Source organism: Myiozetetes cayanensis, unplaced genomic scaffold, assembly GCF_022539395.1.
Source record: "Myiozetetes cayanensis isolate MyiCay16 unplaced genomic scaffold, myiCay2020 scf1, whole genome shotgun sequence".
NCBI lineage: Eukaryota > Metazoa > Chordata > Aves > Passeriformes > Tyrannidae > Myiozetetes > Myiozetetes cayanensis.
The window spans coordinates 118,460,097-118,575,420 of record NW_026086604.1 but is presented as its reverse complement, the minus strand read 5'-3'; the positions used below and the strand labels follow the sequence as shown (position 1 = coordinate 118,575,420).

Here is a 115,324-nt window from a genome sequence, read left to right as displayed (position 1 = left end):
GAAAGTTCTTTTTTGCCCATTTCCTTTTGTGAGAATAGAAGATCTGAGCAGCGTTTTATTTGTTTATTTCCTTATTTCTTTCAAATCAACTAACCAGCCTCATTTGTCTTTCACATTGAAATTCCTCTCCTATTTTGGTGGGATGCTCTGTCCTTTTCGCCTGTATCATTCAGTCCTCTGAAACATTTCCTGCTGCAAACAACAGCTTTCTGGCTCTCCTGCTGTTACAGCTGTCACCAGCCCTGCCACCGTGCCAGCAGCGAGTGACAGGCTTAGCAAAGTGCAAGGGACTGCATCGTGCCTAGGGGAGGTGAGTGGGAGAGTGCAGTAAACCAGGAGGGACTGTGTGAGTTCAAAGCAGTCAGAAAATCATTCTGCTGCATCTCCCTACCCACTCATGTGAGCTTCTGTCTGAAGATTTTGTCTGTAAGAAGAGTTTGGCCACTACTTAGAGGCCATCTTGTATTGCCAGGTTCATCTCTGCTACCTTTATGGTCCAGTATGAGGAAAAAAGAGTTCACTTCTGGACATTTTAGTCCCTTGGAAGGATCACTGCAGAGTGCCATGCTGAGATGCAGAAGGAGGCAGACATGATCAGGATAACCTGTTTGCTGTAACTCGGATCTTGGTGCCTCAAATATTGGTGTTGGCATGGGAGAAAGCAGTACATCTACCTTTCTGTAGTACGCTTGTTGTGGCACAGGGCTCCCCTCTGCTACAGTAAAAGCTCTCTTAACCCTGCAGTGAGGGTGTTTTCTGTGTCTTTAAAGATCTACCTATGAAAACCTTGTGATTATTTGATGATTTTCCCGTGATTTCAAGAAAATTGTCAGAAGAGGTAGACTAGGATCTTGTCTAATAGATTATATGTACCTAAGAAGTCATCTAGCGATGTGGCCCTTCTGTTGGAGGAAGTCCAGAGGACAGCCATGAAGTTGATAAGGGTACTAGAGAACCTCTCCTACAAAGGCTGAGAAAGTCGGAGCTGTTCAGCCTGGATAAGAGAAGGTTGCGTGGAAGCTGGAGAGGAAGTCTTCCTCAGGAGTCGTAGTGATGGGACAAGAGGGAATGGCTTCCAACTGAAAAAGAGTTTAGATTAAATGTTAGGAGGAAATTCTTTACTGTGAGGATGGAAAGGCACTAGAACAGGTTGCCCAGAGAAGTTGTGGATGTCTCATTCCTGGAAATTGTTTAAGGCCAGGCTGGATGGGGCCCTGAGCAATGTGATCTAATGAAAGATGTCCCTGCCCATGGCAGAGGGTTAGAAATAGATGATCTTTAAGGTCCCCTTCCAAACCAAACCATTCTATGATTCTATGATGTCTCCAATAATAATATGGAAAACAGATTGCATGAATCTGCATGAACTTGCTGTTTCTAACTTTAAATTGTAGATTAGATGGCAGTCACAGAACTATATTTCTTTTACAATAACAATAAATGAGGACTTAGGAAGTGATAACTTTCCTTGCATGTCTCAAAAGTCTTCTATAATAGTTTGTTATGAACCATCTGGTCTCATTAATGTTTTATTAAAAACCATCTGGCTGCTATATTGTTCAAGCTATTCAGCAGTAAAACTTCCTTATAAATTAGCCAAAAGGAATGCCTATCAAACTATTGTGTAGGAGCCCCAAACATTTATGTAGATTCTATATAAACAGTTATTTTAAAAGTATTAAACTACACTAAACTTCCACATTAAACTACAAAAGTATAAAAAACCTATCAGTATTAAAATCTCAAATTAAGTATATTCCCTATGCTTCTTAATTTTTCTTCCTTTTTATTTTTTTTTGATGTCTTTAATTCTTGGTGAGTTGGAACAGGACCTACAAAGTCAAATGATGAACTGCATCTAAATAACAAATATTAGGGGTTTGTGTTTCAATGAAGCATTGCAAACAGAGGATACCTGTCACTATGACTCCAAAAAATGAGGCCCTTCATCTTTGTATCTCTGCACACATACACATTTCAGACTGTAAGCACTCTGGAAGTGTTCTCTTTAAAACTGAACTCTACAGCACACAGCTCTATTTAAAGTATAGTTGTACAGCACCTAGTACAATGGACAGCTAGGTACAACTGATGGCAAATGTAATATGCATTGTTTTAATAAATTGTACTTCCACTCATAATTGTTCTGTGGTTACATTTCCATATCAGTAAAAAATGTCACCCTAAAATTAGGGTAGTTCATATTAATTTTCCTATTTATAGACAACCTTAAAGTTACAGTGAATGGAAGAACTGAGGAAAGCATATCTAAAGAACACATGGAAAATTCAGGACAAAACTGGCAATGCAATAGGAGTCCAATGCAATGATCCATGAGAAAGGGCCCATGGCTGAAGCTGCCTGTAGAGAGGAAAGTTGGCTGTAAGAAAGTTCTCTTTGATCAGCTCCCCAGGTTTGTTCTGTTTCACACGATTCCTCTTGCATCCTCCGAATGGAGGCGTGTGCACAAGCATCCTCAAAAACCCTCACTATCTGACTGCAGGAGCAAATGACTTGGGCAGAATTTTCCAAAGAATCAGCAGTAGTGATTGCAGTCTCTCCCGAAAGGCAGGCAGCTGAATGATATTTGTAATGCATTGCTTCAGAACTGGAGCATGGCCAGAGTCAAACCTCACTAACATTAATATTTCATTGAATAACACCAGATGCATGTTGTCATCTAGTACAACATTTGTAGCAATAGCTCTATTATGATTTAAAACAAATTTTCTCTCTCACTTTTGTATTTTGTGCCTCCTCTGTTTTATTTCCCAGTTATTTTGCAACTCCATAATACCCCTTCTCATTACCTGTTAACTGTCAGCTCAGTCTCAGCAACAACGGAAACTCCTGTTCCAGAGCAATCGGAAGGGGGTTTCTCCAGAACAAAACAAATGCAGTTTTAAATGCCCTCAAAGATAGAAACTGAGAATTTTGTTTAGAGATTTTTGAAGCAGGCCATGGCCCACAGAAGTAGCAGATGCGTTGAGGAGAAGACCGCAAATAGCAAAGAAGCCAGTAGCTCCAGAGGGTCCTAAGGATCTGTGAGGCTGTATTGCTTCTGCAAGGTGAGTTAGAGTTGCTGCAGCTTCCCAGGGACACTGCAGCAGGAAGTGTCAGGGGCTGTCTGCACCTTCTGCAGTAGAAATGCACACTGCAAGGGAAGACAAAAGGAAATTTTCACCCCATTTCACACAGGGCTGATACTTCAGCCCCACCGGGTACCAAGACACACCAAGGCCCTGTGTCTTAAGGCCATTTCATTTTTCAGCTTGTTATTGCTCCCTCCTAGTTTCAGCATGTGAAGGGTTGTCTTTTCGATGTCTTACAGGCAGTGGGGTAAGAACATACCTGGGTTTTCCCAGCTAAAGGGAACAGGATGAAAGAGAACACAGTTCTTTTTAACACAAGAAGCAAGGGCTGGCAAGCAACTGAAAAATGTGTGGGCTGGTAATTGCATGGAGTTTCTTTTATGTTTTGCAACAGAGTTGCCCAAAAGGTACCATAAAGGGGGTGCTGTGGGTCAAAACAGATTTGTAGATAAAAAAGTACTGTGACCAATTCCAGGCTTCTCAGTACAAGAGATGGAGCTCATCCATCAGCTGACTGATGGAGTCAGTCCAGCAGAGGACGACAAAGATGATTAAGGGAGTGGAAAGAAAGGAAAGGCTGAGGGAGCTGGGCCTGTTCAGCCCCAAGAAGAGATGACTGAGAGGAGACCTCATCAATGTCTATAAGTACCTGAAAGGACAGTGTCAAAAGGATGGATCCAGGCTCTTCTTGGTGGTGTTGAGCAATAGGACCAGAGGCAGTGGGCAGAAATTGATGTACAGGAAGTTCCTTCCACCTGAACATGAGAAAGAACTTCTGTACTACAGGGGTGACCGTGTGCTGGAACAGATTGCCCAGAGAGGTTGTGGAGTCTCCCTCACTGGAGATATTCAAGAACCATCCAGATGCAATCCTGTGCCATGTGCTCTAGGATGACCCTGCTTGAGCAGGGAGGTTGGACCAGATGACCCACTGGTGTCCCTTCCAGCCTGACCCATTCTGTGATTCTGTGAAAAGGCTGCAGCTGTCCCTCTGAACAGGGCAGGAACCACTACACAGCAGAGGTGCCCTGCAAATTTGTACTGGTGGTGGCCAGGGATAGTCACACAACTCTGAGTTGTTGACAGTTTATTACATTGTAGTTATACACACAGGCAGGTTTTCGCTATGCTGGAAAAAACCGTCATGTATAAAATAATATGTTGGCCTGTTCTCTGACAATTAAAAATGTAGTTTATTTGCTCTACGACAGGACTAAAACTGGTGTCCTTGTTACTTGTACTGCCCTTTTTTTTCTGAATGATACATTGATTTGGGTGAATAGCATCTGTAACAGGTGATACGAATACCCTTTTGTGGATGGCTTTCTTACTGCCAAGGAGGGTACTCTTGCCACCTGGGGGATGGGAATGCACTTCCTCCTGAAAAACTGGTCAGAGTCAGCCTGAGCTGGGGCTTACTTGGTCCTTCTGCAGTTACTGTCCTGCCTCACCACTGCCAACTCACCACAGTGTGAACAAGGGAGTTTGTAAGAGAGAAGGAAGACCAGCTGTGTCCTGAGAGGAAGCATTAATAGGAAAGGAAACAGTGAGCAACTGGTACTGGGAAAGCAGGAACTGCAGTTATTCTTTTGGCCAGGACCTCATGACTGCACACTTCAATTCTGAGAATTCAACAATATATACTTTCCTCTCATCCCTTTCCCCCATCGTGCCAAACAAAAAATTCCTGCTGGTATCCACGTATGTATTCACATGGGCATCAGCTTTAGGAAGCTTTGCAGCTAGACAGAACACAATGGAGCTCCTACTATGGCCTTTCTTGCAATGTGGCACATCCAGATCTCTTTTTCAGTTCCTGGTATTCACAAAAGGTAAGAATATAATATCCTTGAGTTCTCTACCCTCCACCAACTTAAAGAGAAGCTTTACTCTGTCTCTACAATGAAAGAGCACAGGTTAAGGATGGACTAGGCTCACCATCCTTTAGTCCCACCAAAGGAGTTAGGAACTGGGTGTGCTATTTTCAAACTTCATAAGAAAATTGATTTTTCCATCCAAAAAATCTGAAAAGCTCTAGTTGCCATCACAGGATTTGTTTCACTGACTGAAGTGCAAGTAACAAACAATGAATACAATTAGGATGATCTCCTGACTTCACTCCATCTTCAGTCTGTCAACTGCTGAAATGATAACAAATCTAAGAGTAAACAAAACAGTAAATCTCTCCCACTATTACACAAGTTCTCATCTACTAATAAATCTACATAATCTTCCTTGCTCTAGGCAGCAATCTAGGCATTGCAGACATATCCTCATAAAAATCTAAGGAGGAAAGGATTTTTCAAGGCATGTACTGCAGTAATTCAAAGTAGACTACTGCAGCCATTATTTTAATTTTTTTAAAATACAAATTGAAAAAAAAATTGTAATTTAGGAAAACAACTTTTTAAAAAGAAGTTTTAATAAAGAAAAAACAATGTTAACTAAGCAAAATAAAACATATTTTCATATTCTATCCACTGGTCGTAGTAAAACAGCAAGTGAAACTTCAGCTCATAAAAATCCTCAAAGAGAAGTAGTGCCCTAACACTTAGAGAAATACAGTAATTCTTGAAATTACAGTCAGAAACATCAGCTGGTGTTCATACACCACATCTTGTGTTCCATGAATTTATTACTGTTTCAAGAGTCTGTAAAAACTTACGTCAATGAACCCACAGAGACAAATTCTCAGTTAACTTAAGCCTCAGTTATACTCAGTTCAGCAGAGCGATGTTGATTTACCTCAAATGAGAGTTTACACATTGTAATTTCAAATATTTCCCCTGGTACAGAGTAAGCAAAGATACAAATTCATAAGTATACAGCAGAATTTGGTATCTGGCCAGCTGTTTAACTCCATTTAAAACCACAGAGCAACCCTCCAAATTTTTATGCATCTGCTACATCAGAGGGGTCTCAGTTAAAAATCAATAAACTGAGCACGGAGAGCAACATTTGCAAGATAAAAGAAATATAACATAGGCATTAAAACCCAACACAACCCCACCCAAAAACGCCAAGATGTGTCAGTTACTATGCAGGGCAAGCTCACCTGTCAGTGCTTTTCCTCACATTATGGTGGTTTGAATCATTTTGCAGTAAGTAAAATGACTTTAAAACAGAGATTAATGAAAATGAACAGAGAACTGAGCTTAAACACAAACTGGATGCAAGGTCTATATGAGCCAAGTTTACATCTTGCACTTCTGTAGGGGAGAACAGCCTGTTTTGTCTGGGTAGCACTGACCACACTGTGGGTACTTGGCATGGTATTAGCTCAAGGGGCAGGCATAAGAAATTCACTCCATATCCATTTCTCTCTAAGACGACTTCCTGCTGCCCTCCATGTTCACAATTAGAGCACTAATGAGCATCCCATGACACCTTCCTCTCCCTTTTTTAATTATGAAAAAAATATTACTGCTTCTGTCAACAGTGACTTTCCCGGCAACTTGAACTAAATACTTGTTGTTTCAGATACCAATTAAACCATATAAGATCTCTATTAAATTAATCAGCAACAAAGTAATGAGAAAGTTCCAAAGTTCTTAACTCAATAGAGCCAAAACGGCTGGATTTCAAAAAACAGAAACTCCTTCTTGCCCATTATAAAAGCTGTTTTTCTTCTGGCCTCTATCCTAATTCTGCCATGTACAACAGCTGAGGATATTTTGTGTGGTAACAGATTTACAGATCCAGTTTTCTCAGCTCTTCCTGAAACCTCCACGCTCCCTCCCACTAAATCTTTGTAGACACCGAGCCTGGTAAATCCTGGAAAACTGCAGTCAGGAATTCCAGGTTATTCAGGAATTACACTCACTGTACTCCCGTGTTTTTCAAGATCCTAATCCATCTGTACACATCTCATATGCATATGGTGGGACTGTGAGACATAGCTGAGATCTGATGGGAAGACCTGTCCTGAATCACCATCTCTAAGGGAAAAGCCACCCCACTGATCTCCTTTCTTTCCAGTTATTTATTTTATCCAGTAAATACTATGTTCCCTTGCTTTTAAAAGTTGGTTTATGAACATCTGATTTGTGGTTTCCACATTCATGCTAAAACATAACATTTATGCTGCACATCTGTCTACTAAAAGCTGCTTTTAAGAATAAACTTCCAGCTGTAAATGGATTCCATCAGCTACCCCCTTTCCCTGCGCCAGTGCCTGGCACAACAGCCATGCAGCAGAGCTGTACAGAGCAGTACAACTGGAACACTGCACAACTACACAACTACCAGACAGATTGTAAGAGTGATAAATAAGGCTTCTAGCAGATGGAAGATTTTTCCTACTTGCCATTTTGGAAACTGTAAAAAGCACAGATCACTACGGCAGCAAGACTTGGTTCAGCTGCCACTAATAACCTTTGAAAAAAGGTGCTTACAACCCCTGGGAAAAAGTCAGGGTGCTCTATGACCTTTTGCAACTATGATTTATTAACATCCAACTAAATTGGTTACAGAGACAAAAATAATAAATCAAATTGCGCATCACGGTGCTCCAACATTACAAATTTTTGGAGTAAGTGAAGCAAAAACCAGGAATGGTCCTGATTACAGAAAGATTTCCTAAAAATCTGAAAGTCAGTTATAATCTGAAAGTCAGTGGTCATTCTAATATATATCATTCTTCATTTTGAAATCACTAATGCTCTGTCAAAACAAACAACAAATTCAGCATTTAGCAGCTTTGTGTATGTAATACGTCATACAGGTGGCATGTTTTTCCAATACTGGAACTAATAAAATACTGTTAACACAGATACAAGACTATCTGATTCTTGGGAATACCAACCATCTCCAAGGCGTGGAGTTAAAGGAGCTCATCACCTCTTGTGGACCAACCTCCCAAACATTCTCATAAGCTTTAATACAGTTTTGTTTTATACAACAAAAACACCAAATCCACAATTTATAATTAAAAAATGAACCGTTTAAATAATTCTTTAACATATGGCAACTATTTATGTTGAAAATTTCTCTTATTGCTTTCAAAAGCTGCAGAAAGAACAGTATCTAAGAACTGAGGAGTACAATAATACATTTGGTGATAAGTTACAGCATTTACGAATTAAGTGAGATAATGTACAGTTTCTTATGAACCCACAGCTGTTGGACTAAGTTGCACCCACCAGTAGCTAGAAAATAGAAAGAATGAATTAGTGAATGCCATGAATTTTATTTATAATAGGCATAATCCATGAATGAAAACACACACAACCAAAAAAAAAAAACATTTCATTTTAATGTCACTCCTTTGCATAGCACCATCTGATTCTAGCCCTTGCAAGATGTATTCAGGTATGTGGAGAAGTTGGATTTCATCCTTCTCTCCAGTATATATGCACTGTGGGCCAAGGTTTGCACTCCTCTTCAGCTTGCCCCCTCTTGAGTTGTATACCAAAAAAAAAGCTGTATTGAACTAAGTAAGATATGCCAAAAGTTTCCTGCTCTGCCAGGCTGGTCATTTGGAGAGACAACACAAGAGATTCACACAAAAAGCAGATACAAGGACATTAATAACTAGGAGCATGCTGAGCAGTATAGCTGTACATTTCCACAGCACACCACCCTTACCAGATCTGGTTCCAGAGTGCAAGTGGGAAAAAAAGTCTTGTTCTCACTCAAGGAAAAGATACAGAAGAAGGCCAGAATGTTTATGGGGAGAGATTTTTAACTATGGTTTGAGGTATGATTTATCATTTAAAAGCTTTTTAGAATGGGCTGGTTTCATATTCATCAGAGATTTTTTAATAAAGAGAAAAACGGGGCATTGAATAAGGACCTTAAGACATAAGGGACCACATAGAAAACCTTAACAGGACTGTAAACATCCAAGGGAAAGTGAGAGGCATGGAAAAGGGGGAGATCTTTGTTAGGTTGGGGTTTTGAAGGGGGTTGGTTTGTTTGTTTTGAGACCAGCACCGGACCTTTGTGCAACCTGAAAGCTGTCCCTGGTTGAGCCCTGGTTCTGGCCCCATGAATTGGTGTTCCTTTCTGCACAGTGATCTGGATTCAACACTGAACTAGCAGACAGTAAGGGGACTGTGCTTACAACTACTACATCCTTCAGGAGCCAGGTTTTAAAGGAAAGCAGCAATCTTGTTTCTAGTCCTTCAAAGAAAACTGGTTGGTGGAAGAACAGATCTCTGGGATGTTTCCTTTTCAGAATTTGGGCTGGTTTTGGTCTTATTTCCAGGCATCTAGTTTTCAGAGCTCTTCATAAAGAACCTAAGTCCAGACTGCTAGATCTGTATTTTAAAAAGCATCTAAAAGAAGTAGATCAATGCTGGCAAACTAACACATCAAGCATATCTTAGAGAATAGAGATTCAGAAAGGAATGCAATTATTTATGGTGCATTTCAGTTCCACTTGGTCTAAAGGGCACTTTATGCTACGTGGAGTCACCTCCTGAACAAGTGATGCTGTTTCATAATTCCAAATTTACATTGTACCAAAATCAGAAACTAAGCATCAAGCCTGCAAATCCAGAAGTAGAGCTGTCAGTTTCTGTTCCTATGAACATATTTCCCTGGATTTTTTTCTTTCTGTGCTTTTTAATTTGAAAACTGAGACAGTGGTTTAACACCCAAAGGCCTGAGCTGCTACATCACCTTGACATAAGTTTACAGGGAAGGTTTTACTTTATGAAGAGATACACAAAGAAAGGAAGAGCTGGATGAGTGCTTCTCAAACTGACCTCCAAGATCGTATTAAGTGATGGTTATAAAGTCATGAAATAAGGGAGCTATAAGGAGCAGGCAACTGTCATCAGGAAATTTTAAGACTGATCCGTTGGGCTAACACAGCTTGGGGATCACTTCTGTGTATGAAAAGTAGCAGTTAAGTTGCTTGATGCATTCCTTTTACTGTTCAGGGTAGAAATAGCAGGAAAGAAGTCCCTCAATGTCAGCTATTAAAAACAACAGTTGTCTTAGTTATATTGCAGAAAGCTAAAATAAATTTTGTACCCATCAACACAGCTGAAGCTTTGGGGAAGAAAATTACCAAAATTTGATATTTTACCATTAATAACTTTATAGAATATATTATGGTTTGTGAATGATGAATATATTTTTATGCAGAAATACACAGAAGTAACATCAAGACAATTTTCTTCCAATTCTTAATATACAGTTGACAGAAGTTTAGTAAAACTAAGCCCAATTATTTAATAAAAAAGTAAGCAGGGAAGACTATACTGCGGTTGGAAACACAGGGTCAGAGAATCACTCACAACTGGTTACATCGTGCTTGCAGGTGAGTATTAGACATTTTAAAAAGGATCTATTGTTCAGTGATTTTACTTCATGCATTTAAGAAATGCCCTAGATTATTCTCAGGCATTATTTTTCTGATGATGATACTAAAATTCTTCAGTTTACCTTCTTGATACTGAAATTTTGATAAAGAAAATATTATATAAGGCACTGCTCAGCCCAATGCTTCCTGTGATCAATCCCATGTGTTTTAGACAGATTGTAAGATACAAAGCAACACTGCCAATCTGATTTCTCAAAAATCATGAATGAATCATGAGATTTGTTTTGTTTAACACCTGCTGCTTTTAATGCATTACAATTTTTTAACTTTGCCTTTTGGCCTCTAATTCTTTAATTTTATATGCTATCAAATACTAGGTCATATGACAAAGTATGGGGGAATCCCCTCCATACGTAGAATATACAAACCAAACAGTATATTCATATATATAACTGACACATATGCAGATCAGACAATATCACAGTAGTTGCCAAATATGACAATGAGCAAGCTTAATACATCTTCCATAAATTTTGCTCCTTTGCCTAGAAGCTTTTTTTTTATTTCCACTACCCTCTTTTACTGTTAAATGAATGTTATTTTTAGTATAAATGGCAATTACCAACAGCAAAGATAACTACAGTTATCAACTGCATTCTGTGCCACGTTTTCACAGTTAATACAAGGATAAAACACAGGATGGGAACAAGTTATGACAAGAAGCTCATTTTCCTTGAAAAGCCAAACAGCCCCCAAAGGTTAGGATTTCCTTTGGAATCAAAGCCCAGATTTTGTCTTCATATAAATGTGAACCTTGCCTTGTTGTAAGCTGCTGGCGTGGTAGTCAAGTCTTTAAAAGACATATTCAATAGAAATAATTATGCTAACTTCTTTGGTAATAAATTACAGAAATCATAGTGAGACAGAGTTCTGGGCAAAGGGAAAAATAGTGAAAAAGCATTAATCTGCCTCTGAGACAACGAGGCTTCAAGGTAACAGCAAGAAAATTCAAATATACATCTAATCTGACATTACAGATTTTGTTTAAAATGGAAAACCTTCATAGTACTTCCTTCATGTGACATATACTACATGGATCCATTTTTAATGGGTTTTCTCTAGGACAATGCAGCCCAACTGCAGTAAAGTGCAAGCTTTTCTAAGCTACTAGTCTGTCCTCCTAGGAGTCTACCTTATCCCTGCCACATCCAATTGTTCCAGTCATAAGCCAGTTTAACATGCCAGCTTTTGTATTTGTTTCATGCCATTACAGTGGCATGGAAGAAAAATAAAAGGGGGAGTGACAGGGTATAGATCTATCACATGGAAACTGCATTGTTGCCAGAGTCAGAGACACATAGAACAGACCTGAAGAATCATGGATCAGACTTGAGTTGCAGATAGATAGAAACACAAATTATTTTGTTAGTGACTGTGACATTGTGATTTGATGGACAAAAAAAAAATACTGCCCATCTCTATAATATTCATTCAAAAGTGCTACATTTTTTCCCTGCTCATTTTCTGACCTATGGTTCAGTAGCTTCACAAATCAAGCCATACATATAAAATTATAGGAAAGGGATTAAATTGATTTAGTGCAAGACACTTCAATATTTATCTGAACATAACAAAAAAACAGAGGAAGATCAAAGACTCCGTACACTTCTCCATAAGGCAGATGGTAGTTTTTTAAATATAAGATCTAAAATATGTTGTTTATTTCTTAAGAGGTAGAAAATATCAGAGTACTAGGAAAAAATTTCTAGCTTAAAACAATCAGTTTGCTTACTTTTTAAAAAGTCTTACTGTTGCAATTTTTAGGTTAATAAAAACAAATGAAGCTATGGAAGCACAGGATTTCGTGCTCTGTATAGGTTTCACTTACTGGAAAGAGAGAGAGCTTCTTCATCTACTCAGTGCTCAAGCAGTATATACAATAACCTCCTCCTCTTGCCCTGTTAGAGGCTATAAATTTGAAGTGGAAATTTTTCCCAGTGGAAAATTTTGGCGATTCCTGAATTTCTAGCACTCTACTTAACCTGGTACGATTTATGTATAAGGCAGTATAATCACCAACGCAAGCTCAGAACTACCTCTTCCATAATACTAAGAAGAAAGCTATTAGAAACAAAAGCTTATTTAAATCTTTTCTACAGGCAGCAAAAGACCATACTCAGGTTCCAGCACCAGCTGGTAATCTTGTCTTAGCAATTTATACCTGCCCAGAGACAGCTGAACTACTCATTGCACTGTGGAAGCCAACCTACAGTTTGAGTTACTAAGGCTTGCAACTCTGATTTCTCAGCACAGCTAGGAGATGCTGACGCTACTGCCTCCAATGCAATTTAATAAGGCATAAGTTAATTCAGAACTGATGTTATTACACGTTGAAAAAGTAGTGTAAAAGCTCCTCTTTTCCCTCTCGCCGTTTACATTCAGTACTATTTATTAAATATTTTATAAAAAGAAGTTAGGGTATTTATACATTCAAACAATCATTGCAATAGTCAAATAAAGGAAACAAATTAATTATGAGATTCTAACTTAAGCACAATTCTGGAGATATGAACATTTGCACACATACACACACCCCGCACATATATGTGTGTGTGCATATATATATGTGTGTATATATAGGTATATATAGTTATATTTTACATATGTGTCTTTTGAATCAGATCCAAGAATACAGCACAGAATATCTTCACTTAGCTCCTCTTTCACCAGAGGACAGGATTGTCCAGTTTGGAAAAACCAGGTTCTTTTCTAAGGTCCATGTAGGTTCCATTGCTCACCCAGGAGTCATCACTGGATTTCCTGTCAAAGGTTAAACAAATGTCTTAAAAGTAAAGCTTATATTTTCCATATATATGCTGTGAAATGCAGTGTAGTATTATGCACAGATACCCAATCCAGCCCACGAACCAGGTGCGATGCAACTCATTACAGCCTGCAAACAAGCCAATATAGCATGGAGAGTTGAACAGGTGTGTCTGCACTGGGCTGTAGAGATGCATCTCAATAACCCACTATTCAATTTCACTGTCATGTGCCTGTGCTTGGTACTTAAAACTACAGCCCAGGTTTATTTCATCGTCTCAAAAGCAGCTTTGAGGGGAAACTTACCTTTTACCTGTCCAAAGATGGCTCACCGTGTTTATTGAGTAAAGAGAGCCTATAGCTCTCAGTTAAGAGCCAAGAAATCAGTCTGCTTTTAATCTAGAGCACAACATATTTGGCACAACAGCTAATTATTCTTTTAAGTAAATCAAGGCTTGTGATTTGTGACAGAGAGAAATCACTATTGAAAAGCCAAATGCATTAATTCATATCTGCTCTAATACTTTTGCTGTATAGTAATTAAATCTCTTATTCCATTATTTAAATCTACAGCACAAAACTCAGTTTTCAAATCCTCATTGTAATGATTCAAATCCTGATCCTTATTCACAATTCTCATCATGAATATACAATCACAAAGTATTAGACTGCCTCTATCCTGCTGGAAGGAATATTTGCTTCTCTTTAGTAGACGTGATTGGCAAATGATGAGTTAGCTCACCAGCTTATCAGATATGTAGTGGTCTGAACCATTCTCTTTTTGCACCTATTTATAACTATTTTAAACATTTGTGTTTAAACATTCCTCAGAAGTACAGTATATATCTATCCAGAAAAAAATAGGATCCCAATCCGTTAACTGCGATACATAGGCCCATACAGCATTCACCTTGGCTCCAACTCTTTCACTGCAGGAGCAGAGAGAAGTTGGAGAGCAAAAGACCACATCCCCACTGGCATTTGCTTTTGTCTTTTGATGGCTGAAGTCTCCTGTTTAAATAATTTACAACAAGAAGAGATAGTGCCCTCAGAATGCTAATTGTCTCCCCTTAAAATAGAGGAAACCTGTTTGAGAACAGCCCTGGAAGTGAAAGGTTCCAAATCAACACACTTCTACACCAGGCAATCCCACTGAATTCAGCAGAAGTTCAGAAGGGATAATTAGGCTAAATCCAGCTATTTCACCTTGCTTGAAAGAATCAAAAGATTCTACATTCAGTCAGGCAAATTCAAATGTAGACTAAGCATCAATCGCCATCAAGGCAAAAAAATTAGAAAGAAATTCAGGGATGTGCTAATGAAAAAGTAATATATAATTCTGAGTTTTAACTAAGTCTAGAGTATGCTACATCACCAAAGTATAAAAAATTAGTACCTAGAAGAAACCTGGAAAACACTGAAGCCTGCTCCATGATAATTCGCAATCAAATCTATAATTAGGAATTTCAGTACATGATAGCATGTGCTAAATATTATATAGTACCTGAAAAATCTAGGCTGATGCTCTAGATTGTTTTCTTCTAGCACCTTCCGTCGTACTCTCTGTAGCTGCTCGATCCTCTGCTTTTGTATTTCAGCTCCTTCAATATTCCCTTCTTCTAGAAACCTGTAGCAGCAATGACACAAGACACAATCGGTGCTCCTGCTCCCCATCTTACAGCAGGTAGTTCACAGTGTTTGAGAGGTAAACAGCTACATCTGCAGACAACGGCACTATCAAAAAGCACTTAAAGAAAACTAACTCAAAATAGTCTGAGTTTAGGTGAAAGTGAGTGCATGGAAGACTAAGAACAATTTAAGGAAGATATTTAAGAATATTTAAGAGTTAAAACTTTTTACCTTTGGTCTGGTCTAAAACGTGTATCAGTGGATGGGAGTAATGACTTAGTTTGCGGGTCCAATTCATTTAACTCCAGTGCAAACTGAGTAAATCCATACCATTGTTCATAATCTTTAGGCATTGGATCTACAGAAGAAAAGAGTACATTCAGAATTCCAAGTAAATGTTATTATCTTTAGAATGAATATTTCAAGCTCCCTTCAGTCATTTGTCTATCCTTGATCCACAGATCTCAGTTCTGAGGGAACAAGAGGTTTTTAATAATATTACAAAAAAGAACATCCCCCTTGACAATTGCACTGCAACAAGACAGATTTCTGTTCCCTCAGCTGAATCAGAGCACAACTGTGATGAAGGCCATGCTATTATAATAGTGCTTTTTCGAACTACAGTAGACAAAACTCCACAAGTTTGGGAGGAGTTCAGTTATGGCTGTCATTACAGAACTGAGCTTTGTGGGCTATCCTCCAATGTTTAACACAGTGAAATACACGACACTTCTTTACACAAACAGTGGAGAGGTTTGTTCCTTTTTTTTAAAATTTCCCTCCTGTTAGAGTCCTCAATACCCACTTCATACCCAAATATGAAAATGAGAGAGAATGGAGAAAAAGCAGGAAGCCATGGGATAAAGTTCTCCATATTATTTAAATGATATATTCTTCTAGTGTAAATTTTAAATGCTTGACAAAAATCTAGTATTCTACAGAGAAATAAAAAGAAATTGAGGCCTAGAAAAGAAATGAAAACAGTAAGCTTCTTCTCAAGCAGATCTCAGTTTCTGTACAACAGCCATTCTTATCACTAACTTGCTCTCCATATGCAGTTTGAAGATGAAGTTGTCCCACAGTATAAACTTTCATGCCACTTCCCAAAGAGTCGATGCACAACTTTCCCGCCTTTATCCATGACACTGCCTTCAATCTCATGTGCATTTGGATTCCAGTACTTTGCCTAGAATTAAAAGGAACAAGGGGAAGAAAGGTACATAAGAGCTCAAGTGTGGGTCATTTTGCCATGCCAGTAGCACCATGCTGTAGAGCCATTTTCTGAAATGAAAACTATTAATTTAGGTGTGCATTACAACATCATATGCAAACAACTGCTGTTAGCACTATTAATCAGCTTATTGAAATACTAACGTTGAGAATCGTATTTATTTGGTTTGACTTTTTTAGGCACAGTACTAGGTGAAGCATAGCTGACCTTGAATTTTGCCCAATGACAGTTGACACAGACTCCTGACTTGGTTCTCTACATTTTCCCCAAATTTGTAGAAGAGGAAGAGAAAGAACTGATACGTTAATCTCCCGTTTAGACAATTTACAATATCAAAAGTGTGAGATTTGCAGGCTCTCTGTCTTTAAAATTTGAACTCTAAACATCTAATGCAGCTCTGAAATGACATTCCAGTATTTTCAAATAAATATTTGAAAAAAAATAATCACACTAATGCTTCTTAGAAAGCATTAGGTATTCAGGAAAACAAATAAGAAAAGAAAACTTTCCTCCTGGTGCTGAGCACCATGCTGCATAGGTACACTGCAGTAATTCCTTGTATCTGTATGGTCTGTTCTGTGTAAAGCACAGCCTTTCTCCAGCAATCAGACACAGAAAATGCATGTTAAGGTAAGTCTCCTAGCATGCTTGGCAAAACAATTTCTCAGGTTAGAAGTTTTAGCGTCGCTTTGTATTTTCCTTGATTTTCTTTACTAAGAAGAAGAAGACACCTATTGCCAAAAACCAAATTTGATTTCAGTTCTAAAGACAGTTCCTGAAGAAGTCATATCTTGAGGCCTTGTAGTGAAGAAAAAGCTTTCAGTAACACCACAACCTCTTATTTAAGCTCCTCTGAGTACCTACAAAGGGCTAGAAAAGAGCATTGGGTGAAGCAACCTGCACAAGCACTGGTCCTACAGTTGTTGAATGAATATAACACAGCACCTGCCAGTGGGTTAGCAGAAGGCATGTGGTAAACCACTGTCAGTAGACACCTTGGGCCTATGTCTCCTATCAAACTGAGAGTAAGTTTTCCATGATATTTCCTCCTTTCCTTTCTCCATACTTTGCCCCAGCTCCAGTGAAATCACCTGAGAAAGCTGTTGTTTCTCTTTCTTGTCTGGCTCTGCCTAGTAAGTGGCAATTCCTTCAGAGTTAAAGTTTCTCAGAATCACAGGTAATTACAGCTTGTAAACAGTAGTACTGAGCTTCATCAGAGAGCATATCCACCGACTGCTGTGTCTGTTAGAAAAGACACTGCCAACATTGATGTGATTACCTTTATGAAAGTCAGTTTGCAGTGGCAAGTGTCATCATTAAGATTTTTGATGATGATCTCTCCATAGTGTTCAATCCATCTTTGCCCACTTAGGATGTTATGGATGCAAGATGTCACCTTGTTCCATGCAAAATGGTCTTTAAAACTGTAAGGAAAAATACAAGAAAAATCATGTGCCATGTTCAAATGAGTTCATAAACTTGTGAAAATATTTGCAGAGAACTTGATCAAAGAAACTCAAAATACTTTTTTTTTTTCCCTAGAATGCCTCATCTTCTTGTCACACACCTTTTCAAAACAGACCCTATGACAGCAAACCTGTCTCCCACAAACCCCCTTCTGCACACGCTATAAACTTTGGTCTTGAATTCAGTTTTCTCTCAATTTACTTATTCTTCTTTACCAGGTTTAAGTCTCCAAAAGAAAGCATTCCAATGTCTTCTACTGTTTGAAGTGCCCATTTCACAGCTTGTTACACAGTTGACAACGGAAGACATAAGGATATGGGCCACCAGAGTCATCTGAAGACTTAGTGTGTGGAATGAGCTTGGCTCAAGCTCTAAAGGCTGAACCTATGTGTGTGTGCTTTAAGCAAGAGCAAAAGTTCTCACCAGCTGCCTCAAGATGCAGCTGCACACTGGAAGACAGCAGACAGGGAGAGAGAAACAAACAAATGCCAGTAAGGTAACACAATGTTCTACCTTTTATTAAAGAAGTAGGCGTTCTTATAATACAGCTTTATAAAGCATCAAGGAGAGGAAAGTCTCATGAAGATGTATATTCTACAATTTGTTCTGGGTATGAATAGCCAAGTCACTACTGGTAAAGGTAAAGGATAAACTTAGAAAGCACCAGTTTCCCCATAGCAACTGCTTCACACACATTCCATGGAGATATTGGAATCTGTCCTTACCTCCTATTCATCCCTTGCTTTCACTTACTGCTTTGTAAGAGCACACACACAGAGACAACTTTTACAGACTAGCAGATGTGTGACCAATTTACCCCACAGTAACTGGTTTTTCTGCCCCTACCTATGCAGGTCACATGCTCTATCACAAATTATAAAAAAATGTAATTGCGCCAAAATTATCCTTAATACTGATGCTTCATTTTCCCTATAGCCTTAGCACCTTTTTTGTATCCAATTCTATATCAAAGACACAGGGATAGAAAACAGCACATGGAGATCACATATAAATCAGATTGTTTTCCAGTTCACCAGCTCATTATGAGTCCTAATATTGGTTATCTTGCCTCTGAACCCTCATTCACATCCTAAAAACCTTTCAATTCACAACTTAGGCTAGCTGCTATGAACATAACATGGTTTATACATTACCTTTTGGATAACATCTTACGATATCACAGTTTTATCCACTTAAAAGAAAAATGCATGCTTAGTCAGTTTAATGAGTGCTAGGTTCTTGAACTTTTTCTTCTTTTTTTTTTTCCAATTGGCAAAATAATTAATTTTGTACTTCCTCTTTGGAAAACAGATTTAATTGGAACATTACTCAACCTTTAGATCTCTGGTTCTGCAAACATGATGGATATAGGCCAAATTTTAAGGGATTTTAATTGTTGCTCAATAATGGGCACTCTGACAAGCCAGCATAGCAACATTACAGATTTTTATTTAAAAAACCAAACCAAAACAAAACCCAACCTATACTCAACACCGAACTACAGTGGCTGCTTACTTCCTTGGATAATAAACACTGGATACGTAACTGGTTCTACTTATCACCTACAATAATTATTTCTGCAGTGGTGATGGCTGTCAACCTCACCTACAGCCTAGGACCCCATGTTGTCAGGTTCCATACGAATATAGGTACAAAAGACAGGAACGACAACATCCTTTCCCCAAAACCCATATTCAAGCAAAATAATTTGTAGCTTCCTCTACCACACAGTTTCCTCTGTGACTTTCAAATGCATAAAGGTTGAAATTCAACTGAAGTACGAAAATACCAACTTTTCTTTTTACAAGGTACACAGGAGTGATTTTTTTTTTCAATGTTTGTTATAACCTTTGGAAGAGTTGGTGCTTCTAATTTATGCTTCTAGTTTTGGTTTGGCGGGGTTCTTCTTCCTCCCTTTTTTTTCCCGCCTTTTCTTTTTGAATTAAATCATAGTCACCAGTCCTTCTAAAGGTCTAACAAAGCACAGCACAGCTTGTTTTCATCTGTATAAATGTGGCTTCAGTGTGTGCAAGCACATTTGTGCCTGTGTGTGAAGAGCAACGCACAATTGCAGCACTTACGCTGGAAGAGTCACGTGTGTTGTACCAACTGGAACAATTTCCATGGACTTTCCCCAGAATTTGTTTTTCCATCTTACATCTGAAACAGGAAGAAGAAGAAAAAAAAAGATAGGTTAGTCATAGGCATGGATGAATCAGCCTGTTCCTGAGTTCTAGTTTATTTTCAAGAAATTCAAAATAACAAAGTGCAACGTGAATGCTCAAAGAATGCTGTGGACCTTCGAGCATTGGTTGTTGTTTTTTTGTTATTTGCTTGTTTTGTTTGATTTTCATTATATTATTATTAAAGTAGCAAAGTAACAGATGTTTGAAGTCTTCTCTCAAAAACTTTTTCAAAAGAAAGGAATTTGAAAAGCTATAGGCAGCATATACTTGTCTACAATTCAGTTGCTATTGAATGAATGCAGATATTTTCAAAAACAAAAGCAGAATTTCAAATAAAAAAGTATAACAAGAACATCCACAGTGAAGAGGTCAAAGAATGTTTCAAAAGGCACAAAATTACAGAGGGATTTAGCCTAACTTCCTCTGTAAGTTTAACTAGCCTTTTAAAATCTTGACTGAATCACAGAAAGACACATCCAAGTCTCACATAATTTCTTAAGAAAAAGAATACTCAATGCAATTTTAATCAAATTTATTGAGCAAAAACACCTGGAAGAGAAACATAGACAAAGAAGCATGGCAAAAGTGGTTTAGAGTTAAATTGGGCTAGATAATCAGATAGCAACTTTTATAATAACTCCAGAGCTCAGGGGAATAGTACCTTTCCTATATTAGACACCAAGAACTCCATTTCCTACACAATCTGAAAAAGGGGAAAATTCTAACTCTAGTCTCAAAAAGATGCTAGTTCTAGCACAAGGAAAACAAAACACTGATTCCCATGCAATTTTAGGGGAAAGCTGTTGGGTTGGCTGTGAGACAGATGCTCAAACCACAGTTAGGAGATTATGTATCTCCCAAGTATATATGTACAAGTGATGACTAAGCGACACCAAGCTGACTACCCTTGCAAAGACTGGAATGGGACATAAGGCAGAATGGGAAAAAAAAATTATCCTTTTCTTATTATTTGAGAGAAGGACCTTTTGGGTTTTTTTCCGTTTTGAAGTTTGATGCTTGGTCAGCATCTTCAGTGACAGCGATCCTGTTGTGATTCCTACACAGCCCTATAATAGGTCCAACACTATATGGAGTGTGACGTTGTTGAGCTGAATTCTGTACTAGCTTCCTCTCTTCCTCAGTGGGATGGAAGAGGAAGGACAGAGCAGCAAACCCTGCTGATTTTAACAGTTTAAATGCATTACCAGCCTGTTTCACATTCTACGTTCTCACAGATGGCAAAGCTGTCCCACAGTGATCAGTATGTGGGAAACATCTTGGGAACCAGTGTGCAACTCGATCATGCAAGAATTTTAGGACAGCAGAGAAAAGCAAAGTGTTATTTAAAAGATATGCTCAGACTAATTCAGGCACAGACGCTGTAATAGCTGGAACTTTCTTCATTTCCGTTGCTCATGTGTCCACACTGCTTTGCAGAGTTTGCTTCACAAGTCATGAAAAGCTACTTCCAAAATATCTGTCCCTGTCAGAACCCAGTCTTCTAGTTCACTAGAAATGATCAAGAGATTTAATGATGTTGAAACACATGAACTAAGGTCTGTTTCTGGTGGGATGACAGCACTACTCTGGTAATGTTGCTGAGTACTGTCTCCTTTTCAGCTGAGAAGGTAATAGAGCAAGTGAAAAAGATCTTTGCACACCAAAAGAACTGAACTCACTGACAAGTTGCCTTTATGATTAACTTGATGTTAATCTTTCTACACATAAGTTAATATAACCCCATTACAAGAGGTCATAGCATTTAAAACTTGCCTTTGCTATGGAAAAAAGCCACTGTCTAGACCTCCCATAAGCTCAGTTAGCCACATTCAAAAACACAGCAAACAAGAAAACCTACACCCTACTGCACCCTGATCGATTCTCCAGTGCTCATCAAGACCAAATCTCAGACTCTTTCTCATTAAACAGATTCTCAGCTCTCCTTATTACAGCAGACTTTGTTCTCTAAATGGAAGTGTTAAAATATTTGAGTGGTAACAGTTGTCAAGATATGTTAAACAAATCAGTCTCATCTATTTTTATTAAGACAGGCTGCTATCTAGTCTTATTTATACAGTATTCAGTTACTGAATAAATTTTTGGTCATCTTAGCTTTTTGGCTAACAACAAAAGGATTCTTGTGTCCCTGTATTTGCTTACAAAGCAAAGAATTACATGGAATAATAAAACTCAGGCTAATGGGTTCCAATTTCTGTTCATTATGGCTACATCTGTAATAACTATAATCAAGTCAGCAGAGTCGATCATAAAAAAAAAAAGATTTTAATATGGCTACATTGTGAATTGACAAACCTCTGGGTGAAGGATTTTAACTGAGTTCAAAGGCATAGTTATGTGTTGTGTACACTCCAAAATTATCTAACCACACAGGTACTATTACTGGCTGACATCTTCACCATCATTACATAGCAAACAAAGCTCCAATACACGTCTTTTGAAACAACCTTAGGAGTTAAATAGCACAAAATCTTACATACTGTAATAATGGCAGCATGTAAATGTATTTTCCCTTGCTGTTAAGCCCATTTTTGAAAATTATTTTCAGATGAGGTTTACAAGATTTGCCAAGAGTCAGGATTTATCTTGTAGTTTTTTTCATGCTGTCTTCTAGATTGTTTGTTTATAAATAGCTTGAGGTACAACTCTTCTTTACTAAAAAAACAAACACCCCCCAAAAAAAAACCCAACAATTTTTAAGAACTACAGACATTTTTACATTACAAGAATAATCAATGTTATATTTAAAAACCAAACCAAAACACCTTGATCTTTTCTATAACACCAGAAAATCCAAGTACGAAGCATGCAAGTAAGTACAGGTTAGCATTTCTTAATGCTATTCTAATACAGTTAAAGAAGGAATTTCAACTTTTCCTAATTTCTGGATATTTTGTGTCAGACATACAATCAAAGTATTATGGACACTGTAAAAGTAAATGAGAGACCGAAGAGTTACCTTGCCAAAAAGCAAAATTCCCAGATTCAGCGTGGCATGCAGAAATAGGTGGATGGTGACTGACCTAACAAGACATAAAAGGGGCGGGGGGGAAAGATGAACATATTAACACTTGAACTGTCATTTTGGTTTGTGTTCTTTGTTTTCTTTCCTCCTTCATTCCCATACGGCATTTACAATTTGAAGATTCACTTTCCCTTTGCAGTTGTGCCCTGAAGGGGGAGGCAGTGAGATTAATAAGGTACCGAGGTCTAAGAAGTCTTGAAAGAAATGGGAAGCACTTATTTTAAAAGGCCTGTGAATTTTGTTTGAATGAAAATCTAGCTGTATATTTTGTATATTGTTTGTAAGGTCATAATTAAAGTTACCCTTAGGACCTCTTAATAGATTAAGCCGCACTTTGAGCACACAGACAAAAATTAAAAGGAACAAACAAACAAAAAACCCGTACACAACCAAGGGCCTAAAGCTTCTGTACAACCAGTAAGTAACCACAAACCCCATGACTATGAGGGAGGAGACAGCGATCAGCATCTCTGAGGGGGGCACAGGTGGAGAAATCAAGCCAAGAAATTCCATCCAGCAAGCAACCCTTCCAGTGCAGTAGTGACACCCCAGGTGTTTCTACTGTGAAACTCTAACCATGTACACTGCATTTCATCAGCTTTGGGGGATAGCTGTACATGAATTACGGCAACCACCAAAAGAGCAAAGGAAGGACTGAAAGTAAATAAACAAATACACAAATGCAGACTATTCGAATGCAATAGTAAATGAAAAAAAATGCACAAAGTGAAAGCACTCCTTGCCTTAGAATTGTCCCCTCTGGGTGAACACTAACAACCAGTTCTTTGATGCCTACAGTCCTTTGGGTAACTTTATTTTCAAGTCAAATTGCTATTTCCCACTATGAATTTAGTTTCTTAACCACCTGCAAGGTTCAAATGCAGTTTTACTTTCTTCTTTATTATTCATTTTGCAAATCTGTTATTGAGTATTTTTTCTACAGGCTTCCAGTTATTTATTGAAATCCTGTACTTGGTTTAAAAAGAAAGATAAAAGTACTAATTACTCTCAGCTATGGCCTAATCCACCAAGACCATCACTGACATACTGTACCTAGATTAACCCTAGATGTCACTATAATACATGGGTTAAACTTGGCTCTCACTTAAACTGTTATAATTCCAGAGTAAGGTCATGGTGCTAAGAGGAGTTATTCTAAACTCACTTTAGTAATAGATCAGAATCTTTGTGATTTTATACATTTTGCCTATTCTATGGATTACATACTATCTGCACTAAAAAGTTACCTAGAGTAAGCATCAAAATACTTGCACAAGCAATAAGCAACTGCTCCTGATGCAAAGAGAAATATTTAATACTTGCAGGCTGCAGGAAATTTATTTCCTCCCTTCCTAATATTTATCCACTGCATACTTCTACAGTAACTTTACCACTCTATAAACTCATGTCACTTATTTCACCAATTAGAAAATACAGCCCAAGCCCCCTCATGTATTAAAAATCCTGCTTACAAGTAGCCTGTGTACTGATTTATTCAAAATTCAGGTGAAAATTTCTTCTTTTAATTCAGTGCAACATTAAGCTCAGTGTCAACCATTTTCTCGTCTTTGTTACTCCAATTTGATGTTACACTGGTAACTGCAGTGCTCTATACACATAAGCTTACTACTGAGGTAGCACAGTGAAGAACCAGATACATTGCTTGAACTTAACATTTGATTCATGCTTTGAATGTTTTACTTTTTGTTGGTTCTTTTTTTCCCCACTCCTTATTATTGCTCTTGCCTGTGGCATTTCCTGAGACTAAGGAAACATCACATAGCATTCCTTTTTGTCAGCTTTACAACATACTGTGCAAAATGTTGTACCCTCAGAGGTAGTCAAAAATACCTTTCTTTTCATAAAGGAAGCCTCTTAGAAGTCTTTGATCAAATTTCTGGGTTGCACACTTCTGCACACTGCACTTTTTTTGTTATGTCTAGACAGAATTAGACACCTTTCAGTCATTCTTACTTTGCTAGGCACCAGATATTTAAGTATTTTTCAAGCTTAGCAATTTTGGTAACTTGGCTGGTTTAAATTTAATATTTTTCATCCATACCTAATAATTATTCTCCTACCGAGGAATTGTCTTCATAAACACTCAGAGCATGATGGGCTGTATACATCTTTCACCTACTCAGCTGTGGCACCAGATGTGAAAGGCTTAGCCTACAAAGTACTTGTACAGGAAGCAGAAATATTTATGGTGCCATAGAAAATACTTGTGGTCGATCGATTCACACAAGGGATATATTTGTTACAAAAGATGACATTAAATAGCTGAACATACAGTATTTTCAATGATCACACACAAAAGAAAATGGCAAGAATGAAAATGCTTGTTGCAGTCCTGATCAGATTTCAGCATGGGGAATTGCACTCTACTTAACCAAGTTATCTAGTTACTGGAGCAGGCAGCCTGCCAGCCTTTGCCTCTTGAGTGTCAGCTGTTGGTTGTCACGTTCCATGCCAGACTTAGCAGACTTTCCTCAAAGAAAAAATTTCCTTCGTTATAATTCAGCAACATCCCTTGGTTTTTGCTGGGCTCAGGTTATGTAAAGTAATTTCGCATTTTGCCGTTAATTCCAGAGGATTCTAGAAAAAAACATTTAGAATGATGCAATGTATCAAGTAGCAATTCTAGGGGTTGCAGCATACAATACCTGTTCTGCAAAGAACTGGAAACCCTTATCTTCACGAATACATTCATAGGTTTCTCCAAGCACAGGATTAAATGGCTTACTTCCAGCTCGGTAGTAACTGGATGCATACGCAGAGACTGCAAATGCAGCTATATACACCTGGGAAGAACATATTTTGGATTTTGATTAACTAATTTATGACAGACATAAGAAAAAAAAAAAAGTTATCCTGACATCAGATTCTGTATGTTTTCCCATCATTTGCAAACTACATGTGTGCATGCCTCCTGCAAGTTAAGCCCTAGCTCACACATTAGAGAATTATTCAGTTTTCAGAGAGTCAGCCAACAGTCCAGGAATGGAATTATTGGGGTCAGACACTGCAAACCTCATCAACCGAAAAAAGCATTTCCGAAAAGTGTTTGAAACAGCTTAGCGTTCTGCAACACAGCTAAAAGTAGTAACCTCTAAAAATCACTGTTAGATTTTGTATAATAACTGACTTTTATAGTTACGGTCTGTGATTCCATAGATCTAGCAGCTATCCTTTATCTCAACGTGGCACAGGAAGCACTGGATGAGTTTTCACCAAGTTTGCTCTTTCTAAGGCAGTTTGAATTAAATTATCTTTTATCTACTGTGTGCTATGACTTAATCATGAAACTGTTCTTGAATATGACTGAGATACAGGTAATCCAAAGTTTTGCAGTCAGCTCAAGCACAACTCCTCCTAAACATGAAGAATTAAAATTTGGGGTTGTTTGATTCTTTTTTGTACTGTTTTTCTGCTTTCATTCCCTTTTCCTCATCTTAAGTGTAGATGCTCTCACAGTTTCAGAAAACGAATCCACTTCAGAAAGAAAAGTTTTATGAACCATTGCAATTACTGTACAACATCTAGAAATAATTTTGCCTCAGGAATTTCTCAAAGGCAAAGATTACTCCTTTCTGACGTAATTTCCAGATGTTTGGGAAAAAGCTTCTTTTCATTCCCCTATGAAAAACTACTGTTCATTTCCTTTTCCTGTTAGCATATGTTCTCAAGAGAACAAAAGAAGCTATTGACTGGAAAACGCCAGTGAACAGCCACAGCCTGGGAACAGACCCTAAATTGTAACCCTTGTGAGTGTCAGAATGAGGCAAGAGGCTTTTCAGAAAGTATTTATAACATGACTATTTACATTCATTAATAACCTTATTTTAAGATAAGATATATTGAGTTGAAAAAGCTTAATTCGGTTTATGGGAAAATCTTTATCTTCCTTTTAAGAGAATTTAGGGAGCTTCTAATCCTTTATTTAAGGGCTTACATATTAAGTAGCTCTTGTACATTTGGAAGCAGAACAACTGAAATGCATTTTTCTCTTGCTCTTTTCAAGTGCAGAATTCAGAGTTCTGCACTGGCAGAGAATGACACCACTATTGTACCCAACATACAATAGTACTGCTTGGTTTTGAGATCCTGAACATTTTGGATCAACCCCAAAACTTCCGAAAACCAGTTCATAAAAAATATTGAGCTCATTTAGTTACTACAGAGATATCACATTTGTGTAGGGCTGGAAGATCCAGCATCCTCTATGTACAAAGACACCCTTGAAGAAAGAGAAACTGTAGTTTTCATATTCAAGAGGGAAGTCTATTAGTTCAATCCTCTCCTCCCTTTTTGCTGTAAATTTTTAATCTCACAGAGCAAGAGCTGCAAAGCAGAACTAAGTTCCTTTTCTGTTTAAACTTGCAGAACAGCAGGATACTTGAGGAAAGAGAGACTTGCTGAAAAGGCAACAGAGATGATGTAGAAAGTCAAAAGTAGTGGCTACGTAAATATGTACAGACACATGTTTGGACAGTTTACCTCAGCTGAGAGAAGCAGAAAAACGCAACTGAACACTTTCATTTCTTCTGCTTTTATATTTAATCTATTGCAATTACACTGAATGTTACCAAGTGTCTGGAATAACATCTTTACCATCCGTTCAAAGGGGTTCGGTGTGTGCGCTGCTTTATCCAGCAGCTCACTGTACTCCAGCTCCTCGCAGAGACGCTGAAGGGTGTTAAGTGGCTCATTTAATTCAACAGGCATGGCCACTTTGGAGAGATCCTTTCCTATGTTGTTTCTCAGGATATTCCATAGGCTGATGTTACTCGTATTAGGACACGGAGCTGGTAAACATGTTCTCCGTTTAGAATTGCATCCAATGCCACTTTCAGAAATACAATCTGAAAAGGAAGGAAGTGGCAGAACAAGTCAATTCACATTTACTTAGTTTCGTCCCCTTTGCAAACGTACATTAACATGCAACCATCTTTTCTTCTATCAAAACTTCCTTCCACCTACAATTCATTCAAGTATTTCACTTGTGGTTTGAAGATAGCCTGTTATAAAAATGACAACATTTAGAACAGGATTTTATGTATTTTAACTGAGGTAAATGTCAGGTAAAAAAGATGAGTAAAAAATTACCTTCCTTCCCCTTAAAGGCTGTAAGAAAAGACTCAGACTTTCCATTGAATTTGAAAGAATAAATATTATAACCATTTTATTTGTAACAGAGATGGATTCCTATCTGTTTAAGGGACATACAACCTCCTTCCTTGACAGAGCTTCAATTAAATTGACACTTCTCAGAAGGCGAGATGTAACTTACAGATCCAGGGATAATAACAACTCCTACTGATCTTTTCCTACTTTTTTGAATACTCCTACCAGGGAAATTTACTGCACACAAATTTACATACAGACTTTTACACAGTGTTCCTATAGCATTTAAATTTTTTTTGTGACATTAGCTTTGAGATACTCCCATACAGTGATGGAGAAATGACGTGTTTTAAAGATGGAAAAGCTGAAGCAACTGTGGAGCTATGGATCTGCTAAAGATAAAGAAAAAAAAAAAAATACTCAAGTCAAGAGTCCTTGACACGAATATCTAAAGTCTGTGTTGCTACATCAAAGCCACTGGAACAGGATAAATAGTTCTAAGTGTGCCATGAAATGATTTGTAGCAGGATCTAAATGGAGTTACAAGCTTCTGCAACAGGCACTAGTCTGAAAGTGATTACATTGCTTAGCTGTGCATCACTTTCGTTTCAGAGAGGAATGTGTTTGTCACTACAAGAATATATTTTATCTTTATACATCCTTAGGAGCATCTAGGAAGCTGCTGCCTTAGAATCACTGGCTATTTGGAGACCATCGGGCATAGCCTCAGTCTGTCAACCCCTGTCCTTTCCTTGCTTTCCTCACACAGCTTTGTCTCAGAGGAATTAAAACCACACAGGGCAGCACATCTCTTCTGTGCTGCACATGCCCAAAGAATCCCTGCCCTTAAAAGCACAATTTCAAAGAGCATTTCTTCTGCTGCTCCATGGACATAAGCATGGTGTCAGCAGTGCTTCCAGCAGTGACAGATAACCACAAGGACAAACTTCCCTGTGCCTGCTAGCCCACATCTCACATGGTGATTTTCAAGTGTAATCAGCAGCCTCAAAGTTTTGACAAAGAGGTTTCCATCCTTCCTGCCACTTGCAAACTAGAAGTCCTAATGTGGCTGAGTAATTGTAATAAGGACAGGTGGACTATTTGTAGTCCCTTGCCTTTATCTTTCTTTTTGGATAAATGGGCACTATGAATCAAAAAAATCTACCTGAAGCAATTATAACTGTTGAGAATTAAAAGATTGTCTCCTATACTTCACTACTGGAAGAATTTATTTAATATCAGAAGAGGCCAAAAAAAAGGATATTCCCTTAAACACCTTAGGAATGAGGGGATATCTGAAGAAGGAGGTAAATGCTAAAATTTTATCCTTGATTAAAAGAGCTCCCAGAAACAGGATTTTGGTTACTGACTCACTCATTTACATATTCTGCAGTAGCCTGTTAACTGTGTTAAAACAGTGAAAAAACAGAGTAGAATAAGAACTAAGATATTCAGATACCAAATTTTCTATACACTGGGAAGTTTGCCTAACCCCCATTACAAAAAAGTCCCTGCGGTTCTGGTTTGCAAGAGCTGTGACAAATAAACAGCATCAATACTTAAGGAGATTCATGCATCTGACCTCCAGATAGACTCAATGACTCTGAAGGCCAAACTGGACCATTATCAACATCTGGTCTGACCTTCTACCTTACAGCGGCCAGAGAGGATTTTATCATAATCACACAATTTATGGTGCAGCTAAAGCCCTGTAGAAAAAAGACACCCAGCTTTCTATTAATGGCAGTGGCAGGCTGCCCAAAGCACAGAAATAGCAGGTACCAGAAGCACGAGGAGCTACTGCTGATATGGAAGAGCTGCAGTGACAGCCTTTGTTACAAGAAGATGAACAGTCACACTAGTACAGTTTTCTAAGGTCCAGATCATGATACTAAATAAATCTGTATTCTTTCCTATCTTAAAACAAACAAACAAACAAACAAAATCTTCATTTTTGAACAGTTACAAAATACAACAATTCTCCAGGCATATCAAGCTACTCAGGTTCACAGGGATCTGCTAGTGCTTGGAAATGATCAGGAAACAGTTGCTAGTAAGAAATCACTGTTCAGCATTTTTGAAGATAAAAATACACTGTTAGAGGGGGAAGAACATTGTGGTTAGCTGAAAGGAGTTCAAGGCACAAAGCTGATCAGTTTGTTATGACCAATTCTTCTCCCTCTTTTTTTGAATCTCTTTCTAATATGAAAGACAATTAACTTAGCATATGTACTAACAAGACTATTGTGATTAAAACATGCACCAGGCCTGCAACAAGTTCTGCTAAAACAACACAATTCTGAATGGGGTTGTTAAATTGCAGACTGAAAAAACAGTGTGACAAGAAGAAAATTACTTTTGGAAAAAAATCAGTTAGGCCTTGCTACTTTGAAAAATCCTGTGGCTATGTGAAACTGAGAGGGAGTGGGAGTTGCACCAAAGAAGTAGAGAAAATAGGTGTTTCCCTGCTGGTACAGAACCACCATCCTGCTTAATCAGCAGTGCCCAGGCCCTGTTAAACAGTTTAGCCAGAATCTGTTGTTCAAAACAAATCTGGGCTAAAGTGAAAAAACACAGATCTCAAAACCTGTAATATCTAATTATCTAGTAAGAGAAGAAAAAAAAATCCCAAGCAAACAGAAACAAAGAAAATTCTCAAACACATGGTGTAAGAAAAAACTAAACTTACCTAAAGTTTGTCTTTCATTCTCCATGTCATTGCTTAGGTTATCTTCTGAGACATTATCACTGATATCACTTACATATGAGTCATCATCCGATACCTGAGTGTGGAGGGGAAAAAAGTAAGACTACACCACTCATTAAAATAACCCCATATGCATAAAAAAATTGTTACTTTCCACTGCAATCATTGTTTTAATATATTTGAACCATTTTCAGTACTACAGAAAAGTTTTACAAACTCCTAAGAAGACACAATTGAGTTTGGGAGATATGACCATCATTGAAAATTCAACCAGCTCCTTTACTGGAGACATGCTTTGTCTTCTTGGCCTCACAGCTAAGAAGGCCTTCCTCATATCAAAACCCAAGGTCTTTAACGGAGCTCAAGAGAGGTGACAAAATGAGCTAATAAATTTCAATGTGCATGACATCAGCCACGAGGTACCTACAGATACCACAAGGACAGCTATGAATAAATATTTCTGTCATGCGACTCCCTAAGCACCTGTATGGTGACTGAAGGCAGACAATACAATATATGCAGTATCTGCATAGTATCCACCTAATTGCCATCTGCCTCGATGTGTATATGAGTTCTCATAATAATTGCTACACCTTACTGTGAAGAGACAATGGACAGAAAATAAATACAAATGGCATATTAATTTATAAATGTTTTGAAAACGCAAATTTTCTGGCATTCATCTGACGTACAGTTGGCACTCAGAAAGACTACATGTTAATTAGCAGATAAGAAACTACATCAGAATGATATCAATCTTACTGCTCAGACCTCATTTTCTGAAGAACTCGCAGACAGCAGGACTTCCTGTGCATCAAAAAATTCTGTGAGAGAGTCAGCTATAGACAGTCTGCTTTCATTGGAGACCTGGTGAACCAGACCTCTGCCTTCTTCTCTTGAGTTTTCCTGTTTAAAAGAAATAAAAAGCTTTGAGAGGGGAAGTACCACAAACAACACTCATGCATGCAATTCCACAGTCACATAACTTGAAGGGCTGTAAAACACTTGGAGAAGATTGTACATGCTCCTCTCCAATTTAAATGAAAGGTAACACGTGTTTCAAATAAGGATTTAAACCCAAAGTAAAACAGGCCAAAAAAAAAGAAGGAAAAAAAGCAATGCGTATTCAGTAAATCAGTTATGTCCTGCATATAAAAATGCTTTGCTATTTGAATGATTTAGCCAGATATATACAAGTGTATCATCAAAAAGCCCACAAAAGGACAAAAATCCCACCTCTTTATATTACATCCTAGATTCACATTCCTTTCTGATCTTGGCAAATGAATTAGTCTTTTCCTCCCCAAACCTTGCTTAATGCAAAGCCTGCAGTACAGTGGTGTACAAAATTCAGAGGGGCAAAGTTGTTTTCTTCATAATAGAGTGTTCTCCTAGCTCTTTTTCTTCACTAATTTTCTATGGTGTTCTTTGGAAAGCTTTCCTTCATATCCACACTGGAGGTATCTCCCATGTTTTCCAAAACCAACACATTATCAAAACCATGTAAGTGGAATTGCTTTTGCTGCTGGAGGCACAGTTGACTGCCACAGGGATCTTGATAACTCCTCCCATGGAAGCTCTACAGATTGGTGTAAGTGAAGTTCCAAAATGTGGCCTAGTAAAAGTGAGGTGACCAGTGAGACATGGCTCATTCTGGGGATACAGTAAAAAAGCTGGAGAACATTGAGCACTACTGTTTTCCCTGATAACTCCACGAATAGGAAGGAGGCTGGCCCAAAGGAGTGGATTAGCTGCTTTCAAGCTTTTCTGCATGAGGTGCTTTACTAACTTGTAACCATGGCTGCTCTATCATAATTTTGCAGGAATTGTAGTATTTTATTTTGAGAAAAACATAATGAACAGTCTGACAAATCTATAATCAAACTGACAAATCTTCTTTCAAAGCTTTTCTGTTGGTAGGTTTTACTGTCACATGGAACACTGATATTCAGTACATACTGATAATGGTGACATGGAAATAAAACAAACTGCTATACAAAAGACTTTAAAAAAACCCTTCTGATACAGCAGGGAGAAAAGAGGAAATCTCAGTATTGTCTCTTCTGTGGGAAGGCAGTTACACTAGCCTACAAGTAAAAAAAAAAAAAATATCTTACACACATAAGCATTGCTACTGGGATTGTTTCCAATACTATTTTGAATCTGAGAAGGAAAGTGAGCAGGAAAGACTCATAAAAGAACAGCAGGTTTTTATATCTAACACATACGTTTCAGGTTGTCTTCTTACATGTTGCCACTCTGGCATGATGAATTATAATTAAACTACCCAATAGACAAACTAAACTTTTCCATTATGCAAAGGCTTGAGATACTATCTTACACTGCTTCAATTTTCACAGGTCAATCATAGCACCTGATGTATCATTAAGTGACAAGTTTTGTGGAGTGACCCTGTCTTCCTCAGAGCAGCACTACTGTATCACAGTCCTCAGACAATTTTAAAATTAAACTTCTCCAGTAAAAGTGATTTTATCTTTAAGTCCCAACCCAAACCTTGACAGAGGGATTTTGTGAATGAAACCTTTAAGGACCTTCTGAAATCTGTTTTTGTCATGTGTGTCTCTGTATGTGTATAGTGCATAGACCAAGTTTCAGAAACAATCCACTGTCACTGCAAGGACATCCACTAAATAAGAAAATAAAGAAAACCCGAAATTAAATAACAGTGCATTAACACTTTTCTGGATAGCAGTTTAAGCGCTGTTCAAATTCTCAAGGGATTAAAAGCAAAAGGCATTAGAATGATCAACTACCTTAAGGAAGAAAATCCCAAAAACTGAACAGCTAAATATGACCAACACACAGCTCCACTGAAACAGAACTCAAGCCAGAAGTGAACAGATGGAATGACTAAACTGTCTTTAAAAAGAAAAGGAAATAATTAGTTATGTAAAATCCCCAGTATTACATCCACTCAAGTTCTAATGGAAAATTTATACTACAAACATGGCAGAGGTTTCTGTATGAGCTAACATTTAGGAAAATCCATCAGAAATAACACAGTTCTGGCTTCCCTCACTGACACCATTAACACCTAAATCCTATGACCTATAATTACACCATATTCACATCCATTCTGCAGTGAGCCAGAAGACTGCCTGAACATCAATTCATCTCAAACTGGTTAACTGGATATATGGAAGACTTCCTGCCTTCACAAAAGGAAAAACTAAATGGCAGAAAGAGCTCTTGTATGTCCAATTAACTTTGATCCTTTCATGGAAGTGTCTGATAAGTGTTCTAAACTTTACACAAGCCACACCAGTAGCCAACATTCTGGGTTAACAATACTTCAGACAGGCAACAAAAGGTCTACAGAACTTCGAAGTTAACAAGGGACTAAGGGCGAGAGAAACAGCAGCATGAGGGTAACCAGGTGGCGGCTCTGTTCATGCTGAATGAGAAGCAGGCAGGAGGTGAGGGAGAACACCATGAACCAGTAGCAAAAAGCAATGGAAGGTGTGCTCAGGAAACCTGCTCACAGGGAAAGTCTTCGAAATCAAATATCACACAACGCACCATCAGACGTGACTCACAACGATGAAAGCAGACTCGCTTTGCTAACACAATACACCACAGGGGAGACATGGAGAAAGGACAAGATGCAGCTATGCAGCGCTGTCTAGATGTAGGGGCTTGAGGAACAGACATCACTGAAACAGGAAATCCATACCCACCTTCACCAAATCTGGACTTGATTTTGCATTAGATGCTGAATCAAGGATCATAGATTCGGCATGTATTCTGCGTAACCGGTCTTTAAGATCTGTATTTTGTGCTATTGCCTGGAATATTTAACAAAAATATTGGGGATATAAAGTTCTCTCAACTAACTTGAACGTGGGTTTATTGTGTAAACAGGGGTAAAGAGTATTTAAAGTGCAGTATAAAACACCACCACCACATCATTTTTTACTGGTTCAGCAAATCATTTACCTTAAATTTTTCAAACCTTACTTCTCATCTCTCAAATTAAAACTATTTTTGTTCAGTGTGAGGGAAAAGACACATAAGTGGAAAAAAAAAAGTCTAAGATGGCAGGAATATTTCAAGGTTTGAAAGCTGATTTTATAAGTTATAAATTAATTTTGTGCATCTTTTTTTCTTTTCAAGCTCCCTTCCTTCACCTTCATCTCCAGCCTACCTTCTCTCAACATTAGTTCTTGCCACATCCAAAACCATTTGATTTTCCCATACTGACAGTTCCCTTTGCCTTCCACTGACAGAGAAATAAGACTTAAATTCACACAGGTACAGGCACAATTTGTGTCCTATCAGATTATAATAATAGTGATCAGAATAAAAAGCCTGTACTGCAAACTCATGCTTGTTACATGTTATTTATTCATGCTGGGTGCATCTGATGGACAAATGTCAACTAGAGTAGACTTGTAGGAAGAGAGTGCAACCCTGCCTACAATGAAAATATCTCTGAAATAAAAGGTTGGGTTACTAATTTTGGAACAATACTGAAGACTCAGCAAACTGAATCAATACCAGGACGTGGAGAACCCTGCTGTTTACACATCCGTGTTATCCTGCAAATGCTTATGATTTTGGAAGTGCTTTTTGTTGAAAATCATCTTGGGGGCAGGAAATACAAGTAACCTCAAAGCGATGATGGAGGGGAGAAAATAATTTCTGGCTTTACCTATATGTGGTCTGAATTTGCCATATAGGTGTATAGCAGTTCTGCATCAAGTGTTCAGCACTGTGTTATACCCACAACATCAGGCAAGTGCCAAACAGAATTTACACAACTGTCCCATAACAGCATCTTCCCATTTTCATTGTTTGCTACAAAATGTTTTCTTCCTTCTGCTGCCTTCTTCCTCTCCCCAAACCAAAAATACTGTATTTATTCTCATTCTGGACTTGCTTTTCTTAGACTGTGTGTAGGTCAAGGATACTATCTTAATAAGGGAGAAGCAGAGGCAGAGATGCTAATTTTGTGGTGTTTTACCCACTTTAAATCTGTTCACTTTTCTTCCCCTGCCCGGCTGATGAGAGTAAAACAGAACTATGTTTGATAGCTTTAAACCTGTGAGTCTGATTTTTTGTTTCTCCTGTACAGAAAACAAACTAAAATGAACAACAACAAACATGAAGTCAAAGTCATTAACACAGGACTCGCTTCACAAGGAAGCCTTAAAAATATGTCATGTTTCCATATGTTTCCAAATGAAGCTTATTCCTTTCTCCTATAGGATCTCTGCTGTACAGGGTGAGAAAATTTCTTTTGGCATCACGGCTTTGCAGATCTGCAGGCTAAGAATAGCCCTCAGAGGAGTTAACCTCTGCTGAAACTGCCAAGGTTCACAGATGACCTCTGGATTGGCTACAGAAAGCTTATTAATTATCAGATAAGACCTAAAAGAATTACTTTTTAAGGACACATACAGGATGAAGATGGACAACAGAATTTCACTGCCTAAAAAAACCAAAATAATTCACGCTAAACTGAGTGATCACTGAGTTCAGCAATCTTAAAACTGATTTTCTGATATAAAATAGTAGGCAAATAACACTGGAAAATAAGTCACCTATTCTAATATCAGAAGAGGAACATCTGAAAGCGAAAAACCAAAGAAGTGCAAGTGAGCAAGTAGAGTTATTACACAACAGGCTTCAGCTTTCTCTAAATGCTATGAAGACATCATGGCCTCTAAAGGTGTAGGCAAAGAGGTATGTTAAAAAACTATAACCACGTGCAACTTTCTGTAAAGTAAAGGGAAGTTTTCATACTGAAATAACTCTAAGATGATCTGCATCAAATTGATCAGTGCCAGAGAGTCTTCCCTGCCTCTGATGTGGTATTTGCAATAAACACTGAAATTTTAAGGCCATAGTAATCATGGCTTTCATTGCTCTGAAATCAGATCATTGTTCAGTTAACACACTGAAACATGACCAATCTGAAAGTTCTGGTCTCAAACAATTACCTAAAGCACCCCAACCAAACACTCCCCCTCTCCCTTTTTTCAAAGAGCACGATCTTTTGCCATTTAGAACTCTGACCTACCAGCTCCATCGCTACTGTTAGAGGACTAAGAGATAGTTAAGGCTGGAAGTCAACGTAAACAAGTTGTACTTGAATTTGCTTAGCAGTGCCTTGGTGCAGCATGGTGAAGCTCTAGTGCATTAGAAGGGACAGCTGAGTGCTTTTAGCCACTGTCACCTTTATTTTATGCCAGGTCATACAGTGAACACTCAAGTGCTGTTTAGGAAAAGAAAAGGAAAAGGAAACGTGCAAGCTACCAGAACTGGGTGATTAAACAGTGTATGTTTAGAAAGAAAGTAGACTCACAGTCACAAAGCAACCCTCTGATTCTTAACACCAAATGATACAGATTATACTATGTACCTACATCAATCCATCTATAAAACTTCAATGGTTTGACAATTCCTTTAATATTTAGGAAAGAGTCTTTGAAAAACACCATACACAGAACTTGCTGTGATTGAATTCTGCAAATTCTAGAACAGAATAGACACCAAAGAGTCAGAAATTATCTACTATAAAATTTAAAAGTAGTATCTGATGACAATGAAGCTCAGTGAATTTCAGCAGGTCACTTACAGATGATAAGGCATTCTTCAAGCCCACTATTTGTGCAGATGGAGATGAAGATGCATCGTGCTCCAGCATCTGCTTCAGCTTTTCTCTCTCAGTAGATATGGCGCTGAAAGCTGACCTCAGGGTGAAGTAAACTGGAACCATTTTGTAAAAAGTGACAGTTAAAAACAGCTGCTACCAATTGTATGCACACTAGTTACGTAAAACTTAAATAAAACATCATTTATGGTGACAGAAACAAGAATTTAGGTTGAGAGATCCAGGGTGGGTTACTAAAAACAAGTAATATTAATCAAGGTTATAGGGTAGATTTTTAGTAGGAGAAATGTTTATGGTGAATGCTACTGTGTTGACTATATTAGCCACAGTCAAAATTACTCTGATTATTTGTGACAGATGGCAACAAAGCTAACTAACCACATCTGCTCTTCACTTGCTTTTGTTCCCCAATTAGCTTGAATCTTCAGATGGCCATGATTCTATTCCACATTCCTTTATAAATTCCAGTGGGGGAAAAGAAGAGACGAAAGAAAAAAAATTAAGTAGGGAAAAAAGTCATCAAAAAAGCAGCTATAACACATATTGTGCCACAGCTATAGGGTTAGTAGTTTCCCTGCAAGCAAGTCAATGGTGGTGTTGAGTTTTGTTATCTGTTTCTGTAATAAAGAAATTTCAGCTTGTTAGATGATTTAGTGACTCAAGAGGTCAGATCCTGAATGATATGCATGTTATGCTGCTACTTCTACTCCTTCCTGAGGCACTACCACCAGCCTGATATGTTTAAATCAGACAACAGATCATGCAATTTTAAAATCACTGGATTTTTAGAGGGAAAATACATTTTTAAAGATTTTTTTTTTTACCCTCAAGACATTTAATCTTCTCTTTAACCACAAGAAATAAAAACATTATTTGAGCAATATTTATTTATGTAGGTTTTCAACATTCAATTAGCTGGAGTATCAGAGGATTTCTGAGGGTCTAATCAAGCCTTGTAATACAATCACAAGAACTGCCCATGAAAAAATTAGCCCATTTACAGGGAAATTAAGGTAAAAAATCTGGGCACAGATGCATGAAAAGAGCAATGATTAAGAAATCCCTGATACTTCTCTCTTCTAATCATCCACTCTGAGTTAACCTGAATCATCATTACTTCATTGAAAAGTTATGTAACCTAATTTAGTCCTCTAAAAGATTATTCTTAAGGTATGTTCAAACACTGCAAACCATTACCAAAGCTAATTCTCATACTATCCAAGGAAATCTTTAACAGTATCACAGAGGGTGAGAAGGGAAATATATCCACTATGATCTATTCTGTTTTCATTTGTAGATAACATGACCAGAATCTTTAGTGACCTTAAATGCCATTTAATATGCTGTATACTAACTTTAATTTTCAAGAATCATTACAAACTAAACTACCATGTTACATTTTATTTAATTTGTATCAAAAAGCTGAAGCAAATGGTCTCTTCACGGTTAATTTTTTGGGAAGGGGGGTGCTATAAAGTAACTTTGGAAAAAAATTCTTTGTCCTCTTAGTAAACTGATATTGCAGTAAATAGTACCAAGTTAATTGTCCCTCCTAATGCGTGGATCAATATAACCTAAATTTCCAGCATCGACATTTCCAGTAAGACGATCTTGAATAGGTGATCTCTTTGCTCTGCTTAACAGCAACTTCTCCAGCTGCACCCCATCCCCATTTCTTTTCTTTTTTTGGAAAACATACATCAGTTTTGACAATAATTGACTTTATCAAGTTTACTACTTAGATACATTCCTTACATAACAGAATCAAGATATATCAGCACCAGAGGGGAAAACAAGCAGGGAGTGCTTATTGATAACATCAACCATTATCGTGTGCCAAAGGGGACAAAGCCAGTACTTCCACAAGCCTTTCAGCTATAAATGCTTAAGTGCCTTCCTCATCAAGATCACTTAAACAATAAAAATGCTTCTGGTGCGAGGATGATGGAGCAAAGCCCTGCTAACGAAAAATGATTTTGAGGGAAGAAATGTTTCTAGTCAAGCTCCCCTTCTGGCTGCTTTGCATGATTTTACTCTTCTTATTCACTAAAAATAGGTTACTACCATAGCAACCCTTGCATCACCAACAAATGTTGACTCTGAAATACAATGAAGCACACCGAATATAGAACCATACATGTGCTCGTAGGCGCACACATGCATGCAAATACAAAAGAGTATAATCTTCTGGTGTGTTTCTAGCAATTGATTTTAAGTATTCTACCTTTTGGAAAAAAAAAAAAAAGCTAGGTTTTTAGCACATAAAAAGAGACTGTCCTCTATTAATTAAATTAATTTTAAAAAAATATCAAAAAGTGATGATTAAGCCACCTTTTTCAAGTGACCCACAAGCTCAACATTTGCAATTCCTCAAGGAAACTAAAGGGTGTTTTCTGCATTTTCAAAACATTAAACAGGAAGCATTCTCAGAAGTCACACCATTATTTAAATTGTGATGTGATGATATAAAAACATTTATGGAAGACAATTTCATTTACCTTTATGTGCAACTTGAAATAAGTCCTCTTGCATTTTTGTAAATTCTGATGATGTTTCAGAGCCATCAGAGTAATTTTTCTCCTCTACAAAATCTATTGTAGATAAGTTTGGATTGGAAGCATGCAGTCTCATAGGGGCAGAAAATACTGAAGGCACCTGTAAGGAAGATGGCAATTTGTGATGTTTTTATAAACTGTAAAGAAAATTTTGTTTTATTGTACTCACCTGGGTTACATGTTGGAGACACAAAAAAATGAGACAATTACTGTCAATTACCAGTAAGCTTGGAATGGATGACACCTGGCAAATGAAACCAGAGCTACAGCTTTGCCCAAGGTACCATAATGGGATATTTGGCAAAAACAAGTCCACTGAGAGCTGTAACATATGCTGTATTATTCCCCCACCTTGTAAGTATCTAATCACATGGCCTCTGGATGCAAATGTGTACAAAACTATCTAGAGAATTTGAAAAATCTGTACTGATTAAAAAAACCACCAGCACAGCCCCCCATATTGGAGATAGACTGAAAACATGGATAAAAAAAACATGGCCAGTCTCCTGAAGGTAACAGGGCAGACCCCACTGCAGATATCAAGGACAACACATTTGTGTTTTGTAAGGTTTATTACCACTTAAAATGAGCTAGCACAGGACGCTACTTGGAAAGGATTCTTATTTCCTAGACAGGTCATGCCAAGAAGTGATCAATAAGGTTTGGAGGAAGATGGGCCCCTGGAAGGACTGAAGTTACCTGTAACGTTCCTTTAGCTTCTTTCCCAACAACTCTGGATCGCCACCTCCTGTGTGTTCTCTTTTCCTTCTTTGGGCTTTCAAAAGGTCCAACCTTTCAACAACACACAGGACAAAAAACAATATCTAACAGAGCTAAGGAAGAAATAACTTGATTATTTAGGACTGGGGTTGGGTTTTTTTGAATTGTAAGGGAATGCACTTTTTAGTTTTGTTTCTAAACAACAAACCTGCATAGCATTTATAGCAGGCGCTGAATATGTCCTGTGAAGAACATCCATGCTCTGTAACAGCTGGTTCATTTCCAGTAAATATGTGTGACAGTTGGAGAGGTCTGTTTTGAACAAAAGAATATTTTCAGTTGCCCCAAAGTAACAGACATACTGACAATTTTTTTTTCTTTGTAAATTAGTTCTATTTTGATTGTAGCTAGCATAAGTTATTCACTAAGTAAAAGCACAGTATTAGACTGCTGTATAAAAAGATTGTGTACTATCTTCAGGTTTAAATTCAAAATACTGAAATGCATCTATACAGTGTATATAATGATCTCGGGGTTTTTTCCCAGTTGGTTGCAGAAAAATGAGAATGATGTGATAATTACTGCAATTTGGGACTTGTCAAACCTCCTCATGGTGAGGGTAACAATGACTCGGTCTTCAAGTACATTCAGAACTAGAGGTGAGGCTCTTCTATATTTGAGATGAAGTTCAGTGTAGGCAGAAATATAACAAATAATATCACACAGACACTAACACCATGAGAAAGATCTTGCTCTTAGGAAAGAATGAAAGCAGAAGGTGACTTTGAAGTACAAAGAATTCATGCTTTTAAAATTATTAGATTTTGGATGCTTCCCTCTTTTGAATACCCAGCCTAAGGAAGTTCAAATCTTACTACTGAATGTCATGCTCCTATATAAAAGAAAATGTACTGGAATATATAGGTTTCTTGAAGAGGTATCCACAACTGTTATGTCCATATCCAAAATTACGAGTCCTTTTGCATACAACTGAATAACCAGTGAATAAATGACCACCTCTTTCCTCCCTCCAGTTTCAGACAAAACTCTAACAGTAATGATGACTTAGGGTATAATACTTTTCTTGTTAAGAAAAACTAGGGGAAATATTAGGCTACTTTTACCTTCCTTCCAATATCATTACCTCTTGAGCATTTTTCCATGTCTTCAGAAGACTGTAGCCAAGACGAAATCCTGGACTCATTACTTGAAAAGGAAAATGACAAGTTACCTCCAGCTGACATTGAATTCTGTTTGGTCAAGCTGCCTGTCTGTTCCAAAAAAAAAAAAAAAAAAAAGGGAATTATTAACAAACATTATTTAATTATTTAATGTTGTATGCACAAATTCTGAAAACCAACAGTCGAGTCCCATGATCACAGCCAAAGACTGAAGGCATCAGTTACATAGAGGGAAAAATATGTATGATCTAGACTAGGTATACAGTCATTAAGCATAATTGCAGGATATCTAGCATAATTGCTGCCTACAAGCAGTAGAAATACTAAAGGAACCATAAAAATTTTCTGAAAACTAAATTTTGAGGAAAGGCAAAGTTCTACATAAATTAAGTCAACTTAATACAATTAAAGTACCATATCTGAGCAGGACCAAATGTGGACGTTCTGTTCCTCCTACATGGTCCCCAGAAAAGCCCCAGAAGTAACTTAAATGCACCACGTACGTGTTTGTTAAAGTTATTTTTCAGTTTAAAAGCAAGATGCACTAGATATTACTTAAAAATTTTACTCAAGGTTGTATGAATTCAGCACGGACTTGGCTCAGCAAGCCTTAATACAGGTAAAACCACACACCTCATCTGGGTAAATACAACACCTCAGTAAATATTTTCAAACTTAGCTAAATTTCAGCAGTGCCCACTATCAGGTGCGTCAGGAGATGCTGGAAATTCTGTGTAAGAGCTAACTGAGCTGTACAGTTAAATAGTTTCCAATGTGAAGAAATTTCTACCCAGTACTATTACCAGTTGATTGTGGCCTATAACGCTGTTTTCTTGTCTAATGTAACTACAAATAATAGTCATTCAAATGCTTAGTTATTTGTACACCCTACTAAACCTTTCATTTTCAATAATAACTACATCAGGAAGTTGCACAAGTTACAGGCTTTGTTTAAAATCAGTTTTAAAATGTTTCATCTTAAGTGCCATTACACAGCCAGTTTACTGGTAATGAGAAAAGCTGACTAAACTGTTTGGCTCTTCTCTGAAGCATACTATATACAAACTTTGTTATCTCCTGCTCAACTTATATAAAAACTCTGGTAGTACCAGTTTTTAAATCTGTTCCTGAGAAACATCATCTACATCTCAGTCCATTGCAGTCTTCTTAGATGGTCTTTTTAAATTTACAGTATAACCTCCAACTTGAATTGCAGAATAAAATAAACTGCATAATCCATGTGACATCATTCAGTACTGTGTCAGTATGCAATAGCAGTAAGCAACAATAAGCACACTTATTTTAAAATTAATCTATGCAGTTTGGCTGTTTTATTCCTACATAAATCTGTATAGGCTTTAGTCATATATATATATGTATACCCAAATAATAATCTCAGCACCTTTAAAAGCATAAGTAAACTGAATTTAAAGATGAATAATTGTACTGGCATTTTGTGAACAAATTCCATATTTATCTCTCCTGAAATCCATCTGACATAACCAACGGCTCCAGAACTCATATACATCAGGGACATGAGCAGGAGGAAAGAAGGAAATAAGCATTGCCAAACACCAATATACAAATAGGCAAGAGTTTGTGTAGCTCCAGTTCACATAGTTTTGCTTTGGATCAGCATGGCTAAGTTTTAGAATACGAGCATTCCACATAAACATATGTAGATACATACACCTGCCTCTCAACAGCAATAAAAAAAAAGTACGTGAAAACCAATCTGGTGTTTCTAAAAGCAAATGAAATGCAACTCAAAGTTCACACATTATATTTTTTTTTTTAAAATAACCTTACTACTGGATTGATATCAACTAACATCCACCTAGGGCTGGTGTAAATTGGCAGAGCTCCATTTAGCTTCAGCAGAGCTAAGGTGATTAACTGCAGCTTAAGAACTATCCCCTTCTATTTTCCACATGAAAATAAGTAGGGCTTCTTTGCAGCGAAAATCTGGATTAATAGTCTGAATTAAGTCTTTCATGCCACAGAAGAAATGGTTAGTTTCTGTGTGGTAAGCATAGATTTTAGATATGCTGGTCACATGGATTCTTTTTTTTTTTTTCTTTTTTTTTTTTCCTTTTGAGAGCACAGGCATAAATATATCATGGACTTTGCAAATGTCCCACTTTTGCCCTTGATACTCTTCCCCACTTCTATCCCTGCTGTCTTTTGGGAGAAAATAACTAAATGGACACAGGAGATTTGCCATTTCCCTGCAGACACAGCCCTCGAAGAGCAGGCTGTCAGAGCCACGGGGCTGCCGGCACCACGAAATGCATGCAAACAACTCTTTGCAGAACGGCCTTGTTACCGCAGGGTGAGTTATTGTTCTTTCAGCTGCCTGCTCACACAGATCCCCTCCCTCTCAACCCCGAGCAAAAAGCTGTTCAGGCACATGTTCGTGTTTGCTAAAACTCATCCTCGGTTACAGGATAAAGTGATGAACTGCAGGTGTTGGGGAACAAGCCCGTTCAGATCATACAGCAATTATCCCAGGGAAAAGAAAATCTGAGACAGCAGAATAACAAGGAGTTGGTTGGTGCTTAGGGGACACTCTGGAGCTGACAGAAACAGAGAGCCATTTCAGTTGTAGTAAGTAAAACAGTATAGATGTGAGTCACAAAGGACACCAGTGGTTCTACATTGAGCAGAAGAGCTTCTTGGGGTGAAAGTCAGACAGTTAATGTACAGATAGCTGAAGGCACAGAGGCTGTGTCCAGACACAGAACACACACACTCTTCCATGAAACTGCATCAAAAAGGACATTTATGGTGTTGGACTAAACATTTTTCAAGTCATGTGTGAAACTATCAGTCATGGACTCTATCAAAAGATAAATACACTGCCAGCTGGACCCATCCAGACCCCATGCCCACTCACAGCATGGTGGGTGGGTATTTAAATTTATTACATATCTAAAATATAAATTCAAATATAAGTAGTGGCGCCAGGTGATGGATTCTTGTATAATTCCTATATATTCCTCAGCTAAGTAGCCAGCTTCATTAATGTAAAAGGGGAGAGGTTTTATTAGCTAAAGGATACACAGCAAAATGCTAAAGGGAAAAAAGTACCTAGCTGAGTGCTCTTCTGTGACCCAGACTAATATTCACCAGCACATATCAGACACATACTAATATATGTCTCAAAAATTATGAAGATTCTAACTCAATATACAGTCTTGAAAGTCAATATAAAATACATTTGTCTGTAATATATATATAAAAATATAAAATGAAAATATAATTTACTGGATTAAAACAATGAAACACTATTATAAAATTTAACAGCATCATAAAGAAACCTGCTTGAGAGTAAATCAATAAATAATTTTTCTCTTGACATTTTAGAACATAACTTAAATGCCACCACAAACTTCCATTGTTCTCTTTATTTAAGAAACACAACCCACACTTAATTTAATTCATGATGAAAGCTCATTATTTATAAATAATAACTATTACCTTTCTACCTGAAGTAGAATCACAGAAACCAGGGACAGAGTCCGCAGTAGTAGGGAAGAAAATATTATTGGCGTCATGAGGAAACATGGAGATCTCATTCTGACGGTACATTCTGTGATGACGAAGTTTTGCTACCCATTCATCAAACAGCTCCTGAGATTTCACCTACACAAAATTTCAGGTTTTAGAACATTCACATTCAAAATCACTTACAGAGATAACTAAGGTATTTTGTGTTCCTTGGACAACTAGCCTGGTTGGCCTTTATTAGCAAACTATCATAAGAGTTTTTCTAAGGATGCTCCTATTAAAAATGCATACTGTATGAGCTTAAGAATGACAGAAAATCACAAGATAAAGTCAGGAAAAAGAGAAACTTGATTTTGGTAATGGGTTTTATTACAATTTATTCCACAAGGATAGATAAATCCCCATACTTGACCATGGAAAATACTTCCTATAGATAAGATAAAGATACAACTACTGAAAACAAAAGCACTTGTGCAACAAGTGAATAAAGTACTGGGTGAAAAGAGCTCTGCTAAACATGAAGCATCTTCAAGGTTTCTGTTCAGAACAGTGTTACTGATTTTGGACTCTGAAACAGAACAATAATGCCTCTCAAGTTACAAGTGTAAACTAATCTGCTGAGACTAGAAAGTTATTAGTGTAACTAACAGACCTCTTGCTATCAAAAAAAGAAACAAAAGGGCTTCATCATACACAGTTAATGTTAATTATTTGGGAACAAGGTTACAACAATCCTGAAGACCTACCTTCAGATGGTATATCTGCTCTTCTGTATCCAAATCTATACATTTTGTTGATTTCTTTACAGACATGACAGAAAGTCCAACATCAATACAGCCATGAAGTTTTCCTCTCTCTATCTGCAAAAAAGTAAAAATACAATCACTCCAGGATAAAGCAAAAGGATAAATATTACCTGCTGAAACCATAATTTCCTCCCCTCTTAACTTACTCTTTAGAATGGCTGAAACTTCATTTCTCATTGGCAACAATAGGGACCTATTGCTACTTTGGATAAAATAGGGTTGTGTACTTTATAAAGGCCTTAAAGGGTTTCATATCACTTACATCAGCTTGGCATTTAGAATACTTCAAAATCCCTCTGTCCAAAAAGAAGTATCTCTGCAACCAGAAACGTAGAAAATTAAAAACAAACAAAACACACCAAAAAAACCCTAAACAGAAAACCACCACAAACACACCCTCCTCCCTTCTATTTCTTTGGAGAACACTTTCTCTGCTTTTAAGTAACCTTTTTGCCACAAAACCACACCAAGTAAGTCCCATTCAAGTGGTATCAAGCTTTCAGACACAAATTCCTTTCCTACCTTGTGCCAGCCTTTCAAAGGCCATTTCCTCTTTTTCAGCAAGCAGCCCTCCTGCTTCTGTGGCTCCTGGGTACAATTCATTGCTCCCCGGAGTCCTTCTACAATTTCCCAGCTGTCCTGCTTAAACAGAAAATCCAAATGTAGATCTTATTTCTTCCAAAGAACTGAATTGTTAAGAGAGATTCAAGAAGAAGAAGGCTATAAGAAAAAAACCAAGACCCAACTGTTATTGAAATCTAACCAAAGATCCATCTTCGCAGTTTTAAATATCTTGAAAGAGTTAAGATTATTTTTTATTTTCATAGAAACAATACCAACTCAACAAAATATAATTTTTATGATAACATCCTTCATTGCATGTATGTGCTTACCAGAATGTTTTATGTATATTTTTGTGTACATACATACACACAGTGCATAACCATGGTTTAGTCACAATTTATCATAAAAAATCTTCTGCTATCACAGGGGCAGAAACAATCTTATTTTAAAATCATATATTTTTTTACATTACGAAGCTAAAAAGAAAAGATACTGCAATTGAAGAACTTTTCTATAGAACTCTTTTGCCCATATTCAGTAAGTCAAGTTTTTTTGCTTGGTGTGAATTGAAGCCTCCCTAAAGTAAAAATAATAAAATACAATATAAATTCAAAAGCCAGGGAGTAACTCAAGTACTACAAGGCACATGACATAGAGGGGACGCACAAGAAAAATAAAAACACCTTTCAGCAGATGCAACTCTATTTAAAAGATAATCTCTCTTTATTTGTCATCAGGAACTCTTAAATGAAAGACCCCACAGCAACATAACAGAGAAGAGACTAAATATCATAATATTTTTACAGTTTTTATTTATGAAACAACTGCAAATGAAAACGTAACATGTGTTTCAATGTTTCTGATCAGAGATCTCATTGATTCACTATTGCCAGCTACCACAGGATTTGGCAGATGTAGAATGATAAACAACTGACAGGAAATGGTATGTGCTTGTACCATCCCCTTATATTTGAAAAAAACAAAGAATACTTTAACACAGATTGTAAAGACCAAAAAGGACTACTATGAAACACTTTAGGGAAAACAGAACTATAGCAGGTAGGTAAGTACTCATAGTCCTCCCTGTACGATACATAGGCAAGTATTCCCAAAAAGAACAGGACAGGCTAAAAAAAAAATCTTAAACCAAAAATGAAACAAAATGAAACAAAAATCAGCAAGAGTGCTAATTTTTCTCATTTATCTATCTCCAGAATCCTTAACATTCACTTCTTTAAACTCCGGAAAAAAATTATATCGGGTATTATACTCAATGACTTGTGAAACACGGCATTAAAATAAACCATCTTCAAAAAGACATTCTTTAATTTCATCATGTTACTGTTGGCACTCCACTACTTCTTTATTATTTTCCTTGTACTGCACTTAATGGAACAAACTGGAAAGCTGCTCTGCTTTCCTGTTTTTAGTTCAGTCTCTCCAGACTCACTACACAACAAGCTGCAAGCAGTAGAAAGGTGGGGCTGAGCAGCTCCTGTCATTCAACATCTCACAGATCACTCAGTGATGTCATACTACCTGAATGCGAGTCAAAAGTGCAGTTGTTCGAACCAAAATTTTTATCAGGGGCACATTTTTTGTCCCTAGAGATCTGCAGGGATTTGTCAGTTTCTCTATATCAGTTTTGTAACAAATTAACTTCTTTACTCCCTCCTCCCGTTTAAGAGGTGTTTTGATAGCTCCTTAGATACCATTATTTCTAACCAACGATCATGAAAACATTTTTTTCTATTGAAAACCAGAAGTTACACTCTGTATTCTTTTATATGTATTATTTGTACTACTTTGGGACTCACTTAGAATTCTCAATAATCATGAACCCTTTCCAGCTCTGGGGTAAATTCCTATGGATCAGATCAGGGAGCAGAGAAGTTACTCATGGATATCATGAGTCAGAGGGCTGCAGGGAGACAGGAGGCCTCCTGGGCCGTCTCCAGCACATCAGCCCAACACCAGTGGCACAGTCTGCTGGTCGAGCACAACAGCACTGGTCTTTCACAGGGTGATGAAGCAGAGAACCAGTCAGTGCCCACGCAAGGACAGCTAGCTAGAGCTTGCTAGCTGCTCTCTGACAGCTCCTCAAGTGCAAAGACAGCTCTAAGCCTCCACCTTTCCACTCTCCTACCCCCCTCCCCTTTTTTTTTTGACAGAACATTCCAGTCTACAATTCTGGAAGTTAAAGAGAAATTATGTTCCACCACCTCTTTTGCCATAAATTTAAATATAGGCAATTAAATTTTTTCTGAATGGCCTTGGATTTCTTTTTCCTGGAAACATTATTTATTAACCCTTATATAATCACAAAGACTGAGACTGTTATGATGACAGAGAGCAGCCTCTTTAAATACCATCAAATATAATGTAATGCTACAATTTACACTAAGTAACACCTGAAATTGCTGCTGCTTAAATGCTGCTTAAATGTGTGGATAAAATCTCCTTTCCTCAGAAAATATGATCTACTAAACGAGCCAATATAAAAAATAATCTTGACATTAGCTGATTTCAAATCGGGGACTTGAAAAAAGGCAAACATTTTAAAACATAAGAAACCTGATGGAACTAATGAGAGATAAGTCTAAGAACTAACAGGAGCACCTGTGAGGTTAAGAAAAATGTTGTGTTGATGGTTTTGTTTCTTTCTTCTCCAAAGTAACCAGAAGAGCTTAAAAGAAGTTTTGCCCAATTACCAAGCAAGCTACTTCCTTTGCCTTGCCAAAATATTTTAAACTGCAGTACCCAAACACCTAAATTTTCCACTGAGAATTAATGTGGTAGTAGTTAAGAGTAGCAAACAGTAGATCCTTTTCAATATTCTAGTGTTGTACCTAAGGAAACAACTTTCTCACAGACTTTGGTCAAGCATAATCACAGTATATCATTGATAGATTGGTCTGCTTGCAGGAGGCAAGCAGAAATTTGAGCACAATCAAAGAAACCACAGTAATTCCAGATTCACAGAACCATAGAACATCTTGGGTTGGAAGGGACCTTAAAAATCATCAAGTTCCAGCCCCTCTGCCATAAGCAGGGACACCTTTCACTAGACCAGGTTGCTCACAGCCCCATCCAGCCCAGCCTTGAACACTTACAGGGATGGGGCATCCACAACTTCTCTGGACAACCTGTTAAAGGTCTTCACAACCTCTGCCATAAAAAATGTCCTCCTAACTCTAATCTAAATCTCCACTCTTTCAGTTTAAAACCATTCCCCCTTGTCTTATCAGTATGTGTCCGTGTAAAAATTTGTTGTCCATCTTTTTGGTAAGCTCCCTTTAAGAACTCAAAAAGGCTGCAATGAGATCTTTGTGGAGCCTCATCTTTCTATAAGGACAAGCTTAGAAAGAAAGGACTCCTGAAGTGAGACAGACCCATGCTATATTTGAGCATATGAGGTGAAGAGAAAGGAAGCAGCTGAAAAACAGCTCAGCCAATTACACCCACCTGGAATATAGACAGCGTTAACAGTTTTGATCAAACTTTAAAATACACAGCACATCCTGGCCTGCATTACAACTCCAATTTTGTCTGGATGTCTCCTGTAGTTCAGACACAAGGTGTCTTACATTCCCTCAGGAAAGCCACACTTATCAGTGCTCTTCAGGTCAGCGAGGTGGCCTAGAATGTGCCTTCACAATTAAAAAGTGTGAAAATGCAAAGAAAAACTGAAGTGGGAGGACTGATTTCCATCAAACAGGCTCAATGGTCTGCCAAATGGTGGTGAAGGTAAGCTTCCAGCTCACCTTTCTGCCCTGGGAACCCCACAATTCAAAGGTAATTTAGTTGACTTAGAAATGGATCCTCTTAAAAGCTTACAGAATTAACAGTGTGGGGACCCGCTGGATACATGCAAGGTGTAATGCATCTGGTCCTCTTCCATTTACATCCTTCCAGAAGAATGAAACCTATCCCACCTGAACAGCCAAACTCTCACATTTTCCAAAACACTGCTGCTGTGACTGGTTTTGGATCCATTTGCTCTTGACCCAAACCCTACACATCTTGACTGGGACTTTGATTTGCAAGCGATCTGACACCTTACTCAACGAGGAAAGACTGTCAGCTGGCTATTGCTGGGAGCAGCTGCAGAAGTGAAAGAAAACTGCTTACTCTCTAAAATGACAGCAAATGAATCAAGCTGGTTGATTATCATCTGTACTCATCCATCTGAAATAGCAGAGAAGCAAAATGGATAGACAGGATTTCCTGAAAGCATTCAGGTTATGCTGCCTTTTGTCGATTCTTATCCCACAACAGGGAACTGAAAGAGGCCAAACCACAGCACTAACTTAAAAAAAACCAACAATGACACCCCCTCAAATCCCTCCCCTCCTCCCCCACAAAACTCACAGATGAATGGCATTAACAATTCCAGCTTAAGTCTGATGTCCAGATTGGTTGTGTCTTAAAATTATGTCACTACAAAAGATATTTTGCATCATTATGGACCAAAATGTACACAAAATGATCAACACTGCATTTCCTGCCCAGGAAGAAGTTTCACTCGGGGCTAAGGAAGGAACAAAATCTTTACTTTTCTAAGGTCCAGAGGTGTTCATTTCAGATCAGCACTGAAAAACCATCCTGTAGATGCTGCTTGGCCTATACCTGCTCTGTGGCTGAGGGGAAAAACCCATACACCTTGGTCTTCAGAGATAAGCCCATCATTAGGTAAATGTAGTAACGTTCTTTGTTCAGTGAGATAAAACCTCCTCATTTTCCTCAATATTCTGCAAATAGGCAAATTATTTCAGGAGAAAGTATGAAGTAATGATTTTTGAATGGCTCTCAGACTGATGCTTGCAGTTTCAGCTCCCTAAACGAAACAGATGACAGTGACAGACTTTCTTCCAGTGCAAAATGCAGTCAGTTGTACCAAATATTTTAAAGTGCCAAAAATAGAAACCTGCTTTGTGGAGGATAAGGCTTGGCATCAGCTGCAACTAAAGCATTTGTTATGGTTCATAAAATTGGCAGAAATGATTTAATTTTCTTTTACAGAACATGAGGGTTTTTAAGTGGTTCTCCTGTCATAAAGCTTTTCCCTAGTGGACCTATTTTAAAAGTTAGTTAACATATTAAATTTAAAAATAACTTCCACAATATATCTTCTTTTGATCACAGGTCAACTTAAATTTGAATAAGATCAACACCAGTTTTCATTCCTCACAAAACACAGTTTGTCTCTTCCATAACTGAAGGAGAGAGGCAGGGAAAAGCAGAGGTGGGAAGTGGCAGTAGCCTCCAACTTGCCATAAGGCTTCAAGATGAAGGTGAACTTAGCAGAAGAGGATTACCTTTTCACCTGTTCAGTTCACACTGCAAGTGTGTTACATCTGGCCAAAAACGGACACCAAATGCAGCAAAAGAAGTAGATCCCTCCAAGTCCTGCAGCCCTGCTTAAGTCAACTTCTTTAGCAGCCCCTCTTCTGCATCACAGGCCTCATGGTCCACACCAGCAGCACACCAACACATAACTAAATTTTAGCAGACTCAGCAACCTTGCACTACTGTTGTTCCAAATCCCAATCTCAGGTCACTTGGTGCTAGTGTACACCAGCAACAGAGTCTGTGCCTAGGAAATCAGAGACTCAAAACTCAAATCCTGCTATTTTCGAGGCAAACCTCCCCCCACCCCAACTTTCCTCCCCCCTACACTTTTAAGCATTTCTTTCTACTTAATCAGATTCAAAGAACTGCTGTGTCAGAGCAGCAGCACAGAGAAAAGCACCTGCCAGACAGATCTGTTGTTGACCTGCAAGCCACAAGCCTCGTTCTGAAGGTGCCTGAGAGAGATGCAGGTGTCTGAAGGAGGAATAATAAGCCCTCCACGAAGAAGGAGAAGGAAGATGAAGGAAAGAACATCAAAATCATAGCACATCACTCTAACCTGCACAGCACACGGCAACATCATTTAAAATTTCATGATACTATTAATAAACAAGTCTCAGAAACCGTGTTACATTCTACTAGTCCACCAGCATTTTGGAACAAAAAACAAAACAAATCCAAGCAAACAAAGAAATAAAGTTATTGCACATGTGGTCCTTTTTGGATTACGGGATTTTTAACAGTTTTATAGACCTTTAGATTGTTGCTGTTTTCCTAATAGAACACTTAAAGTACTGTCATTTAAACTGGATGGAAAGGGCAAATTAAATAACTCTCAGGCACTGGCATCACTCATTCCAAGTCTTGTCAGCCCTGTGTAGGTGGGTATTAGTAAGGACAGACTACAGAGCTCCAGTTTGCAAATACAAGAAACTGAGAAAAGAAACAATTAACGATCTAAACCAAACTACTCAATCTGGCAAGAAATCCCCTGTGGGAAGAGGGGAGTAAAGGACAGGACACAAGAAAGATCTCAACATCCTCACTGCCCACACCAATAACTTAGATTTTATGTGCTATACTATATGGTTTGCACCACTGAAGAGAGGGTCCATCCAGCAGGGTAAAGATCTGTACAATCTATAAGACCAGAGCCTTCTGGAGAACAGGAACAGGGACAAGACATCTATTCCTCATCAAAGCACTGCAGTGTCCAGGCCAGTATGTCTGGCAGAGTACTGCCTCTGTTAGACCTAAAGGTCCATCTTCCCACAAGCAGCACAGAAGAGTATAGCCAATAAAACATTCACTAAAACATGCTACCATCATGAACTATAATTAACAAATAAATTCAAAAAGGGAAAGTGACCCATAGGCATTATATTCAAGTAAATATCCAAAGTGCATACCACACAGCATATTTAAATCTTATTAAAAATATTTAAAGCTTTTTTTTTCTCTAAGTCTTATCATATTTAATCTGTTTTCCCCAGAAAAACAGTTTGCTCTGTAAACTGCAAGACAACTTCAGTTTCAAAAAACAGCCATGTGAAAAACACCAAAACCATCAGGGAATTTAAGAAGGAACAGCAATACACAGCCATGCACATAAACAGTGACAATGCTGAAATGAACTCTAATTTAGACTTTGTTTTCTCCTTCTAAATTTCACTACTTTGAAGTAAGACCTCTATATCACTTCAAGAGTTGCAAACAAAGTGATAGGATAAGCCAGAGAGTTATTGCACTTGGTGAAGAAGGAAACAGAGAAATTATTAAAGTATTCCTTGCAGGTATTAGAAGTCCCTATTTAAAAATAAAAAAATATCATAAATACCAGTGGAACCTTAACAAGTGCACGTAATTTCTGGAAAATATGTTTGTAAATTTTCAGGCTGTATAAGAAAAAGTAAGCAAGCAGAGCTCTTAGCTCTGCTTAGGGGTCACTTCCCAACATATAACAAGTCACAAAAACTCCCCAAGGTCTGTGGTTTGCCTCTATCATTATCACCACCTAGAAATATGGACAATTGGTCAACTTGTGTAGGTTCCCCAGTGAAAAAGTATATTGTTATTTATACTTGGTAACGCAATCACTGGCCATGAAAAGTTTAATTAGGAAACACTGATCTAAGTGGAGATATTTATCACAACACTCCATAATATCACAAACAAATATCAACTGTATTGCCCTTTGTTATACATTGGGAAACAATCAATTTAGCTTAACTTAAGAGGTCTATAAGGCCATTTACCATCTGTCTGAGTACAATGAACGAGCATGGATGTTCCAGGAATACACATAAAACACCAAGCTGCGTCTCTCACCTTGCTCAGGTACACACAAGGGTCAAAGACTGAAAAATTGGGGATTGACAAGATGACATTAAACCTTACTGAATTTTTCCTTTTCTCTAAACAGAGCAGGTGAGAACAAAATGGGTAATTTTGAAATAGTTTCAAAAGCCCAAGCTAGCCAACAGATTTTATCATGTCAGATGGCAGTAAGAGAGGTTCTTGTAGAAATTGCTTCTCCATAAGTATGGTTGCTCATGCTGGTTGTGTAATGCACCAGTGGATTTAGTCAGGCTCATGTAAATCTTATTATTTAAATACTACATGATAACACTTGATAGACATGAACTGTTGAAACAGACAATACAAAATCTTTTAAATTACACTTTTTAGAGGTAATCCCATACAGAGGATATGAAAAATAATGCTGCAGGAAAACAAAAAAAAAAATATTCTGAAAGCAGGTATTTCATTGTTTAATATAGCAGAACAGCATTTTAAAAGGCATACATTGTTCAGAGATTTGTCTGCCTTTCCAACTGTATGTACAGGACCAGAGTGTCCCAGAAAAGCAGGTGCTGTTTCAAAACACAGCTGAGGTCTCCAAAGCTTCTGGGGGATTGGAATGCTCAATTCCAATTAAAATTTCAGCCTGAGGCAGCTTCAAGAGCTCCACTAAGCCAGCACTCACAAAGATAAAAGTTCATGTTGAGCATATTGCTCACGATTTTGCAAGCATGGATTGAGCATGTTTAAGCTTAATTCTCAGTGCGGCTGCAGGTCACAAGTGTTTCTTGCCCACAAACAAAAGCAGCCTCACCTGCCAGGTGCAAACACTTGTAGACATGTCTGTTGAAACAGAGAGCTTTAAGGAATAGCATCAACTCTGCAGAAAACAAAGCAACCTTTACCTTAGGCACCCAGGTGCATCGTGTTACATGAATACTTATTTTCCTATCTAAGATCTACAGCAACAACCAGCACAAAAAAGCATTCAAAGAGGCCCATGTCAGGTTTCTGAAAGATGCATTATCTTTCACACATGCATGCCCACCTTTTCCTGGAAACTTGAAATAAACAGAGCTGTTACACAATATTCTATCACAAAAGTAGTATCTTACAGGTAAGATTTGGGATTTCAGGATCAAACCACTGAGACCAAGACACTACAGAAGCTCTACTTCACTATAAAAACACCATACATACAACATGACAGAAATCAAAATTTACTGCTAGCATTCCAGTTTTATACATGCCTGATGTTCATTAATGTGTGTTTACTGCGTTTGACTCAGAGTAAGATGCTGCTACCAACAAAAAAATTAAAAAAAAAAAGAGAGTAAGGAGAGCAAAGACATCATGAAATAAAATAAGTAAGCAACAGGAAAACAGGGTTTAAGAGATTTGCCAATACTCAAGAACAAAAGTAACAGCCAATCTTAGCAATGCTTTCAGTTTGGATAAAAAAGTTTGCATTACCTGTCGACTTCCCTGCTTGGAGGAGCAGCTGCTAGTACTTCTGGAAGGAGACAACATTTTCTGGGATGCACCAAAGTTTTTTTCTTCACTCATGATCCAAAACTATTTGTTTCACATAAGCTCACTTAGAACACCATTAAAAGGTAATTTAGAAAGTGCGTTGGAAGACTCCTCAGAGAAACGCTGAACTCATCCTTTACCCAAATGCAGTCCAGTGGCAGGATCTGCATTCCATGGAAACTCCTAGAACGGAAAAGTAAAACAAAAAGCCAAGTTATCAGATGCTGTCGCCTACTGCCATCCTGTAGAATGAATCATAATAAAGCCTTTGCTAATACAAGCTGAACACATTACCGTACATTATAAGACATTAATTCAACAATCACTTTAAGGTAAATTTGCAAGTCTCAGATGGGAATTATGTGAATTTTGGATCCTAAACACATTTTAATTGTTGTGATTTATTCAGAGGACAAAGTACAGTATCAAGCATTCTTTTACAGATTTAAATTAATTAAAAGAGATTAATTAAGACAAAGAGAATAATAAATATCTGTATGAAATGGACCAAAACAGACTCCTAATGAGAAGAAAACATCTAATACAATGTCTCATAAAAAAGATGGTATATAATCAAAAATATAGCTCTTTTTCTCAGTTCCTTGATAATTTAAACAAGTAAGCACAGCTTCAGGAAAAAACTCCCTCTATACCAATAAAGAGGAATACCTAAAAGTAGTGAGCATGAAAATTCAGCTGCATAGAGCTGTACATGACCGCTTTTACCTGGAATCAAAAAGTTGTAACTCCTATCACATCAGTTGTCTCAGTCAGTGACTGGAAGAATAATTAACACTCTGTTTAATAACAGTGCTTCTTGCAGCATATGCAAATAAAAGCCATGCCAGAAACTTGCAATAACAGATTTCAAGTGTGGGCAAGAGTTGTCATGGTAACTGCATATTTAAAAAAATAATAATAAAAAAAACACCCAACAAGCAGAGGACATAAGAAGAGGGTGATATTTTCCAAAACTTGGGGTGGCAGAGAAGCTGTACAAATTGTATATCACTTCGAATTTTATTGTCTCAGGCAAGGAATTTGCAGTTAGAAAGAGTCCAAGAACCACCAATGACAAAGGTGAGGAAGGTAAGGAAGTTTCCACAAAGAGAAGGGAAATTTCATTGCCAAAACTGGGAGGCACTACATCACAATTCTCTTGCTTGCACTGTCACTACAGTGCTGAACTAGGATCACTGTTTACTGAAGTTTGCCATTCATTTTTTCTTGAAGAGGCTTAAAAACCTATTCTGAGAGAAGCAGTATTTTCAGATCCCTAGTAAAACCCTTTGGGTATTTTAAGAACTCCTTTTCCCTTTTAGAAAAACAAAAACAACCAACCAACCAAAAAAATAAACCAGATCAAAAGCCACAGACAAAAAACCCAAACCCAGAACACACAATTAAAACCAAATGCTATATTTAAGATGAAGACAACACTCTGCAGCAAAAAACCTCTCTCCCTGTTGCTGTAGTTTGAAGAAGGTCTGAACACAGACCTTTTCCAATCTTGCCTACATTGCCTTTCTGGCAATATAGATCGCTGTAACATTTCAATCAACATGCCCTCTTTTCACCTTAAACACGGTCTCTATGACACTTTACCTAGTCAGAAATACTCTCTTAGCACCAGAGCAAATCTGTGTTCAGCAACAGCAACGATACAGCCCCAGCCTCCCCAAGTGAGGTGAGAAAGAGAGCTCTCCTGGGGCTCTTCCACTGGTGAGTCAGCCTGGCAAATGTTCCAGGAACCATCAGACAGTTCCAAAGCCAGCGAGCACGAGGCAAGGCCGAAGAAAACAGCAATGTGTTGGCAAGGCCTGCATTATTTGGGTCCAGCACACAGACTTTAGACTGAAATTATGACTGAGATTAGGAGTAGAGCATTTTGGAGAAGGTATAGTCGCTTCCTACCTGGAACATTAATTTGTGTGGCATTTCATTACAGACTTTCAACAGGTTTAGATTTATCTCACTTCAATTTTTTTTTTTAAACAGTTTTAGAAGTATCTCAGGTTTTTAACTTATAAAAGGTAACTTCCTTACTTACTCGCAAACTCCATTTAGCAAAATAGTTTAATGCACATCTGTGCTAACAAGCAGAGGTCAAATACTCACAACAGGAACGGAAACACTCTTCCTGCAAACTCATTGTTCAGATACCCCCTTGAAAGTACGAGGCAACAAGTGCTTTAATTTTGGGACACACAGTTTGCTCAGATAACCTGTTCTCTTTACTGCTTCATATTCAAAACGAGCACCTTGTCACAGCTTTCATTGGTGACTATCTAGCATTTTGGCCATGAATGGCATAGTTCATGGCAAGAAACACGCAGCAAAATGCACTGAAAATTACTGCCATCAGTACCTTGAGGGTATATCTCCAGGACACACTACATTTAAGATATACAATGCCCTTTGTCTGTTTGAACACACAGCACAATAATTGTGTATTGACAAGTAACTGAAAACAACCAGAGGTCTCATGGACTTTGGCACAAAGAGAAGCCATATAATTAGGAGAGTATTTCTATCATCATGTTTTTGTGTGGAGTCCAAATGAAGTTAAGGTGTGGCTACATCACCATTTTAGGTCAGAGCAGAGGGGTACTCCCACTGCAATGCATTTGGGTTTCAGCTGCAGCGCAGTCTTGGAACATGGAAACCAAATCCCTTTTGAATTAAATATGCTCCAGGAGTGCATCCAGTGCTCAGAAGCATTAAGCCTACAACACCTGACTGGGGTGAGTCCTGACTAGTCTCATCCAGGGGTTGATGTTGGTTCTTCACCTTTAACTGGATGACTAAAAGGATCCACTTTTGCTGCACTGCTCCACATGCTAACATTGACATCACATACACACAGACTTACACCATCTAAGAAAGTACTTAAGATCTCCTAAGGCATTGTCATTTGTCCTTTTGGAATCAAAAAGAGTGAGGTGGGCACTTTTCCAGAATTCAAATGAGCTGAAGATGACTCACTACCTAACAAGAGGTGCTTGAACCAGGAGCAGGAGACAGGTGGGGTAAATTTGGCAGAGAGCACCTGAAGTATTTTGTCAGTCTGCTTCCAAAATTGGGCATTTGAATTTTCCATTATTCCTTCAAATTAATTACTGCATGGATTGAAGGAAAGGCTTTTGTAACCAAGCCTGAAGAATGCAGGAGTGAAATACGCCCTCTCCGAAGTGTTTTATTTTATTAGTGTTTCCCAGTAATTTAACTTATTACCCTGAGACTTCCAGCTATGAACATGAAAGTGTATGTGAATAATAACCATGGCCACAACTCCTTCGTGAAAACTGCTACATGCTCCAGCAACTACTTTGTGCTCCTTTATTAAAATTCTCTTCAGGAAGACAAAAACCCCCTGTGGCCGTTCTTCAACTACTAAGTCATTTATTCTCACAGGAAGGTGAAAAAACACTGATTCTGCATCCCAAGTTGACTCTCACATTCTGGCTTTCAGCAGCAGTGATTGGGTCTCTTGAAGGCAATTTTACATTACCTGTGGAACTTAAGGCCGCCAGGTACAAGAGCAATTGCAACTTTCAAGCAGGTATAAAATCAGTGTCATGTTAACTAAGCTAAGATTGCAACTAAAATTGATGTTTTGAGGTCCTCATGATCCAACAGCTCCGGGTTCTTTACAATTTGCTCCTCTTCATGCCACAGGATGGCCTCAGAACTATATTTGTTCTCACATTTCTCTGGAGCACACAGTGCCACTTACTTTGGTCTACTGCAAGAAGACAAATCAAAGGTGTGAGGCTGAGGCAAATCTAAATAAATTTAGGACAGTAATTTTCACAGTACAGCTAAGCATTGTCCTAATTCTTTGCTATAAAGTCAACAGCTGCAAAAGTAGGACAAGAGTACTTCTGCAAATGACCTCACCAGGTGGATTTTAAAGAAGTAAGAACACATGAGTATCAAATATTACTTACAGCTGCTACATCCTAAACCCATAAACAGCACTTATCTCTACTTATCATCTGTTACTAAGCACCTTATTCTACTTCAATTAAAGCTCATGTAAACATACAATATTATGTAAAACAGTAATACTTTTTTTTTTTTTAAAGTACCATCCCAGGTTGTCCTCAAACCTTTTAAATTGCAAGGGTTCAAAGCAGTCTTTCAGTGTCACGTTTCATCTCTCACAACTCTCTAAGCAATAAGCTTACGGAAAAATCCAGGATATTCCACATCTCAAAAAAGAAGCAAAAGCAAAATTCTGAAAAGAAACATGTAAAATTGCAGTAAAAAAAAAAAAAAATAACATTAGGCAACTATTTTTGCTACGGTTCTGGAAGAAAAAAAGTGTCTTAACAGCTGCTTCAGAGCTGATTCAGCAGTGAAGGAACGCTGTAGAGACTTTGAGCGGCAAAACTGGAAGCGTACATCTCATTCTATAACTGTAGTCAATTAAGGTTTTGTGGATAGAAGAATAGGAACAACAGAAAGCCTGATGAGAGTCAGGTGGATACAGCAAGCACAGAACTGAGCAATCCAAATCAGAGTTGCAAGCAACATTGAGTGACTTTCACAGAATTAAAAAAGAATTTGTGCTAAAACCTTTGCTCTGTAGCTATTATTAAATTACATCCACTCAAGTCTGCCTGGATAAACAAAGCAATAGTCTTTTCCAAGTATTGCTTTCATGTCTTTCTCTGTTATACTTCAATTTGCCAGCTTTAATCTATCCCAGTGTCTCATCTGGCTCAAAATAGGAAAGAATTATTTATAGACTACAGATACACCACGTACAAGTACTGGAGATGTCTTTTCAAGGCAGGTATTTGCTGTTCCTGAATTACCATAAGATTCGTTCTGTCCAAGGTCAAAGCACACAAATTCTGCTCTGTCACTAGCTATCCTCTTTACAAAAGGAAACTTGCAGAAACAAACACAAAAGAGTTTAAAACAACTAGGTTATTAAACCTATCTTTGAAAGCAAAAGTTCAAACAGCTTAGGAAGACTAACAATAACAGGAAGTATTTCAGAACTGCCTTCCATCAGATGGGTGCTCGCCCAAATCACAACCTCTCTTGAGTAGATCCTTTCATCAGCCATAAACAAATACTACTCTGAAGTAGTCCGAGATGCAAAGAAACAGTTCCATTTGGCCTGCCTCCTTAAGAAGGCTATTGTAGCAATTAAATCATGCTATTTCAGTGACCCAAAAAAGGAAAATGTAGTTCAAACAAAACTCTCCTAGTTGTCTAATCAAGAGAGACAGAGAGAGGAAAAGGGCAAACGCTAGACAAAGAACAAACATACCGTGTTTAACACCAGATTGCTTATCATATATAGTGTTCATCAACTTAATGAGAGAAAATCCTGTATGTTCCATTGCACAGAAAGCAAAGAAAAAAAAAACCAAAACACAACCACAAAACAAAACCTCAGAAACAATCGAACACATCCCAAGAAAGGCATCAAAGCAGAACATCCTTCGATGTCAAGTCTAGTTAGACTCTCCTGAAGCAAAGCAAATATTTGCTGTTTCACTAACCCTTGAGGGAGATAATTCATTCCTTACATTAGAAAAATCTTATATAAATTTAGAAATAGGTCATTCGGCATCCTGAAATATGAGTACATATAAAAATACCACCTTTTCCTGACATCCACCATAGAAAGTGACTATAATACTGCACATGACACGATTCATTTTAAATGCATAATCTTGACACTGTTTCCATCTCCCCAGGAGATCTGTGATAGATTGCACTTCTATAAAAAAAACTTACTGAGTATATGTTCTAATAGATATGTTAAAAATCGTGGCGCCTGGTGATACAGAAAAATACATGCAGTAATGGCAGTGTTATTACAGTGATTAGTCAGCTGTCATACCACCTTTTCCACTCAACTTTCAATCGCAGTTGATAATCATAACTCACAGGACTGACCTAGCTCACAGTCACATCTTAAATAATTAATAATTCTTCTCTCCTTGCCCCTTTCAAAAAGAGCCTTGCCTGGCAGCTGAGCACTTGTTAGCACAAGCTGCTAGACTGAGAGGGGTCCCACATGCCCCCTTCCAGTTCTTAGCATGACTGAACCCCCAACTGATAAACCAAAAGCTGGGGGACCACAAGAAACATTTTGTGACCCTGTAACAGAGGGGTCCACAGTTTTCCTGTCAAGAGGGTGGAGCAGAAAACAACAGCTGGGATCAAATCTTATTGCTGGGAGGAGGTACAATGCATACAGCAGTGCTAAGGAGGTTGACAGTCCTCCCTCCTCAAATAACAAAGCAGTAGTTGGTCTGTTTGCACTGAAAGTGGTGTTCATCTACAGAAAACCTTACAAAGGATGGTCAAGGCAATAGATGAAAGAGACAAGCTTATTATCATCTTCAGTTAGGAAAATAACAGGCACATGGTATCACTTTACAGTCTGTACTAAAAACCTTGAAAAGGCCCTTCTCTTAGTGAAAACGTCCCAGAGTGGGAAACATTTGGCAGGAGCTTGGTTGTCTTTCATTTTTGTGCTCTTACTACTGCTCTTTGCTTTGTTCACTAAAACAATGCTACTTCACTGTGCCCCGAGGCCTACTCCTTTTGAAAACTGCAGTCATTATCGCTAAAATGTTACTGAAATACACAGTGTTTGTTTTCCTGGATTGGGTTGTGATAGGCACAATGTTACTTCTGGAAATACCTGTCACTCTGCCAGCATGAAGTCAAGATCTTAAGACAGCACTGCCTGCACATCAAGAAAAAGACATCACTTTGCTGTCAAATCACTGAAGGCATCTGTGTAACTTTGAATCAGACAGTCTCTTTGTGACCTGATAAACTGCATAATGTTGTGAGATGCACAAATCTTCCAAGGCTAATATAAACCAAGACATTTTATTAAACCAGCTGGCATAATTGGTGTAACTGTGGAGAAAGAAACCCAAACCCAGTCATCTCTGGTTTCAGGTAGAACAGCAAATAGCAACGCTGGAAGTGTTTTGGTGTCCCAGAAATGATCCTCACTGAAGTCTGAAGAAAAACATCATGAGGCAGGTATGAACAACAAACACAACACAGAGATTCTTTATTTCATGCAGGAGAGCTAGACAGCTCATTAAAAAGTAGCAGGATCCAACAAACCTTCTTTGCCCTTTTTGATGTGTTGTTATTCCTTTCACACTTTGGCATCATCTACTTTCTAAAAAACCCCTAACCAAAAACAAACAAACAAACAAACAAACAAAACCAAAAAACAAAACCAAAACCCCTTCACAGATCTCACAGATTTTACAGAATATACTGAGTTGGAAGGGACACACAAGGACCATCAAGTCCAACTTTAAAGTGCATTTGGATGCCCCTCCCACATATCTGTTTTCCCATGATACACTGGAATTGTCATTTAAGGACTGATGTACACAAGACAAAAGAAAACAAGGTAAAAAGGAAACAGCACTTTCTTTTGAGAATGTTTAGTATTTCTCCTTTATAAGCAGGCTTATTACCTCAAAATTTAAATCTCATTAACTTTAATAACTGTGGTAACAAGATCAGTTCTTCCTAGGATACACAGAAATTCATTTACGCATTTTATACAGTGTAATGACCAGGAGTTATAAAAACGTCACATTTCTTCTTGATCTTCTTTATCTTTAGAGGCTTCTAAGTCCATTCTAAGACACCTTTTCCAGTGTACTTCACATTAGTACTTATAAATGCAGCACTACAGCTTTCTTTTAAATATTATGCAGATTATTTCTTTACAGAAGGTCTGTCTTACTAAGACAACTTGAACCATCAAAAGAGGTCTGTAATATTCTGAACAAGGGCAAGTAGTCGTTAGCAGATCAGTGCTAACACTTTCTAAAATCACCTTAGGCAAGGGGCCACTACTTCTTAACACTGTATTTTTGAACACTCAACATGTAAATAAACGTTGACACTTTAGAGATGTGTTGTAGGAAACTATTACATATAAATTATACTGAGGACAATTAGTACTACAGGTGCTAAGTATTTTTCTTATTAGTGCCAAAACATAAAAGTTTGTTAATTCCAAGTTTTCAAATTTAAAAAAAAAAAAAAAAAAAAGCCACTATTAAGGAAAAAAGTATACATAGAACCACAGAATCATCAAATGGCTTAGGCTAGAAGGGACCTTAAAGATAAACTAGTTCCAAACCCTCTGCCATGGGCAGGGACACCTTCCATGAGACCAGGCTGAGGTTGCTCTGAGCCCCATTCAACCTGGCCTTGAACACTTCCAGGGATGGAGCATCCACAACTTCTCTGGGCAACCTGTTCCAGTGCCTCACCACCCTCGCAGTAAAGAATTTCCTAGAACCTAATCTAAATCTCTTCCAGAAATGTGTTTGATTTAAATACAAATTAAAAGTGTTAAGGCTTTGGCTGGAGCTCTTCAAGGACCAGACAGGATGATGATGACAGACTGCAACTGTCCTTTTGCTTGGAAACACTTATCACGCACGTACGTATACGCAGGTGACAGGAACCCTGAGTCATGGATGCAGTGAACCACGCTCTTGGAAGATTCTACATCACAGCTGCTCTTAAATCCATTCATATTTATGACTGTAATGAACACCTTGACAATGGGAACCGGAAAAGAGGTTCCAGGGATCGAGTTCTCTGCAACATTATCCTCATGGCATAGGATAAAGATGAACTGAAAGAGATCTAAAAGCAGAGAGGTGTAAGATGTGGTAATCAAGTTTATAAATCTGAATGATTACATGTAATGTTTTGCCTAATTAATATGAAATGGGAAAGTATCAATCACAATAGCTGGGTCAGCCAAAAAAGATGCAGGCTAGAGATGAGGGTCTCTGAGTAGTTGACAGGGCAGCTCTTGAACAGGAAACAGACCATAAAAGAGATCCTTTCCCCACCTCAAACAATACAATCCCACCATGATCTCCTCAAGTTCTGAAATGCTGGAGGGGAAGACAAATCCAGTGAGAGGATCAACTTGGACAGAGTTCCTAAGAGAACCTTTGACCTTGAAAAGAGAAGAAACTAAACACAAAGCTGCAAAAGTAGCACCCATATTTGGGAAGAACAGAAGAACCATTTCAGAGTGAGTGCTTTCATGTCAGATCTTGTCCTGCCTCTGCCTAGCTACAAGGGTGCAAAATCTAAAAGCAAATTCAGAAATGGGCCAAAAAAGAGAGCTTCAATTAAGACTATTAGAGACAATTAGAGAGTTCTAATGCCCTAAGTTTGCTTATACAAGCCTACTATAGTATGACATCCAAATGTAAAAATATAGCCTGCCCCAGCAACAGAGCTCAGAGTTAAAACAAAAATGATGAGAACTTATATGGGTCTCAGCTAGCAGCTCAGTGTCTCTGACAGTTTAGAGCTCAAATTCATATTCACTTTTCAAAACTGCCAAAGTAATTAAAGAAATTCTTGCTCCCAAGCAAGTTACTGCCTTTTTTCTCAAGATCAGTACTTCCCCTGTCAAAAATTAAAGAAACTTTAAAAAAAAATTTACAATAAAGAAATAAATCACAGCAGTCCTCTCTAATCCAATTCAGGGGAGTGCCATTTGCCACAGGGAGTAGTTCACATACTTTGCTTTGGCCAAAATGCAGGGGTGGTCATCACCAATTTGTGGTCAAGAAAGTGAAAAGTGTGTTATTTTCAACTGATCCAGATAGTTCTGGAAAAGATACACTGCCTCTGATTTTACATTTAGATTCAGGTTAATGCAAGCTATCAGATATCTATTTGAATTTAATTAGAAACAAATGAAATTCTGCGTGATTAAAAAAGCTGAAACTACACTCTCATTCCTCAAGTATTTTTAGAGGTTTAAAAGATGGAAGGTTTTAATTAGGATGCCTCAGGAATATGAATAATTTACAAAGAGCTCAGTGAAAGGGTGCTACAACTTAACTATCCATAGCTTTTATTTCTAATGACTACATTCATTTTTTCTTCAGCTCCAGTCACTGCAATCAGGCCACAGAGAAGGCAGACGACAATGTGAAAGTTTTATACGTGTACAGTCTAGCATCTTGGTTGCTTCACAGCACTTTTGAGGTTGGTTATACTTGACCTGCAACTAACAATGTGGATTTTAATTATAGGCTATAAAAGCAGCAATAAACAGAAGTGTTTACAAGTGATGTAGATTCCCCTTGAACAGCTTAATATTAGAAGAGTTCCACTATGCTTTGCCTTCTCTCTCTCTACTCTCCTCCCAATCTCTCATCAGTTTCGTGTTTGTTTCTAAATATGCTGACATATGGCACTGTAAGTCCATCAGGACTTACAACACAAAAATAAATTAAACCTGTGGTTAAATTAGTGCATAAAGTGCATTCTGACATATTTAAAAAGTCTTATTTCATATAATGCTCTTGATGAATTTCTGAAAAGGAAAACAGAAAAAAGCAACCTTAGAGGAAGGCACTAAAAGGTTTGGTTTCTTTTTTTTCTACATGTCTAGAATAACAACATATGAAGTTCCAGGAAATGTAATACTGAAAGCTATTTTCTTAACAGATGGCACTCACACCTACTTCACCCCTGCTGACCTACATATTTTTTTCCTTAACTTTTACTAATATTCATCATTTATAGAATGTGTTTTCCACAATTTTGCCAGCAAGTGATAGTTTTACCAAAATAGGTTTGAGAAATGTATTCAAGGTCAAATTTTTAACACTACAAAACATAGAATGCATAAAGGAGGAAAACACCTCCACAAGGCACATAACATAAAATTACACTCTTGACATAAAATTGTCTTTTCAAGAGCTGTTCAGTATTGAAACTCATGCACAGTTTTCATCAAGTCTTGACCAGAAAACTTGACATTTGCAGACATAAAAGCATTGTCATAACTCAACTGTCCTCTAATAAAAAATGCAGCTGTGCAATACAGACAGTTAAAACAGAACCATTGAAATGAATCTCCTAACATTATGTTATACTGTTTTTGAGATCAAATCACAAAACATGTCACAAACAACTTCAATCTTTTCTGCTGTTACACCAAAATAACATGAATTTACATGGAATATCACATTAAAAAAGAGATCTTGGAATGACCGATGGCAGTTGGAAGGATTACATTTGGAGAAGTTACATCATCGGCATATTCAGTTTTACAGAAAATTATTTCAGAAATTATTATTTCAGAAAATAAGAAAATTAGTCCACTGTCCATCCTAGCAGCAAACAAACAAGGTGTCTGTGGGTGCTGGCAGCTCCCAGCTCCTATTTCAGACTGTCATTCTCAAGCCTGCTGACTCACCTGACTGCTCACCACGCCCGTGATGTCCCTTATTATAATGATCTTCCAGAGCAGAAAACTCACACTAACAATAAGAATAATTAAATAGGGGGTTTTGAAACTTTTGTTCCCAGAGTGAGACGTTGAAAAAATTGTTCTCTAATGTGATTTTATAACACCAGTCAGGCAGATGAACACTAGGGGTGATCATTGCTTCAAGTCAGCACTAATGATAAAACAGTGACAAAACAAGCAGCATCTCCTGCCACGCTCCAGTATCATTTGCATCACAAGAGAGATGAGTTCAGGAATAGACCACTTATCACTTATTATGCTGAATGGGTGTCGTACTTTTAAAAGGTGGAAATGGAGAAAATACAGTACAACACAAAACATTTCTTGAGCGCCTGGTTCTGTATTCCACCTCTTCATCTTGGCCAATTGAATTAAAATGCTGTTAGAGCCACATACCATATTTAGGAAGTGCACACATAAAAATGCACATAATGTATATGTGTGTCGAGTACAAAAAAGTTTTTGAATTACATTGGAGAAAAATATTATGATTTCTCTTCTTATATTTCTCTCCTTTCAGCACCATTAGGTTTTTGAACAAAGATTTTGAAAGCGGGAAAAACAGGAGTTACAGGCCAGACTATGAATAGCATCCACTGAAAGCTGATTCCATCCTAAAATGAAGTTCATTTAGGCTGACACAAAACCATAGTAAAAGCTTTCACACTTCACATTTTCCTTTCACACAAATGACAGCATTCCCAGACGTACAAATTCTGACCTATTACCATTTGGAATTTCAGTATTATTCCCATATTTGGAATGTATATTTGCCTTTACTCCTTATGGCACCCAGCTACTAATTTTGAGAAGTCTGTAGTTTGTTCTTGCAGGTTGTCCATACAAATCCAGAACACAGGGCTTTAAAATAATTTGAGCTTTCAAAAAATGCTGCAATGCACTGCTTTTGCTGCCTTGTGCAGAGGAGTCTGACTTTGTATGAATTTTGCCTGGAAACTTCACAAACTGCTTGAACAGAGTTCACATCTCCTGTTGCCACTTTGAACACTGACATCTCAATTTCTCCACATCTTCCTCCCTGCCCCATTCCCCTTGCCTGGGATACTTTGTTAGCGCTAGGCAAGGACATGGAAAAAAAGCATGAGGCACTTAGAAGTTAAAAGCAGCAGTTTAACCACCTTACACAGCAAATCTAAGAAGATTAAAGTCACCAACAAATGCAGGAATTGTCAAGTTGGACGTTGTGCATTAAGCAGGAGAAAGTAAATACATGTGACAAATGCATTACTTTCCATGTGAATGCAATGATTCTCAGCTAATGTATCTAAATTAAGTCACACATTAGTTATGTCTGAACAGAGCAGAGTGACAATTAACATTTTGTACATAAACAACCACTGGGGTTTTTTATATTCAGAACCAATTCCAGGAATGCTACAGGCCTGACTTTTCTTCACCTAAGCAAGCACCAAGACATTTCAACAGCATCCACTTAAAGTAATCATCCTTCATGTCCACATGCACAGAAACAGGATATTTCACAGGTAGCAAATTAAATAAGTCACATGAAAGCAAACAGTTCAAATTGCATTACTATGATTTGTCCAAAACTACTAAACAGCCTTCCATTTGATCTTCCCTATAACATACTGAAGGAGAACTTCTTTTCCAATGCTAACTTAAATAAATAAATAGCAACAATGCTGGTTTTCACAATCATTTCAGAGTACTCTGAAATGCAAACACATGCAGTCACAAAAAGAGTTTTGTAACAACCATAAAATAGTCTTTATGAAGGAAAGCACGTCCTCCTTATCCCACACTTTCCATCATTTACCCCTTGTTCTCAGACTCCAGCCTAATTAGAGGAATTTTACTAATTGTCATTTGTAGCAGTAGCAGCTTGATGCTGCAAAGCCGAAAGGTAGTTAGAGGTCACTGCCTATTAGAGTGCACTCATGACAGAGAGCATTTGCAAGCCAAGGCAGAGGCCCCTTAGCTCCAAGTCACTGCAGAATCTCAACAGATCTGGACATTTCACTCAACACTTGCATCACATGGGCTTTCTGAGCTGGTCACTGTACTCAGACCCATCAGTGTGCCACCTTCCTCAGGTGGACTGCAGGCTTCCTCTCTACTGAATACACCTTCAGCAGCTGTAGTCCTTTCATCAGGCTAAGAACTTCTGCACCACTTTCCATGGCTAACTCCATATTTTTTTTTTTGGTCATAAAGCTGCTTTATTTCCAATACATATGCAAAGTATATGCATATTGATATACATGCTTTCACATTTGCAGTGACACTAGCCCCTTGTTCAAGTGTTAAGGATTCTTTTCTAATCAAGTCCTAATATGCACATTAAGTTTTTTCTATGACAATGCCTTTGTGTTTTAAATGCATACATCATATCCAGCGTGTTATGGTCAGATTTTCAGGCTATAAGTTAAGTAAAATGTGATGCATAGTTATGTAACTGAAAAACATGAAGTTAACTTCCCATAAGAGACAATAAAATCACAGAATCATGGAATATTTTGAGTTGGAAGGGAGCCACAAGGATCACGGAGTCCAACTCGTAAGTGAATGGCCCACACAGCACAGCTAGAGCACCCCACACACAGCCAGACATGAGGAAAAAGGTGGTATTAGTGTTGTCTTATCCCTTTCAAGCACTGTTAAAAGGGCCTCCAGCTTAAAGCCAACAATCCCACTTCAGAAGTATTTCTCAAATTCTGTGCTGGTAGTCATCAACTAACCCAGTCTGAAGATGCTAACAAGATAAATCCCCAAATATTCAAATCTGCCTAAACAGATGCACACTAAATAATCTGTGGCTTGACCAACATAACCTCACAGAGGTATTTATATCCTACTCTAATGGGGTTTCAGAGAAAACAAGTCATGTGATAGTCACGTACATTAAGTTGCATTTCAGTCTTAATGGAGGTTTTAAAAACCTTTAAATTCGCTTTTTCAAATATATAAAAGAGGCAAAGCAACACTGACATTTTGAAATAAGATTTTAGCCTGGTTATGTTTTACTGAACCCTGAAATCTGCTCTTCATTTGAAAATGCCTTTCTACTTCTGCTTTGAAAACACATAATATACAAAGCCCAATATCTTAAACGCAGAAATGCAAAGTTATAAGAAATTCTTATCACTCTTTTCTTTTTTCCTTTCATTCCTTATATTTCCCTAAAGCCTGTAGCCACAGTCCTTCCCACTGCCTACAGCAATGATGAATACTGATATGTGGTGCCACTCTCCGACCCCTACTTTACTAAAGCACAGCTCATTTCAGTGATACTGTTTTGATACACAGACAATCTGAAATATCCTGAAAATCAGGAATGTTATATATTTCTTCTCTTAACAAATACTCTGATATTGTTCATAAATCTTTCATCTGAAATACTAGTGCGGGAAGAAAACAAATTTAAGAACACCATGGCCAAGAACAGCAAAAGCTTGCAGGCATATCTGGGGGTGGGAAGAGAACAGCCTCAAATGAAAAATGAAGTTCCTCATTGTGTCTTGAACAAGACACTTCAGTTTTGTCAAGTGAGATTTAATGATACAGTGTAAAGCTACTTCACTGGGGAGGAGATGTTTATTCTCTCCCCTTCCTCCCTTTCATTTCAAGGGCTAACTCTTATTGCAACTGTTACTGTTCATTACAGTCATTGCTTCCTTCAGCTTGGTGCTTGGGGAGTGTGTAGTTTCACTTTCTTATTTAAATGAAAAGAGCATTATTTTTCAAGTTGTTGCCAGTAGAAGTAATATACACCGCCCTTGTACACAGGCTTATTTTTGCCAAATATATCCAAAGTCAACCCCTACAACACAAAAGTATTCAGCTTTGTGTGTATCAAGGTATACACATATTAGAATATGTAATTTCTATAAACTCTGAAATTATCTAAAGACAGCCTTTCTCACACCAGATCATAAGTGATCCTGATAAAGATTCTAGAAAGGGTCTGACAAAAGGATACATGTTCTATAACTACTCCAGGTAAGGATGCACATACTTCCCTCTGTGGCATCTGGTACTGGCCAGTGTCTCAGACAAAGAGAAACACAGAGTACAACTCTATTGGCCTTGCATGGCAACATTCTGGTAGCAGGGAGGCTACAAGGGTGACTTCTGTGAGAAGCTGCCAGAAACTTCCCCTGTGTTAGATAGAGTCAATGTCAGTGGGCTCCAAGATGGGCCAGCCACTGCCCAAGGTAGAGCCCATCAGCAACAGTGGAAGCACCTCTGGGATAGATTTAAAAAGGGGAAAAAACCCTCTGCAATTGCAATTTGAGAGAAGAGTGAGAATATGCAAGAGAAAGAGCTCCACAGACATCAAAGTCAGGGAAGAAGAAGTAGAGATTCCCCTGCAGCCCATGGTGAAGACCATGATGAGGCAGGCTCTCCTCCCACAGGGGACCCACACTGGAGCAGTTTATGAGAAACTGTGGCCCAGGGGAATGGCTCATCTTGGAGGAATTCATGGAGAACTGGTTCCCATGGGAGGGACCCCACACTGGAGCAAGGCAAGAGAGCGAAGAGTCCTTCTGCTGAGGAGGAAAGAGCAGCAGAGGCAATGTGTGATGACATGACCACAGCACCATTCCCCAACCCCTGCATCACTGTGAGGAAGGAAGCAGAGAATTTGGAGGTTGAGCTCAGGAAGCGGGGAAGGGTGGAGGGGAAATGTTTTAAGATTTGATTTTATTTCTCATTACCCTATATTTGACTGGTAAGAAATTTTCCCAAACTAAGGCTGTTTTGCCCATGACAGTAATTGCTGAGTGATCTCTCCACGTCCTTTCTTGACCCACAAGCCTTTCATTATATTTTCTCTGCTCTGTCCAGCTGAGGGGAGTGATAGAGTGGCTTTGGTGGGCACCTGGTGTCCAGCTAGGGTCAAACCACCACAACATCCATTGTGGCAGCCCCTACACCCTGGTCAGCTGCATTTCTTCATCAAGGACTTTGCAAATACAGGGTAGATTGAAATTTCACAACTTGTAGGGGAAGCTAGTTGCAGAGGGAGATGCTGAATCACACCTTTAACAGCTGTTACTTAGCTATCACCACCTCTTAATTAGTGTTCCTTGATAACTCTATGGCAGTGAGAAGAAAAAAAAACTAAAACAAAACAACTACACTCCCCCCCAAACAGATAATTCAAACCCAAAATATAAATCATATGTAGAAATGTTAAAGGTGAAGTACAAACTACAATTTGACCAGAGAGAACAGATAGCCAACCACAGGCATAGAAAATTTGTGGCTTTGTACTACCCTCATGACAAATCAAAATTCACTGCACTTTTAAGTTCTTATCTTTGCAGCCCATCTCACCCCAGACAGTGAAAAACCCAATTTTGGAGTCACAAAGCTTGAGCTAAATGATGAATGCTTTTTCCAGTTCTCCTGAACCAAATGTTTTCCCTCAAAAGCCAGATGCTGAACCATATTAAAACCATAAACTAGTTTTTCTTAGGGTACATTTTAACTCGCTAACCACTTGTTCACATCATTTTGTCCAGTGATGACAAAAATAAAATCAGCAGCTAGAGAGTGGCACTTCCCTCACACATCACAATGTGTTAAAAACTACATTAACAGTTTTTAACGTGTTAACTACATATTAACAGTTTAAACTTTTGGAAGCAAATAGTTGCTGCCGAATAAAAGCTGGCATTAAAAAAGAAAAAAAAAAATCACACAGAAAGGGACAGGGCATTTCTGCAGTCCTTCTTGTACCTCTCAACACCTACACTGAATTCTATTGGTGTCTCTCAACCAGAAGCACTCTCTTTTTTTCCACTGTCAATGCAGTGAGTACTGCTGTCTCTGGACTATTACGGTAGCTGACAGTATCTACCTTTTAGCCAATGTAAGAGGCCCCAAGAATTAAGCTTGTTTCATTTTGTAGCACTTGACAACTTGTTAGCACTTTCAAACAGGTGTAGTGCTACAGAAAGACAATTTTCTAGTATCAACATTTTCATTAATCATTTAGTATTGGACTTCTAAAATAGAACATTAATAATATTTTTTTTTTTAAAGAACAATTCCTGCTATTAAAAATAAGGTACTACTTGCAGTACATTTAAACACAGCTATGGACAGTTGTCACATTGTTCAGATATTTATTTACTGGAAGTAAAAAAAACCTCCAGGAGACAAAAAAATTGGGAAAAAAAAAAAGGGAAATTTTTGGTACTTTTCCAGGTAATTATCATATGAAATCTGGTCTTAGATCAAAACTTTTCTCTACTAACTCGCCATCCTCCAAAAATACAGCATCAGAGTCCAGGTCTCCTCCAGGACATACAGAAGCACAGAAGTCACCTGGATAGAAGGGAGGACCAATCAAAGTTACAATAAAGCATGCTGCTGCATTAAAGCCTCCTTAAAGCTCTTTAAAAATAACTTTATACTATATTGTTCCGTGCTCACTATTGCATCTGCAAGTTACCAGCTGGTACGTTTAACTCCCTAACAGATAAGACTTTTCCCAGTTTTCTGTCAGGATCTTATAGTTCTTGCAACATAATTTCAGTTCTCCTTAGAATACATTTTTCTTCTGAGAAGTTCTCACTGTGGTTTTGTAACTAAAAATCATGTGTGTCCACAATAGATATTTTGCTTTGTGTGTGAGACATGCATAATGTCAGCAAGTTTAAACAAGTCATTAAACAAATATTGCAAATGTTACATTTTCATAAAGATATCTCTGTTGATTAATCACTATGGATAGTTATCCTTGGTTAGGTTTGATCATTTTTCATCCCTCATATATGCTTTGATAAGAAGTGCAACCAAAAGAAATCTGCAATGGATTACGTGCTTGGACAAGAACATGAGGATAAAACAAGATTAAAACACATTAATACAGAAGCCCACTGATTGTGAACTTTACACAGATGGCTCAAAATAAATTATACAGTTAACATTTTACTCAGTCTTTCAAGTAATCTTTATTTCTCCTTGAGAAGTAACTACTTTAATAATCATAATATTTTTCTGCTTAGTAGGAAGCTTCTTCCAGCCTAAAAGAACAATGTAATTTTCATTTCTTCTTCCAGTATCTAGTGCTACAAGAACCTGCCTTATGAACTAAAACAAGGATATGACCTTTTCCAAAAGCAAATGGGAGAGTAAGGCATTTATACTAAGTAGTTAGTGAATGAGTAAAGGAGTCACTAGAGACCAAAATCACCACAACCACTACTATACATGCCAGGATTGGAGATTCAGTCCCACATCTTCATCACCATATTAGAGGAGTTCACCAATAACTGCAACCATCTCTTTAGCTCTCCTGCAGTTAGCTTGCACACAAACCTTTGCTGTTACACAACTGGGAAGTGAGGGGCCCTGAAGCTGTACAACTGTTGCTCTTCATAAATTAATTTCTAAGACCATCCTTGAAACGTGACAAGTCTTCTGCCTTCTGATGTATCTGAAGCTTTATTTTTATTCTTCACCTGGTGGTCAAATTAAGGACTTACCAGAGTTCACAGAAGCAAAGACAGGAAAAGATATCCAGTCTTTTCTAAGAAAGATAAGGCTGATAGAAGCACATGTTCTGACATATATTGGTGTCTTGGAGCTACTCTTAAAACAAGGAGAAAGTTTTTATGGCTTCTCCAAGCACAAAAATTACATACATCAAAGGACCTACTGAGTTCATGCTCTCCAGATGAAAGGTATGTGCTTCTGCTCAGTGAGGGTGCGATGAAAACACTTTCAGTGGTAACAATCTGGATTATCTGCATCACTTTCTGTGAGCAAAATGCAGAATCTCACTTTGTAAAATCCTCACTGTAATGTCAGTAAGAAGGCAACTTGTTCCCATCACTAAAATGAAGGGTGATCCACCTGACTGTCTCTGGAACAACCCAACACACAGCAGTTGCTACTTTTCTCTGCACATAAGCATAAGGAATAAGAATAACAAGTTTGAATAACAGGAGCACCTAAGTTCATAGTCTCTCCCAAAGTAAGAAGCAGTAACTACTATAAAGACCTACATTTTCACACCTGAGACCTACTGTGTCCCTAATGCAGGCAGAACAGTCTGTGGCCTTGACTAGTCACAGGGGGAACGCCTGAGGAGTTCACAACTGGGCTGAGGAGTTCACAACCTTGTCACACCACTTCAAGTCAAGCATCAGCCTGACACATTTGGCATTTACAAGCATCAACTTGTCCTAAAAAGATACATTTAAACTATGACTGATTTATAATGCTGTATGAATGAAAATGTTCCCGTATATTAGAAACACTTTGGAATTCATCTAAGAGAAGTGACTTAAATTCAAAGTCATGAGCTTGTACACAAAGCAGAGTTAGAGTTGTGTACATTGGTTATTTTTGCATTTACCAGTATATGAACCTCCTTTTTCTTTGAAGGAAGTACTAAATGACATATTTTAACACACAATTTAGTTCTGTATAAAGAGTTTTTCCTATAAGACTATTAGTAAAGAGCCAGCAGACAAGGTCAAGCTGCCAATATTCTTAACATAATCTGTCAGTATTCAGGTTACGAAGTAAAAAATTAATACCTTTCACAAGTGAGATAAAACCAAAAAACCCCACCAACTTACATAATATTTGTACTGAAGAATTCAGCTGAGAATTTTAGGTTGGCAAAACTAAGAGAAAATACCAACAAAGTAACACACAGGGGTTCCATGAAGTTTCTTTAATACAATTTATGAGGATTAAGGAATAAGGATTAGTTCCTTCACTATATTTTCCTACGTTCAAAAGAGCAGGAAAGAATTCCTCTAAAGGCACAGTAACACATTGAAGCTGATTCTATAACAACTATAGATTTAGTTTTCAAGTTTATAAAAAGGAATTTAGGATAATTTCACTTAAAAGTGAATTCACTTTGAGCACCGTACTATTTCTTTGAGCAGGTACTATTTCTTTCCATTTTTGAAAATACAGAGCTATTCAGTGAAATAACACCATGTGCTAACGTGACATTTAATATATCTTAAAATAGAAGTTACAAAGTATTAATGCGTTCCAAGAACATATGCCAACAGTATTGTACCATGTTAGAATGAAAATGAAAATATTATTGTTAAGATAAATCCTAGTTCTCATTGTAGCCTTCTGCTACAGATATTAGAGGACACATGAAAAATTCCCTTTTTGTAACTGTTCAACCTCTGTTAGTTTTGTATCCCTGTAAATCTACCACCTTTCCTTTCAGCAACTATCCAAGTTGTCTTTCAATGGAGCACACTCTTGCCCTGAAAAGATTAGGATAAGCAAAATGAGGTCTTGCCCATAGTTCTTCACAGGTTTCCTGTATGACTCCACGTGAGGTCACAAACATATCTGTTCCACAGGAACCCCCTCAGTAAATAAAATTGCCACGTTTTGCACACTGGGGTGGGGCAGGTCTATGTTCATTTCTGCCAAGTACTGAAACTTTTTGAAAGTCATTAGGCAATCATGAAACACTGGTTTGCTACTTAAACATAAAACTTCCCAGCATTATCAGCTAACTATTTTGTAATAGTATTGATAAACTCTGCTATCTTCATGGGTAAAAGGATCCTATAGCAACTGGGCACCTCCCATTGGAGCAGTATGCCAGTACCTACCAACAAAAACAAACCAAGCAGAAGTATTTTCCATTCCTTTCTCTCCCCTGACACCTTTTCAGCTTCTAATTTATAGAAGCTGAAAACATGCATGGTTGTTAATGTGCTTTACAGCAGCCACATACTTCTAGCAAAGATTCAACCCTTGTCCCTGCTACCTACTTCAGTTTTCATGACTCATCTCCAGCTTTCCAGAGGAAGGCAAGTTCCTACTGGGCAACATACACTTAGCGATACCTTCTACATGCTCACAAGCAAAAATTCAGCCTAAAAATTCTCCAAGCTTACAGTAGTGATTAAGCCTACACAACATAGATGCAAGTATAATAGGAAATTAGTGCAGAACAGCAATGTTATATTCTGATTTACAAGTATAAGATCCAAGTAAGCCTGTTAAGAGAGATTTAAAAACATGAGCTTATATATGGGACTGTCAGAACTGCACAGTTCAGAATATCCAGCCTTCCACAACTGCAAGCAAATGTGTAAATTATATGCATGTAAGGCCTACAACATCCTACCTGTCCTATGTCCCTAAAATACTAATCTAATGCCCACAGGTTTAAAAGGCCAAGAAAAAATATATATATATACACACAAACATATATACATATACAAAGTTAAAATGCAGCACAAGCAGCTAGTCAGGAAGTTCAAATGCATTATCAATATCCCTACACTAAAAGATAAATTGTTAAGTATTCAGAATGCACTGGGATTACATTTACATACAATTAGAGAAGATAAAATGCACAAGTGCCATGACTGGAAATGTGATTTGGGACAGAATTTCCTCCCAACGATAAATCTCACAATTAGTGAACACTCAGGCAAAAACCCCACCAGCAACACAAGAAGGTTTTCAATGTCACCAATAACATAATCTCAATCTTGCCAAAGTCCTATCTTTGGCTGCAGCCTATAAAGAGCACTTCAGAAGGAGACATAAACCATAGAGTCCAACTGTGCAATGGGTGAGAGTTCTCCTTCTGATCCAGTGGAAACCCTAAAGCCTAAGGGAACCCAAACATCATACAACTCAACAAATGGTATTTTCCTTCCCATTTCCCACAAATGTAACACACCTTTGAGGTATTTTTGAACATTTACTCTTATCTCAGCAGAATAAAAGGTTACATTAGCATCACTTCAGCTTTACCTGTTCCATTTCTTTGATACATCCTTCAGTTCTTTTAGACGTATAATTAAGTACAATGTATTATCCCAAAAAGGGACTGAGGTGCTGCCTCTTCGCCAGCTGTACTACAGCCCTCTCCCATTCTCCACTGACTGAGTGATTCTTCGTAGCAAGAAGCTCCTTACACAGCTTCTTTGATGATGCTCCCTCTAGGCTAAAACAGGCTCCACACCAATTTAACCTCTACTTTCCTACAGCAAGGGCAACATATCCATGAGAGAAGAAAGACTGACTTACAGTGAGTGGGTAGGCTCAGTGCCAACTAGGAAGAATCCAAGTCTCCTCTTCTTTTACAGAAGTGAAAGTATGAGCAATTCCATTAGGCAAGATGTGGCAAGCTCACATGAGTCTTGTGTCGGATCTGAAAAACAAGCAAAAATCAGATGAGAAATAAGACTTCCTGCTGCATTGTCCTTTCATACCTGGGAAGCACAGGGGAGAAAAGTACAACATATGAAAATATCTGAAAAATTTTCAACCTACTTTTCTTATGTGTTCCCCCATCCCAAAATGTTTTCCTAAAATAAAACATCTACAGCTTTCTGAAAGATATGTATTAGAAGTCTGGGTTAGCCACATTCTCCCATATAACTAAGTTACCTGAGTTTTAGTCTAATAACACACTAACAGATCAATGCATTTTGTAACAGAAATCTTTCTTGTCCCAAGGATCCAGAACTCTGCACACACGTGTAACTCTACTGAGGCTATGGGGAACTCACCCGAGCATCTTGTCAGCACAAAACAAGAAAGAATCCTGAATAGAAATAGATGCCAGGGGTACTACTCTTTGACAAACTTGTCGCTTTCAAGCAACTAACACGCAGTTTTGACATTTAGTCAGACGCACTTTTTCTGAAGACAATCCAATTTTACAGTTTTAGCAGCCTGCTACAGGACTTATCTGTACAACGTGAACATTACCAAACAGAAACTGCTTATAACACACTTTAACGTGCTCAATTTGAGCTAAAAAGGAACAATGGTTTAGCCTGCCTTTATACTCATAGAATGTATGGTTGATCTTTCCAATTATTAGGTTTGAGTTTCTATTGTACTGAGTTAGTTCCTTATCAGACTTTCCAAAAGTCTACAAGCAATCAACACCAGACAAACCAGTGTCTGGGTACCATATACAATATAAAATACCTAGCATTTCATTAAACTTTCTCTGATGCTTTCCTGATATTTCTTCAAAATCAATATGAGAAAGAGTATTCCTCAAGTTATTTGTGATAACAGTTTTGAATCTAGATTACTGTTGCAATTTAACTTTTTTCCTTAGCTACTTAGCTATTTCTACAGGCTGTCATAGACTACAGCTTTATTTCAGTAATGAAACTAAATTCTTCTGCATTTCTTGAATTGACATTACTACCCTTATTTAATATTATTCTTACAGTGTTAGCATATTTTCCAAGGGAAAAGGATTTCCTGTTTTCAACTCAGAGTTTTAAGCAATACTTTTGCCTTCTCCTATTGGTTGTCTACATTTAATATTTTCTAATTTCACATTTACACTCAATTCCTTGGTTCTTCTATTTGTTAAGTTCCTAAAATGCCACCATCCCCAGCAGGTTTGGAGTCTAAATTTGTGAGTTAACTTTAGGATTATTTAACACATGAACTTGTGCATTTTTAACAGTCCAAATATTAAGGGTGGACATTTTTTAAACTAGAGTAAGACAGAGCAACTGATGTGTTAATTTTGATATTTTAGATTAATCTAAGGTTCTTTCATTTTTACAGCCTTTTAATATTAGGGTTCTACAATTGCTATTAATATAAGAGCCTATTGACATTTTAGCCTGTAGGAGCATGCAGTGGGCAGAGGCAGCTGAAATAATAACATATTTGAGTGATGAACCAGCTTTATGATTTTATTACTCAGACTCTCCCAAATCTATGGCTGGCATTTTTCCCAGTAACTCAAAAATTAAGCTGTTCTACATTTAAAACTTCCAACTAATCATATATTAAAAGCATCTCATGGTTAAGGCAACAGATTAACCTTATAAAAAGCCTTTGGGAAAAAAAAACAAACAAAAACAACAAACAATTAGATCTGAAGAATAGCACCTTTAATTCTCTGTGCTATTTGTTTCAACAATGTAAGAGAAACAGGAAAAATAATTTTATATAGATTACAAATAATTATTTTAGTTATTAGGGGTATATTACATATCATACTGAAGTAACAGGGACCCTAAAAGGACCCTATAGGAAAATGATGGATGTAAAGAAACACAACCTAAGCATCCCCCACTGGGCACATGAGGCCATCAGCAGTTCTGTGCTAACTTCCAAAACAAGTGATAGCCTAATGAATAAATATCCCCAAAAAAACCAAGAAAAATGACGGAGCTTTTCATCACAGCCCACAAAGTCAGACCTTATGCAACAACTCCATGGGTCAAGGGACAGGACAGGAGACTTGCCATTTCCACCATTTCAATCTCAAAGCCTTTATTTAGCTATAAGTCACCCAAAACAAGATCTAGAATTTTCTACTTTATTATACAGGGCCCTCTGTAAGACTTCAATACTGTCTTCACAACAGCAGAATTCACAAACTGCATGCCACCCAGGACCAGCCAAAGGCAGGAGCCTTAAGTCTGAGTGATGTTTCTAATGGTATCTGAGAAGTCTCAGATATCTGTTGATGTATCAACCACTCAGTCACTCCACAAAGACAACTGATGACTTTGTTGTTTCACAATCTTTCCACATTTTTGCACAGACAGTGAGTTCTCCTTCTTCCAGTAGAAAATTTTCTCCATGATTTGCTGGTCCAAAAAAGATCCCATGTTCCCAGTTTCTCTCCAAAACATTGTACTGCAGTGATCTATTCTGACAGGGAGCACTGAGAGGTAGTCATGTGATATTGTTTCTGAATATTTTGCAATACAGGTACACATTTTCTAGTATCATTTGGGAAATCCAGATCAGCTTAACTGCAATGCTGATTGATTTATAACTTTTTTTGTGTCTGTGTAATGAAAAAATAATCTGCACTTGTACAGACATACCGCCAAACAGAAGACATTAGAAGAATTCTAGAGCCTGATGCACTGGAAGATAAGGATAAATTGAACAATAAACATATCCCACAGGGGGTGACTACAGCCCATGTGAGCATCATAGAGGGATGTCATTTAATCCAGAACTGAGAAAATTAATTATTTGGTATCCAAAGAAAAAAAGAATGAACATTCAGTAACTGACCTTTTAATAACTCTATGGTAATTAATTAAACTGGTTTGTACTGCATTAGTCCTGAAGAACCTACAGATTTCTGGAAGAGCCTACCAGGAGCATAACAAAGACCTAATCTGGCAAGAGAGTGCAATTTGGTTTGAGCCTGCGACACACACAGTTGGGCCCTTGGGGAGCAACCACCCAATTCTCTCCCTTTCAAAAGTTAGGCATTTATTTCCACAGCAACTTCTACTAAAACCAGTAGCAACTTGACTACATAGTGAAATAAGAGTGGAAAATTAATTTAATTAATAACTAAAGTGGAAAAAACCCAAATTTTTAGCAATAGTGTTTTCAGAGTCATTTCACTGCGTGAACATGCTGCAAGAATAAAGATGATGAAAAGAACAAACCAAGCAGCTCCCAATAAGAGGGTAGGGTAGAGCAGAACTACCCCTTTTGAAAGCAATACAGGATTATGGTGGTTTACACTGAAAATGGAACTAGGAACAAAGCAGTACGGACTAGTAAGAAAGCAAGTAACTTGTCCAAAACAAGGTGCAACAGACACACCTTCTAAAAATCAGAGTTTAATAAATGTAAGCAAAAGCTAATAGTAATGTCAAGTCTGACTGAAATCAAACATTAAAATCTTACAGTTTGCATGATGGATAAGCTAGTCTCAAGTGTTATTATACAGTGCTAGCTTTAATTGCTCCGAGCTAAATATAGCTTTCAGAATTTAATAGCTCCCCCTCAGCTTTTCTCTCTTTCAAGGAGGGAAAAATCTTTTCAGTAGAAAAAGCACACAGGCATACACAGTGGTATGTTACTACAGCAAAGCAGGAAGGAAACCATTAAGATGATTACATTAGAGTTTCCAACACTCATTGAGATCTCCTGTTTTTCAAGGCACCAACTGCTTCGCTATTCCACTACTCTGGTTCCAGTTACAGCAGGAAGCATGCATACCTGCACTTTTTCAAACTAAGTCGTTTTGTTGCTTTATTACCAGACTGTAAATCTTGCTTGCCCCCCACTTCCAGTCAAGATGTTGCCTTTACCAGCAAGCTACCCTGGTACCCACGCACTTCTTGCTGTGCCACCTGGATGGGCACCACGGGGGAGGAAGAGGAGGAGCAAGTCTGCACACACACGCAGCCTGACCCTTCCCTGCAGCCATTGTAATGGCATAGCATACACGAGGTGGTCCAAAATCTGCTATGGCAGTAGAGACTGCAGCACTCTGATAAAGGCATGACAAAAATTCTGTCTTCTGCCTTCTTATACCCACTAAGGATTTCAAAAAGTTTTTTAAGAAAGAGTTCTATATAGCAGGCTTCATTTTCCCTCTCTGAGCTGATAAGGGGTTTCAGGCAGCAAATTTGGCTGACAGCTAGAAATGGGTTCTACAGATTCAGCATTCCTGTTCACCTTCATTTTAGAGGTCATCATGTAATTAAAGCACACACAATTTATCTACAATTCATGGAGTTAAATTAAAAGAAAAAGTAACCTCTGCTGCAATAATAAGTCTCTTCACTTCCCCTCGGGCCATAAATCCAAACTCTCTTCCCTCCCCCAAAAACCAAGACTTGGTCCTCTATCTATTTTCTCTCTGGCTTCATCCATCCTCTTCTCTCTTCTTTACTGAGCTGAACTTTTAAAAGTTAAGAGGTATGGTCTTCTTCATCCCTGTCTGTGGTGAGTGGGGAAAAGAAGAATAATGGTACTTCTGGAAAATGAAATACTTATCAGGTCATATGAATTATCAAATGCAATATTACCAGGCCCATCTCTTCATCTGTAAAACTCCAGAAGTCTGACTGTGTTAGAGCTGTGCATGCACTACACAAGGACCAGCTGGAGAGCTGCCAACAAGTACCTACTACACTAAACAAGACCAAAGGTAGTACACCACAGCTTTGCTCTCTGACCTACCATTTCTGAGGTGCAGATCAGGCTGGAGAAAACAGGTCAAAGGAGCTATGTCTCTTTGTTGCTTAAGAGAGATTTTAAAGTGAGCCTCCTGACATGAACGTTCTGCATGGGGAGATCTACACTCTTCTGCTAGCTGAGCTGCCCCACAACAGAAAGGCTCCCTAAAGTCAGTGCAGCCACAGATTTCATTTACCAACTTCTGATAAAGCACAAAATCATGACAGTCATTGCCATTAAGATTTTTCTTTCTGAAGTAACAGACTGAAGTGTGGATAAAGAGCATAAAAAATAGCGATAAGTACTGGAGGCACTTCCTATACTAACTAGAACCATTACCATACAGAAGGTATTTTTATTTTAAAATTCTGCCAATCATGACAGACTATTTAGTACAGATGAATAACATACCCCAAAACGTGCAAAGCATCATGCATGTATTATGGATAAATATAATCTTACAGCTCTGTGTCTAATCATCACCAATCAGAGCTGAGTGCCCCAGAACTCCATGGGGACCTTCGGAGTTGAGCTCTTCCACTCTCGAGCAGCAGAGGCAGGGCAGGCAACTGGGGCTGCACAAGTCTTGAGCACTAAACAACCTCTCAGCACGTAAGGTGCACATGCTGCCCTTTAAGAAATCGGTAGAAAAACCCCCACAGGTGAGAGGGTGGAAGAGCAGTGGAGATCACCCAAAGCAACCACGGCATTAGTCTGGGAAAGAAAGCATGCGGCTCCAGCAGATAGTCACATAATGCTACGAAATCTGGATCTGGAGGTTAGCAGGAGAGAAAAGATACCAGAAAAAGGTGATTTGTTTTCTTGCCACCCATAATATCGGGAAGATTTTGCTCTCCTCTGCAAAATTAGAACACCTACCTAAGTATAACTCCTTCTTCCCCTCTTAGAGTCACATGTATATACAGAAACCCACAAAAAAAAGAAGCATTATCAGCCTCAGGCCAGGACAATTGAGGCCTAAATGTTCACAAAACTGTCACAGAAGCATTAATTCAAAAGCAATTATGTTAAAACAATAAGATCCATCAGAGTAAACATATTACATCCACCAGAATAAATAAATGCCATCCTGCAGAAGCTGCAACTTAATCACAGTAAGTTTATTTAGAGAAGTTTTCCTGCACAAAAAAACCCAAACAAACAAATAAATGTGGCGAGTAATGATGTCTATAAATTTCAGAATTTATTTATTTACCAGATCTTTTTCTCTACATCTGGTGACCTGCAAATTTGCCTCAGCTGTAGTAATAGCTCCTGAAAAACCTTGGCAACAGCTAGTACTACTCTGTGACTTCATGGGGAAAGAAAGTTATAAACAAATATTTTCAGTTAAATATGTATATTCACTTAAATGCAACTTGAGGGGGTTTTATGTTTATAGAATATATAAAGTCACATTTCAGTGAATACCTTCACAGTCTGATCAAATGATTCATATATATTGCCTTTCCCCTTCTCCCTTTCACTTTATGTATTTCCCTGCTGACTTGAAACTATATTCTATCTAGGTGTTCAAGGTTACTAAGAACAGAAGACAGAGGGACAGAATCTAGAGGTTATTTATATGGCAGGACTTCAAACAATTGATCCAGCTATATCTCAAGTGAGTTGATAAAGAGGCATTAAAATAATGAGGAGAGAGAAAGATGGGTGAAAGACTACAGCATTCAGAGTCACTCAGCACGCCTCTCCTGCTCCAGGACTCCCAAGTATGAGACAAGGACCTTGACCAAGGACAAGGTGACACACCCAAAAAGGGATTTACAGATGAAAGTGAGAAGTGAAAGTTGTTGGGCACCCATGCAATCTTCACATCTAACCTTGCTGCACAAGCAAAGCAAAAGGAGAATGTGACCAAGAAGGACTCTTATCTCTGATCATTTGATAAAGGGCTGAAAGTACGAACACAGATGAGAGCAGGGTTTGAGCAAGCAGGTAGTATGCCCTGGTAAACAGGCCCGACCAGATGCAACATTCTAAAGTCTTTGTGTACATACAAAAAAAAAAAAAAAAAAGGGAAAAAAAAAAAAAAAGACCTCCACAACAAAACTAATGAACTTGAATTAAATAATAAAATACAAGATTAACTATCACAGGGATAACAGCATCTTAATGACTAAAACACATATTGAAATGCACACACTATTCAGACAAGTTCACACACTGCTCAAGCCAGGAGAACTTGGGATAGTATGTATCTACACCATTTATAATTGTGATAGATTAAAAAAAAAACCTAAACAACAAACAAACACAAAAATCCCCACAAAAAAAACCCTACACACATCACTGCAAAAGAACTAACAGAAGCCAACTGAGTTAAAAAAAAAAAACAAACCAAAAAAAACCAAAACAAAACCAACAACACAAAAAAGTACAGCACTACTCACAGTCTGCAGTAGATTCAAAGAAAGCAGCCTTGGTACAGGCTTTATTTTATTGGAATAAAAAAATATCACAGTGAGTTGGGCATTACAGGAGATTAACTTCTGACTCAAGTGAAGTTTAAGTAGTCAGGTAGATTGAGGAGTTCAGACTCTCTAAATTGAAAATGTTGAGCTGCTGCTTCATTAGATGTGCAGAAACAAATCTGGAAATGCCTCATGGGATGCCGCATGCAGTAGACAACTTGAAAGATGAAATAGGCCCAACTAGGTAAATAGCTTCCCCACACCTCCCCAAAAGGCAGGGAAGAAGTTGATTAAAGAAATTGCACCTTGTATGTCAAAGTATGAGAACAAAGTTATAGCTTTCAAAAAACTTGATTTAAAAGATATTAAAAAAAAAAAAAAAAGAGTTCTTCAACAGTTCAAAGAAAATATGTGAAGTAGTAACCTGGAAGTGAAAATTTCTTGGTAAAGAAACAAAGACAGGATGTCTACTATGAAACAGACCTGGAAACCATCAAAACCAGCACAGAATGAAAGGGAACAGCTTCCTGAGTACATGTGGAGAAAACCACATGAAACCACTACAGATTTCTGCAAGAAAAGGCAGATTAAATTGAACATAGAGCTGCAAATAAAACTTCCATGCATTCTCAAGTTACTAGGCCTACTTCACTTCTAGTCAATAGAAAAATTTAAAAACTCTAGTTTATACTTCTAAAGCAGACAAAAAAACCCAGTGGGAGATACTCTATGATGACAGGAGAACAAACAGAATACCTGTCTTTAAAGATGAGGGGAGAAAAGTACAAAGAAATCAGCCCTACTACAATCATTAAAATGTAGTCAATAGTAACAGAGTAATTTTTTTACAAAATAAAAACAGACAGAAGAAATTTTAGATCTCATCTGGACCTGACAACAGTTGCATTAAAAAAAGCTAGTAATGATCCTATTTGGTAGAAGAACTGCAAAGTGACCAACTGGCCATGGAAGACAATAAAAACAATTATCAGGCTGGACAGGGATCACTAGAAGAGGTTGCTAAGAATTACCTTGGGGCTAGTTTTATTTAACAGTCCTAGTAGTGGCTAGGGAACGGAGATGTCCAGTAAATTTGCTGCTGACAAAAGGTATAGAGGCACCTCTGATGCATCAAACAACTAGAACATCAGGTGAGAGGAACCACATGAACAGAAGCAGTGATAGAGAATGCAGTTCATCATCCCTGAAGGCAAGGTCAGGACCCAAGGAGTAAGACAAGCTGGACAACTGGAAGTGAACAAGGACAGCAAGGTATTCACATGCATGCAGTGAATGTCTGATCAACTCATGATCAAACTGATGAACTTATGAAAAGAGAAAAAAAGCTACCCCTGACATAAACTAAGGCATTTCCTCCAGATCTGTACAGGGAAGCATCAAGAAAAGTCACTGTGCAAGGCACTGCCATCATCTAATCTGATCAGGAAACAAAGAATAGCACCTAAGACACACATGGGATCAACGTGAGTTTATGCAAGGAAGATTGACAGCAGAATATTGTCCTGAAATGAATACCATGAGCATATCTAATCACCCACATCACAGATTCCCTGCATCTCTTCAAGTCTAAACGCAAGTCTCCTAAACTGATGTGGGGAGAGAGTCTCACTCACGTGAACAGAACAAAAAGTTAATGCTTTACAAAGGTTTAAATGAAATGCAGGTGCTTTTAAAAATACCAAGAGAAAATACCATTTTTATTCAGGTGTACTATCTGGCTGTGGGTACATTTAGGCAGAATCCTGGAATAAAGTTTTAGTCCAAACAGGGAAGCTTCGAAATAATTTGTTAATGGGACAAAGTTTAAGATGATGCTCGGTTACTTTAAAAAAGGGAATATGCAAATGCATTGACTGCTACAAATACTAAACATGAGTAACCAGGAACTCTCTTCCATTCCTATGATGTGCCAGTACAGCCACTTTCATAAGGAAGTCTATATACCACTTGCCAAAGTTATCATCGCTGATTTAATCTGGGCTGCAAACTGACCCTGCCTTAAGACTCTTAAGGTTTCACTACTAAAGAGAAAATACTTCAGCTTTACTCACTTTTTAGTGTTTATTTTTTTGAACAAAGTTTTAGTGTGTTTTTGTGAGGTTCTTTTAAGGAACATAATTTTTAAAAGTGGCAGCTCAAGGAAATGATACTTTTTAGAATCTATGTTTAGGCAACTAGACATAGGTAGCTTCAACTATGTCAATTCTGAAAATGAAATTTGTGGATATTTTCTTCTTGACTTGATGTCAATACTTTGCATGGCCTGACCTTTCCAAAGACAACAACTACAGTTCTCAGAGTTCTGGGACTCAGACAGCGAAACAAGTGCTTCAGAATCTCAGTGCAAGGAAGAGTCAGGAGATCAGAATAATTCCCTTCCTCAAAGTCAATCCCAGCACAAATCTACCCCATCTATGCCTTGTAATTTTTGTTTACACTTCTCCTACATTTCACAAAACATTTTTGCATGCAAATATTTCAATGGCATTAACAGACTGGGCAAAACAGCTTCATAAGGTGACTTGGTTCTGTTTACTCAAAACACCCTCATGATTTTCAAGGGCCAAAGAAATGCACAAAAAAATAAAAAAGCAGTTTGGTCAGTCAAAATAAGAAGTGAGAATTAAAGTTATGTATACTAATATGTAAGAAAAAAAATAATCTGTTTTCCTGATCTTCATCCCTAGTTCCCTTACCAAACACCACCCTTCCTCTCAGCTGTGAGTGCATTAAGCTAGACTAATATAGAAGATATGATTTTGTCAATAAATAACGTACAACAGATGCACAGCCTGCACCTCCTCTCTTCTTAAGTAACCCATCACAAGGTGGATCAAGTAGCAATGCACTTCCAGACTGTTGAGCAATGATATTACGAATGAAAATCCCTCTAGAATTCTAGTTCTGCAAGATGTGAGTACTAGAAGACAGGCCACAGTGAGAAAGGCATTATATCTTTTTAACAGTTGTGAGACAGACTTATTTTATTTTTTTTTTTTTTAGTTTAGAACATAAAATCTATTTAACAGCAAGCAAAGATGATCCTTTGGTAGAAGGGCTCTGGAGACTGAATTACTATTTAAGAGTTTAATTTGAGAAGGCAATAAGCAAACAACTCTCATCCTGCACTGAATAGAGGGTGTGTTTAAACTAACCATGCATTCTAGTCATAGTAAAGTAAATAAGACAAGCTCACTTGACAGGGAACATTTTGCAGTTCAGTGAGAACTGTCATGTTTGAAACGTCAAGACAGAAATCACATCCCCAGTTAGAAAAATGTGGAAGTTTTCAAATGCTGAGTCGTGCCTCAGAAACTAAGATTTCCTAAGCCTTTTTAAGTAGGAAGTGGTTACCATCATAAGCAAGTCCCACAAGCCCTTCCCAAAGTGAGAACACTCAGTCACTTCGTGACACTGAGATCCAGCCACTGTTAGACCGCTGTATTACTATGAAATTAAGGAAACCACTTGTTTAAAAACAGAGATAGCTGACAATACAGCCAGAAATAAAAGGGAAGTTACATTTTCCCTGCTCAGCTTACCAAACTAATGAACTAGAACTAAAAGCAAATTATTAAACCTTTCTGGTGAAAACAATTACTTTGTATGCATTTAAAAACACCCAATGGTATTTTTATTTAAGTCCCATTATTTTAAATTTGGTCTTTCAAAATGTAATATCACCTGTAGGGGATCTTCAGTACACCACCAACTGCATGCACATGACATGACCAAAGAAAATGACCTTGTATACTTATGTGTTCCTGCAGTAAAGGAAAAAAATTTACAAGTCACCCTTATCAAATATGCCATTTTATCAAAGCCTGACACTAAGAGAAGAAAAAGGGAAAAAAAAAAAGTAAAAACAAGCCACCAAGTCTCATTGACTGAAGTGATATTCTGATAATGGCTCTTCTGTTGATTTTCAAGTGGAAGTGTTGATCCTGCTTAACTTCAAGGAGTAAAGTACAATATAGTATTGTACATAGGAAAATAAGCTGTAAAACTCTGTGCATGCGTGCGTGTGGAAAGAAGACTATGATTCAGCCATCCTGTGGAAAATTATAACCTCTTATCTCCAAATCTGATATGAAGTTCCATATTTATTCAGTGAATGAGAAAACATGATTTTAGCAGAGCATTTGTACACTTATTCCAAGAAATAGGATGTTAAAAAGCTTGTTTCAACAAAACAAACTGGTTATCTAAAAGATATAGCTAAAAGACAACAACTTACTTTATCCACACCTGCAGTTCCCTACTTCAGTAAGTTCTCCTTCCTCAACAATTTTATATTCTCTAAGCACTGGGAGATATTAAATAAGTCAGCCTTAGTTTTATAAGGTTTGTAAACTTATCACAGTTTTAAGTGCTTCTGTTTTAATGTCTTGCAGTTGAAATAGGTAGATTTGAAAGACAGTAAGAAATCTGCAAGTGAATGCAGTGATATCACTTAAAAAAACCCCAACAAACAAACAGGAAAGAATGAATGATTTTTATACTTCCTGAATTCAGCAGCTGTGGTGGTAGTGTAAGGGCTATGAATTGTTACTTCCTAGTTATGTTACTCAGTGAAAAATATCAGTACCACTCAGTTAAGGAAAACAAGAATCCATCATAATACTTTGGCTCAACATTTTTGGCATATAAATTTTAGATTTCATTTCCTTTGGATCTGTTTGTAGGGATGGAAAGTTAAGAATAACGTAGCAAAACACTCTCTCATGCCCCTAAATGCAGCTGGCTGCCTCCTCAGCCTAGAAGTGATAGAAATACCACAGTTGTAAGCAAATGAGGGTTCATGATACATCTTTGCTGCCCATTATTTTATTCAGTAAATAGTATTTGCTGATACCAGTAAGAGCACACCTACTGAATTCACATCTTAAAAAACCAGTATCTTTCTTGCCGAGTTATGACAAACTCCTATAGACCTAAACCTAAATCCTTCCATAATCAAAAAATAATAAGGAAACATTAACCCTTCTTTCCTAACAGAGTTGTTACTAGAGTTCAGTAATAGGACTAGATCTAGCCTAGATTCTCCTTTCTTCATGTACATATTGTTATTATTTGACTTCAGTATCAGCAAATTAGAAAACCCCATCAGTTCTAGTTCTCCTCTTTCTAAAAGTCAAATTCTCTCAGACAGACACCAGCAATCCTCCTTAGGAAGCCTACTCCAACAATGCTGTACAACACACTGCTGTATGAAAGATGACATCTATCCAAACCACAAGATTGCTTATTGGCTTAGTTAAGGCCTGGGCAAGGCCAGAAAAAAAAACAAACACTCTGACTGGGTTTTTTAACAATAATTTATAGATCTAAGAGCTTCAAGAGCAGAATTGCACTACACTAAGCTTCAAAATACACTAGTCAAGTTATCACAGAATAGTTGAAATTGGATGGGATCCTCGGAGGACATCTCCTCCAACCACCCCTGCTCAAGCATGGTCACCTGGAACAGGTTACCCAGGATGATGTCCCAACAGCTTTTGGATATCGCCAAGAGAGGGAGACTCCAAAACATCTCTGGGCAACCTGTGCCACTGCTCAATCACCTTCGCAGTGAAGAAAACACTTCCTGATGTTCAGAGGGAAACTCCTGTGTTTCATTGCCCATTGCCTCTGGTCCTGTCACATATCTTAACAAGTGACAAAACCATTATCAGAGTGTTACCTTTTAAGGGAACTAAAAATGGCTGTTCCAAGTGATTCAGCTTAACCCTATTTAACAGTAACAGCAAGTAAGATGAAGTTCTGAGAAGTTTCCAAGGTAGACCATAGAGCCTTATTAATCACTCTTACTAGCAAAAAAAAAAAAAAAAAGTTAGGGAGAAGTCTGCTACTCAGGCATAGTCTTAACACCTTTTGCTTATTAGTTTTTTTGTTTCTTTATTTCAACATTGCTTACTTAGAAAGCAAACACCTGCAGTCTTTTAGCAATTATGCCAGCTCCAAATAGCCTGATTCATGCTAGGTGGCCTGCTTTTTTGACTTGGCAAAATCATTGCTAAAAAAATGGGCTACCAAGTTCTTAGATCATCTGCTACCTAAATTAATGCATAGTTTCCAAGAACTGAGAGCTCATGTGCCTCTAAGCTGCACAAATGCAGATACATCCAATTGTGGGGGGAAAATCCCACACAGCTACTGAACTGTGAAAAGTACCATTTCACAGCAAGTACCAGCCTGTCTTCCTTTGGTGAGCAGCAAAGCATCAGGGAGTGAACCTGAGAAAGCCACCACAAACTCCTAACCACAGGCATCTTAACAAACTTGTAGAGACCTAGTAGCCCACATCCTCTGGAGTTAGTTTCATCTGCTCCCGAGTAGGCAGACAGTAATCACTTGCACATCTTCAGGATGACCGTTGCTACTGATGATTTACACATTGTTATTTTAAATCATTCAAGCAATACCGCAGAAGATTGACACTTGCTGTTTCTTTTTTTAAGGTATACAAGATAGTCAGACACTGCATCATGTTCATATCGAAACTTACCCTCTCCCCCTCATTAATAATTGCACTTAAATTCACAGTTTATGTTGTCAAAGCTTTGTCTAGGGGATGTCCACAATTTGTCACAAGCAAAAGACACAGAAAAAAATGATGGAATCACTCACACTCCTTCAAAATACAGTATTTTATAAGACTATTAAACAAGCTTTTTTTCTAGCTATACAATTACAGCCAACATAGTCTCAGATGCCAGTATGAGCAACATGTGTTCTACATCGTATTCAAGGGAGGTGCCTCAGTTCTGCCTCACAGCCTGAGACAGCACCAGAAGCTTTTGACAATAAAACTTACCAAGACTGGTTTCAAAGTCATGTTTTCACTGAAGATAGGACATAAAAAGTTCTGTAAAAACACGAATTGTACATTTCCCTTCGGCAACTAGGAGTATGAAGTAACTCTATCCCTCCTCTAGGCTATTTTTCTAGGCACGCTGACAAAGCAATTATCTTGGAAAAGAGGGAGACATTGCAACAAAATGTTTTTAACATCTGTGGCTGGCAAGGTGGAAGAAAGTACCAGAGACCTATATCCTGCTCTGCTCTCATGAAAACTTCAAGGGCAGGACTTAATCTTCTGTAACAAGTAGAATAAATAGTGACACAGATGGGCTTGTGCACTGAGAAGGATAAAGTCTCCCGCACACATGGTTCTTTTGCTGATTGACAAGCTGTTCAGAAATCGTCTCCTCAGTGATTTCATCTACTCTGGGCAGAGAAAAGTATACATTTAAGGCAAATGGAGTACACCCACACAGCTGTACTTTATCAGAACCATTAAGAACAGCAGCTTCATTCATTTTCGCTGGCAACTATATGAAAGTGGAACAGACTTTAGTCAGAAGAGTAAAAATGTGCATGCTGCTACTAGGAAAACCCACCAGAATCATGAGAAAAAGTGGTGTCAGATAAAAGTGACCGAAAAATGACCTAAGCAACTGGCACAACAGATATGAGATTACACTTGTGATAACAGAATCTTTGCAGTATCATCACAAGCAGTAATAACAGAATTGGGTGCAATTAAAATGAGGGAAGAGTATGAATGCATTCAGTGACAGAAAAAATTCAGACTTCTCCCCAGAAAACATTCATCAGAGGATAAGTAATGGGCTTTCTGGCCATTCAGTGTCTTTTTTTAATTTATTTTATTATTAATGATAACAAAAAAAATCACTGCTGAAATTCAACAGATATCACCACAGTAAATACAGAATAGTTAGAAACACTGTTACAAACAAGGATGAGTTTCTCACCTTCACTATTCTATATTGTTACTGTCTTCATTCTAAGAGCAGCAACTAAATACAAGTGCTGCATGACAACTGTAGTGCCACATAGTACCGTGGTTTTTAGATTTCAGTTCAATCGACGTGTAGGCAGAATCTGAAGCTATCACTTAAAGAGTTATTGTTATGGAAAGATGAATCAAAAGCAAAATCTCTTTAATTGTCAATCCCTACATTACAGTGGAAGGCAGAAGAAAGGAAGATTTGTTTGCACACCCATGTTAACATAAGTGCCAAGGAAAACGTTCAGAAGGAAATAATTATGTGTTGACATGGCAGCAGCTGTGTTTGCCAACCGAAATATGATTCAGGCATCAAAACCCCACAACTTAAAGACTAGAAAGGAAATGTTCAGTTCAAGTACTTGTAATTTAACAACTGGACTTGAAAGTGAGAAATCTAGAAACACAGATATATACACTCTTCCTGGCTAGACAAGGAATGCAGAGTTTGCCTAATATGTTATTCAATGACTTCAACCGAAGAATTTTCAAACTCAGACTAAACTTATGAAATTGAAAAGCAATGCACAGAAGCACATAAAGCATCATATCTGTGGCCCTCCTCCTGTAACTTACCAGAGGCTATCAGGCACCCCTATCTTTACATCAGGTTATCTTACAGCCAGATATACAATTATTTAATTTAGAGATGTCTAAGAGCTAGATGCACATAGCAATTCTCAATGCTCTAACTTCAGCTTAGGGCTTAGAGGTCAATGAAAGTCAGTTCTCTCTCTTGTTGCTCCCTCCTGTTGCACCTAACAGGGATTCCTGTCAAGTTTTGCTTATCAGTACATATTTTCCACAGAAAACAGTTCAAGAGGTATGTCTAGAATAGCCTTCGTCCAAACACTGGGAATCATTAGCAAATAGCACACAAGCATTGCAAAAACTGCTCACCACTTGCCAAATTGAAAGCAGCTCAACTGTATTTCTTTACTTTTGTGGTTAACATCACGGAGCGCCCAGACACCGAAATAGGATTAAGCCCTGCTGTGCTCAGTGCTACACACTGACACGTGACTTCTACCCTAAGGAGCTTGCACTGAGTCAGTGCACACCAGACAGGCAGGACAGCACGGGCTGAGCTGCAATGGCCAAATAAATTTCTCAGTCTCAGCTAGCATTCTTAGAGTCCTCACTGCTTTTACTAAGAAGGCAGGTACCAGAATTGCCATTGAATTTGTATTTTAGAAAAACAAAACAACGCAGCAAACCAAACAAAAAAATCCAACAGCACCAACAGCTCTGATCATTTAACAATAATCTCAGTTGGGACAGCTGAATACAGAAAACTAGAAAGAGTTTGTTAGTGTTTTTTGTTTTCTGCCCTGGCTGAGGCTGTCCTTTACTTATAAACGTTTCAGGTAACTTGCAACAACATGCCATGAGTTTCATGATGACAGAGTTCCAAAACTACAACTCCAACGCTGTATTCATTCGTATTATAGCTTCATATGTAATAGAATCTATTTCTGAACATATGCACTATGTGAAAGTCACATGCATCTTCAAGAACTTTGCATGAACAACAAGCTAGAACAGATTGAAAGGAGAAGGAATCACAGACATCCTGCCTCCCAGGGTCAGACCCACAGCTGTGCTTTTCTTAGCTGTTATGTCTTCAGCTTCACGTAGACTGTCATATTCATTAGCATTGACACCCACATCACTCAACCTTGAAGGCAGACAGAAAACTTCGCTCTAAGGTAATTAGATAACATGGAGGAGATATATTTTATGTTAGCAGAATAAAGACAAGTACCCACAAAAGGACAACGTTACATACCCAAAAACCTTCTTGTCCTTCAGATAAATGAGAAACTAAAGCAATGAAACATGTATTTCAAGGCAGAATATTCAAACACTTAAAAGTGACAGCTGCAGGAGCCTAAAAACAGTGTTCCCCAAATGCTTTAACATAACCCTTAATGCAAAAGACAGACGCATAAATCCAGCATCTCAAAAAGCAGAGCAGAGTAAATTTGGTAACACATTAGTCCCTATCTGGATAGTTGTTTGTCAGATGTCACAATATCTGCATCCTATTATCTGAAACTTGATACCGGAGAAAGCAATTAGATTCTCCTAGAAGTTTCTTTGGCTACATTAGTAGTGGTGTATCACAGTGTCTACCCCTCAGCCTTTTAGCAGCAAAACTTTGGAACTCTGGCAAGTCAAAACATAACTGAAGTAAAATAAGATTGAATTCAATAAGATCAAAATATGCTGATACAGGAACTATGCTGCTTCTGACCTATAAAAGTACCCTATGACTACACAGTCACATACTCATTCTGCTGCCTCCATCACTGCACTGGTTTTGAAATGCACCTTACAGCAAATGCACTTTAAACCTAAAATATATTCACACTTTATGTATCAATTACCTTTTCAATAGAAAGGCTTTTCTCATTTTGTAGCTAAAAGCACTATTTGTAGCAACTGAAAACTCAGTTTTACAGTTAGAAACCATAAGATACAGGAAATTCCCTGTTTGACTCTACTTCCTCCACAGTATGTAACAAGACCTAGAGAATGCAATACATGAAGGAATAGCCATTAGGCTGACACGCATCTGTTTATAACAGATGTGGTTTGAACAAGACCCAATTCTTCACAAGTATGTGCACACATCTACTTAAAAAACCCAAATAAGGGTCTGTATAAAATACAAAATACTTACATTTGCAACACTGAATGAGCTAGCCAGACAGTGTCGCAACAAGAAGATTCCAGCTGAGTCCCACCATCATTTCCTGTCCTTAATGAAGACACTAGTAATTTCAGCACAACCACAACTGTCCAGTGCACACACACAGAGAACATCTCCAATATCTAAAAGTCCTCTCCCACCTTTCCTGTATGCAAATCAGGGTATTACACAAAATTATAAAAGACAGGGTATAAATGGGCCTAAAGCAATGTATGGGGAAGGCAATATAAAGACAAAGATAGTCAAGACTTGCGAATGCCATTGTTTTGAAAACGGCCTAGGAACCACAGTAGAAAAGTAGTTAGCTTCATCTATTGTGAGTAAAGACAAGGGAATTATTTAAACATTTTTTTTAAAATATTTTCAACAATAAAAATCAAAGGTCATGAAAATTAAAACTCTTGTTACCCATGGCTTTACAGAAAATGTTAATGAAAACACATGCTTTAAATAACCAAACCAGACTTACAAGCTCTGTTGAAATTAAGTAGAGTGAAACACTCTGAACTGTGTGATTAATCGATGAAAGTCAAGGGATGAAGCAACTATTCCCTTTGTCTCTTCTCAAGAAAACAGAGAAAGAACAACACTGTTACCATCATTAGAGACCTAGGACAAAACTGTAAGGCAGACAAATTACCTTACATTTATTAAATGCCATTCCAGACTAGCCATTCCAGATATCCTCCTAGTAAAAATAAAAGTCTCAGTGAAGAGTACTTCACTGTCACTGAGCTGTACACCAAACAGTTTTCAAGTAATGGAGTATTTAAAAGCTCATATTGCTTAATTGGTCCTCAAATGGAAATCAAATCTACCTGGAAACTGAAGATGGATTTAAGTAATCTATATTCTTTAGGATGCAGGGAAGAAATAAAAGTAATAGTAATGGGGTTTTGTGGTTTTTTTGTTATTATTTTATTTTACAAGCACACAGAGAAACACAGAATTAGAGGAGAGTGACGGCTTTGCAAACATCCCCAAGAGTTCTGAAGTTCCATTTCACAGCCAGCCGGCTGTCGGGCGATTCCCCAGAACCCACCACAGCAGGCGGCGAGACCTGCCCCAGCGCACCTCGGGAACGGCCACCGCTCCCGGGGCAGTGCCAGCCCGGTATGTCACAGCCCGCCCCGAATGCGCTCCACCTCGGTGGCACACGGAGGGCACCGGTAGTCAAATAACCCCGTCAGCGGCACCCTCCCGGTGCAGGGAAAGGTGTTGTCTGAATAGAAACAAGTTGGCTGCCGCTCGGGAACAGCCGCGTGGGGCTGTGACAGCGCGGCCGGGGACCCCGAGGGCCGCGGGAGGTGGCTGGAGAGAGGCTCGGCGGGGCAAGTGGGAGAAGGCGCAGCAGCCCCGGCCGTCAGCCCCGGGCGCCCTCGCCGCCAGCCGGACGAGAAGGATGCTTTCCGTGCGCTAAAACGCCGCTCGTTTCGCGTGCCCAGCTCGCCGCCGCCACCCCCCAGCCCGGCTCACCCCGCGGTGTTCAGCGAGCGCAGCAACACCGCCGCCAGCCCGCCCGCGGGAGCGCCCCGCTACACCGCCCCGTGCCCGGCCGGGCCGGGCCGTGCCGTGCCGTCGGCGGACACCCACCTGAGCTCCTCACCTACGGCCCGCCGGGTGCCCCCGCCATGGCCCCCGGGCAGCGGCGCCCCGCAGGCAGGAGCGAGGGAGGGAGGACGGAGCCTGGAAGGAGGGACAGCCGCCACCATAAAGGGCCGCTCCACCTGCGCCGGTTCGGGCAGGAGCGCTCGCTCCGACTGCCGGGGAGCGCCCACGAGAGGGACCGGCGTCGGGACCGCCGCGCTCGACTGACGGCCCCGCCGGCCAACGGGAGGGGCCGCCGATCTGCCCCCGCCCCGCCGGAGCCGCTGCCCCCGCCCCGCCGGAGCCGCTGCCCCCGCCCGCCTTCCCGGCCGGCGGGGCGGGGGCAGGGGGTGTTTCCATGACGTCACGGGCAGCGCCCGCGGACAGGTGGGGAGCGGTCCCCGAGGGGACACGCGGGGACAGGAGCGCCCGGCTAAGCCGGAGCTGAGCCCGGAGCCGAGCCCGGAGCCGGCCTTAAGCAGCTGGGGCAGGGCAGGGCGGGCGCGGAGCTAATCCCGCAGCGGCCCTGCGGGAGACTCGGGACCGAGGGAGCGATGGCTCCCTGAGCCGCCTCGTCCCGAGGGAGCGGCTTCCCGCGCCGTAGAGGCGAAGTGCGAGCGGGTGCCGGCAGAGAGGGCTTGTCTGGGGCTCGCCGCACCAGCGGCAGCCCGAGGGCATCACTTCCCGCTCACCGGGAGCGCTTCCCGCGCCTGTCCTTGCCCGCCGCCTAGGGAAGAGCTTCTCCGTGGGAGAGAACCACCCTTCCCCGCCTTCCCACACTCCCCCCGCCCAGCACCGGCATCCTAAAATTAGCGTGTTCCTCTGCGCTTTATTTAAAAAGAAACAACTTGAATGACTAATTAGATACAAGCCGTTAGAAGTGCGCTGGACGGCTTCCACGAACACTGAATATGTGTGCTAAATCTTTCAGAAATTGTTACTGCTTGCGAGGATGTAGACGGGATGTGACCTAGCACACCGTTCACACCGTTTTTATTTACAAAGTGCAATTTAATCCACACTTAAGAGAAAGGGAGGGAGGCGGGAAGAACCACCCCACCCTGGTTTCCTTACTCAGCCTCATGTGCCCAAAACTGATCAGCTGCTTTTCGATTCCATTCAGAACTCGGTGCTTTTCTCAGCTGGAGGGAAACAGAAACCCTTTTCTTCATGTATACGATTCATACAGCATTTAAAAAGAGCAAAAGCTTTGGAAAAGCAATCTTGAGTGACACTCCAAAAAGGTAGGGAGGGTATTAACGGATGAGAACTTGTAGTAGCATAACCCAGAAGTAGTGCAGTACCTTGCAATTGAATGAAACCTTGTAAGGGCGTGAGAGACACCAGAGAGAATCACTTTTATTAAGAACACTATCTGGTGGAGGCTTCCCAAACCATGGGCACCAGTGACCCAACACCCTGAAAGCTGCTTTCAGAGCTGGCCTACAATGATACTACAGTGGAGAGGGCTTCTCTTACCTCTCCTGCTGACTGAAGCCATACAGCCTGATGATAGCTTAAGGAGATGCTGAAAACTCTAGAAATGAATTCTTGGTCTGCATCAAGCATGAAAGTCAACAAAAAGCAACAGAAGCACTTTTAGTTTTCATTATATTGTTTAATGTAGCTCCAAGTTGCTGCTATATGGGAATTCAGGCATTGCCAGAGGGTATATATCAGCTTGCAAACTACTGTAATTTAACAATAGTATATGGCAATTCCTTAGGTTTCAGGTTTTATAAAAAAGTTTGGTTTTATAAATCCAGGTTTTAGGACAAAACTAGCTCTCACTGTAATTTTAAAGAGCACAGTTGTTGAACTAAAGGCCGCTAATAGCCTGCACCAGCAAATCGTTTAAGGAAAAATTAGACAACTGGAATATGTTGATGGTACACCTTTCTAGTGATCACATGATGTAACAGCAAACTGTTGGGTAGCAGCATGTTTCCTATGCATGTGTGGCCTGTTCCAGCTTCCACTGAAACCAAACTTAGACCACCTCTTGGTTTAGAAAGTAACTGGATGTCTCCCTGAGGATGTATAGTCTCCAAGCTCTGCAACAAAAAGGAAAAAAGCAATGTAAAAATAAAATTCTCTTTGAGACCAAAATCTCCATCTTGAGCCCTGCTGTATAGATAATCCCCAGGGAATCCCTGTTGGACATTCCTGAAATATTTAGGACTTTTACTGTTCTTGTGTAAAAAACATGGACTAAGGACATCTCTATATTAAATTATTCCACTGGAGTTGCATCAGAAAGGAGTTTGATCTTTCTATGGATCTAGGGCTTTGTTTCCCTTCCTTTTGTTCTTCCCTTCTGTTGAACAGAAACAATGAATATTGTAGTGCTCTCTTTTCCTGGGCTAAAGAGAAGTTTAAAAATAAATTAATAACAATCCTTTTGAGAATACACACAGAGAAATAGCGACAGTTCATTAACTGAGATGGCAAAATACAAGGTGGTTGTAAATATCAGGGGAAATGCATGAGCAGAAAGCCTCTGTGAATACAAACTGCTGGTTTTTTCCTTCTAAAAAGATCCATCAACACAAACTCATCTGGTTCATAACTGTAAAAGGAAGGTGGCTAGAGTGTTCCTCAGCACCATGCACTTAACCTTTCATTTATCCTTGTTATTTGGGTTTTCTGTTCTGATTGATGGAGCCTCATGACACTGTAATCTTTTCAGAGCTATTAAGAAGAGGAACTCCATTCTACATAATCCAACAGGTATTTTTTTTATTTCAGTTTGCCTTTGATCTATTATAATTCAGAATTAAATTATATGGTCTGAATTAAAACTCTACTAATATGTGTGTCCTTTGAGCTTACTCTTTCCTGTGGTTTTGTAAAGATAGTTCAAAATAATATTTCCAGTGGTGCAATGAAAGGGATTGTCTTTTGATTTCCAGCTTGATTTTTTTTGTCCTTTAATTATTAGGTGAAAATAATTACTGCATCTCTATTGAACTCAAAGACATGCAATGATGTCTCATGTTTAAGCAATCTTAGTCTCGTGAGTAAGCAAGCTTCCCTACCATGTATATGGACCACAAAGAAAAAGGCTTGTTATGAGACAGAAGTTATGTCCTGTGGTTTGAGCTGAACAACTGACAAATAAGACTTGTGAAGATCTTCTACATTTACAGCAGATGGATATATTTATCAGTATCCTTATGGCTGAGAAAGTGTGAGCTGCAGGAGAGTTGCATATTGCAAAGTTATTGGATTCATCTGTCTTTCTCTTCTGATGACTGTGCACATATATCTTCAGTCCTGGGAAGGAGTTATCTGTCTTGAAATTCAGAAACATCTTCATGCACAAAAATAAATGTCTTTGGTACCTTTCCTCTGGCTACCAGCCATCTCCATCACGTAATTTCTGTCCTTATGCCAGTACCTTTGATTTTATTCTCAGTCAGTGCTGAGAAGCCTCTATCCCTCTGACAGTGCCTTGACAAACATTGCTGTTGTCCTGTTGCACTTACTGACTGGTATTATGGAAGCTACTGGCACTACCTTTCCTGTGTATTTCTTGCTGGTACTTCTAAATGCTTGCCTATTTCCCTAGGCTGCCCAGGCCTCTTTTCACATTACCATAGTTACTGGGTTTTCTTCCGTGGCCTGTCTGGCTTCCCAACTAGAATTATCCATGTCAAATTCCCTTTGGAGCCCTTCTGGATATCTCTGAGGTAAAAGCACATTATATGTGTTGCAAAATTCATTAATTGTTCAGTACTTTTAGCAGTCTTGACTGTGCCCTTCATTTGTGTGGTGGTCAGAGCTCTACAGCTGTGGGGGAAAGCACATCTGCTGTCACAGCACTGTTTACTTTTCTTGTCCTTACAAGGTGCTAAACTGATTGTCATTTACTTATTCAGGTGAGAGTAGAGAGCTGCAATGCTTACAGTCTTTCAGTGTTGGCAAAGCAGATGTGTGACCAGAAAATGGAAAGGTGAAAAACTGAAAAGGAGCGAATATCCACCAACTTGGCACTCAGCAAGAGGGTCCATGTACCAAATAGTCAAAAAGAAGTTCGCTGTAGCCCAAAATTTACAAAGCTGGAATATAAGGAACTGGACAGAAAACATTAAAAAGATGCACAGATTTACTGTGGCTGCCATGACCATGCATAGTGCATACCTGGTGCGTAACAGAACATGATATACGCAACATGACACGACATGTAACATGACATGATAAACATAACATAGTTTTACAGCCACTTCCCACAGCACTGCTGATGCATCCCAGAAGGTACCAGTGCACATCAGAGAAATAGAGAAGGCATGCAACACACATGGCTTAAAAAAAGACCCAAAAGCCAAAAATGCAGTCTCTGGAGAACCCTGTCTTGTGTGTGTGTGTGTGCGCGTTTGTGTATTATTTGCCACAGTAGGATATGTGGACTTGGAAATCACTAAATTACAAATAGTAACATTCATCACTAGTACTGAAAGTACTTTCCTTGCTTTTGCTTTGAGTTTTATTTGTCTGTTTTACTTAGCTCCTGGGAAACTGGGAGGGCCCAGCTGTATTCAGTCTGGCTCCCGGGCTTAACTGCATTTGAGAGCCAATTTCTGAATGTCAAGTGGTCAGTGTGTGGGGAATGACCAAATCTAACATCCAGACATCGAGAAAAACAGAGAATTAAGATTCACTGAGTTTCTTAAGCTTCACACAGACGAAGACATTTTTCCAAGCAGTAACATTAATAGTGCCTTGGAAATGAGAGGCAACTCCAAGGTTTTCAAGAGAAAGTAATCCTGATTTTTTTTTTTTTTTAATAGTAGCATCTTCCTTTAAGAAAAAAAGCTAAACAAACTGGCAATTGAAGATTCTGGATTTCTCAGTCTTGTGTGCTGGTTTCATACATACCAGATGCTGTTTTATAACATTTATCCTCCTCCCCCTCATTGGTGACTATTACTCATTTGTCCAAGTGTTCTGGGATTTTAGTATTTATCTAAAATGCAGTCAGATGGAAAAAAAAAAAAAAGGTCCTATTTTTTTCCATATTACTTAAGGAAGAAAGTATCAGAGTACATGGAGGTTTAGTCTATTCAGAAAGCATGTTTACAGATATGTGATACAGGTCTCTGCAGAATCTGGCATCCAGACACCATTCAGTTGGCAGAGAGCAATACAGCTATTAGGCAACAGTGTAATTCAGTGCACTGTGGGCCAGATTATCCCTCCCTACTGATGCAGGCCTGGTTCTTGCAATTGCTAGCGAGGGTTCTATCTGGAGTAGGAGAGACAGAAACCTCCTGTGGAGCACAAAGAATTAATGGAGATACTCCACATGCAAGGGTCTTTGGCTTTCTGGAGTCTTAGCTAGATGCAGATGGAAGACTTAGCTACCCAGACTTAAAGCAACCAAAGTTTCTGCTTACTTCACTGGGCTCTGGGTGAGGCCCAGGCATACCTCTTGTGTTATTCTTTTTCCTTAATTATTGCACACAGCATGGAGCACTTCAAATCCAGACGTTAGTGCTCTGCTCTCCTTTTCTCAGAGGATCTGAACACAGACTCTTTAATCTTTGATGACTATCATGTTTTCTGCAGTGAGAATAGGACTCCAGTTTCTCTTATTAGGACTAGTTTTCATATTCTTTTCCTTTGAATACACACAACAGGTAAAAATGTGGAAGTACTAATGCACAGAAACTGCTGATGTCAACACTAATGCACGAAAACTGCTGATGTCAAATTATTTCATTCTTTTGGGACCATGAATAAAAGGTAAGAATAGACACTGAATTTATATCTCGAAGGCCATGGGATAGATGCCTTTGCACTTCACTTCAAAGTAAAAATAAATTATATTGTTCAAACCTTCTAAATTGTACCTACAAGGTACATTTCCTGCCAGCATGAACAAAGTTTTCCATTGTGTGAACCTTAAAGTTGTTAGTACTTAATTTGAGTGCACGTGATACTCAGCAAGTGTCAATAATAGCAGTGATGATCATGACCCTGACAATGTGTGCATGTCCAGGTGCAAACATTGAACTTGTTAGCAAACAGTTATTCCTGACTGGTTTCAGAAGGAAAGAGCAGAGAATCAACTCTCCTCATACTTACTAGAAAGTTAGGCTTCTGGCCTCCAACCAAAGAGCTGTTCCAGAGCCTCCCTGCTCCAGTGATCAGACAGTCTCCTACTTCTCAAACTGAGCATAGTTACATCCAGTTTGTGCCTATTGATCCTTCACACCCTGTCGTGGTTTAACTACAGCCAGCAACCAAGTACCACACAGCTGCTCACTCAGTCCCCCACCAGTGGGACTGGGGAGAGAATTGGAGGGATAAAAGAAAACTTGTGGGTTGAGATAGAGACAGCTTAATAGGAAAAACAAAAGCTGTGCATGCAAGCAAAGCAAAACAAGGAATTAATTCACTGCTTCCCATGGGCAGGCAGGTGTTCAGCCAACTCCAGGAGAGCAGAGCCCCATCACATGTAACGGTTACTTGGGAACATAAACTCCAAATGTCCCCCTCTTTCTCCTTCCACCCACTTTTTATACTGAGCATGATGTCGTATGGAATATCCCTTTTGGTCAGTTGGAGTCACCTGTTCCATCTGTGCCTTCTCCCAGCTTCCCAAGCATTCCCAGCCTCCTTGCTAGTGTTACAGTATGAGAGGCAGAGAACACCTTGGCTCTGTGTAAGCGCTGCTCAGCAATAACAAAAACATTTCTATATAATCGACACTGTGTTCAGCCCAAATCTGAAAGACAGCCCCAGTCTAACTACTGTGAAGAAAATTAACTCTACCCTAGCCAAAAGCAGCACACCCCCCCAGACCTGCACCTCGCTAACAGGTTAATGTAGCAGATGCATCCACTGCCACAACTGTTAGGTACTTGTACTTAGGTAAGAGTTTCACCAGAGGACAGCAGAAAGTATGTCTGTTGCTGTGGTGAATGAACTGCTAATTTTGCAACAGGAGATTTCCAACAGGAAAACTGTTCAGTCTGACTGCCAAGTTGCCTTTAGCTGGGGAAAAAACTAAGATAGGTGAGTTAGTTCTGCTGATGTACAGTAGTAGCCTCTCCTCTTTCTGTATTGCAGCCATTACTGTCTTGGCCTGAAATTTAAAACAGTTCAGATGCATACTAGTAAGCTTACTTCACATTTTCAGGGCTGCCAGCAGACCTTATTTGACAGAAAAATACGTCTTCCCAGACATCATAACTCTGGCTCCACACGAACAAGTCAGTAAGTCCAGACAGATTTTTTTTTTTTGCCAGAGGCCAGCAATGGTTCCAGGCAGAAGGAACAGCCAAGAAATGAAATCTTCTGCTTTATTTGAAGCAGCATTACTGTTCTAGGCAGCAGCATCAGACCACATCTGGAGCTGTTGAAATCAATGGAAAACTCATTCTTAAAGTTAAACAAGTTGTGTGTCAGATGCCTCACCTAATGGATCAAAATGTTGAGTGGCTGTAATTTGCCTTTGCCTTTCAAGATATTGATGAGAATGCAGGCAGCTGTGGGAAGACAACCTCCTCCATCCCCCACTACTGCTTCATGATAACTGAGGCAAGGCCGGCCACCCAGTTGCTCAATGTATCCTTTCATTCATGCTGTTTTTCTGAGGGTTTACTGCTCAGGAATGGATCTCTGTGGTTAAGAAAGTTTTGAAAATGATAAAGCAATGAGAGCTTTTAATTGAAGTCAAAGGTGATTGCTGAGAAAGAGAAAACCAAAAGTATTTATGGCCTTAGTGCCACCGTTTGACATGACTGGCTGATAAAGTAAAGTAGAAGAAAAGCAAACTTCCCACACAGCCCACGCTGGGCAAACCACAAATATAGAGGTCACTAGCAAAAGACATGAAAGGAAGTTTACTCACCTGCAACCCAGGGTATAGCCAGGTCATCATGATCATCTCAAATCCAGTCAGTTGCTGATTAGGCAAGTAGTCACTTAGCACAAATTCAATTAACAGTGCCCTCAACCATGACAGAAATGTGCAGCTGCCTTTCCACTTTTCTGCCTCCAGAAGAGGTGTAGAAAAGGGATATCAGCACAAGCTTTTAAACCCAGCCACTTCTAAAATCTCCTTTTGAGTACAAATAGACAGGGATTTTCCAGCTGTTAAGATTTTTATTTTAATAAGCTGCTATTTTTAAATGAAATTTTAAAAACCCTCAAACAAATAAAAACAAACCTGTTGAATAGTTCAGCCAATATTATACCGAAAATGTTGAGATCATTGGTTTGTACACATTTGAAGAAACCAAGAGTGAACAAGTGTATATTACAATCTTTACAAACAGAAAGTCCTCCATTCACAACTGAAGAAGGAAAATATTTGGCAGAGACATGGAGCTGTTTATATACATTCATTATCCCTCAGAGCTCAGTACTGGGGCCAATTCTGTTTAATATCTTTATCAGTGACCTGGACAAGGAGATAAAGTGCACTCTCAGTCACTTTGCAGAGGACACCAAGTTGGGTGGGAGTGCTGATCTGCTGGAGGCTCTGCAGAGGAATCTGGACAGGCTGCATTGATGGGCCAAGGTCAATTGTATGAGATGCGACAGGGTGAAGTGCCAAATCTTGCACCTGGGTTGCAACAGCGCTACAGGCTTAGGGAAGAGTGGAAAAAGACCTGAAAGTGCTGGTTGGCAGTGGCTGAACATGAACCAGCAGTATGCCCAGGTGGCCATGAAGGCAAATGGCATCCTGGCTTGTATGAGAAATAGTGTGGCCAGCAGGACCAGGGCAGTGATTGTTCCTCTGTACTGGGGAGGCTGCAATTTGAATCCTGTGTTCAGTTTTGGGGCCCTCACTACAAGAAAGACATTGAGGTGCTGGAGAGAAGGGCAACAAAACTGATGAAGGATCTGGAGCACAAGTCATATTAGGAGTGGCTGAGTGTAGTGGATTTCTGTGGCTGGGTTTTGGTAATAGAGGAGGGGCTACAGAGGTGGCTTCTGTTAGAAGCTGCTAGAAGCTTCCCCTGTCCCATGGAGCCGATGCCAGCCAGTTCCAGGATGGACTTCCTGCTGCTGGCCAAGGCTGAGCCAATTTGGAGTGATAGTAATGCCTCTGTGATAACATGTTTAAGAACAGAAGGTTGTTACTGTAGAAAGAATTCCAGTCAGGGAACAGCAGAGTGAGAACATGTGAAAAACAATGCAGACACTGAGGTCAGTGCAGAAGGAGGGGCAGGAGGTGCTCCAGGAGCCAGAGCTGTGCCCCTGCAGCCCATGGGGGACCATCGGGGTGCAGAGACCCACCTGCAGCCTGTGGAGGAGCCCATGCTGGAGCATATGGATGCATGAAGGAGGCTGCGACCCCGTGGGAGGCCCAAGATGGAGCAGGGTCCTGCTGGAGACCTGCAGCCCGTTGAGAGGGAAGCCCACGCTGGAGCAGGTTCTTACCGGGCAGGACTTGTGGCCACTGTGGGGGACCCACACTGGTACAGCTCATTCATGAAGGACTGCACCCCATGGAGGAGTGACCCATGGGACAGCAGTTTGGGAAGAACTGCTGCCTGAGGGATGGACTCACACCAGAGAGGTCCATCAAGGACTGTCTCCCATGGGAGGGACCCCAACGGAGCAGGGGAAGGACTCCTCTCCCTGAGCAGTGGCAGAAACAACAACTGACTGTAACCCCCATTCCCCATCCCCCTGCACCACTAATGGGGAGAAGGGAGAACATGGAAGGAAGGAGAGGTGGGGGAAAGATGTTTTTAAGACTGTTTTATTTCTCACTCTTTGGCTCTTATCCTGTTAGCAATAAATTTAAGTAATGATCCCCACTCTGAGTCTGTTTTGCCCATGAAGGTAATCAGTAACTGACCTCTCCCAGCTGTTATCTCAACTTGTGAATCCTTAGCTGTTTTTTTTCTCTCCTCTGTCCAGTTGCAAAGGGAGAGGTAGAGAGTGGCTTTAGTGAGTACCTGGCATCTGGCCAGGGTCAACCCACTACACTGAGAAAGATGGGGGTGTTTAGCTTGGAGAAGAGGAGGCTAAGGTGTGACCTTATCACTCTCTACAAGTGCCTGAAAGGAGGCTTTAGTCAGGTGGGAGTCAGTCTCTTCTCCCAAGTAACAAAGTATATAATGAGAAAAAACAACCTCAAGTTCTCTCAGGGAAGATTTAGACTGGATATTAGGAAAAATTTGTCCACCAAAAGGGTTGTGAGGCATTGAAACAGGCTACCCAGGGAAGTGGTGGAATCACCATCCCTGGAGGTATTTAAAAAACATGTAGATGTGGCACTTCGGGACATAGTTTATAGGTAGACCTGGCAGTGCTGGGCTAATGGGTGATCTTAAATATCTTCTCTGACCTAAAGATTCTATGATCGTCACAGTTGTTACTATAATGGAATGGTATGAAATAACTACCTGTGGGGAATTCAGGGTTATCCCTGTTTTTTCAAGTAATAAAGGCGACAGACATGTCCCAGAGACATCTTTGAAAAGATGAAATTAAACATAGCTGGAAGCAAGTGATATGAAAATGTCTAGTGAGAACTAAAATAAGAAGCAGCTGAATTTGAAAAATCCATCCCACAAAATGAAAAATGGCCTTGAATTAAATGGGTTGTTTATCTGACCTTTAAGAGCTAAGGCAATGTGTTATGGCAAACATTTACTTTGCAAGGAGAAAATGAAAAAAACACAATATTCGCTCTTTAAAGTGGAACTCATGTTGATTTTAGAAATTATCCAGGTTATAGAGTTTTAGCTTAGTGTAAGGTAAAGAATTAACGTGTATTTCTGAGGCAGCCGAGGGACTACTGTAGGCTGGAAGCAAACCTGGTCAGAACCATAGGGGGAGAAAAACAAGGAAAAACAAGCCAGTGCCTCCCATGCACTGGCTTTGATAAGCCAAAATGAAACTTACTAATGGTGGGAAAAGCATTTATTTTCTAAGATGTAAATGTTATTTCAATATTAAAATACTGGCTAAGGAATGATGAAGAGATGATATTGATTTAGAGCATTGAAATGCTGTCAATAAAGTCTTTTTCAAAGAGGCTGTAAAGGAACTTCAGAATCAGAAGTGAAAGGTAAAGTCGTATCATGAATTAAAAACTAGCTGAGAGAGAGACTATGAAGAGTTAGAATAAATTACTGCCTCTTAAAATGGAAAAAGGTTAATAGCACGATGCCCCAAGGACCCTGGCTGGAGCCACTGTTGTGTATATTATTCAGAGTCTGGAAGGATGAATGGTCTGGTAGTAATATTTGCTTGTGATACAGATTATTTGGGTTTGGCACAGTTTGGGAGGATTATGAAGAATACCAGATGGATCTAATAAAGCTACTGTAAACGTCTGGAAGCAATATAGTTGTAAATGAAGTATCAGCTGCCATGGTTTAACCCCAGCAGCAACTAAGTGCCATGCTGCCACTCACACAATCCCCCTCCCCAGTGTGGGACAGGGAGGAGAACTGGAAAAGGATAAATGCAATGGTTTGAGCTAATAATAGTCTCATAATTGGAATAAAGTCAAGTATGATAGTGATACTACTATTAATAATAGCAATGAAAAGGGAGGTAACAAAAGAGACAGAGAAATAAAACTCAAGGAAAAAAAACAACCTTGTGATTCACAATACAGTCACTCACCAAGCACAAATGATGCCAAGCCCTTCCCTGAACAGTGGTGACTCTTTGGTGAGCAGTGCTCTGACCTTAGCAGTGTCACCCAGCCAATTCCCCCCCAGTTCATATACTGAGCATGATGTTCTGTGGTGTGGAATATCCCTTTGGCCAGTTTGAATCAGCTATCCTGGCTGTGTTGCTTCCTCCCAGATTGTTGTGCACCTCCTCACTGGCAGAGCATGGAAAATCGAAAGTCCTTGGTTTAGAGTTAGTACTACTTAGAAACAACTAAACATCAGTGTGTTATCAACGTTATTCTCATACTTAATACAAAATATAGCACTGCACCAGCTATTAGGAGGAAAATTAACACTAACCCAGCTGAAACCAGGACACCAACAGAGGAAGTTCAAGATAAGGCTTGTTGAAAGGAATGTGGGCTGCGGCACACTTGTGTGCAGTGGGCTCTGACTGAACTGCAACATCCCAGGACAGCTCTAAGCACAGCTGGCAAGAAGACCATTAAAAAAAATCCAGTAAAACTACCAAGTCGTTGCTGTCATCTTGAGACTGTTTGCAAATACGAACTGATTAGCCAAAGACCTCAAAAATGTACAGGGCCAGGATTCAGAAAAGTGAAGTAGTAACTGGAGCACTTGGAGAAGATGCGTGAGAACCAGTTCCCCTTCCTCCCTGTGAGGGAAGTCTGTATCTCATGGGGGAATGCCACAGGGCTACCACACCAGAAGCTGTGCCAGAGGGTGTGGATTGAGGGCTTTCATTTACTTGGAGAAAAAAAAGGAAAAGAATGAATCCCTGACTTTGGCAGTGATTAAAGCATTCCCAAGAAGATGCAACGCTTTAATGACTTTACCTATCTATTGTGTTTGATTAGTTGTATCCCCCCCAAAAATTTTATTCCTTCCAGTTATCCCAGAAAATGGGAGCCCTAACCTCCTGGTTAGGACTCCCACTTGATGCTTACTCACCAAAGAAACAGGAACAGTAAAGCTGGAGGGTTAGACTCTCTGCTTTTCTTCTAAGCAAAGTATTTCTCTGAGGCTGAATAGAATATTTGTGTCAAATAAACCAGTGTTTTTCATGTTTATTTTGACAAGAAGAAGATAGACTGTAGTCTTGATTGTAACCAATTTTTGTTTAAATTGTCCAGTTTAGCTGTCAAATCCATTTGTGGTTCTCAAGAAGCAAGTGCATGTTGTCAGCTCATCCATGACATCTGCTGAGTGTTCATTAATTGTCAAGAAGTGAGTAAAGTATTAGCATTCGTAAGAAGAAAATGAAAGGTAATAAACAAAACAATATGATACCATACAGTGTTTTTCTGGTCTTCACTTTGTCAGTTAACAACAGGCTGCATCCGAGCCCTCAAAAATTAAAGACATTTTTCAAAGTCATTCTACATTGCTTTCTTGTGTGGCTTTTTTCATTTCTACTCCCTCATTTCATCTACCTCTTTTCTCTTTTGTTCCTTCACCAGACTCATCTGTAATTTAAGTTCAGACCCAAACATTCCATCTATTATTTTTGCTTTTTTTTTTCTCCTTTTACCTCCTCAGGCAGCCATCCTATCACTTCAGTATGTATTTCAGATTGAGAATAACTTGAATTTGAAAAACATCTTTTTTTTTTTCCTAAAAATCTTTATGCTTTCAATTCTTGAAATCTCCCACTTAAAAGAAAACGATCCAGACATAACCAGCTGACACTTTCACAAATCATCACTGTCATCATCAAAGGTCCCCAGTGTCAGTGTGAGTTGTATATTCAGTATCCACACTGAAAAAGAATAAAAGGAAGGAAAGTAACAGAATGTATTGGGGGAAGAATGCAGTGTGCTCCTCGGGCTTCTGTGAGCCCAAGCATCTCAGGGAAGAGATGCCCAGAAAGGTGACTGTCTCTATTCAGCAAATGTAGGCTGAATGGCAGTGACAGACATCTTCAAACTGCCAGCTGAAAAGATCTGAGTCATTCGGGTGAGGTTTCTGAATATAAATGGTAGAAAAAAACTCAGATACTTCAAAGGGAAAGAGAAGACAGTATTACATGGGTAGCAGAACTAATGAAGTTTGATCTCCTACAGATTTGTTTCCCTATGTATTTCCTACGAAGCTCCACTCAATAACCATGGATTTGCCCTCATCTTTCCAAGTTTTCCAATATGTCCCTCAGCTCTCCTACAGTATTCTCACCTCACTGCAGGTCCTCTAATCACCAGGCAGAGAAGAGGCCAGATGTGCTGTAGCTGAATTCAAACTCTGCAGCTGGTCAATTAGTAGCACAGGCTATCAGGTCAGCCCATTCTCTCCCAAAAGAACAATGGCTGAGTATTTCCTCCTTTTCCTACATCACAAAGGAAATAATAGGATTTTTCCTACCTAACCACAGGTTTTTTACATAACTTGCCGGAACTTTGCAAATTTGCCAAAGATGCCTGAAATCAGTCTGAGGTTCATAGTTAGTAGAACTAAATTGACAGATGGGTGAACAAACAACCCGGCTGATCAGGCATTGCTTCCATATGAAAACAGACTAAAAATAGTTTTCCGTTGTGAATGCCCAACACTCTGGAGCCCCTTTTCACAATGAACAGAATTAAATAATCTCAGCCATTTTAAATGAAGTGAAGCCTAGATATCTGATCCAGCTGAAATAACTTTGTAAATGGAAATCAGCTTCTAGAAATATGAAAGATGAAAAAGGCAAAAGAGTCTCTAATAAAATCTGGGTTGAAGCACTGCAAGTATTGAGTAGCCTTCTGGTAAAATAATATCACCCTGGCCACCAGATTCAGTCATTCTTGTATTTTTTAGCTTATATGAAATAGGCAACTGAGCTTTAGTTTATATTAATCCATCCCAAACCAAAGTAATGACAGTCTCCTCCTAGCTAGCTGGTGTAGAATTAACTAGGTGGCATAGTAACTCTGCTCTCAGTGGGGAGATGTCCACATGGGCTTCTTGTGAGCCAGGTTCAATTTGGAAGCAATATACCCATGCTCTCTGGTGGATGCTCTCTAGGACTCAATGGGTTGAGCTTACACTAGTTTGGACAGCCCTGTACTGCGGAGTTATCTATTTGCAGGTGCTGATGTCAAGTTTTACCAGTGTTTTTATTAACTTTGTTATTGTCTTGTCTAGCTTATCCTAACACCTCCCTGCCCTCGGTGAAAAAATAGCTTGAACTGTGAAAGCTACAGGGGACAGATACTTATGTGCATGTGTATGGGGGAGAATGTCTGAAGCTGAACTCCTGAACTGTCAAGCTCAGCCTAGAAGCCTGCTGCTTACTAACTGCAAATCGTAGTGGTAATAAAACTGGTAGTAAATTTTGGTAACATCTGGACTAAACAAAAGCGGCACATCCTGAATCCTGACTCCTTCAGTTCATGAAGAGACACGAGACAGAGCCATCAGTTACAAGGCTGATCATATGCATGTGCTTCAGACTGCTGAGAGAGGGGAAAACAGGGTCTTTGAATTTTGGAAAGAGAGCTGGTGAAAAAATGAAGGGTTCCCAAAAACAAGTGGTCTCAATAAAAAGAAGGTGGCCTGGAGAAAGAAAGGTGGAGATCTTGGCTAGAGGAAGGGTCCTGAAAACAGAGGAAGATCCTAGAGACCTGAGGGCTGTGTGTTGCTGAATGTCAGGGAATGGCCTTCCTGGATGAACAGTGGTGTTCCTGCTGGGAAGAGAAGTTGAGACTTAGAGGACATAACACTGGGGTGGTGGCAAGAATGAGAGAGTGAGTGAAATAATTAAGAAGGTAACAGTTCTAATCTTGTTGGTTGTTAAGTAAAACCCAGTTCCCAGATCCATGGTGGGTTGTCATTTGCTCTGTCTCATTCATGCTACTGTCTTATTTAAAGCAGTCTGAATTTCCTGGGCTAGAGATGATGTTGGATCATGTGAATTTTGTACATTTCTTTGCTGTTGTAATACAAGAGATAAAGAGAACATTGTCATATAATTACTGTTTTCCTCCAAAGATTTCTCAGCTGATACAAAAGCACTCCAAAGCACACCTCGCAGTGGAAAGGAACACTGACACTTTTAACCTTGAAAAGAGGCACCTAAACCAGAGTAATGGGGTATAAAAGGTAAACACTGGCCTGATTCAAAAAATTGCTGGTGTTCTAAAAATGTGTGCATGGAAAGGACTTTTTCCAGATGTAATAACAAAAACCCTAATATGGAAACTCATCAATACTAAGAAGTCTGTAAACTGTTGAAATGTGTGTAATTAAAATCAATTTATCAGGAATACAATATATTTACAATGTAATAAAATTGATTGGTGTCTGGCTGAGTCATAGTAATACTAACTTTTCAAAGAAATTGCCCACATCTAACAGTGACATGTTTTTGAGTGACTAAGCCCAAGTCCTTTTTGTGGTGTGAAGTGAAGCACTGGAGATTTGCAATGACATCCTACATCTCACTGTGTTTTAAGCTCACCTAGATAATAAGCACTAGTTCTATATTAGTAATCTGCTTCTCCTTTCTCCTCTGTCTCCAAAATAAACTCTTGACAACTCTTTTTGAAGGTCAGATGAGCATGTTAAGCTGTTCATGTGGATGTAACATTTTTTCACTCTTTTCAACAAAGTCTTGTAAGCAGAGCGGAGAAAAGTCAGAGATCTCTAGTTCCTTGATTACACAGAACCACTTTCTTTGGCAGCTCAATATCTTGCAGTAGCTCAGGGCAGGCATTTTCTTCTGATGGCATTCCAGTGATGTAATCATAAAAGCTGCAAACAATTATCTTCTCAGAGTGTTTCTGAAACTTACTAGTGAGGGCAGCAGGACAAAGTAGCGAGGACGCTGACTGTGATTGAACTCTTGGAAGGAAAAAAAGGGTGTCACTACTTTGGCATGTCATTTCCATTTCACTTTTTACTGCTAGATCTTCACAATCCTAGACCAGGACTATAATAAATGATGGCCTTCTTATTTTCTACAGAGTAAACTTGTGGGCTGTTTATGTTTTGGACCATTTTTGCAGAACTGTGGCCCTGTCTGTCTACAAAGAATATAGCTGCAGCATCTTTCATCCTGGTAAAACAAATATCATGCAGAACTTATGGTTTGCTCTCTGCAACCAGGCTTTCCAGCAGCCATTTGTTCCCTGACAAGGCACAACACTTCCTTTTACAGGTCCTGTAAAGTTCCACAAGGCTTTTCATCAGATCATGTATATGATGAGTAACATGGATCCTGGAAACCTGGGGATAATTATCCCAAGCCTTTTCACTTTGTTGTATCCTACCACTTTCTTGGAGGCTCACAGAAATATTATTGCTGTTGCCTTTTGCCTTAGGACTTCAGTAAAGCTCAAGTCATATAAGAACATAACACTGAACTGCAAAAGAGTGACACAGTTACCTTGACAAAGGGAATAGCAATCAGATCTATTGCAAATGCTATTGTTGGAAGTAGGTAACAGATCTAGACTTACTCTTTGTTTGTTACTAACTCTGAACTAGGCATGCTGCCAAGTGAAAAAACCTCCAGTCACTGAGGAAGTGGCAAAGTACTCTGTTGTGGACTGCCAGTGACTTTTACACAAGCAATATACAGCAGAATCTGGTTTCTTGCATAACACCAGCTCTTTCAAGGTCACAGCTTGATAAGTCCTATTCATGTCTGCAGAACACCCACACTAAACACATCAGAAAGCTGAGAGTAGGAGAAGGTGCTAAACACTACACTTTGGGTAAGCTCTACTTACATGAGCTGGCTCTGTAGTGACTTCTGCCTCTAATTTGTACAGATCGCTGCACTGAAAGAGAGAACCTCTGTTGACACAAGTGCACACAAGGTTCAGAACTGTGGTTCTTCCATTTGCTTACTGCAGTTACTGGGGAACTGTTCCCTGGCTAGGAAATACCATTTTTGTCATGCTAAAATTTCAAGCTGCTGTGGAAGCTGGTGTCAGTGTCTGCATTTCTAGTCATGGCTGATGAAGGAGCTGATACAAAACCAAAGCTATGGCAACTGGGACTAAAGAGAGAAATTACTTATTCCATTAGCAGGAAAGCAAAATAAGCCTGACAAGTTACAAATCCATATTATGTGTCCTGAGCACTAACCAACATATGTAATCCAACTTCACCTATGTTTCTTGCAGCATTGCCATCACCATGTCCCCAGTCTTTGTCTCTCCTAAATTCTCC

General features: G+C 38.9%; 1 protein-coding gene across 2 annotated transcripts; it reads right to left on the bottom strand.

Annotated features, from left to right (window-relative positions):
* Positions 1 to 5,709: 5,709 nt before the first annotated feature.
* On the bottom strand, positions 5,710 to 97,769 carry OSBPL3 (oxysterol binding protein like 3). Of its 2 annotated transcripts, XM_050312493.1 has the most exons (24): positions 97,563 to 97,769; positions 78,089 to 78,212; positions 55,678 to 55,920; positions 46,510 to 46,626; positions 46,250 to 46,303; positions 45,928 to 46,041; positions 45,152 to 45,316; positions 41,635 to 41,761; positions 40,699 to 40,802; positions 40,470 to 40,562; positions 39,714 to 39,870; positions 37,180 to 37,310; positions 34,277 to 34,384; positions 31,350 to 31,484; positions 30,561 to 30,654; positions 27,359 to 27,609; positions 25,411 to 25,548; positions 22,679 to 22,742; positions 19,597 to 19,675; positions 17,328 to 17,472; positions 15,859 to 16,003; positions 15,049 to 15,175; positions 14,693 to 14,815; positions 5,710 to 13,185 (listed from the first exon to the last, which is right to left on the bottom strand). In XM_050312493.1, the coding sequence occupies exons 3-24, from the start codon at positions 55,768 to 55,770 to the stop codon at positions 13,089 to 13,091; spliced, it is 2,661 nt and encodes an 886-aa protein (XP_050168450.1). In that variant the 5' UTR covers positions 55,771 to 55,920; positions 78,089 to 78,212; positions 97,563 to 97,769; the 3' UTR covers positions 5,710 to 13,088. The 2 variants fall into 2 exon arrangements, with proteins under 2 accessions (XP_050168450.1, XP_050168459.1); XM_050312502.1 differs by lacking the exon at positions 34,277 to 34,384.
* Positions 97,770 to 115,324: the final 17,555 nt, after the last annotated feature.

Excerpts from the sequence above, each read along its gene's own strand:
- OSBPL3 (XM_050312493.1), bottom strand. The coding sequence starts at position 55,770 with ATGAGTGAAGAAAAAAACTTTGGTGCATCCCAGAAAATGTTGTCTCCT. Across the intron at positions 22,743-25,410 it reads TCCAGTTCTTTGCAGAACAG|GTCAGTCACCATCCACCTAT; the intron begins GTATTGTATGCT and ends ATGTCTTGTTAG. Across the intron at positions 14,816-15,048 it reads CGTTTTAGACCAGACCAAAG|GTTTCTAGAAGAAGGGAATA; the intron begins GTAAAAAGTTTT and ends TTGCTGCTACAG.